Source organism: Lepidochelys kempii, chromosome 5 (genome assembly GCF_965140285.1).
Source record: "Lepidochelys kempii isolate rLepKem1 chromosome 5, rLepKem1.hap1, whole genome shotgun sequence".
NCBI lineage: Eukaryota > Metazoa > Chordata > Testudines > Cheloniidae > Lepidochelys > Lepidochelys kempii.
In genome coordinates this window covers 126,474,672-126,618,850 of record NC_136384.1, presented here as the reverse complement: position 1 = coordinate 126,618,850, position 144,179 = coordinate 126,474,672, and the positions used below count along the sequence as shown (strand labels likewise).

Here is a 144,179-nt window from a genome sequence, read left to right as displayed (position 1 = left end):
TTTGTTGTTCATTGGGTACAAGAGGGAAACTTTCATATACAAAGGAGCTGCAATGGCAGGCTTGCTCCGGAGGTGATTGCCTGAGGTATGTTTACACTGCAAAGAAAAACCCATGGGGCCGAATCTCAGAGCCCAGGTCACTTGACTTGGGCTCGCAGGGCTTGGGCTGTGGGCTAAAAAGAGCAGTGCAGATACTGGGGCTTGGGCTGGAGCTATTTTTATCCCACAGCCTGAGCCCTGTGAGCCTAAGTCAATTGAGCGGGTTCTGAGACTCGGCCCTGTGGGTCTCTTATTGAAGTGGAGGCATACCCTGAGGGAGCAGAGAAGAAAGTTAAAGGTAAATGGAAGAGCAAACAAAATTGCATTTGTGCTCTTCGTTGCTTCTTGCTGCTGGAGAAAGACAATCTTATCCTTCAAAGAAAACAGCTGCTATCTTTGTATTATAAATATAAAAAAATCTGACAAAAAATTAAACGTTTGAGAAAAAGAGAAGCTTTCAGTGAAAATTTTCATTTATAGATTCATAGATTCATAGATATTTAGGTCAGAAGGGACCATTATGATCATCTAGTCTGACCTCCTGCACAATGCAGGCCACAGAATTTCACCCACCACTCCTAAAAAAGACCTCACACCTATATCTGTGCTATTGAAGTCCTCAAATTGTAGTTTGAAGACCTCAAGGAGCAGAGAATCCTCCAGCAAGTGACCCGTGCCCCATGCTACAGAGGAAGGCGAAAAACCTCCAGGGCCTTCCAATCTGCCCTGGAGGAAAATTCCTTCCCGACCCCAAATATGGCGATCAGCTAAACCCTGAGCATATGGGCAAGATTCATCAGCCAGATACTACAGAAAATTCTTTCCCGGGTAACTTGGATCTTACCCCATCTAAAAACCCATCACAGGCCATTGGGCCTATTTACCATGAATATTTAATTACCAAAACCATGTTATCCCATCATACCATCTCCTCCATAAACTTATCGAGTTTAATCTTAAAGCAAGATAGATCTTTTGCCCCCACTACTTCCCTCGGAAGGCTATTCCAAAACTTCACTCCTCTGATGGTTAGAAACCTTCGTCTAATTTCTAATCTAAATTTCCTAGTGGCCAGTTTATATCCATTTGTTCTTGTGTCCACATTGGTATTGAGTTTAAATAATTCCTCTCCCTCTCTGGTATTTATCCCTCTGATATATTTATAGAGAGCAATCATATCTCCCCTCAACCTTCTTTTAGTTAGGCTAAACAAGCCAAGCTCCCTGAGTCTCCTTTCATAAGACAAGTTTTCCATTCCTCGGATCATCCTCGTAGCCCTTCTCTGTACCTGTTCCAGTTTGAATTCATCTTTCTTAAACATGGGAGACCAGAACTGCACACAGTATTCCAGGTGAGGTCTCACCAGTGCCTTATATAACGGTACTAAAACCTCCTTATCCCTACTGGAAATACCTCTCCTGATGCATCCCAAGACGACATTAGCTTTTTTCACAGCCATATCACACTGGCAGCTCATAGTCAACCTATGATCAACCAATACTCCAAGGTCCTTTTCCTCCTCCGTTACTTCTAGTTGATGCGTCCCTAGCTTATAACTAAAATTCTTGTTATTAATCCCTAAATGCATGACCTTACACTTCTCACTATTAAATTTCATCCTATTCCTATTACTCCAGTTTACAAGGTCATCCAGATCCTCCTGTAGGGTATCCCTGTCCTTCTCTAAATTAGCAATACCTCCCAGCTTTGTATCATCTGCAAACTTTATTAGCACACTCCCACTTTTTGTGCCCAGGTCAGTAATAAAAAGATTAAATAAGATTGGTCCCAAAACTGATCCTTGAGGAACTCCACTGGTAACCTCCCTCCAACTTGACAGTTCACCTTTCAGTAGGACCCGTTGTAGTCTCCCCTTTAACCAATTCCCTATCCACCTTTCAATTTTCCTATTGATGCCCATCTTATCCAATTTAACTAATAATTCCCCATGTGGCACAGTATCAAACGCCTTACTAAAATCTAAATAAATTAGATCCACTGCGTTTCCTTTATCTAAAAAATCTGTTACTCTCTCAAAGAAGGAAATCAGGTTGGTTTGGCACGATCTACCTTTTGTAAAACCATGTTGTATTTTGTCCCATTTACCATTGACTTCAATGTCCTTAACTACCTTCTCCTTCAAAATTTTTTCCAAGACCTTGCATACTACAGATGTCAAACTAACAGGCCTATAATTACTTGGATCACTTTTTTTCCCTTTCTTAAAAATAGGAACTATGTTAGCAATTCTCCAATCATATGGTACAACCCCTGAATTTACAGATTCATTAAAAATTCTTGCTAATGGGCTTGCAATTTCGTGTGCCAATTCTTTTAATATTCTTGGATGAAGATTATCTGGGCCCCCCGATTTAGCCCCATTAAGCTGTTTGAGTTTCGCTTCTACCTCAGATATGGTGATGTCTACCTCCATATCCTCATTCCCATTTATCATGCTACCATTATCCCTAAGATCCTCTTTAGTCTTATTAAAGACTGAGGCAAAGTATTTGTTTAGATATTGGGCCATGCCTAGATTATCCTTGACCTCCACTCCATCCTCAGTTTTTAGCGGTCCCACTTCTTCTTTCTTTGTTTTTTTCCTATTTATATGACTATAGAACCTTTTACTATTGGTTTTAATTCCCTTTGCAAGGTCCAACTCTACTTGACTTTTAGCCTGTCTCACTTTATCCCTACATATTCTGACCTCAATAAGGTAGCTTTCCTTACTGATCCCTCCCTTCTTCCACTCCCTATATGCTTTCTGCTTTTTCTTAATTACCTCTCTAAGATGCTTGCTCATCCAGCTTGGTCTACAACTCCTGCCTATGAATTTTTTCCCCTTTCTTGGGATGCAGGCTTCCGATAGCTTCTGCAGCTTTAATTTAAAATAATCCCAGGCCTCCTCTACCTTTAAACCCATAAATTCTTCATTCCAATCCACTTCCCTAACTAATTTCCTTAATTTTTGAAAGTCAGCCCTTTTGAAATCAAAAACCCTAGTTGCAGATTTATTTTTGTTAATCCTTCCATTCAGTTTGAACTGAATTAGCTCATGATCACTTGAGCCAAGATTATCCCCTACAACCATTTCCTCTATGAGATCCTCATTACTCGCCAAGACCAGATCTAAAATGGCATCCCCTCTAGTCGGTTCAGCAACTACTTGTTGAAGGAATCCATCAGCTATCGCATCTAGGAAAATCTGAGCCCTATTATTATTACTAGCACTCATCCTCCAGTCTATATCTGGGAAGTTAAAGTCTCCCATGATCACACAGTTTCCATTAGTATTTACTTTATTAAAAACATTAAAAAGGGCTCTATCCATATCCAAATTAGATCCCGGTGGTCTATAGCACACCCCAAGCACTATCCTAGGGGAGGCTCTAATAGTTTTCTTCCCCAATTTAATTATTGCCCAGACAGACTCAGTCATATCCATTTCATCGCTTCTTATTTCTTTACATTCTATCTCATCATTGATATACAGTGCTACTCCACCACCTTTACCTTTATTTCGGTCTTTCCTAAACAGCACATACCCTTCAATACCTGTAGCCCAGTCATGACTACTATTCCACCAGGTCTCTGTTATACCTATAATATCTGGTTTCACTTCCTGCACCAGTAACTCTAGTTCCTCCATTTTGTTACCTAGGCTCCTTGCATTAGTGTACAAACATCTTAATTTTTGCTGTTTGGCCTCACTCACATTCTGTACCCTATTAGGCACGGTTATTTTACTACCAGTATAACCTATTAGACTTGTATCTACACTGCCCTTCCTCCTACCTACAGCTGTATCCACTCTTACTTCATTTTCTTTCCACTCTATGCTAAATTCTGGCGTGGAGATTACCTGGACATCTCCCAACCATCTCCCCCAAATTCCTAGTTTAAAGCTCTCTTAATCAGTTGTGCCAGCCTCCATCCTAGAAGTCTATTTCCTTCCCTACTCAGATGAAGTCCATCCCGAGAGAACTGTCCTCTATCCATGAATGCCTCCCAATGGCCATACATCCCAAAGCCCTCCTTATAGCACCACTGCCTAAGCCATCTATTGATAGTCATAATCTTGTCACACCTTTGTTGCCCTTCTCTAGGAACAGGCAAAATCCCACTAAAGATCACCTGAGCCTCAATTTCCTTAAGCGTCCTCCCCAGCCTAACATAGTCTCCCTTAATACTGTCCAGTGAGAATCTAGCCGTATCATTTGTTCCCACATGAAGGATAATTAGGGGATTCTTTCCTGCTCCCTTTAGAATCCTTTTTAACCTCAGGTCTACATCCTGTATCTTAGCACCTGGAAGACAGCACACCCTCCTATTTTCTGGATCAGCTCTGGTTACAGGCCGATCTATTCTTCTCAATAAAGAGTCCCCAATCACATAGACCTGCCTTTTCCTAGTGACAGTGCTATTCTCCAGTCTATCCCCTGTTCCCTCTGGCTGCAAGTTTTTTCCATTCCCATTCTCCCTTGTAATCCTTTTTAACCCATCCTGTATCCTCCTGGGGCTCATATTTGGTGTAATCTCCATTAACTCTTCCCCTTTTCCTATAGGACTAACCGCTCTTCTCTTCTTCCTTGCCCTGTCACCTTCAGTGACTACCTGCTGAGCCCCTTCTTCATTTTCCAACTCTGCAAACCTATTCTGAAGCTCTATTTCTCCTTCACTAGCCCGTCTTTTCCTCTGCCTAGTTCTTTTAGTCACATGCTTCCACTGACCACTTTCCTCACCCAGTCTCCCCTCAAAATTCCCTAGTCCTACTTCCATCTGCAAGTCTGAGCTTTTCCCTTCAGATACCTCATGTCTTTGCTCCATAATCTGCTCAAACCCCTTCCTAAACTCTACCAGACTTTCCACCTGCATCTCCAAACCTCTGATCTTTTCCTCCATCAGCTCTATCAGACGGCATTTCATGCAGACAAAACTCTTACCAGGTGCCCCCTCCAGGATCATGTACATACCACAGCTTCCACATCCAGTCATCTTCATTGTGTCATCTGCTACATGGGTCACTCCCACTGCCACCTCTGAATCTGTCATAGCCTTCCCACCTAAATCCTGTTAATCTGGGAAACACAAACCACACCAAAACACCACCACCCACAGCAAAACCAAACCCCACACAAGCACCACAAGACAAACTCCGCTTTCAAACTCCCACTCAAACTCCCCTGTTTACAGCTCTGTTTGCTAGCTCCTGTGCTGCTGCAGCTGTCTGTGCTGCTGCCTGACTGGCTGCTACCTTTATAGGACCCCTAGTCAGTGAAGCCCCGCCCCCTAATCAGGGCTCAGCTTCTCTTCCAGCACAAAGCCCCTACAAGCCTCTACACATACAAATACTACCAATACAAAGCCAAACAAACACAAATACCTTCTCCTCCAACAGAACTCCCACTCAAACTCCCCTGTTTACAGCTCTGTTTGCTAGCTCCTGTGCTGCTGCAGCTGTCTGTGCTGCTGCCTGACTGGCTGCTACCTTTATAGGACCCCTAGTCAGTGAAGCCCCGCCCCCTAATCAGGGCTCAGCTTCTCTTCCAGCACAAAGCCCCTACAAGCCTCTACACATACAAATACTACCAATACAAAGCCAAACAAACACAAATACCTTCTCCTCCAACAGAACTCCCACTCAAACTCCCCTGTTTACAGCTCTGTTTGCTAGCTCCTATGCTGCTGCAGCTGTCTGTGCTGCTGCCTGACTGGCTGCTACCTTTATAGGACCCCTAGTCAGTGAAGCCCCGCCCCCTAATCAGGGCTCAGCTTCTCTTCCAGCACAAAGCCCCTACAAGCCTCTACACATACAAATACTACCAATACAAAGCCAAACAAACACAAATACCTTCTCCTCCAACAGAACTCCCACTCAAACTCCCCTGTTTACAGCTCTGTTTGCTAGCTCCTGTGCTGCTGCAGCTGTCTGTAGTCAACAACCACTGAAAAAAGTTACAACCAGGCCTACTTAGACACTCAGGCTGTGTCCACACTAGGAAACAGGTTGTGTTTTAAAACATCTAAATATGTTTTAGAAACACACCTTTTCTCTAGCAAAGATAAGGGCTTATAATCACCTCCTTAACTTTTTATGACCTCGGCACAAAAGTAGTCGCAAGACACAGAATCAGCAGCATTGTTATTTTTATTTGTATTCCTGTAGTAGCAAGAAGTCTCGGTCTTGAATTATGATTCCATTGTGCTAGGCGCTGTACAAACAGAAAAAACAGGCAGTCCCTTTCAGTCTAAGTGTAAGACGAGAGACAACAGATGGATACAGACAGACCAATGGGGTAAACAATGAGACAGTACTGGTCAACATGATGGGCAGTGGTCTGAGCAGACAGGGCCAGAGGTTCAAAAGAACTCAGCACCCACAATTGGGGTCAGGGTTTCAAAGGAGCTCAGTTCCCCTTTTGGCATCTGCATGAACTAGCCAAATTTTCACAAATGCTCCAGCACCCAGTGGCTCCCATTGCTTTCAACTTTTGGGATTTAAGTGTGACCGTAATTCTGCTGGTAATTAAAAATGCTGGTTGATGCTAAGTACTCTGTACTCACCACTAACATTTTCCAAAACCTACTCAGTTCAGATAATAACACCTAGCTCTTAGATAGTGTTTTCATCAATAGATCTCAAAGCACTTTACAATCTTTCCTGTATTTATCCTCACACCGCTCCTGTGAGATATAGCAGTGCTATTTTCCACATTGTGCAGCTGGTGAACTGAGACACAAAGAATGTAAGTGAGTTGTCTGAGGTCACAGGGGGAATCTGTGGCAGAACAAGGAATTGAACCTATATCTAACTCCAGCTGCTGTTAATGTGGGAGTAACATTTGGAATGCCACAAAATGGCCGATGAAATTAATTGTTGATAAGTGCAAGGTAATGCACATGGGAAAATAATCCCCGCTATACATACAAAATGCTGGGGTCTAAATTAGTTGTTACTACTCAAGAAAGAGATCTTGGTGTCATCATGGATGGTTCTCTGAAAATGTCTGCTCAATGTGCAGTGGCAGTCAAAAAAGCTAAGAGAACATTAGGAACCATTACAAAAGGGACAGATAGTAAAATAGAAAACATCACACTCACTATATAAATCCATGGTATGCCTGTGACACTGCACCCCATATTCTTCACAGTAATATTATTAGGATACGATTATGACATAGTTATGATGTATTTTATGCAAGGTAAGTCATGTGAGGTGTCATTGGAAAGGTTCCGATTTGTTGAATATGATTATCCTATTTCTATGCATGTATAATTTTTGTATCTCAAGTTGTGAATATTGACTATGCATCTGTATTTCAAAATGTAGTTACATCTGAGGAACGACCACTAGACAAGATGCTTTCATTCTAGATAGTGGGTGGGGAAGGGCCTATTCAGAGCAATAAGCCATTAGGAAAAAACAATAGGCCTTAAGAGAAGCTTATCTCCCACCTGGGGAGCCTTCCTGAGAACGCTGCAGACAGCCTCTGAGTAATGGCTGCTATGACTCTACAAAGACATGTGATGTAACTACATGTCTCTGGACCCCATCTTGGAATGTCAGTGTTTTTCCACAGACCCGTCTAAGAACTAAGCTTTGAAACAAAGGGTTCCCACCATATGCAAAAGCTATATAAAGCAGGGAGTGACATCATCTGGTGTTCTTTGCTTCCCACACAAGAAGACTCCTAAAAAACACCTGAGAAATAAAGACTGAACAGGGGGAAGTGCTAGACTCGGCTAAAAGGATTTAATGGGGGTGGGGGGGATGTGAGAAAACCTGGATTTGTGCAGGAAATAGCCCAACTTGATTGTCATGCACATTGTGTAAAGAGTTGTCACTTTGGATGGGCTATCACCAGCAGGAGAGTGGGAATTTGTGTGGGGGGGGTGGAGGGTGAGAAAACCTGGATTTGTGCTGGAAATGGCCCACCTGATGATCACTTTAGATAAGCTATTACCAGCAGGACAGTGGGGTGGGAGGAGGTATTGTTTCATATTCTCTGTGTATATATAAAGTCTGCTGCAGTTTCCATGGTATGCATCCGATGAAGTGAGCTGTAGCTCACGAAAGCTTATGCTCAAATAAATTGGTTAGTCTCTAAGGTGCCACAAGTACTCCTTTTCTTTTTGCTTCATACAACACACAGTCAACCTGTGGAACTAATCCCCATGGGATGTCGTGAAGGCCAAACCATAACTAGGTTCAAAAAAGAATTAGATAAGTTAATGGAGGATAGGTCAATGGGTATTAGCCAAGATGTTCAAGGATGCAACCCCATGTTCTGGGTGCCCCTAAGCCTCTGACTGCCAGAAGCTGGGACTGGATGAAATTACCCTGTTCTAATTATTCCCTCTGAAGCACCTGGCATTGCAATTCCAACAAAGCTTGGGAGAGGAAAGAGAGCCCCAGGGAGATGAAGTGATTTGCACAAAGTCAACAGCAGGTCAATGGCAAAAAAACCAGGACAGAACCCAGGTCTCCAGACTCTCATTCCAGTGCCCGATCCACTAGAGCAAGCTTCATAAGAAACAGATGCTTATGCAATTTCCTCAATGACATGATGCTGAACACTGCATTATCTCCTGCATACAGCATCCTCTCAAACAAGCCTCCAGCTGTGGCAGCCTAAACAAATATCTCTGTCAAAGGTGTCGGAAGACTTCAGCTAAACAAAACCTATCGATAGATGCAGACAATGTACCATCCTGTGCATTGCAGAGGCTGAGGTTTCTGTTTCCTCTCTGATAACAGTGCCAGGAGCACACAGTACGTACGAGTCTTAGATTTCAAAATTCACCTTCTAGGGTAAGCAGCTTACAGTGTGCACCAGTCTTCAGAGGCACATGCTTGCCAACATCTTCCCTTTGAGTTTTGGTCACCTGGCTGTGTTTATCCCACGTTCACCTCCAAGCCAACAAAAGAAAATTAAAGCTAGTTTTGTCCCACTACTAATCTTGTGTCTCATCAGCCCAAGAGAACATTCCACTCCAGCTGGGCAGTAGCTCTGTGCTCACCATGAATATTGCCCCCCAAAAAGTGTCCCCAAGAGACAAATATAGCTCTCCTTGACACTGTTGAAGACCTATTGGCTTCACTCGAGTTGGACCCATGCAACAGGGAGCAAAAGTTGCGCTGGAAATATTTACCTTTCAGTCAAGGAAATTCCTCCCTCAAAATATTCATCTTTAAACCCTTGTCAATGAAACCCATTTTCTGAGCATGTGTAGCCAGTGTTGCTGACAGGATAAGGCAAAGAAAGCTAGTTAGAAAAATGGTGCTGAAGGCTTTAAATGGCTTCTCCACGTGGCTAGGCAAGGATTCGTTCAGTCATCCATTTTGCATTAAAAAGGGCTCATCTGGAAGCAGCAGCTGCTGGTTTCGCTTTGCTTGAACATAAGTGGAAGTTAAAATTAGCCTGGCCATGGGTAGAAATGTATTGAAAGCTCTTCCTAGGTGAGGGGAAGAGGAGGTGGGTGTCAGCTAGATGGCAGATCCACGCAGCCCTCAACAAACATCAATACTAGCTCTGTTATGCTTACAAAACACTGCCTTGTCGTGCTCTTGCATGGGGGAAGTGGCTTTACACTGAGCCAGAAAGCCAGTTATCTTGGCCAACAGAAAGCCATTCACTAATTGAAAGGCAGGATGAAATAAAAACTCAGCCCGCCAGATTCTGGCTCATGCAGAGGCCTCTCCAGCCTTAACGGTGCTCTGAACAGACTGTTGAAGGTTCCCCTTATGCAGTTTAAGGCTGTCATAAGTTGGAGCTGTCCTAAGGTTGCTCTAAATTACACGGGGGCGGGGCAATTGCAACTGGAGGCATTGTAGAGTGCAAAGGTGATCTGGCACAGGGTCCGAAGTAGGTCCAGCACACTTGCGCCAGGACAGGTGCTCCCATTTGGACAATTGAGAGGGTGGTCAGCACCTGAGGCTCTAAAGCACCAGGGAGAATCAGATCCAGGGAGAGACCCAGTGAGTTAGAAGAGATCCAGTGAGCTGGAGAATCAGAGCTGCCTGAGTGGGAGTCAGCGGTGGGGTGAGGGCTGCCAGAGACTGTATGTTTGGGATGTGGGGATGGCTGGAGGCAGAAGCAGCAGCAGAGGGAGTTATCTGCTGGCTCTAAGCCAGAGAGCTGGAGCCAAGGGCCAGAGCATATGTTCACACTGACTCCCACTGCTGCCCCGTAACAGCTGACTTTTCCTGGAGTGGCTTCACTTGATGGACGTTGCTTCTGGGCTTGGCTAGATAGCATTGACTGGTGGGACAGGGAAGCGATGCAGACCTGGGATGACCAGTAGTGGTGACAGAACTGCAGGAGGACAAAGGCCACTTTCCTAGAAATCTGTGCGGAGCTTCCCCTGGAGCTGCCCTGCCGGAACACCTACATGAGAGCTCCCCTCCACCAGATCCAGAAGTGATCCAGAAGTTCACTACTCCTGATTGTGATCAGTCAGTAGCCAACCAGTTTGGCAGATCAGCATTTGGGGCTGTTGTCACGGAGGTGTTACTAAAGACTGCTGATGCCTGCGCCATAAAGCTTAGCAGGAGACAGGAGGTTACTGATGCTTTTGCACTGTTGGAGTCTGACTGAGTCTTTGTCTCCAAGCAGAAATAGCACTCGTTTGACTTAAACTGGTGCAACCCCCGTCTAGACACTTATTTCAGGGTAAGAGCAGCTTATTGGGGCTTAGCTTAAACCTGTCCTTAATTGACTTAAGCTAAATCGATATGTCAGGTTTATATTGATAATATCCATGCAGTCTCTTAAACAAAATTGATTTAAATTAACACCTTTGGTGAAACCTGTGCAATTCTGCATGTAGACAAGGCCGCAGACAAAATTTCCATTGAATTGGAGCTTCATCTGCGTGAGGAAAGGAGAATTGAGCCTCACTAAAGCCAAGTCACTGGCACAAGCACCTGTGGAGGTGCAGCTATATTGGCAAAAGTGTAGATATAAGTTTGTAGAAGATTATAATTTAGAGACGCTCCCTCATAAGGAACAGTATTATGAACATACGAATTTGGAGATGTGCCCTGAAGGCAGGGGTTAGGAACATTGCATGGTTGTGGGCAGCAGTTCACCAGAGATGCTCTCCAGTTTGTTTGATTAAAGTTTTATTCCTTTCTCATTCACTGGTTTGTTATTTAATGAACCCCATGATCATTACGTGGTGGCAGAAGTGCTGAATGAGAAGGCAACTGCAGTAATTTTGGTGGTAATTCCTATGTTTGCTATTGAAAGCAGAGACAAAGGGAGGCACCAGAGAAGCCCATGGAGCACCAGGCATAGAGGCTTTTGCATGTATTTGATCAGCACAATAGTAGCTTGACTAGCTTAGAAAGGGGATGGGGGAAGGCCAAAAATGGCTGTGTTGCAACCTCCATCCAGTTTGCAACTGTCAGGTAAGGTTGCAGAGAATTGGAAAAAATTCAGACAGAGATTTGAATTGTATTTTGCAACCACAGGGGCAGAGCAGGAAAATGATAAAGTGAAATCATCAATCTTTTTGCATGTTGTTGGGGAGAAAGCATTGGATATTTATGACAACTTTAAGTTTGACAAAGGTGAAAACATGAAGTTAAGTGAAATACTGACTAAATTTGAGGAACATCGCATGCCAAAAAGGAATGAAACCTTTGAGAGAGACAATTTTTTTAGATGTATGCAAAAAAAATGATGACACCATAGAACAGTGTGTCACAGAATTAAGGAAACTCAGTAAAACCTCTGACTTTGGTGAGTTGACAAAGCCTCTGGCCAGAGATAGAATCATTTGTGGCATTAAAGACAATGTGTTAAGAGAGACTGCTCCGTGAAGGAGATTTAACTTCAAAGAATGATGATAAAGCTGCAAAAGTATGATTTGGTTGTGACCTACATGCCCTGTAAATTCATGTTCACTGCAGATGCCCTTTCCAGAGCAGTGACTCTCACTATGAAACCAGAGAAGACTTTAGAGACACAGATACAAGCCTAAGTAGATTTGATTGTAAAGTCAATTCCCATAGCTAACAGGAAACTGCAACAAATGAGAGAAGAAATGGAAAAGATGAATCGTTGGGAATCCTTAAAAAGTGCTAATTAAAGAGTGACCTGAAGAAATAAGCAGTTGCTGTCCAAGTATAAGAGACTATTGGAACTGCAGACATGAACTTACTGTGATAGATGGGGTGGTTTTCAAGGGCAGTAAGGTTGTAATTCCAATAAGCCTCTGAAAAGAAATGCTACAGAAGAGCCACGAGGATCATTTAGGAATTGAGAAGTGCAAACAACAAGCACGAGAAGTTCCGTATTGGCCGCAGATCAATCATGACATTACTAATGTAGTAGGAAACTGCTTTTCATGGTTGAGATACAAGCCATGCCAACAGGCAGAGCCACTGAGACCTCATCCAGTTCCACAAAGGCCTTATGAGAAGGTCAACACTGATTTATTTACCTGGCAATCAAAGGATTATTTAATAGTCACAGATTATTATTCTCTGTATCCAGAAATTTGCACACCGCACAATGCTAATAGTAAGTCAGTGATAGCCGACATGAAGGGAATCTTCTCCAGACATGGAATTCCAGATGAAGTCTTTAGTGATAATGAGCTGCAGATTTAGGCAGTTTGCCATAGATTGGGATTTTCATCACAAAACATCAAGTCCAAATTACCCCCAATCAAAAGGACTTGTGGAATGGTCACTACGGACAGTAAAGAACCTTATGAAAAAGACTTTTGACAGTATGGGTTGATTTGTATAAAGTGTTACTGGTTTACCAAAGTACACCTCTGGAGAATGGCTTTTCTCTAGCTCAGCTGGTAATGGGAATAAGAATCTGATGTAATTTACCAATTAGTGATAATTTGCTGAAATCTCATAACAATAAAACCATACAGAAGATGAAGGAAAATCAGAAGCAGAAATATTGTTTTGACAAACGGGCCCATGACCTCCCATCTCTTAACCTAGGTGAAGGAGTGTGCCTGGGAAATCACACCTCTAATACTTGGGGCGAAAGGGGTACCATTCAAGAACAGCTGCATCTAAGGTATTATGTAGTCCAGGAGGACACATTTTGACATAATCAAAGGGATTTATGAGTAATCCCAGAAAGTTCCAACACATTGACAGTAGAGTGGACTGTGGCGTTTCCCATCTGACTGATCCTTTTTCATTGGCCCTCAAAGAAGAAACTGTCAAGGAACAAGAGAACAACTCAGACGCTAATGAAAGGCTGATATTGAGAAAATCAGAGCATGAGATTAAACACCCTGAAAGATTCAGAGACTTGCTAACCTGCCTGGAGAAGGGATATTTGAAGAAAGTGAGTGGTAAAGACTCACTCGAGAGTGATGTGCCGGTAACGTCTCCTTACTAGGTAGTTGACACATTGGGTTTATGGAAATGTACTACATGGGTTGAGAATTTAATGCATGTGTTATTAAATAGTTGTTAGCTGTTTTATAAATATGTATGTAAGAGTTAATTTTTCTTTAAGAGGGAAGAGGTAGAGATATGTTTGTAGAAGATTGTAATTCAGAGATGCTCCCTCATAAGGGACAGTATTATGAACATTGGAATTTGTAGATGTACCCTGGAGGCGGGGGTTGGGAGCAACTGCTCTCCAGTTTGTTTTATTAAGTTTTATTCTTTTCTCATTCACTGGTTTGTTATTTAATGAACCCCAAGACCGTTATAGACAGGACTCTTTGTGTTTGGGGAGGTGGTTTAACTATGCCAACAAAAGATCGCCTTATGCTGGTATAAGCTGCATCTCAATTAGGGGCTCTGTGGGTGTAGCTATACTGGCTACACCTTTCTAGTGTAGTCTAGCCTGTAATCCTGTTTTTTCATAAATGCTACATTTCCAGCCAGTGGTGTTAGGGGATGCTATTGCCATAGCTGTTGATGGATAAAAAGTTTAGAATGTCTTGATGCCATTTTACAACTTTCATTTGAGCCTCTTCTACAGTTTACAATGGGGGGTCAAGGGAGTTGTATGGGAGAGGTAGAGGAGCTAGTTAAATACAGATCTTACTGTGTTTATCATGCAAGCACAAATGCATTTTCAATAAAGCAAACTCATTAAAGTTTTTAATTAAACCTTAAAAGCTTTTAATTAAAAATGTAAATTTTTAATTTAAATTGTCTCTGCGTGTCTCTCTGTGAATTTTCTTCTGGCATATTCTTATTGACTTGCGACGCTAACAAAGCACTCTAAATGACAGCCCCACCTCTCAATTTGTACCATGGCCAGTTCCTTGTTGTGCTTTAGAGCAAGCAATGGCACCTTAATGAATTTAAGGACATGTACAGTAAGAACCTTTCCCATCCCTTCAGAATGCGACGGATAATGCAGAATGATCTGGAAGTTTCCTTATTCACTGAAGTGAATATATTATTTATTATACATGACTGACCCACTCCATGCTTCATACCCTTCATAAAACACATTGACTCTCTGCATACTGGGTTTTCCTATGGGTAATATGCTGCAATAGTTAACTACCTCTTGAAATAAATTCTTCCCTCACGCTAAGAAATATAGCATCTATGCAACCAATTATTTCTAATACTAGATCACAGTTGCTAAATTGCTCCCAAAAGAAATACATTTTCCACCAAACCGGTTATTGTAGACCAGTGCTACAATGAACATCTACCCCTCCATGTCACATCAGCTCCATACACTGCAAAGAACTCTTCAGTATTGTGCCTGACCTTCCCACTGACGGGTTGGGTGAAAAGAATCAATGTGAAATATGTGGCTTTTTGTCAACTTGAAAAGAATTTCAGGACACTACCATTAGTAGCCTATATCGTCCACCTTTTGGAACACAAAAATTGGTACCATCCTGTATCTCCTATCTTCAGGCTCTGCCATCTTCATCTCTTTTATTTCATTTCTGTGCTTGTGTAGGGTGAAATCCTGTCCCCATTCAAGTCAATGGGAGTTTTGCCAATGCCTTCAAGGGCCAAAATTTCACCCATAAATTCTAAGACCAGCAGGAAATATTTTGATCACCTGCTTAACACAAGCCATAGTGATTCCTGCATCAGTCCCATAACTTGTTGGGCTAGAGCATATATTTTAGGAGGACATAGCATCACAATGCCAGCTATCTGTGGCCACTTCTTTAATTTTACCCTCTGTCATTCTCCATCAGTGCCAGCATACCAAGAAGCATGTCGGCTAATCCTAGAGTAGAGTCTGATAACTATAGCACACCCCGGAAGTGTACCTGCTGTATCAATGCAGCTGGACATTCTTCAGTCACTCTGGGGTGTAGGTATATATGTCTTCACTATCTTTATGTGGGACCAGGTGAAGCATAACCGCCAGTGCCAAAGGTGGTGTAAAGTTTACAGAAACAAATATCCTGGAAGACAAACTTGCTACATTAACTACTGAACCTGATACATCAATGTCTAAAACAGCTGCATCAACAGCGGTACATGATACATCAACATATCTATTGCAAGTTGGCAGAAGTCACCGTCAGTCAGCAATCAGGCAAAAACCCAATCTCAGGTATAATAGCTATTTGTTAGGTCTTCTGACAAGGCCTCAAACACAAGGACGCTCTAGTGATCTCAAGCTACCAGCCCATTAGAATAAAGAAGGCTATGCTGGTGATAAGTCAAATACATATATTGTTCACTGGGACACTCGTTCTGAGGAGTAATGACAATCCACCACCGTGCTGCATCATGGAATAGAAGTGAATTTAGAAAGAAAATACAAGCATGGACATGTGCAATATACTAGGCTAAAGCACAAGTACCTTTGCTGCCATTCTCACTGCCGATCAGCTGGAAATCAGGCCCAGCTGGAAAATATGCGGGACTCCTACTCACTCATGTATTAGGATCTGTCATTTCACTGCACTCCACAGAAACCAAACGATAGCTCTCTCGAGACTGCTGTTGCCCCTGCCTTGGCTTCTGATTCTAATAATTTATTACCTCCAAGAATCTCAAGGCTTTCTATCTTCTCCCTGCAGTCAGCATCTCATGTCCCCTTTGTAATCATCGTCCTCCTCTGTTATAGGAATACAAATTCGAACAGTCTGTGTGTTTCTAACAATAATGAGAAAATCAGGAACTTTATAATGGGTCAAAAGTGTTTTTTCCAGAAGAAAAAAACAAATTTTAGAAAGATTATTTTTTTTTAAATTGAACAATTTTCCTGTTAAAGTACAGTAATATAAATTCAGCTGCATTTCACCAAGTGCCATGAATGTTGTTATAAGATCTTAGGATAAGGGGTGTATTTGTGTGTGTACCTATCAGACAGTAGAGCAATTGTGCACATTAAGAATACAGAGACTAGATAATATTTCAATAAACCTTTGTAGAACAATTATTGAATCTAAGTTAGATATATGTTCCTAGTTATCCAGTTAGAAGTGTGAGAATTATTGACTTCAGTGGGCTTTGGATCAGGCTCCTTAAACTTCTTTAATGCTACATATTTTACCCACAGTAAGATCCATGCATTTCACAGCACTGATAAATAGATCTGTTTGGAATTATATTATTTGGTACTAACCATGTAAGTACATGGTAATTACCATGCATTCTCAGGATAATTCATTGTGTGATTATTGCTGTCTTCTAAAGTAGAGCATTATGAGATCTGAACAATGCAAGAAACATGGTAAATAATCTTTGGTTTCCTTAGTAATGTAAATTATAATTGTAAAATAAATTACAGGGACAAGCAATTACTATGCATGGTATTTGCAATTCAATTAAATAATAGTTCCATGGTTATATGTACTCTGTGAAATAAAGTGACGTAGCATTTTGCTCAACTCCTAGCAAAGAATCAAAGGCATTTTTTTTGGCTTGTTGCTGAATTCCCAGGTTGTTCATGGTCCTGCCAGGACCCTCCACAGTCTCTTCTGTTGTAGCAGGAGGAAATGTTATCTGAGGACAATTATTTAGGGCTCTGAACTCAGTGGGAAGCTTTCAATTGAAGTCAATGGGCCATTAGTGTGGAGAGTGAAAACTGAAGCCAGTGTAGACTGGATGCATGGTAAGTGGGGTGTCTCACCGTGAGTGTAAGAGACCAGGGCTCTGGGATCTGCACTGGCTCCCCCGGGGCTTCTGGATGGAGTCTAAAGTGCTGGGTTGGACCATTAAAACCTTAGGTGGCTTTGAACCTGCCTACCTGAGACAGGTCTCTCTCTCCGTGCTGTTCCACCACACATTAGATCAGCTGGGTGCTTGAGCTGGAATGCAGTTGGCATACATGAGAAGGGCCTGCTTGGCCCCATGTTGGAATTCGCCCCTTACCTTGCTCAGAAATAGCCGCAGATGGATGTCCCTGAGGGCATGCTACAAAGCTCAACCTTCCCCCCATACACTTTTTTGGCGGGGAGAGGTTGTAAGGGAGGGGAGGGGGATTTGAGTGTCTAAGGCCGTGGCTTTACTGCCAAGAAGGGTGTTGTGTTTTACCTCAGACACATGCGCTATCCTGAGGTGAAAACACAGCAAAGACCAGGCACTTTAGTCAAACCATAGTTAAATTTGCCAAGGGCAGCCCAACATCCCTGCCTGGCCTTGGCTTGAATGAGTTTACCTCTCAGCAAAACTAAAGTTCCTGGTCTTCACAGTGTTTCTACCTGGGGATAATTTGCGCGCATTACTTACCCCAAGGTAAAAAGCACAGCTTTATTTGGCAGTGAAGACAAGGCCTCTTTGTCTGGCTTGCTGGTGGTGGGTTACGTTGTATTGTCCTGCAGCACTCAGGATGTAAGTTGACATTATGCCAGGCATGCCTGGAGCACGTGGACAGGAGCACCTTAGAGCAGGGGTCTCCAAACTACGGCCCGCGGGCCGGATCCGGCCCGGGGCTTCCATTTGTCCGGCCCTCCAACCAGCTGGGGAGAAGCGAACAGCTGAGTAGGCGCGCCGAGCAGGCAGGGAGAGGGGCCGCCGGCAGCAGCTCACGCGGGGTGGCAGCATAGCTGAGCTGTGCAGTGGGGTGAGGGCTCCCGGGAGCCAGTGTCCCCCCAGAAGGGGAGCCAACTTAGGGGAGAGTTGCTTCTGCAGCTGAGCAGGCACGGGCCCCTGCCTTAGAGTAAAAATACAAGCCAGATACTTAATTACATCTCCAATAAATGGAGCAAAGAAGATGGAAATTAACAATTTCATAATGGTTAAATTTTAACTACAGCACTAACAGAACCAAACAGTGCCAACCAACTGAGTAGAGTAGTGTTGTTTTTTTAACGATTTTGCATATATTTGCATATATTTAATTTCTTTCACAGTCGCGTCGGCCCGTGAAGCCCCTTCAAAAATCTAATATGGCCCTCATCTCAAAGTTTGGAGACCCCTGCCTTAGAGCATCTAAGTAAACAAACACAGATCTTTTTCTTACTCTTAGCTTCAGTCTTAAACCCACACCATGGAGCAAATTTCCCCAGTGTTTACAACTGTGCAAAGGTCAGAGATAAATCAACATCTGATAATGGGGAGAACAAAACAGACTGCGTCTTGTAGAACTGGGATGCAAGGGCTAACTGACAGCAGCAACAATAAGGAGACTAGCAGTTTTGTATTGGGGGAGTGAGGCATGTGGGTTGACATAAAGTGGGTTAACATAAAGTGGCCACCTCTGATTATTGTCCCTGCCATTCGCTTGCCACATGGCTAGTGCCTTTTCTCCTATCAGCTTGCAACATTACTCGGCAATGCCATGACAGCCTCATGCATCAGTGGGTGTATGTGTAAATGAGGTGGCTATTTTAATATTGCAAAAATAATCTAAGGCTGCCTCTACAAAAATTGATGCATCAGGGCTCTCCTTGCCTTCAGTAACAGAAGGAGCACTTTTCAATTTTTGCTGTGCAAATAGAGGGCTCTTAGGATTTACATTCCTCCCCAGATACCCTGATTTTTTTTTCACAAAAGGAGAGTGAGGCCTTTTATTTTAATGTATGTTTCAGCTGACCTTAAACATTTCCACTCTTTGAGGTTGAGAAGGTTGTAAAGTAAGTGAGAGAGGCAGTTCCTGTATTGTACACTGCAGTGCTCCTCAAAGAAGAACAGAAGCGTTATTGGCAATCGTTTTAGAAGCCTTAGCAGAACAGTGGCTGCTTTTGGAGTTAGCTCAGTGCCTTTAGATAGTGATCACATGATCAGTTTCCTCAAGGAATCAATGTGTCAAATTTGGAGCTGGTTGATGTGTTTTTCTCATCAACAGAAACAGTTAAATACTTTGCATAATGACAGGTTTCAGAGTAACAGCCGTGTTAGTCTGTATTCGCAAAAAGAAAAGGAGGACTTGTGGCACCTTAGAGACTAACCAATTTATTTGAGCATGAGCTTTCGTGAGCTACAGCTCACTTCATCGATGAAGTGAGCTGTAGCTCACGAAAGCTCATGTTCAAATAAATTGGTTAGTCTCTAAGGTGCCACAAGTCCTCCTTTTCTTTTTAGTTAAATACTTGTACTTTGTAAAGTCTATTGTTAATGCAGCTAGAACCCCCCCCCACCTAATTTCTCAAATAATTAATGCCAAGTTTATTTTTGAATATAAAATGGTGTTTACAAAAGTCCAAGTCATAGTGATAGCAAGTCATAGCCTTTAAAATCCCGATGAGATGCAAAACATCTGCAATAATTTTTTTCCTTTGTTTAATTAATTTATTCTTAATAGTAATAATGACACTTCAGGATGTGCCAAAGGTACTTCATAAAAATCAGACTTGTGCCCCTTTTTGATTTATGATGTATAAAGGCCTGAAAGGGATTCCCTTCCCCCCCTCCAATATTTTTTCCTGCATTAGAAATCCATTTCTTGTCTTCCCTGGAAGATTCTATGATGCCCAGACAGCTAGGGACATCACCCAAGTCAAGAGTGTGCAAGTGAAGCAAGTGGGTGAGAAAGGGATTCTGTAACTCTTTATTTTTTAATTTAGTTTGGATGCCTACTGAACTTCAATGTGTAATTAACATTTTGGAGAAAAGAAGTCTTTCCATCATTCCCACCGCAATTCAGGCATGTGCATTAATCGCATATAGCTTTGGAGAACCTGAGCAAATTCCGAGAGCAACAGGTTTGCCAGTTCTGAGAATTCGAAGCAGGAAAAGCACCCAGACAAAAATAATTTGGTTCTTTATACATCAGTAAAAAACAAACAAACAAAAACAGGCCAATTTTTCCCCCTTCATGGGTCACTTTTAATACAGTAAGATATCGCTTCATTTAGGATGCTTGAAAACTGTACTATCTCGTGCCCCTGTCCATTCTGTCAGCTGGATTCCACAAACCCAAATTGTTCTTACTGACAATTATTAAGCGCCAGGAATAGAGCCTAGAGTCTCCTAGCCTAGACCATGCTGCCATCTGATAGGTACCTCTCTGTCCATTATTAGCTCACACCGACAGTGAGGCTGGTTCCAGGAATAAGGAATGGTCAGTGAGTGAAGGCTTGCAGGATTGGGCCCTGAACTGGGAAGGAGGCAGGTGGCTCACTGGGAGGGTTGCATGTAATGCAGAATTTGGCCCACTGTCTCCCTTCGCGGCCTGATCCTGTTTTCATTGAAGCTAGTGGCAAAGCTTTCATTGATAAGCAGGACTGGGCTCAGTTTGAGCTTTGGTCTGCTCCAGGCCAAGAAACCTCACATTATTGTTCAGTGTGAATCCTGACAGCAAGTGTTTCGGGATGGATAGAAAATAATAATGGAGATGAGGCAGCCTTGCCCAGCTCCCTGCCACCAAAATCAAAGTCTCCGGCATCAGGGTTCTTAGAGAGGGCTTTTTACTGGATGATGCACTCTGAACAGCCAAGAGATTCTGCTTTGCCTGGCCAAATGCTTTCTCTGTGTTTCCTAAGCAAAGTAGCCAAGGTCAATTATTTAATTAGGTTGAGTGAAGGCTAACAGGGACCACCCACAGGTCTTGCACATCACAACGCTGTGAACTGACGCCCCAGGTTACAAAGTCACAGCTGCACTATGGCCAACAGCATGTGTCCAAAATTCAGGAGTCAAGTCCCTTCTCCCCACAAACAATAATGAGATTGGCTGAAAGATCATAAGGCTTTAAAAGAATAATAAACATTGGGTGCTTTTGCTTTGCCTTCTGGTTTCTGAGCTTGGAGGGTGCACTCGGGTCACATTTTCAATTTTTTCTCTGCAACCATGAAGACTAGAAACAGCAGCGTTCAGGAGCTGTTAAGGAGCAGCAAGTGGCTGTGGGAGAATTCTCCCAGTGCAGGAGCCCGGCAGGGCGGATATAAGTGGCCATACACAAACCCCACTGCCCCCGGCAGCCCAGTGGTAGGGGTCATACTGGAGGCAGGGCGTGGAGTGGGCATACCTTGAACACTGAGCGCTATGGGGGGTTCTATGGGGCTCCATGGGAGCTTACCTCTGCAGGGACTGCTCTAATTTACTCCAAGGGCCATTCAGGCCCTCACAGCCCCCCAGCGTCCAGTGGGGCTGGCCTCGACAGGCTCATGTTGCTGACTCACTCGTGCTATTTTATCCAGAGAGGTAAGTCTATTGAGCGAGGCCTCTGATCGCCTGGGGAGATCCATGCAGCACAACACGCAGTTGTACCTAGCGAACCCCTCCAAGAGCAGGACCCCATTGTGCTAGGGGCTGTGACAACACAGACACAGGGCCGGGGGCGGGGGAACAGGGGCAGTGACATGTGAAGCAGGGCAGAGCTGAAAACAGAAGACCGTTGCACAGTCTATTGCCCTATTCACTGGGCCACACAGACTCATTAGACCCATTGTTATTGCTGTAGCACAGAAAGCCCTAGTCATGGACCAGCACTCTTGCGCTAGGCACTGTAGGGACACAGGACAAAAAGACAGTATAAGTATAATTTAAGTGTAAGACAAGAGACAACAGGTGGTAGCGTGGCCGAGTGGTCTAAGGCGCTGGATTTAGGCTCCAGTCATTTCGATTACCTAGGGAGGTGGTAGAATCTCCTTCCTTAGAGGTTTTTAAGGTCAGGCTTGACAAAGCCCTGGCTGGGATGATTTAACTGGGAATTGGTCCTGCTTCGAGCAGGGGGTTGGACTAGATGACCTTCAGGGGTCCCTTCCAACCCTGATATTCTATGATATTCTATGATACAGATAGATAGGGGAGCACTAAGACACACAGAAAGAATTTAAGGAGAAAAAGTCCTTTTGAGTATCTTTTGCACCAATCCAGTGGCATCACCCTGATGGCTGCAGATCTTCCTGCTACAAGCTAACCATTTTAAGATACAAGAGATCGCCCTTAGTGGGTGACATGCCTTCTCTAATGCATTGAGTCTGCTTTCTCCAGCTTAGGTTTTTGTTTTTCAGTTTGCACATTGGTTTGTTGCAGGGACTGCCTTCCCCATCAGCCGCAAACAGAGACTCACATAGATCCACTCTCACTTGCTTTATTACCACCTAGGGCTCCTACAGCAATGTGTATTTAGGGCAGAAATCCTGCTGCGTTGTTTGCGAGTTTGCTGGGTCTAAGAGACAGTCCTTCCCTACACACTCACCCAGCAGTAGGGCTAGAGACCCAGCTAGTACTCAGATTAGTACAAGGAGGTGGGCTCAGTTGCCAAGTGAGTATGTGTTATTTGAATGGCTTTTGCAGGCTTCTTTTATCTGTTTAGGCTTGCAGTGAGTTCTTACACCCTCTTTTAACCTGTATGCTCCTGTCCTGTTCTCACGGTTGAGAGGTGAGTCGTCAGAAAGAAGGAACTGTCTTAAGAGAGTGCATTCCATGGTTTCAATCTGTAAAGGCCAGCACTAACTGTAGGAGGTTGGTGAACTATTTGTAAACAATTCATATCTATCAGATCCAGGTATTTCCTGCTTGTCAGTTGCCCACAGACACATCACATTAGCCTCTATCTGTGCATAACAGAGGAGTTCAAGTGCCTGGTTGCGTCCTCTCTTTTCTCCTGATGTTCACCTTCAGCAGGATCAGGAGGTTCTCCCAGGTTCTTTTTAAAGTCTTCCCGTTATGCAGTCCTCTTTGGCTCCATCTGCCCTCATTTAAACCAGGGTCAGGGGGGAATAACTCCGCGGAAGTAGACAGAATCACAGTACCAGGATAAATGAAATCAGAAACTTGCCCATGGTGGTGCCCATTTCCACCTGCTGGGGACCTGACCCTAGGTTTTAAAAGAAAACCCTGATGAAATCAACATGGTAGGGGAGTAAAGCTATTTCACTGCTTCACCAAGCTGCTGCTTTGGTATTTCTTTCCTTTCTTCCTCCTGAGACATCACTGGAAAGACCTTTCTTTACACTGCCCCTTTTGTTAGGCTGAGTTCTGCTGCTTTTGATCCCTCAGTAAAGAAAACAAAGGAAACCAAGTCAGATAAGCAGGACTGACATATTTAACCTTTCTGTCAACAAGAACGTTCACTGGCTTCACACTGTGGGTAAAACTTTTCATACAGCTAGAGTAAATTGTCTCCTGAAAGCTACTTTTATTTATAGCTCTGTTGGCTACAGGGGAACTGAACTTGGTTAAAGAAAAATAAAGTCACATTTCATTTTTTTCCCACGTGCAAACATTTTGTATTGTTAAAGTGCATTAGAAAGTCTGGTTATTTTCTGAACTGCCTTTGCAGGGGACAAACTATCGAAGGCAGTAAAATGTTAAGTATAAATAAAATCATATGAAATACTATACAAAGTTATGCATACTGAAGAACATAATAAAATTCATAAATTCACAGCTGTTAATCCCAGAAGGGACTGTTAGATTATCTAGTCTGAACTCCTGTATAACACAGACCACGGAAGTGCATCCAGTTACTCCTGTATTGAGCCCAATAACTTGTGTTTGATTCAAGTGTGTACTGGAGTGGGGGAGGGACCCAAACCTGTCTTACTGAATCCAATTAATGTCCAGAAGATGCGTGGTACAATACAACAGCACAGAATGTGAGTGAGCCCAGTGCTGAGAAGGGAGATAATCATCATCCAAACAGAGCAATATTAACCAGGAAGAGAAGGCAAAAACTAAATGAAAAATAGTCAAATAAGGCCCTGATTCAGAATGACCCTGTGTGTTGGGTCGGGTAGGGTGGGGTGGAGGGGAGAAGAGGGAAGACCTATCTCCATGGTGACACTCAGGAAAAATAAGCCAAATTAACTAAAGGTGTGAATTTAAAGTGCATTAGTTAAAGCGCATTATACCCCTGTGTGGACACTCTTGTTCAGAAGGCAAGTGGCGTACTCCCCTGTTAGCTTAGTTTGGCTTGACTTTCCAGAGGAACCCCATGGAGCCAAGCCCTAAGTGCAGCGGGAGGAGGGCATGCTGCTATAGACATGCAAGGAAGAAAAGCTATAGACCATGTACAGATTTCTCCAGAGATGGGGTATCTGGTTTCAGAGATCTTCTACACTTGCATCCAGAGAAAAAGTGTTGTCCGGAGAGGCTTGTATCTCCGAGATCTCCCAGATGGGTGGAGGTGGCTTCCTGAGACTGGAGAAGTCAGTTGTTATCTCAGAGCTTTTGGAGAGCAAGTTCTCCATTGATTTGGGGTCCTTTTCTTCCTTGCATGGTCTATAGCAGCATGGCTCAATCACTGCCAGTCTCACCCACACTGACCCCTCACAAAGCCCTCTCTCTGAGCTGGGTCTGTGACCTCAGGCGACGCAGCCCACGCTAAGCCTGGGTGCACCTGAGAAGAGGAGGAGGAAGAACTGATCTGATTCAGAACCATGTTGGCACCTGAAGAAGAGAAGTGGAGACTGGGGAAATGCAGGTGGTCTTCTTGGAGTTCCTTCTGGTACTAAAGAAGGAAGAGAAGATTAGCTGGAGGCTAATTGTTGGTGCTGAAAGGAGGATTTGGGTCCTACACACATTGTGATAGCTTCTGCGAGGAGAGTCTGCAGTTGGAGCTCTTCACTTAAGCAGGAGGGTACCTATTTTCTGGATTCAAAGCTAGTAGGTTTATTTAGAAGAGCCTCCAGCAAGGTGTTGCCTGACACAAATAACAGAGCGGAACAAAATAAGGCAGAAGGTGGAGTTTGTTCCCAAACAAAAGAAGACTTGGAAGAATACTGTTATGTTAAGAAATGCAACAGCTACTGGAAACAAAGCAGATCAAAGCTGCAACAGATGCTGGCAATTCTAATCTATTGAGTATAACTGACAACTGGTAATTCCCACAGCCGACACAACATGTACAGGAGAGGGAGAAAGTGAAGAAGAGACAAAAGGATGGCTTTATATTTGCTTAGACAGTAAGACTTTTGGAGCAGGTCCTGTCTTTTTGCTGTGTGGTTTTGTACGGCACCTAGCACAATGGGGACCTGGTCTACAACTGGAGCTTCTCGGCCCCAGCACAGTACAAATAACGCTAATTTATATGCCAAAAGCATCTACATGATCACTTGAAAATGACCAGAGAGGTGGTGCAATCTGGGGGTTAGGATACAAGGAATGAAAACAATAGAGAAATCCTATGGTCACGAACTGGTGGGGAGGTGAACTCAGGCCAAGATCTCAACTAAGACCTAGTCCAAATGATGAAAAAGTCTAAGAGCTGTTGCTCTAGATGTACTAACTGTGTATTCTCTATTGCTAACTTCAACGTTATGTCATTCCTGGACTTAAATGCTACCAACTCTTAATATTGCTATTCCTTAAAAAAGATATAGACACACACATATATACTCCCCCTCTCCCCATGAGATCAGACAGAAGTTGAGGCATATAAAAATATTCTTATGATAAAATAAGGAGGGGTAGGACCAAGGCCTGATAATAGCAGCTTCCACAGAGCGACCAACATTCCCAGTGGACTTATTCCTTGCACTAAATAATTAGTACCTACTTTGTCTTCTTAGTGCTGTTGGAAAGTTACATGTTCATGTACTTAGATCATTCTGTGGTCAAGGACAAGGAGACTGCCAGTGGCTATTTATTAGTGAAAAAAAGCCTTTGGCCAATGGTTCTGGGTCACCTGACTGCTGCTGCTGTTTCATTAGCCCAACGGAAATCAGTTGCCGTGTGAATAACGCCTTTGAGGAAAGGATGAGGTGGGTGGGTTCCAAGATTCCTTCAGGAGACCTGATTCTTCTAACCCTTCAATTTCATTTGCTAGACAACTGCTGCTCTTTGCACCAGTGCTGCATGCACTGGCAACTCCCAGCCTCTGGTTCCCCGGAATCACAGAAGTAAGAGTTGGTAGAGGCCTGTTAGATCATGAAGTCCATCCCCCTGCCAGTGCAGGACTGTTTGCCAGCTCTGAAATATTATGGATGCACTTGATATGTTAGACCGCAAACTTACAGAGCCAGTGCTGTTGGGAGTGAGCACCTCTCAGGCAATCCACAGCTGTCCTGTTGTCTGTTACCACGTGGGCAAGTGGATTAGATTACAACTATTGTGCCTAGTGAGGGTGAATATAGGATGCACTCCACCAGGGCCTAAGGTGGCTTAGACGGCCTGCCAATATAATGGTCCCATGCTTGGAACCTGCAGGCAGCTACCTGGCGTTCTGTCCACACATTTAAGGAGAGCTACTCTCTCAATTTGACATCTAGAGCCAATGATTGCTCTGGGAAGGCACTTCTGCTGCCTGTATTTCACTGGAACTCCTCAGCCCACCTTTTGCATCCCCGTGTCCCACAAGTTGGAATATACAGAAATCACCGTGAAGAGTCAATTTGCATTGCTTGTGTCAAGGTTCCTCCCCCACTCTGAACTCTAGGGTACAGATGTGGGGACCTGCATGAAAAACCTCCTAAGCTTATCTTTACCAGCTTAGGTCAAAACTTCCCCAAGGTACAAAATATTACACCCGTTATCCTTGGACTGGCCGCTACCACCACCAAACTAATACTGGTTACTGGGGAAGAGCTGTTTGGACGCGTCCTTCCCCCCAAAATACTTCCCAAAACCTTGCACCCCACTTCCTGGACAAGGTTTGGTAAAAAGCCTCACCAATTTGCCTAGGTGACTACAGACCCAGACCCTTGGATCTTAAGAACAATGAACAATCCTCCCAACACTTGCACCCCTCCTTTCCTGGGAAATGTTGGATAAAAAGCCTCACCAATTTGCATAGGTGACCACAGACCCAAACCCTTGGATCTGAGAACAATGAAAAAGCATTCAGTGTTTTACAAGAAGACTTTTAATAAAAAATAGAAGTAAATAGAAATAAAGAAATCCCCCCTGTAAAATCAGGATGGTAGATATCTTACAGGGTAATTAGATTCAAAAACATAGAGAACCCCTCTAGGCAAAACCTTAAGTTACAAAAAAGATACACAGACAGAAATAGTTATTCTATTCAGCACAATTCTTTTCTCAGCCATTTAAAGAAATCATAATCTAACACATACCTAGCTAGATTACTTACTAAAAGTTCTAAGGCTCCATTCCTGGTCTATCCCTGGCAGAAACCAGCATACAGACAGACACACAGACCCTTTGTTTCTCTCCCTCCTCCCAGCTTTTGAAAGTATCTTGTCTCCTCATTGGTCATTTTGGTCAGGTGCCAGCGAGGTTACCTTTAGCTTCTTAACCCTTTACAGGTGAGAGGAGCTTTCCCCTGGCCAGGAGGGATTTCAAAGGGGTTTACCCTTCCCTTTATATTTATGACAGCTTGTAATGGTGGTTCACTGAGCGCGCATGCAGCCGCTCCCTGCCCGCCTTCCTCTCTTCCTCACAGCTCTGCTGTCACAGCGCTCTGCGGGTGAGTGGGAGGAACTGAGGCAGTTGGGGACACATGACCCTTTTATAACCTCAGCTCTGGAAACTCAATGCCAGGAGAAGATGCTTGAGCAGCCGTAAAGGGCTCTGCTTTCCAGAAGATTCCTGCAGCACATCCCTCAAGCGTGACTGAGCAGAGAAAAGACTCCTGAAGAACCGCATTTGCAATGGTAACTGCATGTCCCGTCCCCCCAGCACTGATAAGGCCATCCGGCAAGTATCACCACCACTGTCATCATTGCGACATTGGTTATGGTATTTATTGGCATCTGAAAGATCCCACTAATTGTGACATCTGGATGCACTTTAGATCAAAAGAGAATAACCTTTTCACCAAAGCAGGGTGCCTATAGTCCATGATTCACCCCCTGCAGCCACCAAGCAATCTCCCTGAAAGGAGCAGAGAAATCGTTTGTAGGCTGCCAGCCTATCGTGCTGGCCCAGGAAGGCTTGACGCCCTACCCAGAGGCTGGATCAGGCCCTTTCCCTCAGCAATTCATTTACTATTTAAACAAACACCTCACAAAGTAACACAAAATAAAGGGCAACAAAAATGATTAGGGGCCTGGAACACATGAGTTATGAGGAGAGGCTGAGGGAGCTGGGATTGTTTAGTCTGCAGAAGAGAAGAATGAGGGGGGATTTGATAGCTGCTTTCAACTACCTGAAAGGGGGTTCCAAAGAGGATGGCTCTAGACTGTTCTCAATGGTAGCAGATGACAGAACGAGGAGTAATGGTCTCAAGTTGCAGTGGGGGAGGTTTAGATTGGATATTAGGAAAAACTTTTTCACTAAGAGGGTGGTGAAACACTGGAATGCGTTACCTAGGGAGGTGGTAGAATCTCCTTCCTTAGAGGTTTTTAAGACAGGCTGTTTATAGTCGGTGTCTGGTGTGTATGGGGGAGGAGGGAAGACGGATTTAATTACTCTTATTTATTTTACACATAGCTACATACTGTAGATATGCCCAGCACTGTATAGGCAAAAAGACAACCTTCCTGCCCCCATAAATTTAGGATTACAGCATTTTTTTGAAAAATAACAGAATATATTTTTTTTCTGGTAGCACCCACAGTGTCTTAGGTGTTGTACAAAGCCAAAAGAAGGCATAGCCCCGCAGCAAAAGGCAAAACACTTGGGTCATGATCTTGAAAATGTTGATTTCAGTAATTCTCCACATGGGCTCAGCATTCTGTCTGTGTGCTACCAGTTGCTGGACTGGAGCCTTAGAGAGATCATAGCGGCCATTTTTTAATGATCCCCAAAATTGTGATGATTGAGCCTTATTGGTAATTCCCTCCCAAAGACAGTGGGCTGCTCTAGATGGTTGGGAACATCTTTGTCCACAGTGAAAAGCTTCAGTCTCATCTAGAGCAGATCAAAAAATAAAACAGTCTAGTAAAAAACTGTCAATTGGCAGGATTTAAAATAACCCTAGGCCTGTTTGTTAAATCAGTGTTTGGGATTTTTTAAAAAAAATGTTTTCCAACATCTTTTTTCACTGTTTCTTTCTTTTCTACCCCCCTCTCTTTCTGATCCACCTTTATTTGTTTTCAGAAAAAAAGAAACCTTCATTTTTGAAAATGACGGGGGGGGGGAGGGGCGGGGAAGGATTGAGAAAAAAGGAAAAGAAGGACAAAATAAAAGTGATCAATGATAAATATTTTAAAAAGATATTATTTTTTTAAAAATGCGAAAAATTTAAAATACATTTTCAAGGAAAATTTTTGATTTTGTAAAAAAACCATTTCCCAACTAAAATGCTTTTAATTCAAAACATTTCAACCAGCTATACTGTTGTCTCATAACAGTGGAGCTGCCCAAGAAACAGCTAGTTCAATTTTTCTCTACTAAGGCAGAAGAAGAGACAGATTTTTTTTTTGACATCTTAGACCAGGTTTTCTGTTTCACTTCAAGCAATAGAACGTCCTTTTGAAAGGTGTAGACACAGGCTATTCTGGTTTCCCATCAGTCCACTATTTGTCATTGTCCCTTGTAGAAGAAAGTAGAAATATTGAGCCAAATCAGCTGGGAGGAAGAATTTAATCAGAAAAATGTCAGTGATAATTGGGAATGATTTAAGAACACCTTACTAGATGCCCCAAAAGCCACAATCCCACAAATGAGGTAAATGGCTGTGCTGGTTAAAAAAAACCCCTGGTTTAGATGGAAAGTGAAGGCAGCTGCCAAAAATAATTTAAAAAATAATATATAGCAAATGGAAGAAACGGGAAGTTGATAGTAATAAATATACATTAGAAGTTAGGAATTGTAAGAAATTGATAAGGGAATTGATTGGTCCTGCTTTGAGCAGGGGGTTGGACTAGATGACCTCCTGAGGTCCCTTCCAACCCTGATATTCTGTGATTCTATGATTCTATGAAGCCAAGGGACATAAGGAGACCTCTATGGCCAGCAGCGTTAAGGAGAATGAGAAGGAATTTTTTAAATATATCAAGAACAAAAATAATCCTGTCAGTGGTATTAGTCCATTACTAGATGGAAGTAGTAGAATTATTCAAAACAGTGAGGAAAAGGCAGAAGTGTTCAATAATTATTTCTGTTCTTGATGTATTCTCATCATATGGTGATAACACCCTTTCCATTCCACTAGTGTCTCTGGAGGATGTTAAAAATAAGCTACTAAAGCGAGAAACTGCTGAATTGGAATTCATTTGCAAATTGGATACTATTAATTTAGGCTTAAATAGAGACTGGGAGTGGCTAAGTCATTATGCAAGGTAGCCTGTTTCCTCTTGTTTTTTCCTACCCCCCCCAGATGTTCTGGTTTAACTTGGATTTAAACTTGAAGAGTGGTCAGTTTGGATGAGCTATTACCAGCAGGAGAGTGAGTTTGTTTGTGTATGGGGGTGGGGGGGATGTGAGAAAACCTGGATTTGTGCAGGAAATAGCCCAACTTGATTGTCATGCACATTGTGTAAAGAGTTGTCACTTTGGATGGGCTATCACCAGCAGGAGAGTGGGAATTTGTGTGGGGGGGTGGAGGGTGAGAAAACCTGGATTTGTGCTGGAAATGGCCCACCTGATGATCACTTTAGATAAGCTATTACCAGCAGGACAGTGGGGTGGGAGGAGGTATTGTTTCATATCCTCTGTGTATATATAAAGTCTGCTGCAGTTTCCACGATATGCATCTGATGAAGTGAGCTGTAGCTCACGAAAGCTTATGCTCAAATAAATTGGTTAGTCTCTAAGGTGCCACAAGTACTCCTTTTCTTTTTGCGAATACAGACTAACACGGCTGTTACTCTGAAACCTACTAAAGTTAGACATTTTTAAATTTGCAGTTTCAGATAACTTGCATTGAAGAGTTTTAAAGGAGGTGGCAGAGGAGATTGCTGGATTTGCTTGCTGGTGATTTTCAATAAATCTTGGAGCACTGCAGAGGTTCCAGAAGACTGGAAGAAAGCTAAAGCTGTGCCAATTTTTAAAAGGACAAACGGGGATGACCCTAGTAATTATATGCCTGTCAACCTGACATAGATCCTGGGCAAGATAATGAATCAACTGATATGGGATTCGATTAATAAAGAACTAAAGGAGGGTAATGTAATTAATGCAAATCAACCTGCGTATATGGAAAATAGCTCCAGATTTTATGAGATTTGGTTGATAAAGCAAATAGTTTTGACATAATAGACTTCTGTAAGGCATTCGACTTGGTACCGCATGAACTTTTGATTAAAAAAACTAGAAAGATATAGAATTAACATGGCACACATTTACTACATTAAAAATTGGCTGACTGATAGGTCTTGAAATGTAATTGTAAGCAGGAAATCATCAGTGAGCAGGTATGTTTCTAGAGGGATTCCATAGGGATTGGTTCTTGGCCCTATGCAATTTAACATTTTTATCAATGACCTGGAAGAAAACAAAATCATCATTGATAAAATGATCTATGTCACATGGAAAACTGGGTGCAAGCACATAATATACATTTTAATATGGCTAAATGTATCCATCTGAGAACAAAGAATGTAGGCCAGACTTATAGGACGAGGGGCTCTATCCTGGTAAGCAGTGACTCTGAAAAAGATTTTGATTGTGGGGGTGGAGAATCATAGACCATGGGCATAGAAGGGACTGCAAGGGTCATCTAGTCTAACCCCTTGCCAAGATGCAGGGTTTGTTGTCTCTAAACCATCCAAAACAGATGGCTACCCAGCCTACTTTTGAAAACGTCCAGTGAAGGAGCTTCCATGACCTCCCTAGGCAGTCTGTTCAATTGTCCTACTGTGCTTACAGTTAGGAAGTTTTTCCAGAGATTTAATCTAAATCTGCTATGGTGTAGTTTGAACCCATCACCTCTTATCCTGCCATCTGTGGCAAGAGAAAACAACTTTTCTCCATCTTCTTTATGGCAGCCTTTCAAGTATTCAAAGACCACTGTCACGTCCCCTCGTAATCTCCTCTTTTCCAAACTAAACATACCCAGTTCCTTCAGTCTTTGCTCATATGGCTTGCATTCCATCCCTTTGATCATCTTTGTCACTTGCCTCTGGATCCTTTCCAGTTTGTCAACATTCTTTCTAAACAGCGGTGACCAAAATTGGACACACTACTCAAGACTAACCAGTTCTGAGTAGGGTGGTACTATCTCTTCCCGTGACTTGCATGCTATGCCTCTGTTAATGCAACCTGAAATAGCATTTGCCTTTTTTGCAACAGCATCCCATTGCTGACTCATGTTGAGGTTGTGATCCACCACAACTCACAGATCCTTCTCAGCGGTGCTGCTGCCAAGCCAGGTATCCCGCATTCTGCATTTGTGCATTTGGTTTTTCTTCCCTAAGTGTAGCACCTCACATTTGTCTTTGCTGAATTTTATTTTGTTGCCTATAGCCCAGTTCTCCAAGATCCCTTTGAATTTAACTCTACCCTCCAATGTATTGGCAACCGCCCCACAGCTTTGTCTCATCTGCAAATTTGATACTATGCTCTCTAGTCCTGTATCCCGGTCATTAATAAAGATACTTAATAATACCGGACCCAGAACACAGCCCTGAGGAACCCCATTTGAGACCTCCTTCCATCATTCCATTAATAGTTACTCTTTGTTTCCAGTTGTTTAAACAATTATTTGTCCACTTAATGGTAGTTCCGCCAAGCCCGTATTTCTCCAGCTTATTTATCAGAATGTCATGTGAGACTGTGTCAAAAGCCTGGCTAAAGTCCAGATATATTACGTCCACTGCATTCTCCCTATCCACCAAACCAGTTACCCCGTCAAAGGAGGAAATCAAGCTGGTTTGGCAGCTTAGTATTTGTTCTTAGTAACTCCATGCCGGCTATTAGTGGTCACCCCTTTGTCCTCCAGGTATTTGCAAATTGAATATTTTATCCATTGCTCTAGTAGCTTCCCAGGTATCAGGGTCAGGCTGACTGGTCTATAGTTCTCCAGCTCCTCCTTTTCCCCCTTTTTAAAGATGGGCACCACATTAGTCCTTCTCCAGTCTTCTGGAAGTTCTTATGTCATCCATGAGTTTGCAAGTATTATTGCCAGTGGCTCTGAGATTTCTTCAGTTAAGTCCTTCAGCATCCTGGGGCGAATAGCATCCCATCCTGCTAACTTGAATTCACTCAGATTGGTCAGAATATCTCTGACATGTTCTTTACTTATCCCAGTCTGCATCCCTTCCCCTTTATTGTCTAAGGTAACTTCACTAGTCATCCGGTCACATGTTATTTTTTGTGAGAAGACTGAAGCAAAGTAAGCATTGAGCAGCTTTGTCGTCCTATCATCTTCCATTACCAGCTCATCTTCTCCTTTGAGCAGTGAACCCCCACCATCCCCTGCACTGGACAAGAGGGATTTAACCCCACAGTATGGGTGGCGGAAGTCCCGCCCCTCAGACCATTCTGGGCATGCTCCAACTACTGCCTCAGTATAAAAGGGAGCAGCCCAGCTCATTCTAGGCTGACCCCTGGAGGGGAAGGACCTTGGGTGGAGGCTCCAGCTGAAGAGCCAGCACAGCCTTTGCCTGCGGGAACTTGAGACCGTGAGAGCCAGACCGGAGAGCTGCGGCCAACGGAGCCACAGAAGCTGAAGAGTCTGGGAACCCCGCTGCTCAATGGACTTTGATGTCTGAAAATGAGGTAGGAAGTGACCCAGGGAGGGTGTGCGACTGGTACCTCACACTGAGTGAGGTCAGCATGTTTCAGTGGGAGTCCCTGCTGACCCAGTGGCGGACCACTCCACCATTGTCAGGGCCTTGAGCTGAGGCCTGGTGGAGTCAGGTGGACCTGGGCCTCCCTACTCAGGCTGTCACCAGGGGCCTTCCTCCTCCCCAGCTGCTGGACTTTTTGCCTCACTGCCCCGCAGCCTGGGGCTGCAATATTGACGCTAGTCACTAGACTGCACTGCCCTGTACGCAAGGGCTGCTAGAATTGATTCAGGTCACTAGGCTACCCTGAACATAAGGGCTGCTGAAAGTGACTCTGGCCACTTTCTGCCTAGAGGCTGTCAGGGAGACTGTAACCCCGCCTCGAAAGGGGGACGGGGTTTGTATACTCTGCGACACTCACCCAGAGACTCTCAGTAGGTTTGCCGCTCACTTCCTCTTGGACCCTAGAGCAAGTGTGACATACAGTGTGGTGCCTCCTCCTTTCCCCCCATACCTATCACTCCAGAACTAGCTATAGCCCTCAATGGCGGTTCTCCAGTCGTGGAGCTGAACATGATCTCCCAGTGTGAAGCTGGGGCCGTAAGAGCTAATACGATCTTGGGATGCATAAACAGGGGAATCTCAAGTAGGGCTAGAGAGGTTGTTTTACACCTCTGTATTTGGCACTGGTGTGATCACTACTGGAATACTGTGTCTAGTTCTGGTGTCCACAAGTCAAGAAGGATGTTGATAAATTGGAGTGGGTTCAGAGAAGAGCCATGAGCATGATTAAAGGATTAGAAAACAGGCCTTATAGCGAGAGACTCCAGGAGCTCAATCTATTTAGCTTAACAAAGAGAAGGTTAAGGGGTGACTTAACTACAGAGCACCTACAGGAAGAACAAATATTTAATAATGGACTCATCAGACTAGTAGAGAACGGTATGATCTAGTGCCTGGAAGTTAAAGCTAAACAAATTGAGACTATAAATACAGCACACATTTTTAACGGTGAGCGTAATTAATCATTGGAACAATTTACCAAGGGCCGTGATGGATTCTCCACCACTGACCATTTTAAATCAGGATTGTATGTTTTTCTAAAAGGAATTATTGTGAGGGAAGTTCTGTGGACTTTGCTAGATCAGATTAGATGATGACAGTGGTCCTTCTGGACTATGAATAAAGGCAGAGCTGGGCAAAACTTTTCAAACACCACTTTTTTTCAGCAAAAAAAGAGATTCAGTGGCCCCAAAACGTTTACTGAATTCAGGTTGATTTCACCAAATTGCTTTGGTTAAAAACACCCTAAAATAGTTTCCCCCCAAAACAAAACATTTTGTTTCTCCACGTTCAAAACAAAACATATTGATTTTTCAATTCAAAACAACTTTGTTTCAGAATTTGCTATATTTTTATTTAAATTGTTTAAAAATATTTTAAAAATCCTTAAAATGTTTCATTCTATCTGACACAAATTTTTTTGATTTGCAGAAAATTTAAAAAAAAAATGTTCATTTTTGGTTTAGCCTAAAACAATTGTTTTCTTTTTCTTTGGGGAGGAGGTTGGGACAAATTGTCAGAAAATCAAAAAATCAGGTACTCACCCAGCTCTGCATGACAGTTCCATCATAGCTGGTTGGGACCCAAAAGGGACAAACGGCCTGATCCAAAGCCCACTGAAGTCAATGGGAAGGCTTCCATTGACTTCATTTGGTTTAGGATCTAACAGGCTACCATACTCAAGTTTGAGCATCCAAGACATAAGCAAGCATATACTGGTAATTAGAAAGGCAACAGTGGGTTTGCATTAAAACTGGAGATAATGAAATGGAATAATGAAGCAGGTGCAGACAGAAACAAAGAGCTGCTATGTATAAAAGGGCCTGAATATTTATGGCACTGCAGTCCAACTGTCTTGGTATCCAGATCCTAATGAAGTGATGAAGACAGAATTAGAGTTGGAGATGAAATTATCAGCCTCTTTGTGCCATGGAGCTGGGCTAGGTCAGGCACTCTGCGTGCTGCTCCAACTACTGGATTTCCATTCTGTCCCAAGCACTTGACAGTATTGATGTGCATTTGATTAAAATGGACTATCTAGTTACACAACAGAGTAGAGATTCTGCATAACATGAGGGGTGTGTTTCAGTAGAGAAAATATCAGCTGTAGAATGGTCACTGCTTTTATGCTGAGGCTGGGGAAGTGGCTTCCTCTTCTTAGTGCAGTAGGAATCTGCAGGATCCAAGCTTTGATTTTTACGAAACACAAAGACTGAGGTTTCCAAAGCTACCTAGGAGATTTAGAGGCACAATTTCCATTGAAATTACTTGGAGTTTGTGGCCTAACTCCCCTCATCTCAGTCTCAGATTCTAACCCTTAACTGCCAAAACATCTTTTGGACTGTGACCCCTGTGTAACGGCTGCTCTGCTGCCTGAGTCTGCAGAGAGTCTGACACAATAGCTTATCTCCACAGGCCATTTTAAGGAGCATCCCTGCCATTGCTGCAGCATTGGAAAAGGCTCCATTAGTGCTGACACTGGATGCTCATGTAGCCCAGTTGCCCATGTTTTTGTCATGACATTGTGCTGGAAGCAGAATTCTATGATACAAATGCTGTCAGCTGGTCTGCTCTAAAGCTCTCACCCATTCCTAGCACTGATGGAGCCATCTGGGGTGATGGTAGGAGATTTTCCTGCAATTGTCAGACTTGGCCCACCAGAGGGTGAAGGTCAACTCTGATCGGCCTTGGGAGGACAATATCTAATATAAATGTTGCCAGTTTTATATAGTGCAGGCTGGGGCAGGGGAATATGAGCCTGTCTCTTTAAATCTGAGTCGCTGTAAGAACAGGGAAACCAGCCTGTGACCCACAGAACCTGCTTAAGAGCCCTTCAAAGACACCATGAGCCATCTGAGCTCCCCTGCTGTCTGAACAGCAGCATCCCAAAAACAGTAGAATACCTAGAGACAATAGCTCTGAAGAGTCAGGTAACAATTCTCAGATGGGAATGCGCCAGTGAGAAGAAGGAAAACAAGGAGCCTTGTCTGTGCAGCAAGGTGCACAAGTTTGACTAAAGGGGTGCTTTAAAATCAATGCAGTTAAATTGGTTGGAAAGCACTGTCTTAAATCCATTCACCCTAGCTGATACTGATTCATCTTAAGTCAATTTCTTGCTGAATTAAGTTAACTTGCCTTAACAGGAGAGGAAGGATGGTGCAATGGGAAGGGCACTTGCCTGGGATTTAGGGGACCTGGGCTCAGTTCCAGGCTCTACCACAGTCTACCTGGTAACCATGGACAACTCACTTAATCTCTCTGTGCCTAGGTTCCCCATCTGTAAAATAGGGACAACAGCCCAGCCCTACCTCACAGGGAAGTTGGGAAGATAAATGCATTAAAGACAACAAGGTACTCGGCTCCAATGGTGATGGGGGCCAGAGAAGTACAGAAGCCAGATTAAAAAATGTTTTGCACCACTTTAACTAAATCCCAATTTAAAATAATGATTTAAGTGAAACCGTTGCAGCTTTAGCCCTAGTCAGGGACTAGGACCCTGCAATGGCTAGTGTTGTACAAACACAACAAAAAGATGGGCCCGGGTGTAGAGTTTACAGTCTAAATGCCTCAGGGGTCTTTTGGGTATGTACCTTCCTTTGTTTAAATTAAACGGTTTTAAACATTTTAAAAATCAAATTTTTGGAACTGTTTTAAAATGCTCTGTCTCTACAAAGGTTCGCAAATTGCAGCTGGATTTTGCAAAGTGTTTTTATCTCTGATTCCTTCAGCCCAGAAACTTGCCTTTAAAAAGAATGTCTTTTCCTTTCCCTCAAAACAAGAAATGTCGCTTTGGTGCCTGCGAAATTTTTGGTCTAGTGTGGAATTTTTATAGCGTGCCAGCGTGGCTTTGAATTTCACAAGGGATTGTTAGTAATTGGCCAGAGTCCATTTTTAAAAATTAATATTGTTTTAAAAGGGGCATAAATTGTTTGTGTCCCAGCATGGGTTTTGAAAGTTTTGTTGGGTCTAGCTGGCTTCTTTTATTTGGTTTCTTTGGTTTCTTTTGTTGTTGTTGCCTTTCCCCCCCTCCCTCTCTTTGTTTTAAAAAGGGAAATGTTTCATTTTGCCAGCAGGCTTTTTCATTTTAAAAAGGAAACTGATTATTGCCAGCCTGTTTGCTCAAATTGACATCTGGAAGAGCAGACTGATAGAAAGTGCAATAGACTGCTTAGCAAGAATATTGCATATTATGTCATGTCTGACTCTGAAGCACGAGACATGGAATTCACCCTCTTGCAGAAAAAGGCAGCTAATTTGCACACTAATCTACATACCTGCTTCCCCCACCCCCACCCCTTTCCCTGCATTGACTTCAAATGTAGTTATGCATCTTAAAAAGAAAAGGAGTACTTGTGGCACCTTAGAGACTAACCAATTTATTTGAGCATGAGCTTTCGTGAGCTACAGCTCACTTCATCAGATGCATGTGCATCTTAGTAGCTCTGAGAATCATGCCCTGGGGTGAAATCCTGGCCTCTTTGAAGTCTACTGCAAAACTCCCATTGACTTCACTAGGGCCAGAATTTAACCGTAGGTGTCTAAATTCAGGCACCTAGAAATAGGCCACTTTTGAACATCATGCCTTGAATGAATTCCTCTGCTCCGTTTACCACCACACTGCAGCTGGGGAGGGGAACCAAGGATTCAAGGACTGGCACGAACATAGACACTCAAAACTGTACTGCTAGACCTTTTCCACCGCCCCACACACTATAACAACAAGAGCTAAATCCTGAGCCTTCCTACCTAATCTTGGGCAACCTCCGAAATCCACATCGGAGGGACCTGTGTAATCTCTGCACCAAGAAGAATCTCTGTTCAGTGTCCCCAGGACTGTGCTCCCATCTATGGAGCCAAAATCCCATGTGGGCCATGGTGCTGCTGAGGTGGAGAAGCAGGTTGGAAGGGCTTGTACTAGAAGTTGCAGCCTGGTCAATAGGAGCTGAGGTCTCCATCCTACAGTCACATAAAGCAAAGCCCATTCGCTCAGACTTAGCTGCTGTCCGAGGCTCTGGATTGTATCCTTTGTGCATCTGTATGGTGTTTTTTCCTCTTTACACAATAAAACAAGGTGGCAAAAAACACTCAAGCACAGTTGGGTCCCAAATAACAGTGTTTAGTAAACATACACTACCATGAAAGGCCTAGCTACACATACACAGGGCTCTGACTGGCTTCTGTCAGCTTCCAAAACCTAGAACACAATGAGCACCACAATAGGGCTCACAAACGACTTCAAGGGATACTACCCTAGTCCGATACGTTACAATCAGGTCATTCTGTTTGCTTCCTTTTGAAGATGGTGCTGCTGCAGCTGCAGCTGAATCGCCTGGAAATGCCAAGTGCCAGGGCACGATCCTGTTGATGTTGCTCTGTATTTCAGAGCAACCTCAGATGGATGTTGTGAGGCATACAAAGGGCCAGATTCTCAGCTGGTGCAAATCAGGGCAACTCCACTGAAGTCAGCAGAGCTACACTGATTTACACCTGCCACAGATTTGGCCCTTACTGTCCAGAGAGCATGGGGGCTCTTTGAACAAGAGGCCTGACACGATGTAATTATTTAGGATTACCATTCTTCTTCTTCTCATATGTCAGCATAACAAAAGGAAGAGCGAGAGAAGTCTTGGCACATGATAGCTACAGACCCCTATGCTCTGCTGCTAGCTGACTGCTTGCTGTGGCCGACCAGCATCTGCCTCCATATTACCTCTGGTTCTCAGAAGCCCATTATGTTATTAGGTAGTAGCAGCTTGGTAAAAATTAGAGCCATTGGTTTATGGGAGGGAGAATCTGCTCTGCAGAACATTAGTTTCTCAGCTTAGCCATGTACCTGCTCAGGAACCAGGGAGCACTGGAGCTGTGGCCTGTAACAATAAGGGAGACCACTTACCAGGCCCACAGGGTCTCCTCTGAGCCATGTGCCAGGTAAATAGCTCTGGATTCCTAGAGCTAAGGGCTGCCAGGAGGGAGAAACAACAAAGGTGATGTTTCCAGGCAACAGCCTGGAAACTCTAAAGCAATAGGCTGTTTTAGTCTTTCGTCTCAGCTGTGCACATCAATCAAGCCAGCATCCCAGGAGTGGAGGAGCTGTGGGCTGCCAAAATACATTCAGCACTTTTTCTAACAAAATATTTACCTGTTAAAATGTCACCTTCCTCTTTTATCCGAGGCCCTGAGGTTTTGCTTCTTTGTAGGCAAAGCTAGAAATGGTTTGGAGGCAGGAGGATTTCTGTTCTCTCTGGCCAGCCACAGACCAGCTGCGTTCAAACGGAGCTCTGCTGGCTCTTACATGCACACAGCTCAAGTGACTGTGACAGGATGAAAGGATGTTCCTTGTCTTCAAAACACTCCACAAAAAACAATCACTTGCTTAAAACCATCTCCAGTATGAATTTAGCTAAACTGTTTCACTAGCGAAGTTTAGAAAGTAAAATATGGACCAGGAGACAAATGTCTTTTTTCTTGGAATGCTCTTTAGTTTTGCCACCAGCTACCATTTTCATCCCTGTGCCTCTCATTGAAATCTCTGGAAACTACAGAAAATGGACACTGCTCCTAATATTGTTACCTCATCCTCTGAAACCAAACTCCAAACCATATTTCAGCAAAACTCTGGGCTTTGAAAAATGACGAATGCTTTGTGAGAACATTCGGATTTCTTCAAACTAAAATGTTCTCTAACTTTTTAAAATTTCTTCCACTGGAAAAAGGGGGAAGAATGAGAAAGTGAGGTTCTCCCACCAAAATTAAATATTTTTAGCCATTAAAAAATTCATAATTCTTCTTCATTTCAAATGGAAAGGAACACATTTTCTATTCTGACAGGTTTTTGACTCTAAACATTCTCAGTACAGCTGCTTGGAAATTTTTTGTAAAAACAATTTTCCACTGGAAAATGATACTTCAACTAAAGCATTTTCTTTTTTGCAAAATCTGTCAATTTCAATTAAATTCCTTTTAAAAAATTGGAAATGCTGAAACATCCTGTTTTGACACTTTCAGAACAAAAAGTTTCAAGTTTTTATTTTGAAATTTACATTTTTATATAAAAAAATTAAAAAATGTAAAATGGTCAGAAACCAAATGAAACGTTTTGAATTTATCAAACCAAACTGTTTCAAATTTACCCAGAATAAAACGGTTACCAACCTCTCGGGACCGTGTTGCTCATGTTGATTCCAAGTAGGAGTGCATGCACTGCGTGCTCAGTTATCGGAAGGTTTTTCCCCTAGTGGTACCGGTCGGGTCGGCTGTGGAGCCCCTGGAGTCGCACCTTCATAGCGGTGTATATAGGTCCCTGCCAACCCGCCACCTCTTCAGTTCCTTCTTGCTGGAATACTCTGACAGGGGGAGGCAGGCGGGTCTTGGAATGGACATGAGCAACACATCTCGAAGAACAACAGTTACGAGAAGGCGGTAACTGTTTTTCTTCTTCGAGTGCTTGCTCATGTCGATTTCTAGTAGATGACTCCCAAGCCTTACCTAGGAGGTGGGCTCAGAGTTCATGGAATCGCTGATTGTAGCACCGCTCTGCCAAAAGCCCCATCGTCTCTGCCCTGCTGTAAGGGCATAGTACGAGATAGCCGCCAGGTGCACTTCTATTGATGATGCTGACAGACCTTTGCTGTTTTAGGTGCAGCAAATAGTCCAGGATGAAAGGAACTGATGTCTGTAAAGGTGGAGGGTGTTTTTGTAATGTCGAAATGGAGAATCTTTTCCACTTGGCCAGATGGATGGCCCTAGTGGAGGGCTTCCTGATGCTAAGGAGGACCTCTCTAACAGCGTCTGAGCATGTGAGCTCCGAGGGATTTAGCCATGGAGTTTCCATGCCGTGAGGTGGAGAGACTGGACATTGGGATGCTGGAGGCGGCCGTGGTCCTGCGTGATCAAGTCCAGGACTAGGGGCAGGGTTATCTGTGTGTTCACAGACAGGTCTAGAAGCGTGGTGAACCAATGCTGGCAAGGCCACGCTGGTGCTATTAAGATAATTGATGCTACCTCCCATAGGCACCGACTTCCCCTCTACCTGGGGATGCTTGACCCCCCCAGACCCTACCCCCACTCCACACCTTCCCCCAAGACCCCGCCCCACCTCTTTCCCACCTCTTCCTCTGAGTGTGCTGTGTCCCTGCTCCTCCCTCTCCCTCCCGGAGCCAACCTGTTTCGCAGTGGGCAGGAGGCGCTGGGAGAGAGTGGGAGGAGTGATTAGCGGGGCCGCCGCCAGAGGAGAGGCACTGGGGGGACGGGGGGAGCTTGGCTGACAGTGGGTGCTGAGCACCTGCTAATTTTTCTCCATGGGTGCTCCAGGGCTGGAGCATCTATGAAGTCGGCACCTATGCTACCTCCCTTCTGCAGGACCTTGTTTACAAGCCAGAAGAGCGGGAAACGGTATAGTAGATGGCCCTTCCATCTCTTGTCCCCACGGAGGTTCCCAGGCTACAGATGATGGAGGGTCCCATGCCTCCAGAATCACTGACTAGGATCTGGACCCCAGCCCTTGGGCTTGGTAGCAGGCCTGGGTCCACTGCGGTGGCCACGACATCAGCGGCAATGGCTGCCCTCCATCTTGTCTGGAGTGGTGCCGCGAGCGGAGCCGGCTTTGCCTAGAGGTGTACAACCCTGCCTCCGAGTCCAATGAGGACTCTGACCCGGGCGACCAAGGCCGTGTGGAGCGAGACAGCGCCAGGGAGTGGTGCGGAGGTGAGGACAAGCGGTGCTTCATCATCGCCGGCTTGTCCCTAGAGGACACAGTGCTTCTTTGTGGTGCCTGTGTGGGGGACTGCGCCATCATTGCTAGGCGGTCCCTAGCCACCTCAGAGTCGTCCGGCGTGGAGGGAAGCTCTAAGTCCTCCTCCCGAGAGTCCTGCATTAGAACCAGACTCGACAGACCTCCCTGTGAGGCCAGAGTCGATGGTGCTGGCTGAGTCGGAGCTGGAGCAGGGTGTCCCAGCATGGGACACACCCCACTGGTGCCTCCTCATTCCACTGCTCTAGTGGGAGGGCGACCTCTGTCGGTATTCTTTCTTTTGTGCCGCACCGGCGAATGCGAGCGGTGCAGGGCACTTGCGCTGGAGGAGGTCTTTGGTGCCACGGAGTGGTGGTGTCGAGGGTCCCTGGAGCCCGAGTCCTTTCTCAGTGCTGTGGCCTCTCTTACTAAGGCTGGCGTGCTCCACACTGAAGTGCTGGGCGTGAGGGACGAGGCCTGTGCCAGCCGGGGATGAAAGGCTGACTCCATGAGGAGTAGTTTCAGCCTCAAGTCCCTCTCCTTCTTAGTCCTTGGGCAGAAGCCTCTACAGATTTTGCACTTCTCGGTCTGATGGGCTTCCCCCAAACACTTTAAACAGGAGTTGCACTTCCCTCCCTTTGGCATAGGCTTCAGACAGGACCCGCATGGCTTAAACCCTTGAGACTGAGTCAAGCCCCGGTCCCCGAGAGGGGAAACGTGGTGGGGGGAACCCCCAACTGAAACTTATCTAACTAACTAAGATCTAATTGAACTAACTAATACTAAGTTTTAAACTATTTACAGATAAGACTAGAAAGAGTCCAGTAGGGGATTGCTTGCCATAGCAAGAGAAGAGCTGTGCCAATGACCGCCACTAGTGGTAAGAAGGAACTGAAGAGGCGGTGGGTCAGCCGGGACCTATATACACCGCCATGAAGGCGTGACTCCAGGAGGCTCCACAGCTGACCTGATGGGTACCACTAAAGGAAAAACCTTCAGATGACTGTGCACTCCTACTTGGAACTGACATGAGCTAGCACTTGAAGAATACATTTTTTTCAGAATTTCATATTGTGAAAAATTTCAAAATTTTGGCTTTTTGTCCATATTTGGGAGGAAAAAGTTTTAAACTTTCAAAATTTGTCACAAGATGGAAAATCCCTTTTCCAACCAGCTTGAACTCTGACTAAATTGTTTCACAGAAAATTTCAGGCTCTCAACATTTTGTGCCATTTCAAATGAAAATGAATTAAAGATTTATAAAAATTTTCTCAAATTGCTATTTCATTTTCTAACCAGTCAGTGGAGTTACTTTGGATTTAAACCAAAGCAAATTCAAAGTTTCACTCATTTAACTAAATTAGTTTGACTCTCCTTGTGTAGACACTCTTAATTCAATTTAAAGTTGGATTAAATCGATATAACTGAACGCAATAAGGAATTGAATTAAACTAAATTGAAATATTGTTTTAACTGAAATCCATATATAAACCACTTTTAAATTGAATTTAGAGTGCCCACACAGGGTTTTGCACTAGTTTAACTAAACCATTTTAAAATTAGATCTTTATTTAAACTGGTGCAACTTTGAATATAGACAAGGCCCTTGTTCTTTCTCATTCTGTTAAGAGATTTCATTACAAATGGTTCCTCTTAAGACAAAACCTTCAGTCCAGAATCAGCCATTTAGTATTTTTCTTGGAAATCAATTTTTTTCTGCTTATGAATTTTCCATGAAGAGACTGTGAAATTCTCACATTTGTTGCTACTTGAAATTATATATAAACTAATTTGGGGAACAGTTCTTAGTCTACAGTTCGTTCAGACTGCAAAGATTACCACCAAATATGTAATTTACACTGTCACATACACAATTAACTTCTGGAACTTATTTAGCAGTAATTTATGGAATTAAATGGACACTGCAGGAAGCTAGAACTATATGTTCGATGTTTTCATTGGTAGAATGTACCATGTTGTTGAGTTACCCAAGACATCCAATCAAAATAAAGAAACAGCACCATATGACTTATGTAAATAACCAATACAGAGCAAAATGTGGTTATTACAACTGAATATAGAATTCAAAATGTACTTTCAGCATATATTCATGCACTGAAGGTAAACATTTTGGTTTAGCAAGTAGTCATGGTAGTCGAGTTTGAGCACTCGAATATTTATGGAAAGGGAATACAAAAGGGTTGAATATATGGTTGGATCAAAATTCCCTTTAGAATTTTTAACGACTATTTGCAGACTTTCCCCCCCCCTGCTATTCACTCGGCTCCAGAAATTTGCACTGCTAAGGACTGACTAGTGAGCAAGGCCTTGTTTACACTAGAAAAGGGGTATAGTATATAGCCATATTAGCAAACCCTTTTAATGTAGATGCAGCTTATACTGGCTTTTGCCAGTATGACTTATACCAGCTCCCTGAGTGGTGCTTTTGCCAGTATAAAAATGTTACAAGCAAACCCACCATCCTAACGGACATTACTATACTGCCAAAAGTTTTTAGTGTAGACTGGGCCTTGAGGGACAGCTTAAAGGGGCACAGGCAGCTTGAAATCTAGTCAGTTTTAAATAAATTAGTTTAAAGCGGTTTCAGCGATTGCACCTGCCCCTCGCTGCCTTGCCACATTTTGTGGTTTCCCCGTCATATGTTAATATGTAATGCTGTTCTCTCCTCTGCTGCTGTCTGAAACACTCTCACAAGCAAAAAAGAGGAACGAACTGACTGCAAAGGAGAGATGGTGAAACTAGCTGTACACAAAATGCTGCCAGATGTGCAGTGCGTGATCCAGAATAGAGATTGTTTTGGTGCAGGCTATTCTTTTTCCAATATAACAATCTTGGGTGTTACGTTGTGCATCCGACTGAAAGATGATTTTTTTTTAAAAGTTGGCAATCTCTCTTAAAAATCACTCTGCTGGAGGGCCATCAGACAGGACGGGATTCACTGGCGGCCGTAGGATAAAAGCATAGCTGCAACTAATGTTTGAACTTTTTACCACCGTCCTTATTTCTTTTCTAAACTATTGTACGAGGCTTTGGGATTGTTTCTCTGCTTGGGTCAGTAATGTCATTTGTGCCGATGCAAATTGGGTGCACTGTGTTAGAGCTCTAATGTGGTAGCATTTACACCAGGGCAATGTTTGTGTAAAATGAGTGTGTGAGGTGTCTCTATTAGCAGTATCAAGAGCTGGGTAAACTTCTAACCATTGTTCTGACACAGAACTTTGCTGGATGCTCCTGTTTCTATTTTGTTTCCGGGACTGAGACTTGCCGGGAAGGTCTGTTTAACGGGACTGCCCTGCCGGCTGGTTGGTATATGCTGCCTGGGTGAGGTACCGCTCAGAGTGAGTGACAACCGCCATGTAACTGCCGCCATAAGAGTTAAGTTGTGAGCTAACAATGGTCAGAAGCAGGGTGAGCACCCACTTCCTGTCACGTTTTCCTGTCTCACAAACACTGTGAGTGCAGTTTGCCACACTGCTTTAAGATACTTCACAGCGCCTGAGGTTGAGATGCTGACAGATGCCTGTTTAGAAGTTAAATTACAGCTGGACAAAACTGGGAACAATTCTTTGGCTAAAATTCCCCTGAATTTCACTTCCCATGGATTTTGTCTTTTTCAGATACTTCTCTGACCCCTGCATAACATAGTATCTGAGGAGCTTACAATCTTTAACATACTCACCCTCACCCTGTGAGGCAGGGCAGTGCAGTTATCCCATTGGCTAGAGGGGAAACTGAGGCACAGCACGACTCAGTGACTTGCCCATGGTCAATCTGTGGCAGAGCAGGGATTTGAACCCAAGTCCTGGGCTAGTGCCCTCACCGCTGGATCATGTTTCTTATAGTCATAGAGTATAAGGCCAGAAGAGACCACCCGATCATCTAGTCTGACTCCTGATACATCATAGGCCACTAAACCCCACCCAGTTCTTCCTGTATTGAGCCCAATAACCTGGATCAGACCAATGCAGCACAGTCCTCTGGACACTATTCAATTTTACTGCCAGGGCGTTCTCTGTAGGAGCCCTATGGAGCTGGAACACGGTGGCCCGGTTCAGCCCAGATCGATCAGTCCCCCTGCCGCACCACACAAACACATCTTCTTTCAGAGGGCTGTTGGTAGAGGGGTTGTTGGGGGCCATTGGGGAATTCAGTGTCTCGTGTGTGCTGCCTGGGTACACAGTCTTGCTGTATGTTGCAGGGCTAGTATTTCGATTTGGATTGATAGTGTTTGTTCAAGGTGCATCAGGGGTTCACACAGGCACCAGGCGTAATAATCTACATTTAGGGCATGCCTACACTTGCCATTTAAAGCAGAAAAAGTCCCTTTTTTGCACAAAAACCATGGGAGCATCTACATTTGCCAATGACTTTTTGTGGTAAAACTCAGAAGTTTCACCACAAAAAGAAAACCACCTCCACGAGAGGTGTACAGCTCTTACTGGTGATGCTTTTGTAGTGATGTGCAAGTGAAGACACATTCTTCCTGTTTACAGAGCTTTTAGCCTATGCAGGATATCCCACAGTGACCACTCTGGTCAGCAGTTCTGCTGCTCTGACACCAGGTAAACAGACGTTTGCCCCTTCTGGTGTAAAGCCCCAGGAACTTTGAAACTCCCCTTCCTGTTTTCTTAGCAAGTGCTCACTTATCATCTGGCCTGGTGACAATGCTGCTCCGTGGAGCAAACGATCCCCCGCTTGGAGCGATGCTGAGCTACTCGAGCCGATCAGCATTTGTGGAGAGGAGGCTGTGCAGGGACCCAGGATGCCCCGCGATCACACCCTTCCCACAAGACCGATTGTCTAAATGGAGAGAGCTGCACTGTGGGATAGCTGCCCTCAGTGCGCTGCTCTCATGGGTGATGGAAATGCTGCAACTGTAAACACGATCTGACGCCAGCGCTTTCTTTCATGGGTTCACTATCACCGTTGAAACTGACAGCGCAAAAACTCTTCAAGTGTAGTCGTAGCCTAAGTTAGACACAAAACTAGTTTTGGGGGGAAATCTGTACTTGTGTTTCGAAGCTGCAAAAGGAAGAGATGCCTCCCACTCCAGAGAGACGAACACTGGACTGGAGGGCTGGAGTTTCAGCTCTGCCAATGAGGGTATGTCTACATGGCAAAAAACCTATCCGGCAGCGAGTCTCAAAACCCAGGTCAACTGACATAGGCTTGTGATATGGCGCTAAAAATAGCAGGGTAAACATTCCTGCTCACATCAGAGCTCAGGCTCTGAAACTTGGGAGAAAAGATTTGCAAAAGAGAAAAGCAGCATCTGCACCAGATATCATGAGTGCTGCACACGAGGTGAAGTTAAACTGGTTCCAGTGTTTCTCCTCTGGTGATAGAGAAGAAGTGTTTCTTAAAGTCTACATTTTTGGTTCAAAAAGATAAATTAATTCTTCACGTAATAAAGCCCCTGAACTCAGCTTCTTACACTACAGCGCTCTCATTTACCTATAACCACAATATCCTGCTTCAAAAGCAGAACACGTCATTGTCTTGCTGTTGGCCATGGTTTTCCTGTTGCTTTAGCTGAAGAGAAGGCTTTTTATACGAGCCCTGTTCAATGCTGTGTGCTGTGCCGAGGAGCCCTGAAGATGATTTCATATTGTCCCATATGCGGAAAGCCCGTTTACTTTGGTAAGTTTCTTCCATTGGAAGCAAGAGCCCTTTTTTTTTATGTTTCTTTAAATGGTAAATGAAGCCAGGCACTTTCTGTTCTACTTTTCTTACATTTGCAGTTAGTGACCCTCCGTTCATCATGGCACTTCATCCGCTAGATATCTAATCAGTTTCAGATAGCCAGTTAAAAGTCATTTCAGTGATTGCACCTGCTTCTCATTCCCTGTTCCAGTTTTTGTGCTTAAAAAAAATCACATTTTTCTGTTTTTAAAAATATTTTTCTTCCCCTGTTGTTGTGTGAAAGACCCCCACAAACCGGAGAAGCTGACTCACTCTGACTATACCAGGGCAGCGGCACTATGAGAAGTGCTGGCGATTGCACAAAGTGAATAAACTGAACAAAAATAGAGAGAAACACTTTTTCTCTAATTTCTTTTAGTCTTAGATGATACTTTTAATAACTGAAGGAAAAGCATTTTCAGACAGAAGTATGATTTTTAAGTTGATGCTGCTCTGTAAAGCTCAAAAGCTTGTCTCTTTGAGCAACAGGAGTTGGTGTAATAAAACATTACCTCAACAAGCAACCTCTTTAATACATTGTCTCTCTGTGTATAAATATAATCAGTTCTGAATTATGTGGATGTCTGGATAGAAAAACCTCAAGATCAGTCCTCCAAAATTAAACAGGATTAATATGAATTTCCTTCCAAATTTGCTATGAAATATTTTGGCAATGGACAGGAAAAGTTTACTCAACATGTTTCAAAAAGTACTATGAATGTGTTAACTGCTTTTATTAATGAACTGATAAGATAAGATAAAGCTACAAAATATCTTTCGGAACCTAGAAGTGATTTATAGTTTCTCAGATCATATTTGCAATGGTGCAGTAGGCCCTTATAATACCGCTTGGCTTCATATGAAATAGGACTGCTACAGTGTACAAAGTGATAGAGAAACAAGAATGGGTCTACAGTGCAAAAAGATACATGGAAAAGGTTTGCTCACTTTTTAAGTTAGCAGTTGTTTCAAGTGATTTATAGGATGAATTTTGGCTTTTTATTTTTAAATCACCAGCTACTCTGAGGACCGTGCATGCCATGTGTTGGGCTATGGGATAGGGTTATCAGGAGCTCAGTTCTTGAATACTACGAAGGGTAGGGGGGAGTATATTGATAGGGTGCTCACAAATCCATGCTTATAGGACATGAGGGAGCACTCGAAAGAGAAGGGGGTTTTGATGAAGACTCACTTGGCTTTCCAGGAAGAGGTTGGCATTTGGAAGAATCCATCTTGTTCCATTTTAGGTTAGTCCACTAAAAGCCAGCAGCAGCTTCTTCCATTTGCCCTTTGTCTCCCCACTGTTCCCACTTCTGTTTCCTGGGGTTAAAATTACCCAAGATGCCCAGAAAAGGTCTGCATAGCAGGGTGAGGTCCTCATTGCTGCGTCTCATTAAGATTCCGATCCCTAGCCAAAAGGTCCCATCTGTGACCAAAGGGTAATTCCGCACCATGAGCCGCATTACCCCTGTGTGGGCAGAGGCAGAGAAATGAGTGGATCCAGGTGGTGACAGGGCCCAGAAAGGAGGTTGCTACCTGCACAACATTGCCCTCCTCTCATCACCTCGTGGAAGCCCCTGGGTGCTCCAAGGGGATCCGTTCCACTGGTTGGGACGGGCCAAAGCAAGGACTAGAGGAGGCAGAACGGGGGGAAATCAGTGCTTGTTGTAGGAACATCCACTCTGGTCTACCCCGTGGGAGCACCATAACCTGTTCACGGTGGCCTTATCAGTATTAACTCATGCGCTGTCCCCTCCTGCTCTCTGAAACCGCCCCCGAGTGGGCCTGAATGAAGCAGTTGCCTGGGGGATGATGTGCACATTGGAGAGCAAATTGCGTGGCTATGGGGCCTTAGATTCAGGAGGCAGAACGGATGCAAATGGTCTCCATTCAGATAGCACTGACCTCGGGTACTGTGTGGCTTCCTTGGGTTAAGTCCCCTGTCAATTCTGCAGTGGTTGACTAGGGGACAAATCCCATTACCCCCCACTATTAAATAATAAAAGCAGAGATTCCATGAATGGGCAATCAGAATTTCCTGTGCTTTATAGTGGAGAAATCCAGGAAGGGGACAATCTAGCCCATTGCTGTCATTGCATTGTTTCTTCATAGACACACATCATGAAAAGTTTGCCTGGAAAAATGCACTTTCCTGAGGTTTCTATTAACCGTGAAGAGAGCATGTGGGCCTATGCATGTGTGCTCGTATTTGATATGATACATTGTGACAAAGTTCCTCCTCTGCCTTGGTGGGTCCTGCGCTTATTGGCGGATTTGCTTGCCTCAGAGGTTCACGGCAGCCCTCAGTTTGGCCACTTTCGTGGCTCAAATCTGCCATTCACTCAGTTAGCCTTATCAGTAGCCAGCATGGGGAAAGGAAGAAGAACAATCCCCGCAGTCTCTGCTGATCCACCTAATAGATTGGGGAACAGGCCAGAGACCTTCCCCTCTGGTGGAACCCACAGTCCAGGTCAACTCCTCCGGTATCAAGTAGGGAGTTACAGGGATGGAGGGATGTGGGGGAACCTGGGCCCGCCCTCTACTCTGGGTTCCAGCCCGGGGCCCTGTGGATTGCAGCTGTCTACAGTGGCTCCATAACAGCTGTGTGACAGCTACAACTCCCTGGGCTACTTCCCCATGGCCTCCTCCCAACACCTTCTTTATTCTCACCACAGGACCTTCCTCCTGATGTCTGATAATGCTTGTACTTCTCACACTTCCAGTAGTACGCGTTCTCACTCTCAGCTTCTTGCACCTCTTGCTCCCAGCTCCTCACATGCACACCACAAACTGAAGTGAGCTCCTTTTTAAACCCAGGTGCCCTGATTAGCTTGCCTTAATTGATTCTAGCAGCTTCTTGATTGGCTGCAGTGTTCTAATCAGCGTGTCTGCCTTAATTGTTTCCAGAAAGTTCCTGATTGTTCTGGAACCTTCCCTGTTACCTTACCCAGGGGAAAGGGACCTACTTAACATGGGGCTAATATATCTGCCTTCTATCACTCTCCTGTAGCCATCTGGCCCGACCCTGTCATAATATATATATCCACATACTCCCCACCCTTCAGGAGCTGGAGTTAAAGATGGGAGAACATCTCAGTGATTTCAGGGGGAAAAAATCTTACAAGAATGTTGTAAATCATATTAAAAGACATTATTAAAAACCTGGGAAATTCAGGGTTAAGGTTAAATTAAAGAGAAACCAAACATTTTAAAGCATGGGAATGCACAATTCAGGCACCAAACAACCTTAACTCTGCCCCGCCAGAAATAAAGTTGAGTGCGACTTTGAGAAATTGAATGTGTAACTGTGGGCAGTTGTGTAGTGGATATAAGAGGGAGTTTGCTGTGGAGGTGAATGCATTTGGGTATTAGTTTTGGCGGGAAGACATCTGGAGAGAGGTTGCGGGGGAGGTGAATGCCATAACTAGTGATTTCCTTGATTTTTAGTACTCACATTAATAGGAAATGACCTTGAGCTAATTCATTCTAATTGAAGGAAGTTTATTATGGGGGATATATATCTTCCAAACATTATGCAAAATTTATACAAGCCCTCTTAGGCAATGGAACACTTTCATTGTAGCAAATTAATTCCTCTGTTACTTGCTTAAGAATGTGTCACTCACTGCATTATTGGAAATGTTGTGGCTTGCTACATAAAACAGGTCTTATTTCAACAGCTTCATTATTTTCCTTTTTTAAAAAATGTTTTGATGGATTATTTAAAACGTCAGAGTTTGGTGCACAGGAACTGCATGATTTTATAGACGCTCTTCTTTGTTAGCAGCTAATGTATCTGCTTAAGTGGTTACAATAGTGCGTGCTTCATTATAACCTTACCTACCAGCATCGTTCACCCTCTGTATCCACTGTAATCCCTGAGTTTCATGGGTTGATAATTCAATCATTTAAAATCACATGAGGCTTAAACTTTATAAAGAGATTGTTTGTCTAGATGCTTTTTTTGGTTATAAATATGATGCAGATTGGACAAATTATGGAGTTTTAAAGAAATGATTTGCATGAGATTTTTTCAAGGAACATAACTTTCAGCCAAAAAAATGGGTTAATTTAAGAATAAAAATTTGGTACAGTTCTGTTTGTGAACTGATATCATTTGATATTTTGAAATGGCTGTTTGAAATATTTATTTTTGAAAAACCACAGATCATATTGCAATTCTATTATGCATTTTTATTTTTAGTAATAATTAGTGATAATAATTGTGTCTGAACACGCAAATTGCACCAGTTTAACTCAAAAGCAGCTATAAAATGATTTATTTAAATCAGTGGTTCCCCAAAATTTTACCTCATGCCCCCCAACCTCTGTCCACGCCCTCCCCCGCAAGCCAGGGCCAGGTGTGGGGCCGCAGCCCCAAGAAGGGGGGATGTGGACACAGGTACTGGGGAACTGGTAAGGACACTGGGGCCACAGCTGGGGGTGGGGCGGGACCGGGAGCGGAGCCTCGGCTGGAGGACGAGGCCAGCAGTCGAGGCCCCGGGCGTAGGGCCAGCAGCTGGAGCTAGGAATGGAGCTGGGTTGCCCCTGTCCCCTGTAGGGGCTTGCCTGGGCCCCAGCCATGCACTCCCTAATGTTCCTTTGCGCCCCGCAGGGGGGATGTCCCCCAGTTTTGGGACCTCTGATTTAAATGGATGAAAACCCGTGTATAGACACAGATCAATTTAAAGCTGGTTATATTAGCTTAGCTTGCACCTGTACATTTACCAACAGAAGCACAACCAATATTGTCCCGGTTTAAAATTGATTTAAGTGTGTCCACACAGCCTTTTTCATCAGTTAACTAAATCAGTTTAAACATCGTGGGTGAAATCCTGGCCTCACTGAAGTCAAACTCCCATTGATTTCAGTGGGGCCAGGATTTCACCCCACACCTTTAGTTAAACAGGTGCAACTTTGTTTGTAGACCGACCCTAAGGCTTAGTGTCATATACTGCTGTAGAGATAAACAGATCTATTTTAGCATGAACATAATGTTCAGATCCACAGAGACTGGCATTTTCCATGCGCAGTGATCTGTTGGAGCAGGTTCTAAATGACTGAAGGTCTTGTATCCTGTCCCTCTTTACACTGGGATAGAGACCACAGCCAACAGACGCAGCTATGCCAGAATACTGCAAAAAAGCAGTTTTCATGCTATCTCCATTCCCAGAGCCCATCCTGCTCCACTGAAGCTCAAACAAGTTCAGACTGGAAATAAGGTGTACATTTTAACAATGAGAGCGATTAACCACTGGAACAACTTACCAAGGGTTGCGGTGGATTCTCCATCCCTGAACATTTTTAAATCAAGATTGGCTCTCTCTCTAAAAGACTTGCTCTAGGATTTATTTTGGCCTGTGTTACACAGGAGGCCAGACTAGATGATCACAGTGGTCCCTTCTGGCCTGGAATCTATGAAATCAAGGTTACTTTTGCCCTTATTTTCAATATTGGTGCAGGAGTGGTCTCTATTTTTGTTCTCAGGGACTGATTCCAATCTCACTAGAGCTGGTCAAAGTTTTTCTTGTTGAAACGTATTTTGTTTTTTTTATGGAAAGTATTTGCTCAATGAAAAGAATTTTCATGAATTTTTTAAAAAAATTGTTGAGATTTTCAGTGAAAACCCCAAAACAAATCATTTTTGGTTTGGGGGTTTTTGCTTAAAACTTGAAATTTTTTGAAGAAAAATTTCAAGCAAAATGAAAAAAAAAAAAAAAAAAAAAAAAGAGAGAGCTTTGCCATTCTCTGGCCAACTGCTCATTTGGCTTCTGTATTTGACCTGTCTCTGATCTACATTTCCAATGCAAATCAGGTTAGTTTGTCAGGTGTTATGACTCAAAGGCTTCTGTGGTCTGCATAATGCTCCTCCTGTAAAGAAGAAACAGGACTTGCCTACAGTGACTGTAAGAGTGTTTCTTTATTCAGGCTGCTGCTGGCCTACAGAGACACCCTGGAGTTCCCGCTGGCTCTCTAGCTCACAGATTGAGCAAAACACTTTAGCACATGCTTAACTGTAAGTACATGAATAGACCCATTGATAGTCACTGGGACTGCTCACCTGCTTAGAGTTAGGCATGTGCTTAAGTACCTTCCTGAATAGGGGCCTAAATGAACAGCCCCTGTGCTCCCTAGTCCTGGTCTGGGCTGAGGAGATCGGTCATTAAGCTCCAATTTGATATCTTCTCCTTGACTTCAGGGGACCTGTTCTATGTGACCTTCATTTGGATTTCAGATGCTGCCAGCATGGTTAGAGGACAGGCATTATCAGCATTACCAATGCACGGTGAGAGGGCACACATGACTAACATCACTGATGTAAACAGCCCTGCCAGCCCAGCAACTCGGTGAAGGACAGGCACCTGCCAGGGGATCACAGGACAGATAATGTTTGTGGCCACTATGCAAGTATAGCTGACCTGCTCCTATCACTTGCACTGATTTCAATGGGTATTTTACTATTGACATCCGTGGTGGCAAGATTTGGGCCCTATATGATCCAAGTCAGGGGAATGTTTGCATCACCAGAACTGTATCTAGGTCACATTAGCCTGATAAGGGAGGAAGTAACTCAGGGTCACCAGTGGCTCTGCTAATGAGCAGCTCTGAATAGATTCTTTCATTACATGACCTTTTTAAACTGCACCCTCCCTGACTATTCTTTTGTCTTCTTTCTGAGCAATTATTTTTGTAACCTCCCTTCACAAAGGATATCTCCACTGTCAGGTCTGTGCGTCAGGAGGAGGCAGGATGTGATTGAAGCTGTGCCTGAGCAAGGTGAAATGGATTTGTACCAAGTTCACTCTGCACTTGCGTCAGGGTTATTACACTCTTTAGCAAGCCACCGTTCACAAAGGCTGATGAAATCTGAGATGCTGGGTGGGGAAAAAAAAGAAGTGAAGAGCTATCAGAGAGAAGCCTTTCTGCCACAGGCAGAAAATACCAGTCCTAGCTTTGTCAGAGTGCATGACGAGATGGAGCAGCTCACTCAAAAACCAGCACACAGAAGATCTACAGACCAAACCCACACCTGCAAGCATGGGCCATGGCTTGAGGTGACAATTGCATTTGTGCAATGGAAAACTGGCTATACTTGCTTTCTGTAGGCCACGCCCTGCAGCTTTTGCCAGTGTCTGTGGAGCCAGCGCTCCTGTTGGCTCCCACTGAAAGGTGCTAACAGCTGCCAGCCAGGGACTGATCGAAAGAATCACAGCATTTGTGAAAACCAATGGGTGCGAAGCACTCTTTCAGGCCCGACAGAATAAACAATCCAACCCCCTTCTGTAGTCAAAACAGCTGCCAATAATGGAGGGTCTGCCACAGGCAAAGGCTGCACCAGAGCTGGGCCTGAGGGCCAAGGTGCTGTGCGTGCGGACCAACGGGCTAACGCAGGGGCGAGGAGATGGACTGCATGTGGTGTGTGCTGGAGGCAGCCAGCCAAGTGAAGGAGCGGTGAGCATGACCCGGAGAGGACGCAGAGGTGCAGGACTTCTTGGGCACAGAACTTGCTGGAAGAGCAGCCATGGGGATTTTTGAGCCAGGAAACTGCCCGCTGTTTGTTTCTATTGTGCTTAGGGGGAAAACAGACTGCGTGCACATTTTGCAAACAAACAAGATTACGTCAAGAATACATCTGACTGGTTTCACTGATTTCTCCTCTTAATGGACCCTCTCCCCCCACCCCACAACACCCGGACTTTGGCTAACTGGCTTTAATAAAGGACTAAGGAAGAACTGAGCATATGATTCCAGATGTGGTGAATTTAGTGTCCCACAGGCCAACCAGCTTGAAGGACTGGATGACTCGTGAGGCGTTTGGGCATGTGGCTAGAACATTAGGGGCCAGATGCTCCTTGTGAGGGGGGAGCTCTGTGCTGCTCCGTCACAGCAAGGTCTCCCCAGTGTACAGGGATCCTCAGATGACAAAGCACTGCCAAAGTCTCCTACATCTATCTCCCCCTGTCTTCCTAGAGCTGGAGCCCCGGGGCATGGGCAAGTGGGGTTCTTGTGAGAATCATCGGAATCCCCTTTCACATCATGCATCTTAGACACAGTTTTGTACTTACTGAGCTGAGGGTGATCAGCTTACACCTTCCTCACTAGCAGCTGTTATTTCTCTTGCTGGGCTGCTGAATGGATGAACTCCAGTTTTTTAGCAAATTCCACTGCCTCACAACCTGTCCTTGGTATCAATTCGCTGATTTTGATTTGCAAGTCTCTGTCCAGCTGCGCTTCAATAAATTGGCCCACTGCTCATATAGCATGCGAGTCCTCCCTGGCATCTGGATATGCCGGCTACACTGATCTCCTCACATCCTCTGCCAGATCAGGTGTGTGGGGGGAGGATCTCTTCCTTTCCTCTTCTGCGAACCTTTAGTTGAGTCCTGGCCAACTCAGATGGACCACTGGCTCCTAACTGCACATCAAAAGCTGGTACCTAGAAGAGGTTTAAATTTTTTTTAAAAAAAGTTTTTCTAAGTTGTCCATGCAAAATTTTTATTTTTTGTGTAAATTCAAATGCCAAAATACTTCAAACAAAACTGGGGTCTGTCTCTCTCATGTTGTCTTTCATGAAAATTTTCAAGAGGTCTTGGGTTCGTTCTGATAAAGAATGCAAACAAATTTCAGAGCCTCATAATGTTTTGCAAAATGGAATTCTTGTTTTCCAGCCAGCCCTCCTCAGTTTAAGGGGAGAAATCAGTGATGCACTCAGTGCATTTACTTAGTGTAATTTGTTGATGTTCAAAATGTACACAACTCCTGCTCCCTTGGACTCAGGGGATCCCATGCTGCACTCAGGCAATTCCCTTCTGCAGAAACCTCAGCTAAAGTGCAATGGCAAAAATCCCCCTGTAAGTGGTGTTGCTAGCTCAGTGGGTGAACCAGATTGCTTGAGGAGGAGGTGTTATATAACTGATTATTATTATTAAGAGCCAGACAATGTGACCCATAGCCAAGCCTTGTCTTATACTAGTATTTACTGTTACCTTATTGACCTTATAAATAAGGTCCATCATCTCGTTGGTACCTTAGTGTCTGAGGAACTAGGCAGTGTAGAAGAAGAAAAGCTCTGTGTGGCTCGAAAGCTTGTCTCGCTTACCAACAGAAGTTGGCCCAATAAAAGATATCACCTCACCCTCACCATGTCTCTCTGAATAACTGTCGTCCCTGGTGGTGAACTGACTGAAAACCAACATTATACAGATTCATTTTTCCATTATGTGGCATTTAAGAAGCTTCTGGATTCCCTGACGTTATCTAATCAAACTCAGGGGGACGATACATTTGCAGTTCAAACTTAAACTGACTTTGAAGTCCATGGAGCTCTGCCAATTTACAGCAGTGAAGGAGGCGGCCTTTCATTTCAGTTTACAAAACACACACGGATAGTAGCCCCGAAGTGGACACTGATTCACAACAGTGACAGGGAGAGGCAGAGATGCCGTTGTATAAGAACACGCAGCCTTGCCCTGTTGCTTATGACTGATCCACACGGCTATTGTGTGTGTAATGAGGAGACTAAAGAAGAATCATGGAAAGTATGATGGAAGGGGTGCAGACATTGTAGATGTGCTGAAACATTACTTCTTTCCAAGCTCAGGTTTCTTAGCTGAGTTCACAGGGTACTTGAGGCGATAAGTCATTTTTATAAACACCACCTGATTTGTGTTTTTACTAAAGATGAGCCAAAGCCAGAAGCTTTTACCTGACCCTATGCTCAGAACGATGGAATCATCCCTGGCTTTGCAAAACAAACATCTGACTGTTGAGGTTCTTGTCTCTATTCTCAACCCATTCCACATCCAGACATAGAAAGTCTGACAATAGCACAAGCACAAGCTAGGCAGCCCTGGTGAGGCAGGTGTGTATAACACTGGCATGGACCCCAAACACGTCTCTGTACCAGATGCTATAACTAAGAAGGTTTAAGTGTGCCAGGTCCCCTACAGAAACTAGAAAAGAGACAGTCCCTGCCCCAGAGAGCTTACAATATATGGATAGGATGCTGCAAGCACTTTATCTACATTATTTAATATTCATGTTACAGCAATGGCTAGACACACCAGCAGAGTTTTATGGATTTCCGTAGTGCTAGGTGCTGCACAGCCATGTAATAAGTCATGGTCAATGCCTCACAGAGCTGACAGTCTAAGGTTTCCGACTAAGATAAACCGCACTGCTACCAATCATATTGCACTAGTGTAAGTCGTGCCCAGGGTGGTGCATCTACACCTCTGGCAAATCCCTGAGTAGCCAAGGCCTAAATGAGCAGGTCAGACAAAGAGTGGGAGAAAAGGAAGGACTATTATTTCATGTTACGGATGGGGTAGCCCAGAGATGAAATGACTTGTCCAAGGTCACGGGGTGACCAGTCGTGCACACACTATCCAGGTGAGGCTGCACCATTGATTAATATACAGGCATTAGTATATTGCCAGATAATTCTCAATCCTGTTCTTTACGCATCCTAACATTGTTTGCTTCTTTGACCGTTGACCAGAGCTGTCTGTTAAGATGCCCAGGTCCCTTTCCTGAGTAGATACAGTTAATTTAGAACCCTGTACGGTGTGTGAGTAGTTTAATTTTTTCCTTCCAGTGCACGTTACTTTGCATTTATGAGCATGGAACTTCACCTGCCATTGTGTTGCCCATTCTCCTAGCCTGACTGAGTCCCTCTGAAGCTACTTACAGTCCTCTCGGGACTTGACTAACCCAAATAACCAAATTTTGCAGCTGTTATCCCTCTTCCCCCTGTGATGTGGGGTGGCACAAACGTACAGCAAGGAAACCCTCTGCTTAGCTAATCCTGGGCAATGATCCCCCATTGACATCAATGGGAGCGACAACTCAAATCAGTAAGACAAGGTGGGTGAGGTGATCTCTTCTATGGGACAGAAGTTGGTCCAATAAAAGATATTACCTCCCTCACCTTGTCTCTCTAGTATCCTGGGACCAACCACATGGCATACAACCATGTCAGTATGGCCGAGAAACTGCTCACCCTAATACCTTGTACATTAAAGCAAATTAACCAGTGTCAATTTGTTTCATCAACCAGCTGGCATCAAGTAGCTGGCCACACATTCAGATACAGCGGATTCTCTGAGACAGCTGAGAAAGCAGGTTGATTAGCTAGGCTCCATGTCTATAATTCATCTCACTGAGGAGGACAGAGATGGTGAAAATTAACCTGGGCCACCGGCTTTGGTTGAACACCCTGGTCTCCTCAGAAGGTGACAGAGTGGGGCTACTGTTAAACACAGCAGAGCCGGTGGTGCTACGAATCTCACTGTCTGTGCAGAAAATAAGCATCAGCAGGCAATGAATAAGCATGTAGCTGGAACATTAACTTGAGGGAATATTACCCACATTGTGCCTTCAAACTGATGCCTGAGAAAGAGGAGGGGCAAGGGTGCAGAATTTAACAGGGAATGGCAAACATCCTCAAAACCCAGCTACCCTTATATCCCTGCACACCAAACTGAAGGGCCTCAAAGCAGCTCATATACCAGGAATGAACCATGCAATCTAAACTGAGTAAGAATTGGGTAAGAATTTACTTCCCTCCCTGGTGGTGGCCAGGTACTTGATGCTATTATAATTCAACGTGAGTCTTTAGATGGGGTTTATTTTTAGTAGAAGGACGTTGAACTTGTTGGCGACAGAAATGGTCCATTCCCCTTCTTTTTGTCATCTGTTGCTAGAAACCCCTCTTCTCCCCTCCTTTTAAGATTATTTGCGTTAAATTCATGGGCCATATTCAGCCCTGGTGTAAGCAGGTGGCCTACCCATGGAAGTTAAGGCACCCATTTACGCCAGAGCTGAACTTAGCCCAGGATTTGATCCTTCAGATGTCAACAGCTCTTTCTTATTTATTACATGGTATCCTAGTCTTCTGTTTGCGACATCACATCCATTTCCATAGCAGCCAGTGATGTTATCTCAAAGAATTGCTATGACTTCCGGTGGGGAATAAGTAAGGCTACGATTTAGTCACGGGTATTTTTAGTAAAAGTCATGAACAGGTCACAGGCAGTAACCAAAAAGTCACGGCCAGTGACCTGTCCATGACTTCCATGAATCCGTGACTTCTGTGAAAGATTCGCAGCTTTAGGAATAAGCAACAGGAGTGATTAATTCTCAAGGAACAAACAACACATGTTCCTAATAGTATAAATGTGGTTAAGAAATACAGAGAAGTAGGATACAATTTTGTACTTGATTGTTTGTCAAAGTCCTTGAGAAGGCTTCAGCACTTGGAGGAGTGTTTCCTTAAAAGATTTCAAGGACGTGGTCCAACCCCCGCCCACTTACTATGAATTAACTTTATGCCAGGATGCCTTTCATCTCTAAGCACAGGCAAAGAAAATAACAGCAGAGCTAAAGACATGCTGAAGAGCTACATAGGAGTTGTGGGCCAAATTCTCAGCTGGTGCCAGTGACTTTCACAGGCTGGGGATCTGGCCCATGCAGTTGATTCACAAAGAAGAAACTGATTAACACAGGCTGAGAAATACAAGTTAAAGTGGGAGCAAATGAGGAAGAGGAGGAGGATGACTGGCCCTGTGGTTAGGGTGCTAGCTGGGACTCAGTTCTCTGCTCTGCTCCAGATTTTCTGGATGACCTTGGGTAAGTTACTTAACCTCTCTGTACCTCAGTTCCCCATCTGTACATTGGGAATAACAAGCACAGCACTGCCCTGCCTCCCCGGAGGCTGGAGGAAGGGCTCACTGTGGTGGTGATGAGCTCTGCTAAGTACCTGAGATAGAAATGGCAAAACAAAACTTTAAGCAGAAACCTCAGCACAGCCTTAAAAAATAGGCTCTGCAATACTTTAGCCTGATCGGCTGATGAGGCAGATCAGCACTAAACGGACAGGGCCAGCGACCAAGCCTGTTAATGATTTTGGCAAGAAACTCTGTCCTCATCTCTTGGTCTCCTGGCTAATAAGGAATGCCCAGCTCTGGATGAGTCAGCAGCCTGCTCTGTCTGGGCTGAGGCCCCCTATCTCTGCACTGCTCCCAGTGCCATTCCTACTGGCAACCCCCCCTCACCCACTGCTGCGGCCAGTGCAGAGCAGGGAGCGGAGTGCGCCGGTAACTGCCGCGCAGCGTAAAGGGGCCGCGGCCAGTGCAGAGCAGCGGGTGGAGTGGACATAGATGCTGAATTGCTCTCTCTCATGGAGAAGGGCCATTCATTTTCTGATGCGCACACATAGAACTCATGGTTGTTGCATTCACGAAGAGTGATGGCTATTGCTGGGTACAGTGGACATTTATTCTGGAGCAGCAGAGAGCTTTCTGGTGTAGCTTCTCCTGTCACTCTTGATCATTTATGCACTGGTTACCAGTACGGGATGTAAAATACGCGCCTACTCCCCTCCCGCCCCACCCCCTGCCTTGGGCAGTCATTTAGGTCTGTGCAAAGCAGGTGTGAAAACACCACCATCCTGATCTGGTAGAGTTTGATACTGCTTTGCATAGCAAAGCAATGTGGAATCAGGCTTTGCTGCTGGCATTCCTAGTTGCCGTAGGTCAGTCGGGGCATGACAGGTAAGCTGTTTAACGGACTCCAGGCTGATTTACATGGTGAGAGAGAACAGCAATAGAAGTGGACATGAGGAAGATGGGGGGGATTGCTTTCCTCCGTGGCTGGGGATCACTTTATGACTGGAAGCACATTCTAAACACCTGTTCTCATGCATCCTGGCTAACAGACTGGCTAAGACACCACCCCAGTTATGCTGGGAATGAGAACTGTGGCTAACTCACCCCACATTGCAGTCATTAGCTGGGGGATCACATTCAGAAAGCCAGACGCCCTTCCCTTTACTCCAGATGAGAAGTACAGTACCCTGCTGTTGAAAGGAACGGACCAAGTGCTATTCAACATAGGTACAGGGACCAGAATCTGGCCCATCTGGGCTAAAGCCGAGACCAAAAAAGCACCTGACAGACTCAGCACAAGGCATCTGTGTACTGAGCCGGCCCTTGCACCTATTCCCACCGCGGCTAGCCCCTTGCTCTTGCAGAGACAATGCCCTTTGACCGCCTAAGTGACCTGCGCCTGGCTACGTCGTACCCTATGTGTGCTCAGTGACACGGTTTGCTGGCCCGTTCTCGACTTTGCATGAAGAAGCTTTCCCTGCTTCCTCAGACAGCAGGGATCTGATGGCGGAAGTTGCTAAGTGGAGCAGAAAAACACAGGAGGGCGAAAACACGTGCCCTAAAGAGCGTGAGTGACCAAGTACCTTTGGGATCCCACACCACCCGCTAGGCCTTTCTGTGGAGAACACTAATGTTAGAGCAGGAAGCTCTAAAGTTCAGAGTCTATTCATTTTCGTTGTGTTACCCTCGCTGCTGGATTTCATTCGATAGGGAGAGGAGCCCTCTACAGACTCCTCATGCAAATGAGCTCCTGCTGAGAGCTGCGCTGACATACTAATGCTTCACCTCACCAAGGGCACCCGCACACGCAGGTTGTTCTGAGCAGCCTTTTCCCTAGGGCGAGGGGAATGTTCCTTGCTGAGCACGGCTGCAGCATGCCTTGCAATTTAGCAAATGAAGGGAAGGGTTTTTTTCCCCTAAGTGTGTGATGCATTATGCATTTAATAAGTCCCACTGCATCATACTGGAAGCAAGGGGATGGGACAGAGCCACTGATGGAGTTTTGCTATCAGCATTAAACAGCTTCATTATCAATCAGCAAGTAACCGCAAAAGGAAAAAAATGGGGAAGCACGATGCCTGGTGATAGCACATGGAGCTTTTCACTGTGTGGCCACCAATGCTTCTAATTATGCTCAAGTCAGCAGTAATCCAACCTCACAGCACCAGACCCTCAGCCGGTGTAAATCAACATTACACCATTTATTTCAGTGGGGAGGGTTTGGGGCACTCTATTGGTCTAGGTTCTTATAGGGCTTCCATCACTATATAACGTGAACACATCGCCTATATTTGTGCATTTATTTTTACAACACCCCAGTGAGGCAGGGCAGAGCTATTATGCCCACTTTACAAATGTAAAATCAAGGCACAGAGAGACTAAGTGACTTGGCCAAGCTGTAAGAGACTGGATGTGGGACAGTACTACCTAATGGTCAGGGTGGGAGGTTGGCCTAGTGGCCAGAGCCCAGATCAAGAGCCAAATTACCAAGTCTAGGGAGCATAGCAGAGCCAGAAGCTAAGAATCAGAGCCAGACTTTCAGAAGGAAAGCAGACCAGATACATAGCTAGGAGCACAGAACAGTATTAAGTAGATAGCCCTGCTACAGGGTTTAAGAATGTTCCTGCTGGTATCTTCAGCCAATCGGGGGGCCAGGTTCATTAGCTGAGTCAGCTGGGCTCAGCTGTGCGTCCCTGACAAAAGGGAGTGTGCAGCAGAGTAGCGAGGTGAGTGTAGTTCTTGGGTGTTGCAGTGAGCACTCATCCTCCGGCTTCAAATGCTGCTCTGTCATACACCTGGCAGACTCCTCAGCTTTCAGTGGATTCTAAAGGTAGATGTTGAAATCCTTGCTCCTCCACAGGAGTTAAAAAAACTCATCCTTTAGAGTTTCAGTGGATTCTAAAGGTAGATGTCCCATTAGCAGGGTCGAAATTCCTTCTCACCCGCTTGCTGTGTCTTTTGGTTCCAAATGTTGTCAAAATCAGCTAAATCCCTCAGTAACTTGGTTTGCAGGAAAGCAAGGAGGCCATTGCAGATGGCTTCATGCTCCATAATGACGTAGCTATATAAAGGCATTGACTAAGGTCAGGGACTCAGTTAAAGAATCTCATCCATTGGGCTGGTTGAACATTTTTGGTTGAAAAGATTTTTCATTGGACAACAGGGTTTAGCTGAAAATGCAATTTTCAGTCTTTGCATGGTCATGTGACAGGAGTAAAGACTCAAAGAAAATCACTTTTTTTCTAACACTGAACAAGGAACTTTTTGCACTAAGGAATAAGTGTGATCGCTAAAGCCACTCTGTCATTCTGCATTTCATTGCAGAATTTCCTTAACCTGCTCCTGACTGGCTTCCGCCTATGGATTTAAAGAAACAGGTCCCATATCCCCTCACAATATAGGGGCTCAACAGTTTGGCGTCTCAAGCCTGCCATGTTGTAAGTTGCTGTGTAGGGAAGCAAACTGCATTTGCAGTTTGGCACATAACTATCAACTTTAGCTGTATAACTGAGGTTCATCTTCTTCACAATGTAGCTCTTGAAGGAACCGGTTTCCTTATTACTCTGATTTGTATAAGTCACATAGGCCCACTCCTTGATCTGCGTCTTAGCAAACCCCTGTACCTTCACTTGATGACCTAGGACACCCTCCAGGAAACCAGATTCTCTAGCTCCAAGTTGAATTCTGCTCTGTCCTGCTGTTCTCTGAGTCTTCCATCATCTTCCCTAAATACAAAGCCCCCTGGGAGTGCAGAGAGTATCTCAAAAATGACAGCAGGAAAACAATGCCCCTGTTTACCAAATGGGATTATTATTTGTACTGTCGTGGCTATGGGCCCGAACGTGCTAGGGGCTGTACAGACACACAGTAAGAGACAGTCTCTGCCTTGAAGAGCCTATGGTCCACATGGAAAAGACAGACAACGGGAAACAGAAGCACAGAGAGAGAAGTGACTTGCCTAAGGTCACCTAGCAGGTTAGCTGGTAAAAATAAGACCTAGCTCTTAGGGAGAGCTTTACAAAGGAGGTCAGTGTTGTTATATCCGTTTCACAGATGCGTATACTGAGGCACAGTCAGCTGACACAACTTGCCCATGGTCACACAACAGGCTAGTGACGGAGCCAGGAACAGAACCGAGGTCTCCTCAGTCCTAGTGTAAAGCTCTAGCCACTAGGTCTCTTTCTTTGTAACTAGGTATCTCATTTCCACTGTAAGGCTAATCCAGTCCCACATCAATGCTATTTCTCCTCTAGCACGGCCTTGGCCTAGCAGGCTGTCCGAGGGACCAAGAGGGCTGATGAAATGAGAGGTTGCTGAGATGGATGAACACAGCAGAGCAGATATTACAGAGGCTTCTTCTCCAAGCGGGTTACCAGAATGTGCAACAACCTACCATGGCAGAGGATTGGTACATGACTAATGGTGTCTCATTGCTTCCTTGTGCCCCCCCCCCCATCAGCCTGGCTGTACAATATGAGAATGAGACAACAGAGGGGTAAACTGCTTGGAGCAGGCACTGTCTTTTTGCTCCGTGTTTGCACAGCACCTAGCACAGCGGGGCCAGGGCTGGGCTGCTAGGCACTACCGCAATACAAATCATAACAATAAATGTCGCATACAGTGCACCCATTTAAGAAAAGAATGGACATGTGCTTAAACCGTCCATCAGTCTTAGTGGACGTCCTGTTACAACATCAGGCAAAGGGTCAGGATGACAAAGGCAAAGGGTCAGGATGGCAGCAGAGTTCGGTCACTAAAAGAGGTCTGCATATCTCCAAGTGGGCTGTATATTAGAATAAAGTATCAGCCATTAACAAAACCAGTGTACATACACTAGGCCAGTTCTGATCTGTAACCCTATCACCTTCAGTAGAGTTAGTCCTGATTTACATAAGTGAAAATGAAATCAGGCTGCTTGTATACTATCGGCTAGCAGTAATATGGAATAAACACAGTCGTTCTTGAAATGATTATAGCTTTCTGCACATTGCAAACATTAATTATTGGGACCTTAGCCATCAAGAGTCAAACAGAAACTGAGATTTAATGGATTACAGGGTAAACTGCTGTATATTGACAAGTGCCAGAAAAAGATGGAGGTAAACATTTGCAATTCATTGTGTGGAATTTTAGCCACATGGATCCCATTAAAATCAATGCAAGTCACTTGATCGCATTCCAGGGCAGTGCTTCGCGATTGCCATGGTATTGCGCTGAAGCAATGTACCATTCTGCACCATGCATATACTGCGCTGAAGCAATGTACGTACTATGCTACGTAGGCCCGTATTTATAGTGCAAGGCATATGCTGTACTACGGCAGGGCATTACGTATGCGTATTGTACAGTACATACTACACTATAGCAGTGCCGTGTATTTACCGGGCAATGCAGATACCTTGCTATAGCAAGTTCGTCATTTTTTCTAAACCGTCGTTTCTTTGTAATGAATTATGTCCAATAATATGCAAAAAAACCCCACCCCTACAACACTGAGCATTTTTGAAACAATTCTTGACCTCTGCACATGGCCTGGTCTTTTTAAGTCTGTGTGGCACTCTGTTCCAGAATCAAAGTGATGCTATTCCAGAATAATTACTTTGCCTCCATGGTCACTTTTATTCTGGGATAAAGAGTCCACATGGGGACTTATTCTGGACTAACTAGAGCGGAATAGTTATTGTAGAATAGCCCTTCCAGTCACTTTCTCCTGTGTAGAGAAGCTCAGATAGTCCACAGTCTAGCCTCACTGAAGTTAACAGCCCCAAGCTTTAATCCTACCCTGAAGTGAACGTTTCAGCCAGCAAGCAGAAAGGTTGCAGTGACTCAGTCTTGACTATGGTTACATACATGTTGGGGTGAAACATGGAGGCCGAGTGTTAAAAAGCAGCCTTGCCTAGCAAGAGATTGGTCTCTGGAAAATGGAGGGTGAGGGGCACTCATTGACAGCTCATTTAAACTAGGCTGTTTAAGAACATGAAGCTGACGCTGTTAACAAATCTTACCGAAGAATGTTACAACTTGACCTGGATGGAAAATGCCATTTAGTTTTTGCACAAAATGTAGAGAAAATGTCCATTCTCCCCCACATCCCCCAACCCATTTCCCATGAAAGCATTTCAATTGTTTTTAATGAAAAACCAACACCAAAAAGCAACAAACAGTCAAACCCATTTTTCCAAACCCAAAAATGGAAAATCTTCACTGAAATCCAAATCAAAACCAGAAATATTTTGCTGAAAAACGTTCAGGTTTTGGATTCGTTTTTCATCGAAACACCTGAAATGTTTAACCAAAATAAAAAATTTCCACCAAACCAATAAATGAATGAATAAATAAATGTGGTCAAAAAGCCATTTTTGGCAAAAAAAAAAAAAAAGAAAAAAAGAAAAAAAGAAAAAAAGAAAAAAAAATCGTTCCACAAAACATTTCCAGCTAGCTCTACTTAAAACTCTGGAAGCAAATATAGATTCTCAAAATGGTTTTTATTATGTGCCTCAATTAGCAGCAAATAATAATCTGTCTTCTTAAAGGGCTGAGAAATGACCTAATTTTCATGGTGTCCTGCTAAGCTTCAGAAGCCGTATGCAAGATACAATTATGAGCCACGGTGTGTGTGGACTGTAGTAACTCTATGAGAAATCTATTTTCCTGTTAATTATTTTGGTTCCTGTGAGGATACAGGTACTGTTTCTTTAAGTCTATTGCAGGAAGCTATTGCAGGCATGGGGAAGAATTTCTATAGTGCAGCAGAGAGACATGGAAGCTTTATGGATAATACTGGTTTCCTTATTCTCCTAGAGATCCTTGTTCATTTCTAGAATCCCTCTTTCTGGCATTTTTACCATTGTCCCATGAGGATCCCATTTCTTGATATTAGACTTGGCCTCCCCTTTTTTATGCACATCAAAGGAGACCAGAAGGTTCTAATAGAGGAGTGTGAAACAAGAAAGTTATTATAGTCACATCTCTATCCAATTACATTCATGGGCCGTTTTCATCTACAGAGCAAACTACCAGATTCTGAATGCCTTATGTAGTCAGTCTTTCCCATGCTCTGTGCTTTGACTGGCTTTTCCACATTTAGGCTCTCCCATAAATTGCTCTAAGCAGAGGAGATGGCAAGTGACTCAAACTGCAGAGGAATGAAGAGCTCAAAGCAGTACATTTCACAGCTGTCAGGAGGTGCATTAAGCTGTAAAATTCTGATACTGTTCCTCTCAAATACTATACAGTGCAATGGATAACGGAGTCAAACACTAGAGCTAAGCAAATATTGGGAGGAGGGCAGATGGGGAAGATGCAATGCATCCTTATTTGAATTCCAAATTACATGTGGCTTTCATGTATTCATGACCTTTTTATGTTCCCTTTCCATTAACATGTGTGCATTTGAGCTCAGCCAGTGAGAATGCTTGTGAACATCGGATGTGAAGCGTGGCTGCTCAAACACTCATTGAGAGCAAAACTGAGAGAGTGAATTCAATGAAAATTCCCCATTCACATAGTATTATTCGCTAAATGCGCTGTCAAATCAGGGGCTGGAAACAATGTTACATCGCTTACATAACTAACCAAAACACTGGTGAATAGTTTATTGAGAACCATCTGCAGACTGAGAATTATTTACTGAAGAAATTTGGGAGCATTTCATGATCCGTTCGCAGAAAATATGTACACAGAAATAAAGGCGACAAAATTATTTAGTGTCAGTCACACAGCTCTGTCAAATAAGTCGTGGCCTTTTAAAAGGGATGGATAATTTCAGGGTCAGCAATATTTATAGTAAATAGAGACAGTTGAAAAATAGGCTGGAAATATAGTGAGAATTTTTTCCTATTTCCTCATCAAAATTTCAGTGAAATATTTAATTGAAATTTCAACATTGTTCAGCCTGGTCTAATAGCTTGCTGTGTTATGATCTGGCTAATCGAATCGTATGCTTAATGTGTTTGCTACAGGCAGCTGTCAGGCTCCAATTCAAACAGGTATTTAAGCATGTGAGCAAGCCCACTGAAGTCATGCAATTGAAGCTGGGGATGCACTTAAGCACCTGGCTGAATTGGGGCCCCAAGGAAGGAATTTCCCCACATTCCCCTATACAATTGCACCAGTGACTAGATGCACTTGAATTGGGGTTTTTTCCACCTTTCTCCAAAGCATAACATATTGCCCACTCATTCTATTAGACTCAGTAATAACACCTAGCTCTTATATGGTGCTTTTCATCAGTGGATCTCAAAGCGCTTCATAATCTTTAATGTAGTTATCTTCCCAACACCCCAGGAAGGGCAAGAAATGTTATTATCCCAGTTTTACACATGGGGAAACAAAACACACAGAGGCTAAGTGACTTGCCTAAGGTTACCCAGGAAGTCTGTGCCAGAGCAGTGAACACAGGACTACCAACTCCTCGGCTAGTGTGTTAACCAGAGGACCATTCCTCCTCTCAGTGCACCATTCCACCAATGACCTGATCAGGATGGATTTGATTTAAATCAAATTGATTTAAATCATGATTTAAATCACTAGTCAGGAAGACTCAATTTAATCATGGTTTTCTACATAAAAGTGCATTATTGTTGGTTGTTATAACCTTAATACATATTCTTCACAACTCAGAGATAGATGTAGGTTTCATTTTTAGAAGGTACACACTATCCATTTTTAAAGTGATTTATTTTGAAAACTTTTCAGATTAGTTTTACAGCTATATCAGAAAATGAAGGATTGTTTGGTTATTTTATTTACCAAAGGTAATTGAAGCAGATATTTATGAAGTCATTGGGAGGTGAACTATCTCCAATTCAACAGGCTAATCATTAATATTTGGAGGATTTTCTTGCCATGCTGTATTAGGAGGAGAACATCACCAGACAGACATTTAAATTGTTTTATTTAACTAAAACAACAACAACATTACGTATTCTGGATTTTTTTCTTCAGCAGCAAACATATAATATTTTAACAAAACTAGCATATGAATTTTTGAATTTAGTTAAACATTCAAGTTTGTTTTTGTTAAAATTGTTTTTAACTAAAATAGTCAAATGAAATATATATTTTTTAAAAACAAAAATTAAATTGACGACGTCAGCCAAGTCAACATGAGAAACTTAAACTATTGGCTTCTGCAACTAACTCAGTCATCTTCACCTTCATTTTCCTGTTTGTTCATAATCTGGAAAAGGAAAACAAGCTTTCCTGCTTTTTCAGGTCCCAAACAATTTCTCAATTTGGAATGAATTAGTCTAAAGGAAGAAAATGTTCTTTCTACACGGCGGAAGAAGCTACTGTTGTTAAAAGTGAGTTTATCACTTCAATAGTCTTTGAATCCAAGTGCTTAAGTAACTTCCACCAGTTCACTGGTGTGACTTTCTTTAAAACATCATCAGCAAACATATATTTCTTGAACAGTTTACCCTTAGCTCTAAAGTTTATTATAGTTGGCATTATGAAGGGATGATTGCTGGATGTCCATGTCATAGCCAACTCCTCTTCTTCAACAGTTAAGGTTTGACCCTGGTACCAAGTACTGAGAATATTTGCAAGAAAATGAGCTGGAGATGGTGCTTGTAGTTTAACTCTGTCATTGCATATTCCTCTTTTTACGATCTCACTCAGTCCCTTCTATATTTCAGCAGCGTCAGCAATAAAACAGCTATTTCCCTGCATTTTGTTCAAGGCTACAGAAATAGGCTTCAGGGTACTCAGTATGTGTTCAACATTTCTCTTAAGTCCAATGTTGAGAACTTTGGCTGTGACAGGGCCATCTATTTGTTCAGGATTTTGTTCACAAACTGTCATCAGATTAGGCGAGTTCTTGATATAGAGCTCAAACAGTCCACTACTGAGTTCCATCGCACGTCTTGTGGGAGAGTTAGCTTGGTTCCTCCCACTTTTTTCAGAGCAGCTGCTGCAAAGTGGTTGTTATGGAAGTATTTTGCAATTTCAACAACATTAGCCTTTATTTATGGAACACTGAAGTCTTTGGCTAGGAGGTGCATCAAATGAGCACTGCAACCGTATGTTATTAGCTTGGGACTCTTGTCACTTTCTTTCTAAATAATTTCTTCTCATCTTGGATATATTTGCAGCATTGTCTGTGACCAAGCTGCATACTAGACATTTGAAATCTTTTTCAGTTGATTATAGCTTTTACTGCTACTTCTTGTAAGTATTCTGCTGTGTGTGCATTTCCTGGTGTATCAATTGTTTCTGTAAGGAAGACATTCCCTTCTTCTCTTGTCACACAAGCACATACAACAGGATCATTGTGAACATTGCTCCACCCATCAAGACTCAGGTTAACAATTTCACCCTGTAGACCTTTTGCACACTGTTCAATTTCTCTTTCATACACTTTATCCAGAAATTTGCCTGTGACATCTGCTCTGTTGGGTGGACTGTATCCTGGTCTTAATGACTGAACCATGTTAATTTAATATGGGTTCTCAATCATACAGAAAGGAGAGTTTGTTGCATAAACCAACCGGGCAATTTTTTCATCAATTACCTCTTTTTGTAATCTGCTGGTTCTTATCACAAACTTATCTATGGTTGTTTCTGGATGATGGAGATTTTTTTTTTCTTTTTGCTACAGGTGATATACTGTGGCTATGTGACATAGATGATGTGACTGAAACACTATCATTGGCAGAAAACTCTGAAACTATAGAAAATGATGGTGATCTTGAAGCTGGATAGTCTTCAGAATCCTGTATGTTGAGTATGGATTCCCCTAAACAAAATATGTCAATGCAGTTATTTAATTATATTACCATACTGCTCATTTAGTATTACTCACTGCATTCACTGACACTCAGTACTACTTTAAAGGTGAAATTGTAAAACAAAATATGTCAATGCAGTTATTTAATTATATTACCATACTGCTCATTTAGTATTACTCACTGCATTCACTGACACTCAGTACTACTTTAAAGGTGAAATTGTACAAGGAAGATCTGCCTATTTCCGCGATTTATTTTTTTTCACGACTGCATCTAAAATTGATAGTACCATAGAGCAACAACTATATTTTTTGCTCAAACATGAGAATTCAAGAATAGTCCAGAAGGAGGACAGGCAGTCCTTAAGAAAGAAGTATGAAATAAAAAAGTTTACCAACCTGAAGAGCCTGCATGTTCAGACCTGTTCCTTTCACCATCTTCAACGCAGCTTCCTCTTGAGAAGAAACACGTCTCAAGATGTTGTTTCATTCGGGCAACCAGGCCTCGCATTTCTTTGTTGCACTGTTTGCATTTTGCAGCCGTGCCTGTCTTACCCACAGGTAGAGGAACTTCATTAAAATATTCCCAAACTGGGTCTCTTTTTTGGCCTGCTGCCATTATAGGTTTTTCCTTCTAGTGAGAGAATGGTATGGTAGAACTCAAATCAATGAAGGCTACACTCAGAAAGACCTCAAGACTTCTGGAATATGCTGCTCAAACAGTTTCATTTTTGTTTCTACTGCCTGTCCCTCCCTTCTCAAATTTATCTTCAAACTTCTTCTCCTTGTCCAGATCTATTCTGCCTCCAACAATCTTCTATCCATTGAACTTTTTGAAACTCTGCACTTTTAGAGAGAGATAAGGGATTGACTCTGTGTACACACATTTGCAGAGGGACAATAGAGTTGAGGTCTGTTATTTCTCATCTCTATATATTATTTATTTATTTTAAACCATTTTTGCTGTTAACAAGCATGTTATCTCCGGAGACACAAATCCAGTTTGAGAACTGCAAAACTAAGCATCTCTGATGGTATCTTCTAGATTGAGCACTGAATCTCATTTGGTAGATAGAAAGATTAACCTAAACAATCTATACAGTAGCCCCTGGAACCCCATAAATTTGGGGCCCTAATCCATGAACTATTGGAACTCATTTACAAAACTTTTCTTAACCATTACATGAATATACTGTCTTATACTATAGAATTAGAATTTATAATCCCTATTCCATGATGCGATATCTTTGAGCTATAATGCATCTTAATTAAAACTATCTTTAGATAGTTTTTTTCCTCAAAAATCCAATTTAAATAAAAAAATAGGATTTTTTTGATTTGTTAAAAAAATAATACATTTTTATCCACCCTGGACCTGATCCACTGTAGTAAAAACTTACGCTTCTGTAGTTCGCATCCGTAGTTTCACTGTAAGCACTCACAGACAATTGCATAATTATAGCTGTGCACAATGGAACCTAAAAAAATGCCGTGGTGCGGTTTACCACTTTTGCCTGGTGTCATCACAGAAGATCTCAGTGGTTGCCCTGGAGGAGACACCCTTGTGAAGTTAATTGGATGTTGGTAGGCAGGCTTGAATTTTTCCTGCTGCTTTGGGGCAAAAACGTATGCATTTTATGTGGGGGAAGTGCGGGAACGTGGCATGAAAAGACCTGCTCAAATTCCACTGCATAGTCCAAAGAAAGGTGCAGGGGAGGTTTTGTCTGTACTCTTGAAGCCCTTAACTTCCATGACAGCTTGGCTTTAATGGCCATCCCACTGAAATACTGATTAATTTTTAAATATTTTGTCAAGAAACATCTGTTTATTTCACATTTGGCCAAATACTCTTCCACTTCTTTGGCCGGCAATAGCTGGCAAGATAACAATTGAGGGCATTTGACTCAGTGGAGGTTTGTCGAGCATATTATTATGGCATAATGCATGCACCTCTTTTCTCCTGGGGTTTGTGTCAGGTAAGGCTTTGCCTTCCAGCAGCGTGTCCTTGTGCTGCAAAGTGACAGGATTCTGTTCCACTGTTCTGAAAAAGTCAGATGTGACAGCAAAGTCAGCAAATGGAGCATTCAGGCCAGTAAATGGGATTCAGCGGCTGAAGGGATGACATGCGTTAGCCACAATATGAATGTTTAAAATAAAGAGGAGTCTGAAGGGTCATCTCATCTTGCTCGTCCCTTCTGGGATACGTCTAAAAATCCTACTTTAGGATCTCTTCTACCAACCAACCCGAGATGTACGATCTGATTTATGAAAGCTGCTTCAACCAGCACAACACGAAGTGGGGAGGGGGATCCTTTCCATTCCCCCTAGGTCATGTGTGCATTTGTACTTCGCTAGAAGTGGTTGCTCAGAATCTGCCTGTTTGCAGAGAGGTCTGTGCTAATTAATACTATTACTACTGAGGTCTTTATAACATTTTTCATCAGGAGATCTCAAAACGCTTTACAAAAGAGGTCAGTATCATTGTCCCCATTATACAGATGAGGAAACTGAGGCACAGAGGAATGATGCAACTTGTCAAAAGTTACCGGGAATAGAAGCCTGGTCTGCCGAGTCCCAGTCCGGCATGCTATCCATTAGCCAACACCACCTCCCTTTGTTGGTAGTACACTAGTTCAAACACGTATGCCCCTGTCCATCCCATCCCAAGAGGGATAAATACCAGAGAGGGAGAGGAATTATTTAAACTCAATACCAATGTGGACACAAGAACAAATGGATATAAACTGGCCACTAGGAAATTTAGATTAGAAATTAGACGAAGGTTTCTAACCATCAGAGGAGTGAAGTTTTGGAATAGCCTTCCGAGGGAAGTAGTGGGGGCAAAAGATCTATCTTGCTTTAAGATTAAACTTGATAAGTTTATGGAGGAGATGGTATGATGGGATAACATGGTTTTGGTAATTAAATATTCATGGTAAATAGGCCCAATGGCCTGTGATGGGTTTTTAGATGGGGTAAGATCCAAGTTACCCGGGAAAGAATTTTCTGTAGTATCTGGCTGATGAATCTTGCCCATATGCTCAGGGTTTAGCTGATCGCCATATTTGGGGTCGGGAAGGAATTTTCCTCCAGGGCAGATTGGAAGGCCCTGGAGGTTTTTCGCCTTCCTCTGTAGCATGGGGCACGGGTCACTTGCTGGAGGATTCTCTGCTCCTTGAGGTCTTCAAACTACAATTTGAGGACTTCAATAGCACAGATATAGGTGTGAGGTCTTTTTTAGGAGTGGTGGGTGAAATTCTGTGGCCTGCATTATGCAGGAGGTCAGACTAGATGATCATGATGGTCCCTTCTGACCTAAATATCTATGAATCTATGAATCTATCTATGAATCCCTCTCCAAAGATAGCCACTGCTGGCGGAGCGCGTTTGTTGGCTTGCAATGACTTACAATGCACTTTCTTAACAGTGGCTCTTAATTTAGGCACCACGCAATTTGAGCCTGATGAATCCTGTAGCTTCTGCTTTAATGGGAAGTAGTTAAAGTGGGGATTGGGACCCATGATACTTTATTAATTACGGTACTAGAGGTACGGTAACTGCAGGGTATTACGAAGGTGTCCGTGGGATATTACTACAAGGGAAATCAGAAGTGCTTCAGAACTGATATACCTGCTACTGCCCATGTGGTTGTCATGGGCAAATCTGCAGGGTTAGGAATCCGCCCTTCCCATATTGGAACGGGCGGGTTTCTGCGCCCGTCACAGCCACCTCCAATGCCAGTGCTCAGGAGACGCAAGAGCCAGAATGACTGAAATAAACTGTGCTGGTGGAACTCACCTGGGGCTTGCCCAGGGATTGAAGTGAGAGAGAGACAGGCGGGGGCCCTCTTGCTAAGCCCTGATCTGCACTAATCCTCTTGCGTGGACACATCACCAATGTGACCAATTTGACATGTGACCAGTGGAGAAGAGCAACGTGCGAGGAGATTGTTTGCGTGAAGATTGTTCCTTCTCCCCTCTCAGTGCACCAACCCAATGGGAATCAGAAATAAAAACTGGTCAGGCTAGAAAATGCAGGGATTACATGTAACCCATCCCAGGCTTAATTTAGCACCATCCAGGAAGGAGCTTTAAGGGGCTGCCAATGGGATCAATGTAATGACTGGGCACCACTCATGGCCTCTGTTGTCATCTGGCTGCAGCCCTGTTTCAGGTTACATTCTTAAATGACTGGTGCCAAACTTCATCCTGGCCTTAGTCAGGACTCCAGGTTAGCACCTGCACTTGTGAGAGTTTGAATAATTCCAAGCCCTACTTGGATCAGTTAAACTCTAGGGGCCCAGTTCATCATTACCAGCACTGTGTGGCCTCTGCAGGAGCCCTGCTGCATGGGGTGATCCAGGGTTGAGCAGGGGCATGCCCGAGGAAAGCGGTGGGGACATGTCAGAGGAATGGGGATGTGCTGGGGCATTCTTACTGCTCCGCAGAAATTCTGCCCCTCTGTGTTGGTCCATAAAGCTCCCTAGCCAGCATTCAGCGGCCCTGGAATAGTTATTCCAGGTTTTGGCTGGATATGGGCCCATGTCGCCAGGTTCCTATCTAGAACCCACATTTCACCAAATTCAAGCTACCACTCTGGTCCCATCCAGATTCCAGCTTCGGCCCAACATGCCTGAGCCATGGGGTTTGGATCAGAGTCCAACCTTTTCCAGAGTTAAAGGGAATTTGGATCCAAAGCTGCAATTTTCCTCCTGGACTTCACAGGAGTCACTAGTATCACTCTGTAAGAGAGGACAAAATCTATCCTGTGACATTAAAGGGACACCAGTAACTTGAAATCCAGCCATTTTTAAAAAAAAGATGTACAAGTTGTTCTAGGTCTTGCCCCCAAATTCCCTGCTAACGTTTGTGGGTTTAGAATCACATTCCCCCTCTTGGGGTGCGAAACACACACATACAGTACACACCAGGGGAAACTGACTATGCAGAAAGTGCTGTCAAGTTGAAAATCGGGCACTGGATCAGTACTGAACTAGCTCCCCACTGTGTTGCTAGAGAAACCACTCACTGAGCGATCTCTTAAATGGAAACCCTCAGTGCTTGTGATGAGTAAAGCTCCTATTGCCCTTTTCACAGGGGTAGAGATGTTAACCCTGGTGTCCCGATTTAAATCCAACTCAAATATTCTGCCCATCTAACTTCCCACTGCCGTTTCAGTCTTCTTCCTGTAACCATTGTGTAAGGTTGCTGTGTGCTGTTAAACAGACACTATATTCCTCCCCAGAGCTGGCTAAATTAATGGAGTGGGGAGAATTTCAGAAATGGGGAGAAACACAGTTTACGTAGCCCAGTGAGATCTGTAGGGATAAAAAGGTGCCTTCCAAATGTGAGATATTTATTATTACTATTGGCTGGCGTTCCTTGTGGCCTTATACAGATGACTATAATGTACCAGGATCAAAGCCCCTCTACAGGGAAAATATACCAGGGAAATAAATGCCCAATAATTGTCTGACAGCTCCACAGGGAAGATAAATAAAACACGTTTGTATGTTTCCTGAAATGCAATATGTGGCTATAGGGTTGTCCTGATTTTCTTGATCCACTCCCACAAGAATGTTTGCATCAAGCCATGCATTCAGCCTGATCCTGAGCTGTCAGGTGTTATCTCTGTGTTTGATCATATTCTGCATGGGGACTTAATAAGCACTGCTCTCTCCCTTTAGCAATTTTATGACACAAGATTGAAATACATAATTGCCTCAGAGTAAAATTCTAAATAATAATAAGACAACTAGGTACCCAAGCTGACTGCATAATGTGTCTCCCTGCATGCCTTTTTATTCTCAGCTCAAACACAAACCAAGAAAGCATCTACACTAAACAATGTGTGACCTGGGACAGAAATCCTGCCAAAGATGAAAAAAAAAAAAAAACCCTCCCAAACCCTACATTTGATTGAAGTGAAGAAGAAAGGCAATTTTCGTCCTGGTTAGGTGTGAAATTTCCAATGTGTAAAGTTTAGAAAGAGTAAACTTCAAAAAGACAGAGCCACAGCCGTGCTGTTGAAACCAACTCACAGGAAAAAGCCAAATTGTCCCTGTATTAAAGATTCTACCATGGCTTTGATTTGAGAAAAAGAGTCTCACTCTTCCCTCTTCCTTGGCAAGTAATTCCACGGATCAAAGACCCATTTCACATATGTTCCACTATTAATGAGGTGCTTGGAGTATAATTACTCATACCTTTTTCTTCTCTTAACAGCTGAGAGGAAGCGTTCTCTAGGCAAAGACTATCATCCCCTTTGTCTGAAGTGTTACCAGTGCAAACGGCAGCTCAGCCCCGGCCAGCACGCAGAGGTAGGAAACGAACTGTCTCTTATCTGCCTGCCTCAATGAGTTACTGCATGACCACAATAATCCGTCTCCTGATCCCATTTCAAAGGGCTGGTTCGCACTGGGATGCAATGAAGGCTGCATGCAATCCGCTTAGAAGTTTTTTCAGTGTGATAGCTGGGGAGATAAAGGCTGGTAGAAAGTGGACATGCACTGAGAACAGCAGACAGATTAGAACTATTACAGCACCAGGGTAGCACCACCATTTACTAAAAATATCCAGCTTGCCACAGCGATAAAGACAAACTATCGTGTGTCTGTCACACGCCGGTGTGGGGAGGTGGACGGGGGTGAGTGTGTTGAGACAGGTTGCACATGGTACCATACACACTAGTAGAGCCTGGCAGGAATTTTTCAGCGAAATGTTTTTTCATCAGAAAATATCAATTTGTCCAACCCAAAACTGTTCACAGGCAAGGGCCAGTTTCGATGACTTGCTCATCTTGAAAAATTGGTTGGAGAAAAGAAATTTTGAAATTGTCCACACGACTCGTGTCGACATTTTCAGAATGAAAAATTCCAGTTCAGAAACACTTTTTGGTTAGAAATTTATGCTAACAACAATTTTAAAAAATCAAACTTTAAATTAAATGTTTTGAATGAGATGAATTATAAAAAAAAAATTGGGGGCTTGACAGGTGGGAAAATTTGAGATCACGATTTTCATCACAATTCAGGAGGTGAAAATTTTCCTGGGATGGGAAAACCATTTCCTGCCCAGGTCTACACAGACTCGGATCTGAAGGGGCAGCCTGTGAGTACCACCAGGGGAGGGGAGCGCGGCACAGCTGTGGTTTGACGTACCTCAAGCAATAGAGCTGAGAGCCCTGCTTTTGAAGACTGCCCCTGAGCATCAGGGAGTGAACTCTTGGGAAGATTTTCCTAGTCTAACCCAAAGTCAATGACACTTTAGGGATGCTGCAAAATCGATGGGATGGGTTTTTGGAGAGGGTTGAGGTGTTCCTCAAATGCGGGAGGTGGGGAGAAATGGAAAGGAGCTTTGTGTAACTGGTTGGCTGGCCAAGTGGAGCTAGCCACTAAATGATTTCAGAGCCTAAGTCCCTCTTTCAAAAGGGATTTAGACAGCAGGGGCCGTATTTTCAAAGATACCGCCACTTCTCGAGTAGAGGGGGATCAGCAGGGGTCCCAAGAGCAGTGGATTTCAAAATAAATAATCCTTTGAGATTACCGGGGCAGTTTCCTCTTTCAGAGCAATTGTCTCAGGCTCTCTGCAGTCTCAGGCCACAGTTTCAAGCTCTTCTTACTATCCATCAGGGCTAGAAACAATTTTTAAATTAATACTAGGATTCAGATGTCATCACATGATTCCAGGAGCTGGAGCCCCAGGCTGCCTGTGCCTTAATGTGTCCCTGCTTCCAAGACCCAGTTCAGGCAGGGGTGTGCAGGAGTGAGTCTCTGTGGGCATGCAGCACAGCCTGCCCATGCCTGCATGCACCTGCCCACATCCGCGGTGGATGATATCTCAGGGTAGCCAGAGAGAGCTGCTCTTTCTTTGCATGCAGTACTGCCCCGTGACAGATTCTGCATACAGGATCTGATTTATACAAGACACCCAAGAGCTGTCATGAATCTGCATGCAGTTTCTGATTCTGCAACATGCCCAACCATAGGCTCCTCTTCTCTAAAATCAGAATCAGCCCTACTGCCACACTCTTTAAATCGCCAATCACTGAGACAAACAAAGATGGCGGTGCATGCTGCCACAGACCTGCCTGGCTTGGCACAGCCCTTCCTCGCTTTCTGCAAGTTCATGAATCAGAAAGGCCATGAGATCTTTCAGGTTCTTACCCAAAGGGCTGTGGTGATGGTCTGGGTAAGGGGAAGGCATTGGGACGATGTTGTCGCTAACACACAGTAACCTGGGCAGCTCAGCCAGTGCATTCCCCTTAACACGTGATCAGAGCCAAATTCTGCTTGCTGACTAGGCAGAAGTGGGAAGCTGGTGGGAGCCTGTTCTGTGTCTGTCTCATGTGAACTTCTTGTGTCTAAGGTGATATGTACATCACTCCTCCCCTAAAACAGCCTAATGAAGAACAATCCCCAGCCTGCTTTCCCCCTTCTCGAGGACAGTAACAATTGGCTGAGCCCAGACCTACTCCTCACTTAGCTGTTCTGGAACCTGTATATTATGCACTTTTTAAAATGCCAAAATCAGCCTAAGAGCCTCGGGCCATGGTCCTGGACCCCTTGTGGATTAGATTTTATTGAAACAAAATGTTTTGATTGGCCCCAAACAAGCCCCCCCCCCCAAAAAAAATTGTTTCACGGGAAATGTGAACATTTTTCAATGAACGGAAATGTCAAAATGTTGGAATTTGCCATGGAGGGAAATTCTGACTTTTGACCAGCTCTAAGGATAAGTTACCTATCTTCTTTTCATCTGGAATTCTCTCTGTGTAGTTCTGTCCGAGTTTCAAAAAAGATACCAAAAAAGAGAGGATTCAAAGAAGAGCAACGAAAATGAGTCTTGAGTTTCTACTAGGAGAGATGGAAGGAACTGGTTTGTTTAACCTAAAAACTACATGTGGAATCATGGAAGTCAACGAATGGCTACGCAGGTGGTGTCAGAGAGAAGGCTTTCGATTCTTTGACCGTGGGATGGTGTTCCAAGAAGGAGGAGTGCTAGGCAGAGACGGGCTCCACCTAACGAAGAGAGGGAAGAGCATCTTCGCAAGCAGGCTGGCTAACTTAGTGAAGAGGGCTTTAAACTAGGTTCACCGGGGGAAAGAGACCAAAGCCCTGAAGTAAGTGGGGAAGTGGGATACTGGGAGGAAGCACGAGCAGGAGCGTGCAAGAGAGCAGGGCTCCTGTCTGATACTGAGAAAGAGGGACGATCAGCAAGTTATCTCAAGTGCCTATACACAAATGCAAGAAGCCTGGGAAACAAGCAGGGAGAACTGGAAGTCCTGGCACAGTCAAGGAATTATGATGTGATTGGAATAACAGAGACTTGGTGGGATAACTCACATGACTGGAGTACTGTCATGGATGGATATAAACTGTTCAGGAAGGACAGGCAGGGCAGAAAAGGTGGGGGAGTTGCACTGTATGTAAGGGAGCAGTATGACTGCTCAGAGCTCAAGTATGAAACTGCAGAAAAAGCTGAGTGTCTCTGGATTAAGTTTAGAAGTGTGAGCAACAAGGGTGATGTCGTGGTGGGAGTCTGCTACAGACCACCGGACCAGAGGGATGAGGTGGATGAGGCTTTCTTCCGGCAACTCACGGAAGTTACTAGATCGCAGGCCCTGGTTCTCATGGGAGATTTCAATCACCCTGATATCTGCTGAAAGAGCAATACAGCAGTGCACAGACAATCCAGGAAGTTTTTGGAAAGTGTAGGGGACAATTTCCTGGTGCAAGTGCTGGAGGAACCAACTAGGGGCAGAGCTCTTCTTGACCTGCTGCTCACAAACCAGGAAGAATTAGTAGGGGAAGCAAAAGTGGATGGGAACCTGGGAGGCAGTGACCATAAGATGGTCGAGTTCAGGATTCTGACACAGGAAAGAAAGGAGAGCAGCAGAATATGGACCCTGGACTTCAGAAAAGCAGACTTTGACTCCCTCAGGGAACTGAGGGGCAGGATCCCCTGGGCGAATAACATGAGGGGGAAAGGAATCCAGGAGAACTGGCTGTATTTTAAAGAATCCTTATTGAGGTTACAGGGACAAACCATCCCAATGTGCAGAAAAAATAGTAAATATGGCAGGTGACCAGCTTGGCTTCACAGTGAAATACTTGCTGATCTTAAACACAAAAAAGAAGCTTACAAGAAGTGGAAGATTGGACAAATGACTAGGGAAGAGTATAAAAATATTGCTTGGGCATGCAGGAGTGAAATCAGGAAGGCCAAATCACACCTGGAGTTGCAGCTAGCAAGAGATGTTAAGAGTAACAAGAAGGGTTTCTTCAGGTATGTTAGCAACAAGAAGAAAGTCAAGGAAAGTGTGTGCCCCTTAACGAATGAGGGAGGCAACCTAGTGACAGAGGATGTGGAAAAAGCTAATGTACTCAATACTTTTTTTGCCTCTGTCTTCACGAACAAGGTCAGCTCCCAGACTACTGCACTGGGCAGCATAGCATGGGGAGGCGGTGACCACCCCTCTGTGGAGGAAGAAGTGGTTCGGGACTATTTAGAAAAGCTGGACGAGCACAAGTACATGGGGCTGGACGCGCTGCATCCGAGAGTGCTAAAGGAGTTGGCGGATGTGATTGCAGAGCCATTGGCCATTATCTTTGAAAACTCATGGCGATTGGGGGAAGTCCCGGACGACTGGAAAAAGGCTAATGTAGTGCCCATCTTTAAAAAAGGGAAGAAGGAGGATCCTGGGAACTACATGCCAGTCAGCCTCACTTCAGTCCCTGGAAAAATCATGCAGCAGGTCCTCAAGGAATCAATTCTGAAGCACTTAGAGGAGAGGAAAGTGATCAGGAACAATCAGCATGGATTCACCAAGGGCAAGTCATGCCTGACTAATCTAATTGCCTTCTATGATGAGATAACTGGCTCTGTGGATGAGGGGAAAGTGGTGGACATGTTGTTCCTTGACTTTAGCAAAGCTTTTGAAACGGTCCCCACAGTATTCTTGCCAGCAAGTTAAAGAAGTATCGGCTGGATGAATGGACCATAAGGTGGACTGAAAGTTGGCTAGATTGTCGGGCTCAACGGGTAGTGAGCAATGGCTCCATGTCTAGTTGGCAGCCAGTATCAAGTGGAGTGCCCCAAGGGTCGGTCCTGGGGCCGGTTTTGTTCAATATCTTCATAAATGATCTGCAGGATAGTGTGGATTGCACCCTCAGCTAGTTTGCAGATGACACTAAACTGGGAGGAGAGGTAGATACGCTGGAGGGTAGGGATAGGATACAGAGGGACCTAGACAAATTAGAGGATTGGGCCAAAAGAAATCTGATGAGGTTCAACAAGGACAAGTGCAGAGTTCTGCACTTAGGACGGAAGAATCCCATGCACCGCTACAGACTAGGGACCGAATGGCTAGGCAGCAGTTCTGCAGAAAAGGACCTAGGGGTGACAGTGGACGAGAAGCTAGATATGAGTCAACAGTGTACCCTTGTTGCCAAGAAGGCCAATGGCAGTTTGGGATGTATAGGTAGGGGCATTGCCAGCAGATTGAGGGACGTGATCGTTCCCCTCTATTTGACGTTGGTGAGGCCTCATCTGGAGTACTGTGTCCAGTTTTGGGCCCCACACTACAAGAAGGATGTGGAAAAATTGGAAAGAGTCCAGCGGAGGGCAACAAAAATGATTAGGGGACTGGAACGCATGACTTACGAGGAGAGGCTGAGGGAACTGGGATTGTTTAGTCTGCGGAAGAGAAGAATGAGGGGGGATTTGATAGTTGCTTTCAACTACCTGTAAAGGGGTTCCAAAGAGGATGGATCTAGACTGTTCTCAGTGGTAGCTGATGACAGAACAAGGAGTAATGGTCTCAAGTTGCAGTGGGGGAGGTTTAGGTTGGATATTAGGAAAAACTTTTTCACTAGGAGGGTGGTGAAACACTGGAATGCGTTACCTAGGGAGGTTGTGGAATCTCCTTCCTTTGAGGTTTTTAAGGTCAGGCTTGACAAAGCTCTGGATGGGATAATTTAATAGGGGATCGGTCCTGCTTTGAGTAGGGGGTTGGACAAGATGACCTCCTGAGGTCCCTTCCAACCCTGATATTCTATGATTCTATGATACTTAAAAAGGCAGCGAGGTACCGGCACATTCCTAAAGGCAGCTCAATACAGAAGAACACAAGTAACTGTTCTTAGGGGACACTGGGATTAAACTAAGGAGCAAGGTGCTGAAGTTAAAAGGATAAAGGGAGATAGCAGAAATAACTGATGTTAAAGTCAGTCAGCCAGCGAAACGAAGTGTCGAATAAGGTAGCTTGCTATGGCACAGTCACTAGACATCTCTAACCTGGAAGCAGGGGCTTTAATTAGGTAATCTGAGAAGGTCCCTTTTCATTTCTGAAAGCTCTGACTCATGGATCTGCTGTAAATCAGCTTTGACTCCAGGTCTCCAGAGGGAGAGACTGGCTGTTTAACTCGCTAGCCTCATAGCCAGGATTAGACCAGAAATAGCAGACACCCACCTATTCTGGAAGCGAAGCTGCTTCCCTGAATATGTGCATCCCATCCCCACAGCATCTGTGGGAAGCTCCTTTTACTAGTGGATTGATTTAAAGTGACTGCTTATCCCGACAGTCAGTATTTCCTGGCAAATGTAACCAGCATTCCCCGTACTCCCTCTAATACAGTATGAATTTGCTTAAAAGCAGAAGTTGAGTTTTTTCAGACCCAGCCATTTAATCACCTGGCTGTAGTGCAGCATTCGTGGCAGTGGTGTTATTTATCACTAGTTAATTAAAGCGCTGGGGAAAGGCGAGTCTCGGAGTTCACAAGTGTGTGTGTGTGTGTGTGTGTGTGGGGCATTAGAGGGGTTTTTCAGCAATAGATAATGAGCGAGATTCAAAATGTCTGGTCGGTGACATACTCTGAGTGCCCCCAAAGCCCCCCACACAGTGTGGGAAGAATGGAAAATGCCAGGCAGAAATATTGTACAGTATCCTTTGAGCTCATGACAAGACCTAATGCTCCTAAAGGTGGGAAATCTCAGCAGCACTGGTCATAAAGACCCCCCAGGCTCTTGGGATTTGTTTGCTAAGGAAGTTCCCTGACACACTGGGTGTTTCCTTTCTCCATATTTGCTAGGTGTCAATATGGGGTGAACAGAAGAAAATCCAGCCATTCGTTTTAATTTCAGTTCACTGTCAGGAACTGAAGGGAAATACTAGATAGTAATGTTTAAACTAACCCCCCGCCAGCTGGGTTTTGTTCCTGTTATTCCCTTTGACCTGAGCGATTAGCTAAATACAGGGTGTCACGGGTTGTTCCAGTTAGGGGGAGAAACTGGTGACAGAGCCAGGTATTGTCTTTGATGCAATCCTGTTTATTTACAAAGATTACGTGTAAAGTCCTGTTTGCCTGAACACAGCAGGAATCAAATAGCAGGAGCCAGTTTCCTTGCTTGCTGTTCCAAGCCTTCCTTTCCAGCCAGCACTCTGCTTAAAAAGCTTTCTACTAGCTCTCTCTCAGAACCACATTACCAGCCTTCTCTTACTGTCTTCCTGCTCCTTCTGCTTCTGTGGTGCTGTCTTTCTCTCTCCCGATTCTCCCCTCCCACACATATCCTCACCCACAAACAATGCTCAGCAAAGCCCTCAGCCCACACAGTTCTAATTCCTGGGCAGACTTGCATATGCCTTTGTTTTAGGCAGGAGCTGCTTAACTGTCTCTTACAAATATCTGAAATGAGGGGTGGCAGCCACACCCAACAGGTTAAATGAGGTATAACCCAACCCACAATATTATACTATTATTAATTATCCATGCTGTGGTAGCATCTAGGCCCCAGCCATGGATCGGGACCCCAATGTGCAAGGCACTGTACAAACACAGAACAAAAATACTGGCCTGCTATGTCTCCTCAAATCCAACAAGCCAAGCATGCCATTCAAGCGAACCACAAGGGACTAGAATCAGACCCTTGGCTCCCGTACATCAGTGTAGCACCAGTAACTTCAATAGAGTTACAGCAGCTTGCACCAGCGGAGGCTCTGGCCCCGCGACTTTAACCGGATAAGAAGCACATAATGAGAAAATGGATCACGTCAGCCCAATGAGAAGGTCCATTAGTTACAAGCTCCATCCAACCCTAACTCATTCCTAGGTGCAGTCTCCAACCAACTCCAGCTGCAGCTGCTTCCAGCTGGCCAGCCTGCTTTTGAACTCCATGCAAAATGGTCCAGGTCTTAAAAGCACACTGTCCACATCCAGATGCCATGGCTCGCAAAGCTCTAGATGCTGCTTGTTTGAATCGAGTGCACACATTATTCCTGAACCCATTTTAAGCAGGACTTGCCCTCTCTGCTCTGGGTTCCATTTCCATGGGCTGCTGAGACACATACTGTGACTAGCTGGTTGGAGGGCAATCCTTATCCTTTTCTTATGAGTATATGTCTATCTATTGTTTTACAGGAGTGGAGTTGGCTCAGCCAATCAGAATGCAGGTTTGCTGTACCGCCACTATGTAGACCCATCCCTGTGTTGCTGTATCTCAGTAATAACCTGTACCCCGTGCTAGTTAACAGCCTAGATTTCAGCCTGGAGTTTATGTACCCCAGGATAGAACAATTCCAGTTCTACTGGAGATCTCTTGTGTGATCTCAGAGGTGTCAGTCAATCTCCCTGGGCCTGAGCTCCCCACCTCTAAAATGGGGGTGCAGATACTGTACTTCCTTTGTCTGCCTGGCCTGTTTAGAATGTAAGCGTTTTTGGGCAGGGACTGAGCATGTGTACAGCTCCTATCGCTACAGGGCTCTGATTTCAGCTCATGTCCACGGGTGCTCCTGTTTTACAAATAAGAATAACCGAAGAAGACAATGTGCACAACCGTTGACGCTTGGGAGTTCTGCATGTGGATGAGTGATTACAAAGGTGTACCCTTGAAATGATTGAAGTGGAAATGATGGGAGGTGGGGAATTAAATTCTGGGGTACATGGGCAGCTCAAAGATAGCTGGATCTCAGGAAGATGTTGACACAGGATCCGAACGCTGAATTCTCAAGGTCTAATGCTCCACGTCTTGCCGATGGCACTTGTCCCATTGCAGTCAATGGGATTACACACAGGATAAGTGAGACAAATAGGATTTTGCCTTAAGTCAGGGATGGATTCAAAGTCAGTCTTTCCATCCACTTCGATCACTTTAGATAAGGTCCCAACAACTTTAATTCCTCTGGGGTTTGGGATTTTTTTCCGTCTCCCAAAGTAGAGAGCCACATTGATAAAGGAAAGTTAGAGGTGGGCTGGCTTGCCAGAGGTCGGGATGGCAGGTACCTGCACTATCAACAGATCTGTCCACTGCAATCAGCTAATATTGAGCTGAAATGAGAAGCTAAACGAGATCTATGGCACAAAGCAATGCTCATGATACTTTATTTTAAATATCAGAGGGGTAGCCGTGTTAGTCTGGATCTGTAAAAGCAGCAAAGAGTCCTGTGGGCACCTTATAGACTAACAGACGTACTGGAGCATGAGCTTTCGTGGGTCAATATCCACTTCGTCGCATGCACCCACGAAAGCTCATGCTCCAATACGTCTGTTAGTCTATAAGGTGCAACAGGACTCTTTGCCGCTTTTATTTTAAATGTTAAACTTTGCTTGCGTTTTTTTGTCAGACCATAACAAAAACAACCCTCTTGCTGAGTTCCCTCTATGCCACTCCCCTTCCCAGCCCTTCAGTCAGTTTATCTGCTTTCACCCCGAACTCACCTGTAGCAGCTCTGTGTTTTACTCTGTCTGAGTACACCCATATCAATGCCAGCACTTAAATACCATTAACAGGAACATTTGGGGGAGAAATAATACATGCCTTCAGCCCGCACTGAAATGCTTTGGCCTCAGTGCAGTTTTTGGGAGGCAGGGAAGCAAACTGAAAAATCTCTAATAAAAGGAAATGAGAAGTGTCTCTCCTACAAAGTGGAGTAGTTAGCAAGGACTAACTCCATACGTCTAATTCATAAACTGAAATAATCTTCTATTAGCAGAAAGTTTAGGCCCAACAGTTAGATTCTGATTGAAAATTATAAAAAAACATTGTCTACCTGTTCTCATTAAATATTATTTTTTAAAAACCACTCAATGCAACACATTTTTTGCATTTAAAAATTTCCCACGTACTGTTTGCAATCCGAACACTGACGCGTCATGCACCTAAGAGAAGTGCAATAAAGCAAGGGAAACGGACTAGGATCTAGTTTGCAGTGTTGTTATCATCATGTTGGTCCCAGGATATCAGAGAGACAAGGCGGATGAGGTAACATCTTTTACTGGAATAACTTCTGTTGGTGAGAGAGAGACGAGCTTTTGAGCTCTACAGAGCTCTTCTTCAGGGCTGGGAAGGGTAATCAGTGTGTCACAGCTCAATAAAAGGGGGAACAATTTGTTAAGCATAAGGAGTTAACACCTGTTGCAAGAAACCTTTCAAAATCGAATAGGAAATTTACACATCCGCAGTCATAGGACAAGGGAGAGTTAGGGCAGGTCTGCACTAGAAAGGTATATTGGCACAGCTGCACTGATGCAGCTGCATCCCTGTAGCACATCTGATGAAGACTCTCTAAGCTGATGGGAGAGAGCTCTTACTAACTCCACCTCTGTGAGAGGAGGGAGCTATGTCGGTGGAAGAAGCTCTCTCACATACATAGCACTGTCTATACAGAGGGGTTAGGGTTGTTATAAGTATGTTAGTCAGGAGTGAGGATTTTTCACACCCCTGAATGACTTAGTTGTACCGCAGTAAGTCCTATGCTCATCATTTAAAGGTGTTATGCAGGTTTCCTTTGAGGACAAAGACTGAGAGGTCAGATATAAAGTGATCACTTTGTGAAAAGTGTTCACCCATGGGTGATTGGATGGTTTTGTCTTTTACAATTTTGCTGTGTGAGTTCATTCGAAAGCGTAGTGATTGTCTGTCTGATTTCATCCACATAATGGTTGTTGGGACATTTGATGCACTGGATGAGGTACACCATGTTTGTGATAGGCATGTGTAGGACCCATGGTTCTTGAAAGGTGTGTTGTAGGGGTTACTGATCATAATAGCAATGGAGATATGGCTTCAGGTTTTGAATCTGTTGTTCTGGCAGGGTCTGGTGCCGCTTCCAGTTGGTGTATCCTGGTCTGTGTGGAGTTTGCTTCTGATGAGGAGTTTGGCAAGTTTGGGAGCTGGGGGTTGGAAGGCCAGAAGATGGAAGACAGGAAAGATTTCTTTCAGGATGTGGTCCCCATCAAGTATGGGCTGTAATGGTTTGATGATACCATGCATGGCTTCCAGTGTGGGTTAGTATGTGACACTTAGGGGTTTGGGCTCATTGGGGTGTTTTTTTGTTCTGTATTGAAGCAGATTATCTCAGGGAATTAGGGTGGCCCATTCCATGATGCAATCTACTTCTCTGGTGAAGAGTCCTTTTTTGGTGAAAGCAGTTTTAGGTGTGTTAAGGTGTGTATCCTGAATATTCTCCTCGGAGCATATTCTATGGTATCTGAGGGCCTGGCTAGAGATAACAAATTTCTTGGTGTATTTGGGGTCGATGCTGAACTTGTGGAGGTAAGTGTGATGATTTGTGGATTTCCTTATATCTGGTTCTAGGGCTCCATTGTTGAAGCTGATCGTGTTTTTCAGGAAGGTGAGGCGGGTGTGGGAATGTTCTTGAGAGAGTTTGATGGATGGCTGGTGGTTGTTGAAGTTGGGGGGGCACTCTAGGAGGGAGATTTGGTCATTTGTGGAGACGGTGAATATAATCATTGATGTATCTCAGGTGTATCATTGATTTCATGCAGCATTTTTCTAGAAATTCTTCCTCCAGGTGGCCCATGAAGAGGTTGGCATATTATTCCTATGACTGCAGCAATTGCCCACTTCATTTAGAATTGTTTCTCGCAATATGTGTTAACTCCTTATGCTTAACTACCTGATCTCCCTTGTATTTAGCTGTGACACGCTGTGTACCTCCCAGACCTGAAGAGGAGCTCTGTGTGGAGCTCAAAAGCTTGTCTCTCTCACCAACAAAAGATATTACCTCATCCACCTTGTCTCTCTCTAGAGTCTAGTTTCACAGGTTATACAGAAATGTAAATAAAGAGATTCATGGTGAAAACCGTAAGTCCTGGAGCACCCACTGAAAAATTTAGTGGGTGGTTAGCATCCACTGGCAGTCAGCTCCTCCTCCTTGTCCCCACACAGAACCTCCTGCCTGCCGGTGGCCCTGCTGATCAACTCCTCCCCCTCCCTCCCTGCGCCTTCTGGCCGCCATGATCAGCTGTTCCATGCCGTGGAGGAGGCGCTGGAGAGGAGAGAGAGGAGTGGGGATGGGGCATGCTCAGGTGCGGGGGCGGCACTGGGTGGGAAGAGGCGGGGCGGGGCAGAGCAGAGGCAGGAAGAGGAGGAGCAGAGGTGTGGGCTTGGGGGAAGGGGTGGGGTGCGGGTGGGGTCTGGGGTGGCACAGGGGTTTAGCACCCCTGAGACAAGGAGGAAGGAGGAAAACATTCTTTCCATTTGAATAACAAAGAAACATTGGTAACACACGAACAGTCTTTGGGTTTTCTTTAATAAGGATTTTAAACCTGACAATATCTGTTTAAGTGAATTATAATATATCCCTCCTACCTGTTAACGTGTAATTTGTGAGAGTCTTTATGTCTCCCCTACTCTGCGTGGTGCCTGCTCCCAATCCAGGTTTCTAACACAATAGTGAAAATCACAGCTTCTTCCCCATTGCCACTAAACTGCCTCAGCTGGCCTGCTACCTATTGCACGACCAGTGAAGAAATATTTGTGGCTATACAACCTGGTGCTGTAAATCCATTACCTCTGACAGCTAAGTAGCATTGGCCCAGCTCAGGCCTTGGATGGGGCAGCTAAGTGTTGCAGGAAGTGTTATCAGTGGGACCGCAGGTAGCACCCTTGGGTCTGAATGAGGTGCTGTCTTTCAGATGAGACTCAACAACAGGATTGGTACCACTTATGGTCATCAAAGGTGCCGTGGGACTTTAAAACAGGAGTAGGGAAATTAACTCTGATGTCATGTCCAAATTCAAAGATGGGTAATTATAGTCTAACTCCTTAGATTCCCTCTGCAGTTTTGGTTGGATAAGGTAGTCTTCACTTTCTGTCCTGAACTGTTCTGTGTGTTGCTGTTTTCATGAGACATTTGTCACATCTCATTGCAAAGGTGACTACAATTCCTCAGTGGATAGTGTGAAACTTACCTACATATAATTTGTTTGGCAAAACTGAATGAAAGCTGTAAGATACAGATAATTACATATTTACATTGAGTTAACTCTCTCTGTAAGCAGGTGGAGAGACTCAGCAGGCATCCAGAGAGAGGTAAATAGCAATCTTTCTAAGATTCATGCCTTTTAAGGCCAAAAGGGTCCATTAATGATAATCAAGTCTGATCTCCTGCATGGCACAGGCCTGTGATCCCTGCATGAAGCTCAAGACTGCTGGCTGCACAACATCATATGTTTCAGAAAAAGACATCCAATTTTGATTTACTGACCTTAAGTGATAGAGAATCCACTACAACCTTAGGAGAGCTGTTTCAATGCTTAAATCTACTCACTGTTAAAAATTTGCACCTTATTTCTAGCTTCCAGACATTATGTAATCTTTTTCCTCTAGAGCCATCTGCAGTTAGAAATGCCTTTCCCATTTAAGTATTTGTAGATCACCATCAAGCCAGCTCTTAAACTTGTCTAGGATAAATTGAATAGACTGAACTTCTTTAGTTACTCATTGTAAGGCAGGTTTTCCAGACCTCGAATCATTCTTGTAGCTCTTATCCAAACCCTTTCCAATTTGTCAACATCTTTTTTCATAGATTCACAGATTTCAAAGCCAGAAGGGACCCTGTGATCCTCTAGTCTGACCTGCTGCATAATACAGGCCACAAAACTACCCCAAAATAATTCTTAGAGCAGATCTTTTAGAAAAACATCCCATCTTGGTTTAAAAATTGCCAGTGATGGATAATCCATCATGATCCTTGGTAAGTTGTTCCAGTGGTTAATTACCCTGACTCTTAAAAATGTACACCTTATTTGCCTAGCTTCAACTTCCAGCCGTTGGATCATGCTGGAACATAAGATCTGCCATACTAGGTCAGATCATGGTCCATCTTGCCAATTATTATATCTCCCATGGTGGCCTGTATCTAAGCGTCAGGGGGAATGTAAAGAAAAGAGCAATTATGGAGTGATCCACCCTTGTCTTCCACTCCCAGGTTCTGGTCATCAAAGGTCCAGAACTGGACACAATATTCCAGCAGAGATTGCAAGAGTGCCAAATACAAGGGGGAAAATAATTTCTCTGCTCCTACTTGAGAATCCCTTGTTTATGCAGCCAAGAATCATATTAGCTCTTTCGGCCACAGTGTTGCACTAGGAGCTCATATTCAGGTGCTTGTCCACCACGACCACCAAATCTTTTCAGAGTCATTGCACCCCAAGATAGAGTCCCCCGTCATGTAAGTATGGCCTACGTTCTTTTTTCCCCATGTATATACATTTACATTTAGCCATATTAAAAGGCATATTGTTTGCTTGTGCCCAGCTTCCCAGGCAATTCTGTATCAGAGACCTATCCTCTTCGTTATTTACCATTCCCCCAATTTTGATGTCATCTGCAAACTTTATCACTCATGATTTTATGTTGTTTTCCAGATCATTGATAAAAATGTTGGTAAATTGTAACAATGGCTAATTACTCTCACTTAAAATTATGCCTTATTTCCAGTCTGAGTTTGCCCATGATTCCATATTCCATGATTCAATGTCAAGCTAACTGGCCTATAGTTACATAGGTCATCCTGTTTATCCTTTTAAAATATTGGCACAACATTATTTTTTCCCCAGCATTCCAAGATATTTTAAAAAGCAACATCAATGGTTCAGAGCATCCGCCAGCCAATTCTTTTAAAACTCACGGGTGCCAGTTATCTGATCCTGCAGATTTAAAGATGTTTAACTTTAGGAGTTACTTTATAACAACTTGCCTAGTTATTGTTGGAACAAAAAGTATTTCAATATTCCTCTAACATGTGGCTACATCATACAGCTTCTTTCCAAATGCACAACAAAAATTATTCAACACTTCTGCTTTTTCTCCAGAGTTATTGACAATTTTACCATATCTGTCTAGTAAAGAACCTCTGTTATTTCTAGAAATTCCTTTGTTCTCAATTTATGTCCATACCTTTTTCACTGATACCTTTAGCTTCCATCATCAATTGTCTGAATTTCATAACTGCTAATTTATATTCATTACAACTTCCCTCTTTTTCAATTTGTTATATATTGTACTTTATTTTTTATAGCTGATTTCACTTCCTTTCTTAACCAGGATGATATTTTATGTGAATAAGACTTCTTTTAGGGTTGCAGGATTGTGGTTTATTTAGATATTTAGTAAAGCTTTCTTAAACACTCCCAGTTATCCATTTTTAAATTTTTTTTCTTCCAATCAATTTTGATCGTAATTGTTTCCAGCATCAGAAAAATTGCCCTGTTAAAATGCCAAATATATATATTAATGGTCAGGACTATATCCTCTTTGAACATAACAAATGTAATTAGGTCATGAGTACTTGCTCTCAGGCAACCACTAATTCTTAGCTACATGATCAATTCTTCTTTATCTGTCAGAATAAGGTCTAATATAGAAGTACTCCTACTTGGATATAATACACTTAGAAATCATCATCTATAGTTTTAAGAAACTCAAAGGACGTTTAAATAGTGGCAGCTTCAAACTTCCTGCATATGGCCCCCCGACTGAACTCCCCAATGACAACGTTTATTCTTTCTGTACATTGCAAATAGATGTTTAAAGAGCTGCTTATCCTGCTCTCAATGTCTGTAACAAACTCCCACCTATCTCCCACCTTGTGGCTCATCAGTGAGAACACTGATCCAGAAGCCCTCCAGGTCCTGTGCTTTGAACTGATGGCAACTCTAAAGCAGGTAATAGTATCTGCTGCCCACTCTGTCCTGCCTAAATAGGTGATAACATTCCCACTACATGTATCCTCCCACCATGTCACAGGAATAGCTGAGTGGCCTGCAGTCTTCAGCCCTGCCTCCTTATCCTCCCCTGAACACCTGTGGAAAGGGACGAAAAAAAGAAACTGCAATTTGTTTGCAAGTGATCAAGTAGTGCCCCTTGCCCCCTGCCACAAGCACCTGTCACAGTCTCTAGGTATATTTTACTGTTACATTCCAATAGAGACATAAATAACCCAAATAGATGCCCAAATCAACACCCTTCCACAAATACAAATAATCATGCCTTACCTGCTCAGTCTGCCTCCTCTATGAAGGCCCAGATAAACAGCTGATTCTTGCACCATGACTGGAAGGTCTCTGACCCAAGTGTAGTAGACAGAGAGCCTGAGACATGAGGCCTTGTATCAGAGGCCTGAACTAAAGTAGTGGTCAAGCCTTGCTAATATAAAGCAAAGTTAGCAAGAGACAGGCTGTGAGCAGGCTCACAGAACCTGGCAAGAATAGGGCTGGTATTGCAAAAACCACACACATTCCTGAGAAGTGCTGGGCACAGGACACATTCCAGAAGGGTGGTAGCAGAACACTCCGATACCAAGTATGGTACAAACACACTCCCCGAAGATGATACAAGGATACACTGACCCCCTATTAGTGATAAGGTCAGGATGACAGTGTGATGGATTAGAGATGTTTTGATCAAACCAACAGGTACAAGGTAATGGGTGGAACAACCCACGTCAGGGGGCAGTAGCTAACCACATCAGAGGGGCGATATGTCACTTGTTTGTACTGGTGTATAAAGAGGCGTCTCAGAGGGAGTGTATCTAGTCAGCCTAGCGGGGCAGTGGAAAGTCCTGCCACTGACTGAGGTGGTCCACTGTCATGGGCACACATGTGCTAGTGTAACGTAGACGTTGATCTGGGGAGCTAGGACCGTGCTTTGTCAGCAATAAACCTGGCTGGGCGCCTTCGCTATTGAAACGGGTCTGTGGTTTTCTTGGGCAGTATGATTGAGGTCTGCTGCCTCAGCTATCTGGTGCAGCACACAGAGGGAACACGCAGCCAACATCTGACAACACCAAAGAGCAAAGTGAATTCTAGAGCTGAGAGTCCTTAAATAGAAACATCCTGTCACCATTCTCTCCCCCACCATTAAACATGGGGGTTCTAAGCTTGAACATCCCAGTAGATCTCAAGGTGGGGGAATCTGTCTGTACAGTTTATGAGTTCTGTGTGGGATTATGAACTCCCTGTATGAACTCTCTTTGCTAGGCTGCAGGCTCCATTTGGATGTGGGGCTCTTTACCTTCTTGGTGGTCCTGCTACCTCCGTGTTGGACTAGAATTCCTGGTGGTCAAGGGATAACGAGAGGGTTGTTGACTTGAGTGCTCAGCCATTAAAATGGAATCGCTCTAAACAACAGACTGGCTCCCAGGGCTCTGGGGTCACCTGGTGAGGCTGACCAGGGAGTCACCTGACAGAGGAGACAAAGGAGAGTATAAAGGGCATAAGCTGTTCTATTTGCTCTCTCTTTGGCCATTTGCCGTGAGGTAAAGATGAGAGAAGCTGCAGTAGGACCCGGATGAGGTGGGCGGGGGAGAATGGGGAATGCTGCCTGCCTTCTTACCTACCAGAACATAGATTCATAGATTCATAGATATTTAGGTCAGAAGGGACCATTATGATCATCTAGTCCGACCTCCTGCACAATGCAGGCCACAGAATTTCACCCACCACTCCTAAAACATAGGTGGTCCCCCAGGACTCCCAAAGGAAGAATAAGCCGGAGAAGGGAAATGTGTGTAGAGGTTATTATTTTTGTATGTGTCTGTGTGTTTATGTGATTAACTAAAGAGCAATAATGTGTTGGAATTTTGTGCATAGTGTCTGGGTGCAACACCTACCACACGCCTCCTGAGGGAGTTAAACTGTAACGCAGCAGGCTCAGACCTTTGGGGGGAGTTCTGGGAGAGGCAGTGTTTAAGCTACTGGGGTACCTTAGGGGTCAGTGCTGGACCTTGGGGTCTAAGGCAGGTGGGCTGAGGGGCTCCATTTCCATGACAAGGTAAGAGACAGAGTCAGCATCCAATGAATTTGCGAGAAAGACCAAGAGAGGAACCAATATGGCAGCCTACAGAGGCCCAGGGAAGCTTAAAACATCCAGGGCTCCAGCAGCTGGATTCCTCACAGCAAGCTGTTTGCCAGACACTGGGAATGGGTGACGGGATGGATCACTTGATGATTGCCTGTTCTGTTCATTCCCTCTGGGACACCTGGCATTAGCCACCGTTGGAAGACAGGATACTGGGCTAGACGGTTCATTGGTCTGGCCCAGTATGACCGTTCTTATGTTCTTAAGCTAGTGGGCGGCCAATAGGGGAGCCTGACCACATCTGTGACAGGAAGTAAAACAAGGAATGAACGATGGTTTCTTAGTGCAGAAGTGCTAAGCCATGCAGGGCTTTATAAATCCACACCTACACTGTGAATACTCAGAGACAAACTGGAAGGAAGACTCTGAAACAATATACAAGATATTATCACAAGTGGTGCTTCAGGGGTTTACAGTGTGTAGGAAAAACCTAGTCCCTAGAACTAGTCCTTAGTTGTCACTAAACCTTGCTGTTCTTCTTTCACAGTATGATGACAAACCCTACTGCAATCACTGCTACCTGCAGCACTTTGGACCAAGAGGTAACATCCTTGCTTACTCACTAGATCACCCTTCACTGTAATCCTGTAATTCAACGGACTGATTTTTAAAAGCAGCCTCTAAATCTGTGCCCTCTGTTTTCCAGGAACAGTCATTTGTGCATGGAACAAGAATGAATTTTCCCAAATAAATAACATTTGTGGGAGCAAATAAGAGTTAGACAGTCAACAATCTCATTTGTGCACAGAAATCCCAAGCTGAAGTGCAAATAATTTATGCAGGCAAATTTGCAAGTGCAAATTTAGATATTGTATTGAAGCCCCTTTGAAAATGCAATCAATAATATTTAAGGTTAAGATTCTGTCACAGTATTTTTAGTCAAAATCAGGGACAGGTCACGGGCAATAAACAAAAATTCACGCTAGCCCGCAACCTGTCCCTGACTTTGACTGAAAATACCCTGTGGGGGGAAGACAAACAGAGCTCTGCCAGGGGCTTGCAGCTGCTCCAGCTCCAGGGGGCTAACCCAACCTCAGCCACTGCTCCGGTGGCCCAGGGCTGGCTGCCAGTCAGCTGTTTGGCGGCCCTGGGGCTGGTCACCGATCAGCTGCTCCAGCAGCTGCTGCTCTGGCAGCTCCAGGGCTGAAAGCTACTCCAGAAGAAATCATGGAGGTTCCAGAAAGTCACAGAATCCATGACCTCCATGACAGAATCGTATCCTTAATAATATTTAATGTTGCATTGACACCTTCCAGTTTCATTATGCCTTTCTGAGACACATATTCTTAGCAAATGTTTCTAGGGCATGAAGAAAGAACACAACAGAGGGGGCTGTTGGAAGTAGCATGGCCTAAAGGAATGAGTGGAAAGTTAGGTCTTAGGCGTTTGTGAGTTTTAATCTTTGCTCTCCAGCTAGAGACTGTCTCCTTGTTATATGTTTGTATGGCACTTAGGACAACAGGGCACTGGCCTTTAGTTGCTACCATAATACACATAATAATAAATATGTGTGGCCTTGGGAAAAATCACTTCATCTCTCTGCCTCAGTTTCCCCATCTCTATAATGGGGGTAATAATCCCTCACTCACAGGGGGCCCAGTCCTGCAAACCCTTACTCACCTGAAGAAACCCTATTCCAGTGTCGGGAGGACTCAATCTGCAATTAGTTAATGATTGTACTGCATTTCTAACACATGGCACTGGATTTGCGTCTCGCACCAGTTTTACAGTGTCATAACTGCATTGTGCTGCCGTGTAGTTACTCCTGACCTACAGCAAGAGAAGGATCAGGCAAGTATTATATGTAATAAATGCGAAGGGCATCCTTATTATTATTATTGCTGTTTTACCCTCACTTCCGTCCTCCCTGGCTGATGTCGGGGATATTCACAAAACAATGGGATGTAGCTAGGGTGACCAGATAGCGAGTGTGAAAAATCGGGACGGGGCGTGTGGGGTAATAGGCACCTATATAGGAAAAAGCCCCAAATATCGGGACTGTCCTTATAAAATTGGGACATCTGGTCAACCTAGACGTAGCTGACACTCAAACAAACACTCAAGCAAACAAATTCATCAAGAAACTGCAGACTGGCTTGATTTGCATCCACTTGGATAGAGTCCAAAGCTCCTTTCATTCTCATGTAGCATCGGTGAAAGAGAGGAGAGAGATGAGCCCGAAGGAGCTACTCATTCTACCTCAAAATGTCCATGCCTGCTCCTCAGTCAGTGAGGTCTAGTCCAACTCCAGAGGAACAGTTTATAATGCACATGGGTTTCCATTCCCACTGGTGTGTGAGGCCTTCACTCCCATGCTAGGAAGAATTATACAAGGTGACAGTTATCTAAGAAAAATGATTGGAGCTTTTCCTGTTACTTTCGCCCTGATGTCCATCTGATGAAGCACCATGAATTTTGTGCAGACTGTTTTGCATTTAAAAGAGGAGAATGCCTTTCAGAGGTGTGGACCTGTGCATGGCCGAAGCTCCATTCCCAGCTAGCACTCAAACTCAGATCCTGATCATAGCAGAGTTTCCTACCCAGGACATAGGACAGGTTCTGAAATCCAGCTCCAGCATAGGCATTCATGTTCAGAGCTAAGTGAATAATGGATTTTTTGGTTCAGGGGCCAAGCCAGAAAATCCTCCCTCAAAATCCAGTTCGATTTGAAACAAAATCACTTTCCCTCAAATTTTTATCAAATTGAAAAACCTCTAAAAAAATAAAAATTTTGTTTTGAAACAACCACACCATTTTAGTCGATTTGAAACTATGATGACGGTGATGCTTATTTTTAGCGTTGTGTTTCGATGTGGCTCTTTTGAGGTGGTTTTCATCTTTTTTATTTAAACTGGCCAAATGTGAAAACGAAATGCCATTTTGAAATGAAAAAGGTCTAAACAAAATGTTCTTTTTAGGAAAAAATGGTTTCTGGGTGTTTTTGGCGGAAATGATTAGGCAAAGCTGATCCAAGTTCGCAAACAGTTTTGGAGACACGCCCTGCCCCCAATGCATTTTTTGGCAAAATTTCTATTTGCCCGAAATGTTTCTCCCAGCTCTTTCCATATTGCCCTGCTAGACAGAGTGTCTGGGCTCCTCGCTACTATCTCAGCACCACTCCGTGAGGGAGGGAATTGTTATTACACAGATGCAGAACTGAGGCACAGAGAAATGAAGTGACTTGTCTAAGGTCACACTGGAAGCCTGTGGGAGAGCAAGAACTGAACCCAGGACTCAAGGGACCTAGGCAACAAGCTTAACAACAAGGCCAGCCTTCCCCTGCAAAGAAGCAGCAGAGGTTCTGATTCTGATTACATTTACACCAGTGTAAACCAGGAGCAAATTCCATGAAGTCAGTTATTTATTATTATTATTCACAGCAGGGCATGGAGGCCCTAGCCAACATCACAGCCTCCTAGTGCGAGGTGCTCCACATACACACAGTAAAAGACAAGAGCTTACAGTCTAAATAGACAAGACAGACAACGGGTGAGAGAAAAGGATACTTTGTGGAAGCCCAGTTGAGGCACCAAGAAACTGAGTGATTTGCCCAAGGTCACAAAGGATATCTGAAATAAAGGCAGGAACTGATCTACATTTCCTAAACCCCAGGACAGAGCCTCCTTTCCATGCGAGTTCATGTAGACTGGTGAAATGAGAATCAAGCCCAAGGTTTGCATTCGACCTCTGATCCAAAAAGAAATTGTAAAATTGCATTATGTTCAGAGAATGTCGATGGCAGGCTGGGTAGTGCACTAGCCTTTCATGTCCAGAAGTGGAAGCCTCAAGTCAAAATGAATCTGGAGGTGTTTCACATATCACAAAACTACTGCATGGCTGCCAGGCCTGTCTCAAAAAGGACATAGGACAAGAATAGCCAAAGTTTTGTAGATTGGGATAGATCTGTTTGCCATGAGAAACAAATTCACCCATTGGTTGTACAACCAATTATTCTTATTAATAACCACATTTATTACAGCAGTGCCTAAAGGCCACCCAAGAGTGGGGTCCCATTGTGCTAGGTGCTGTACAAACAGAGCAGTAGATGCTCCCTGCCTTGAAGAGCTTACAGTGTACACTGAACTGTTCTTTATGGGCCTATGCTTGGCCTACCCACAGGTTTTGTACCAACATGATTATGCCGGTTAAGAGAGTGATTTTTTATTTATTTTTTTTACCAATATCACTTCAGCCCCTGTTGCGGATGTTGTTATAATGGTCCAAAGGTGCCTCATACCAGCATATTTTATTCCGCTTTCTGCGTGGGAATTAATTGTACTACTATAAGCACATTTAGAACAGCACAATGACATCCCCGTTAGGGGGTTGTACTACTTTAATTATACTGGCGGATTCAAAACAGTACAACTTGTAGGTGTAGAAAAGGCCTAAGCCCCTTTTAAACCGTTCTTTATATGGTTATTCATAGAAGAGTTTACACAAAACGTTTTCAGACTACGTGTTGTTTGTGAACTGATCACTTGGGACAGTCTCTGTGTATTATTTGTGTTGTGTGGTGGCTCATCTCAGTCACATGGTAATGTTTCTGGTATCTGGTTGGATGACTGAACCATTTTAAGCAGGAGAACAATGAATAGTCAACTTCTGTTGTGAAAAAAAGATCATTCATGCTAAATTCATCAAAAATTTCAGGATTCGTGAATGTTTTCACCAACACCCATTCCTTAGTGCAACAACATGACATCAGGAATGACTGTTAACCCAACCCAGTGCTTTTATACACAGAAATATTAGTGGATTCCTTTTTTTTAAACCACAGAAACTGTTCCTCCTGATTGACACTGCAAAAGTTGTTTATGACATCAGACTAAATTCCCTACATAAGAGGTATTCCACAGTGCTGTTCTATGCCAAAATGGACCCAATAATTAAGATACAGAGCTTCCATGTTGAAGAGGATGTTATCAGAGCTCATGTTTAGTTTGGTTTCTCCTGAGACCGAGAAGTTCATGAGAGTTCAGTTTTTAATTGAACAGCTTGCCAAAGCTTCTACAGTGCTTTGAGAGTAGGCATAATTTCTTCCAGTTCCTAATAGCAAGTGGAATCTTTGATGAGGTTTTCAAAGATGACAACACTGCAAGATTAGGTTTTACAATACGTTTCTGTTTTTAATTACCCATCCCCCCTGAAATTTAACATTTCCTTTTGTTCCTCTCTGTGGTCTTTCTTATTCATTTGTCCTCTTGGTATTTTTGTTTTGTTATTTTAAAGGAACAAGATGGCCAACGTCTCGCTCATCTCTTGGGGCAGCTTCCTCTTCCAAAGTTCCAGTGGGAAACCAGAACAGCTCCTAGATGGCCCTGCATTTAATATTCAAAACTCGGAGACTCATTACTGGACTGTGATAAAGTAGCAAGAAGGCATTGTATTTTTACCCACAGACTAAGAAAAATGCACCTGAAGAAGAATGTTGCTTCTGAGAATGACTGATAATCCAGACAAGTCATAAGAGAACATGCTTCTAAACTGAAATCCCTCCTACTGCAGATTAAAATTGTGCTGTGATAAATGAATTTTAATGAGCTACAATGAATTTTAATGGGATATATTCTTGTTTGTGTGAAGGGGACATATTCATAGCATCGACTTGATTTTCTAACAGCTTAGAAATTGTTGGTTTACTCATCTGTTACCTGAATTGACACTGAAATCTGTAAATAATTATCTCTTTACCAGTATAATGGACTTCCAGGTGGAAACTTTCTCAGCAATGATCAATAGGTGTCTCCAATTGTTCCCTGGTTGGACAGCTCAGATGTACAAATCTTTCCACCTCATCTTTTCCAGTAGGGCAAAAAGCTGGAAGCTTGGAACCCATTACTATCAATATTTCCCCAGCTTTCTTCCCTGAATCTGTCTTTGACTGGCAGCTGTTGGGAATGTCAGCACATGCCTTGGTTACTCTACTGAAATGGTCATCTCTATCATGGTGCAATTTGTCTTCATGTGTACGTGAGTTGGAATGGATGGAACAGTAGCCCAGTGATAGTATTTAAGTCCTGTAAAGACGCATGTATGTCTCTGCATTTGCCCAATCACGGATGCCTCCAGTGGTCACCCTAAATTCCTATTACAACCGGGGTCCTGACTCAGTTCCCTAAACTTTAAGCATGAGAGTAGGGCCATTGATGTCCATGGTCAGAGTCTAGGCTCCTCTATTACTGATAATTTGTTTTCCCCAACAAGTATTGTTCAGATAGCTTGTAATTTTGTCTATTTCTGAATTAATTTTGCTAATTCATAGAACTGGAGTTTTGTGGGTCTTTACACCCCCCTCAATTTCTCCACATTCTTCCATTGTACTGAATGATCAGACCTGAAGGAATTTCACATCATATACACACACCCACACCCTACTCAAAGAAATACCAATTCATCGGCATTTTTATACAAAAGCAGACTAAAATTAATTAATGGAAAGAAACTCCAGCAGAATGGAAGATGTGATGTTCTTGTACTGAAATGCCTTGCTTATTAAATCTATGAATGCCTTGCTTATTAAATCTCTACTCCTTGTAAAATAGATGATGGATTTTTAATGTGTGCTTAGGCTTCCAATGAGCCAAAGTGAGCTTGAAAACTCCTAATTACTGTATTTTTGCCATAGATGTCACTGTGAATAAGTGGTGGTATCATTTCAGTATGTGAAATGGACTTCTCCATTTCTGCTTCAATCTGCATTCCAAATTTTCAGAGTTTCTTTCACTATCATTCTCACCTTTTTAATCATGATTTTTTAATTAATTTTAATTAATTTTTTCATTCTCACCTTTTTAATCATGATTTTTAATCATTTAATCATTTTTAATCATTCTCACCTTTTTCAGTTTAATATTTTATGCAACAAGTTCACATAACTTTTCCCTCTGAAAATCATACAATCCAGTTGGCAGTTGCCTGGTATTGTTTTTGAACTTAGCTACTGGTACATGCAAATGGTAAACACCAAGAGGATGATATTTTTAGCAACTCTGATGCAATTAACCTGCGTTCCAGAATTAGATAACTTTTCCTTGTAAGTGGCTTCAGTCTACTTTGTGCAGATAGGAGTAACTAGAGCAGTTAACTGCACCTCATTTAGGTACAGGATACAAGAGGCAAAAACAACCTGGACAATGGATGGCTTGTGGTTAAGGCACTGTAATAGAATTCAGGAAGAGTTCAGCTCAGCTCCTGTTTCTGATACAGCTTTACTGTGTAACCTTGAGCAAAGCCCTTAATCTCTCAGCACCTCAATTCTCTGCATGTACATCACAGGGATGCTGTATTAAAGGTTGTGAGGTGCTTAGATACTAGGGTGGTCATTTAAAAATCTAGATAACGTTATGTCCTCCTGCAAATCACATCACAGGATAGGCCAGGGGTTCTCAAACTTCATTGCACCACAACCCCCTTCTGACAACAAAAATTACTACAGGATCCCAGGAGGGGGGAACCGAAGCCTGAGCCTGCCCAAGCCCCACCACCCAGGTTGGTAGGGGGACCAAAGCCAAAGCCCCACTGCCCTAGGCTGGAGGGACCAAAGCCCAAGGGCTTCAGCCCCAGGCAGGGGGCCTGTAATCTTGCTCCCGCCCCTCAGGGCTGAAGCCCTCGGGCTTGGACTTTGGCCCTAGGCCCCAGCAAGTTTAAGCCAGCCCTGGCAACCCCATTAAAATGGGGTTGCAGCCAACTCTGGGGTCCCAACCCACAACCGCTGGGATAAGCCGTTGCTGATTGGCTACAACCAGTGTACACATTTTTTGTGTTTTACAAAAATCAAGAAAAAACATCTAAAATAAGTCACTGGGACACCAAAGCCTCTGGGTGTGATCGCCTAGCACCAAAGGCTAAATTGTACAGCTGATCCAAAATGCCAATTATTTTTCATGGGAAATGAATTTATTTCTCCCCCTAAATTATCCACAATGTGTTTCTATTATTAATTATTATTATGAAAAGCAAACAGAAAACCAAAACATTTCTATTTAATTTTTTTCCCCAAAACCTGGGTTTTGATGGAAAATTGGGGTTTTGACCAAATGAACATTTCGGCAGAAAGTATCTGCTTTCTGGGGGAAATGTGGCTTTCTTGTTAAAAACCTGAAACCCGAAAACTTTTCAGCCAAAAGGGTTTTTCGACAAACAGTACAAATTTTCCATGAGGACCCCGCCCCGTTTTCTAATTAACTCGGCACCTGAGATGTATTTCTACTTTTCAGGGACCACCGTCACCACCAGCTTTTGCATTGTGCTAGGACACATGCCTGCCCCTTGACAGCAATAGTTGAAACATTGATTTTGGAGAAGCCGCAGCTTCACATCCCTTTAGAATGCACTTGACTTTTGGATCTGCTCAGAAAAACGAACACTGCACAGCAATGGCAATGAGTAGCATTGATCTATCACGATAAACCTCGCTTTATGGACTGATACACAGAAGCTCTTAACTTCTCTTTGGTATGGTACTTAAAGGCCTTTCTGTGATCTTGTTTTCAAGTACAGATGTGCCAAATCAACACGGGTATGTATGTCTTGTGTTTGGTTATTCTACCGCAATACCAGTTCCATAGAATATAACTCTGTTAGCATGTACCCAGAGCCTTAGGTCTTCTCTTCAGTACCACCAAACAATCCTTCATGTGATCAGTTAGGGTATCTTTTTCAGTTACATGATTAGAACTCACTCATATTTACACATTAAGGCCCCCAGCATATAGGCAGGTCGCAGCATGTGCATGGAGCTCTGCTGAAGTCAGTGTGGCTCAGCATAGGTTCAACAGTCCAGCAACGCACTATCAATTACTTAATGCTCCATGGCTCTGATGTTGAATGTGATTCAAAGCAGGTGGCCCCTTGTTCCTCCCTGGAACGTCATTGATTTCACCATGCAGGCAAAGGCACCTACGCACACAGGCCCAATTGCAGGATCAGGGTAAAGTGGGATTTTATTGCAATATTTGCTGTTTTTCTTAAGTCCCCAGCAGCTGGAGTCACGTGATTCCATGAGAATCTCAGTTTTCATGCAAGAGAAAAAGTAAGTTTCCAGCCCTCATGGTTGCAGTGGAAAGCTTGAAAATGTGACCTTCGTGCCCACTAAAGGCTTGGAAACCAGAAAGTAAATAAAAAGAACCTCAAAATGTATTTTTTTTTAAAAGCAGCTCATGATTGTTAAATTAATCTCATAATTTTGGATGGACCTGACACATGATTTCTGAGTGCTTGGGGTTGGAAATACTGTTAACAAGAATACCTAGCTCCTCCATAGCACTTTTTGTCAGTAGATCTCAAAGCACTTTACAAAGGAGGTCAGTCATTATCTCCCTTTTATAGAGGGGAAACTGAGGCACAAGGTAGGGCAGCGACTTACTCAAGGTTACCCAACAGACCGGTGGCAGAGCCAGGAATAGCATGCGGAGTCCTGATCTCTCATGGCTCCTGAGTGGTTAACACAAACAAACAACAACAATAAAAGTTATAATGAGGCTGCTGGGCTCGTCTTGAGCCGATAGATGCTGTTTGGATAGTTAGCTGTGTGAAAGGAAGTGCTGCTAAAGTATGCCAGCTCCTGCACAGGGCAGTGAGATTACCTTGATGGCTTTGACACTGTAGCCCTCTGAACATGAAAAACTATTTATCACAAGTGTTTAAAAGGCAGTACAAAAAAATCACTAGGAGGAATCTGAATTCCACAAATTACAGCAAGATCCTCCAGGGAATTTCCTATGTAGGTTTTGAACTGAGATGTCTGTGGAGTATATTGAAAGGAAAAAAAAGAAAAAGGAAAAAAAAAACCACAAACAAAACCGTCCTCTGAAGTGAGATTTTGAACACAGCTGTCTGAGGAACTTTAGCCATCAAAAGCTCAGATGACAGGTCTCTTCTCTGGGAAGCCAGCTTAGTGCTTGGGGCAGAATTAAGCAACATTAAATGTTTTATCAAGGATAAAAATAAATAAATCCAGGCTGATATGTTAACTATGGGCATCCCACATTATCTTTTAAGGAGACTTCACTCTCAGTCCTCCCCCTGCGTAAGGGAGTTACCTTTTAACACAGATATTTACTCCTTCAGATGATTTTTTTAACTGATCTATGTAGAAGTGCTAATATACGGCCAGATCCTGGGAAAGAATAAGCTCATTCAACTCCCAACAACTCAAAGGAGAGTTGACGGTACGGAGGTCCATGAAGGAGGCCCTCAGAACCAGGCCATAGTTAGCTATAATTAAGCACTGGGCCGGGTTACCAAGGGAGGTTGTGGAATCCCTGTCACTAGAGGTTTTTAAGAACAGGTTGGACAAACCCCTCTCAGGGATGGCCTAGGGTTACTTGGTCCTGCCTCAGCACAAGAGGCTGGACTTGATGACCTTCTGAGGTCCCTTCCAGCCCTACATTTCTATAAGGCACTTAGCAAGGACACTGGACCAGCATCAGTTGTTTATGTTCCGTTAGCACAGAGAGGACCCAAGTGAGATCAGGAGTCCATTTTGCTGGCCACTGCATAACACAGAATTAGAGATGGCCTCTACCCCAGACAGCTTACAATCTAAGGTCCTGACTCGGGAAAGCATTCTTAATTCAGTGTAACTCTATCACATGCTTAAGTACTATACTGACTAAGACTTAATACACAAGATAGACAGGGTACATCTACACTGCATTGTAAACCCAGACCGGTGGGATATGGATTCGGTGTTTCCAAGCCCGCACTTGAACACCCTCACTGCATTGTAAACCTGGGCTTACAATTGCTGGACCCAGGTCTCACAACTGTGCTAATGCATCCCTACTGCACTATGCAGACCTGAGCCGGCTCTGCAGCTTGAGCACTGTCCACACTGCAAAATGACAGGGCTTGGACATGAGAAACAGTGGACTCAAGCTCTGACCCCGCCTGCAGGTGGCTCCTAGAACCCAGGTCATAGAATATCAGGGTTGGAAGGGACCTCAGGAGGTCATCTAGTCCAACCTCCTGCTCAAAGCAGGACCGATCCCCAATTAAATCATCCCAGCCAGGGCTTTGTCAAGCCAGACCTTAAAAACCTCTAAGGAAGGAGATTCCACCACCTCCCTAGGTAACGCATCCCAGTGTTTCACCACCCTCCTAGTGAAAAAGTTTTTCCTAATATCCAACCTAAACCTCCCCCACTGCAACTTGAGACCATTATTCCTTGTTCTGTCATCAGCTGCCACTGAGAACAGTCTAGATCCATCCTCTTTGGAACCCCCTTTCCAGTAGTTGAAAGCAGCTATCAAATCCCCCCTCATTTTTCTCTTCTGCAGGCTAAACAATCCCAGTTCCCTCAGCCTCTCCTCATAAGTCATGTGTTCCAGTCCCCTAATCATTTTTGTTGCCCTCCGCTGGACTCTTTCCAATTTTTCCACATCCTTCTTGTAGTGTGGGGCCCAAAACTGGAAGCAGTACTCCAGATGAGGCCTCACCAATGTCGAATAGAGGGGAATGATCACGTCCCTCGATCTGCTGGCAATGCCCCTACCTATATATCCCAAAATGCCATTGGCCTTCTTGGCAACAAGGGCACACTGTTGACTCATATCCAGCTTCTCGTTCACTGTAACCCCTAGGTCCTTTTCTGCAGAACTGCTGCCAAGCCATTCAGTCCCTAGTCTGTAGTGGTGCATGAGATTCTTCCGTCCTCTGTGCTTGCTGACCCGATCCAGAAAGATTTGGGTGGACCAGAGGGACAGTTGGGCTCAAACCTGACTCTGAGCCTAGGTTTACAACACAGTATAGACATACCAATAAAGAGTGGGAGGGAAAGCTGAGTCACAGAGAGGAGAAGTGACTTGCCCAAACTCACACAGGAAGGCTGTAGCAGAGCTCCCTGAAGAAGTAGATTGCTCCATCCCCATCTGGGAGGATGAACCTCTTGTCCCCTTTTCTCTTCAGACAGTGCTGAAGCTCTGACCCCAGCCCAGCTTTCTTTCTAACCCCTCACAGCCTCCTCCTACTCCTCCCTTCCCAATGGGCTGTCTGCTGCACTCAGCCAGGACTTCTCCCTCACTGAAAAAAAAAAATGTGGACCTCAAACTATGTAAATGGTTTTGCCTACAGTACATGGCTTTGTTTGGTAGTGCAACAACATCCTGGGATGCGTGCACAGGCAGAAAAGCACGTGGTAAGCTATGGACTGAGAAAGGTAAATAACGTACCATCTTCCAAAATCCTTGTAATAGGTTTAAAAGCGGAGCCTTCAGGGAAATGGGAGTATTATCAGGGAACAAGCATAATAAGAAAATATTACAGCTCCGTTGCTATAGCCTCTGTAACCATAATAGCTAGATCATGACACACCATAACTTGTGGGAGGGGAGTTCCAAACATCCTTCTAATACACTGCTTCTTCAGAAGAGATGCAATTAAGGTGACACGATAGTTTTCTGTGGGTAATTTACTTGAGTGATTAAACTACTGTGATTTATTTTATGGTGGAATGTATTTTGGGGTTAGCCAAGCTGCAAGATGCTCCAGGGAATAACTCAGTGCACGTGGCAGCGAAGAGCGGAAGAGCAACAGAGATAAAGAGAAACAAAAATCATAGCAAAGAAGGTCAGGCCCACAATGTCTATAATTTAGAGACATCTCAAGCCTGTTTCTTTCTCATAATTTCAGCCAGAATGGAAGAATTTACAAGAAATTCTTTCCCATGAAAGATTAGATATGTAGAATAGATTCCTCAGTTCTATGGCCAGAGGGGACCATTGTGGGCATCTAGTCTGACCTCCTGTATGGCACAGGTCAGAGAACTTCCCTCAAATAATTCCTAGAGCAGATCTAATAGAAAAACATTCAGTCTTGATTTAAAAATGGTCACGGATGGAGAATCCACCACAATCTTTGGTAAGTTGTTTCAATGGTTAATGACTCTCTCTGTTAAAAATTAATGCTTTATTTCCGGTCTGAATTTGCCTAGCTTCAACTTCCAGCCCTTGGGTCATCCCAGATTCTCCACTGCATTCAGGTTCTAGGCATGAAGAGCATGTACCTTACTCTAGACATTCCCACAGAGGAAAGGATTTATTCCAGCTACATAAAATTGGAACGATACAGAGAAGATTAGCATGGCCCCTGTGCAAGGATGACACACAAATTCGTGAAGTGTTCCATATTTGGGGGAGGGATAGCTCAGTGGTTTGAGCATTGGTCTGCTAAACCCAGGGGTGTGAGTTCAATCCTTGAGGGGGCCATTTAGGGATTTGTGGCAAAAATTGGAGATTGGTCCTGCTCTGAGCAAGGGGTTGTACTAGATGACCTCCTGAGGTCCCTTCCAACTCTGATATTCTAGGATTCTATGAGAGTGCCCAGGATCAGGTGTTGATGGGGTCCATTCTTTTTATAGCCACTGAATCCAGATTTAAAGGGCAAAGATAGTGAGAGGAGAAGCAGAGACAGAGATTGTGGGGTGAAAAATGTTTTGGACAATGATAATTTTTTTGAAAACCCCACTCCCCCCACTTCCCTCTCTCTCTGAAAAATTTCAACTCTCTATAGACAAGAGCAGTTCAACGGGGGTATCACAACAGAAATGTCCTCACTGGCGATGCCATTATCTTTTTGTCCTTCCCACTGTTACCCAGACCTTTACCTCCTTGAAGCCACCCAATCAGCGCTGCATGCAGACTCCTACCTTTTAGAAAGGTGGACCAACAAGAATGCACTACACCCACCTGTTCACTTCCTGGTCCAGCTCCAGCTGCTGATTATTACCTGGCTAAGACCCAGTTCTCTCCGACAGTAATAGCGACTGACAGGGCCATCATGGCTGTTGCACCACAGGGTTGAGCTCAGAGGAGAAGGGGAAGGTCACTTCCAGTGGCGGGCTATTGAATTCTACAACATCCGTGGCCACTAGGCAGTTCCAGTACAGATATGGAAAAATCCAGAGCAAGGTTTCTATTTACACCCTGCATTTTGGGTTTCCAGATTCCTTGATGCTCAGTCTTTTTCCATTCCCTGAAGTGATCATAGAATCATAGAATCATAGAATATCAGGGTTGGAAGGGACCCCAGAAGGTCATCTAGTCCAACCCCCTGCTCAAAGCAGGACCAATTCCCAGTTAAATCATCCCAGCCAGGGCTTTGTCAAGCCGGACCTTAAAAACCTCTAAGGAAGGAGATTCTACCACCTCCCTAGGTAACGCATTCCAGTGTTTCACCACCCTCTTAGTGAAAAAGTTTTTCCTAATATCCAATCTAAACCTCCCCCACTGCAACTTGAGACCATTACTCCTTGTTCTGTCATCTGCTACCATTGAGAACAGTCTAGAGCCATCCTCTTTGGAACCCCCTTTCAGGTAGCTGAAAGCAGCTATCAAATCCCCCCTCATTCTTCTCTTCTGCAGGCTAAACAATCCCAGCTCCCTCAGCCTCTCCTCATAACTCATGTGTTCCAGTCCCCTAATCATTTTTGTTGCCCTTCGCTGGACTCTCTCCAATTTATCCACATCCTTCTTGAAGTGTGGGGCCCAAAACTGGACACAGTACTCCAGATGAGGCCTCACCAATGTCGAATAGAGGGGAACGATCACGTCCCTCGATCTGCTCGCTATGCCCCTACTTATACATCCCAAAATGCCATTGGCCTTCTTGGCAACAAGGGCACACTGCTGACTCATATCCAGCTTCTTGTCCACTGTCACCCCTAGGTCCTTTTCTGCAGAACTGCTGCCTAGCCATTCGGTCCCTAGTCTGTAGCTGTGCATTGGGTTCTTCCGTCCTAAGTGCAGGACCCTGCACTTATCCTTACTGAACCTCATCAGATTCCTTTTGGCCCAATCTTCCAATTGGTCTAGGTCCTTCTGGATCCTATCCCTCCCCTCCAGCGTATCTACCACTCCTCCCAGTTTAGTATCATCCGCAAATTTGCTGAGAGTGCAATCCACACCATCCTCCAGATCATTTATGAAGATATTGAATAAAACCGGCCCCAGGACCGACCCTTGGGGCACTCCACTTGATACCGGCTGCCAACTAGACATGGAGCCATTGATCACTACCCGTTGAGCCCGACAATTTAGCCAGCTTTCTACCCACCTTATAGTGCATTCATCCAGCCCATACTTCCTTAACTTGCTGACAAGAATACTATGGGAGACCGTGTCAAAAGCTTTGCTAAAGTCAAGAAACAATACATCCACTGCTTTCCCTTCATCCACAGAACCAGTAATCTCATCATAAAAGGCGATTAGATTAGTCAGGCATGACCTTCCCTTGGTGAATCCATGCTGGCTGTTCCTGATCACTTTCCTCTCATGCAAGTGCTTCAGGATTGATTCTTTGAGGACCTGCTCCATGACTTTTCCAGGGACTGAGGTGAGGCTGACTGGCCTGTAGTTCCCAGGATCTTCCTTCTTCCCTTTTTTAAAGATTGGCACTACATTAGCCTTTTTCCAGTCATCCGGGACTTCCCCGGTTCGCCATGAGTTTTCAAAGATAATGGCCAGTGGCTCTGCAATCACAGCCGCCAATTCCTTCAGCACTCTCGGATGCAACTCGTCCGGCCCCATGGACTTGTGCACGTCCAGCTTTTCTAAATAGTCCCTAACCGCCTCTATCTCCACAGAGGGCTGGCCATCTCTTCCGCATTTTGTGATGCCCAGCGCAGCAGTCTGGGAGCTGACCTTGTTAGTGAAAACAGAGGCAAAAAAAGCATTGAGTACATTAGCTTTTTCCACATCCTCTGTCACTAGGTTGCCTTCCTCATTCAGTAAGGGGCCCACACATTCCTTGGCTTTCTTCTTGTTGCCAACATACCTGAAGAAACCCTTCTTGTTACTCTTGACATCTCTGGCTAGCTGCAGCTCCAGGTGCGATTTGGCCCTCCTGATAACATTCCTACATGCCCGAGCAATATTTTTATACTCTTCCCTGGTCATATGTCCAACCTTCCACTTCTTGTAAGCTTCTTTTTTATGCTTAAGATCTGCTAGGATTTCACCATTAAGCCAAGCTGGTCGCCTGCCATATTTACTATTTTTTCGACTCATCGGGATGGTTTGTCCCTGTAACCTCAACAGGGATTCCTTGAAATACAGCCAGCTCTCCTGGACTCCTTTCCCCTTCAAGTTAGTCCCCCAGGGGATCCTGGCCATCCGTTCCCTGAGGGAGTCGAAGTCTGCTTTCCTGAAGTCCAGGGTCCGTATCCTGCTGCTTACCTTTGTTCCCTGCGTCAGGATCCTGAACTCAACCAACTCATGGTCACTGCCTCCCAGATTCCCATCCACTTTTGCTTCCCCCACTAATTCTACCCGGTTTGTGAGCAGCAGGTCAAGAAAAGCACCCCCCCTAGTTGGCTCCTCTAGCACTTGCGCCAGGAAATTGTCCCCTACGCTTTCCAAAAACTTCCTGGATTGTCTATGCACCGCTGTATTGCTCTCCCAGCAGATATGAGGAAAATTAAAGTCACCCATGAGAATCAGGGCATGCGATCTAGTAGCTTCCGTGAGCTGCCGGAAGAAAGCCTCATCCACCTCATCCCCCTGGTCCGGTGGTCTATAGCAGACTCCCACCACTACATCACTCTTGTTGCACACACTTCTAAACTTAATCCAGAGACACTCAGGTTTTTCTGCAGTTTCGTACCGGAGCTCTGAGCAGTCATACTGCTCCCTTACATACAGTGCTACTCCCCCACCTTTTCTGCCCTGCCTGTCCTTCCTGAACAGTTTATAACCATCCATGACAGTACTCCAGTCATATGAGTTATCCCACCAAGTCTCTGTTATTCCGATCACGTCATAGTTCCTTGACATCACCAGGACCTCCAGTTCTCCCTGCTTGTTTCCAAGGCTTTGTGCATTTGTATATAAGCACTTGAGATAACCTGTTGATCGCCCCTCATTGCCAGTATGAGGCAGGAGCCCTCCCCTCACAGACATTCCTGCCTGTGCTTCCTCCCGGTATCCCGCTTTCCCACTTACCTCAGGGCTTTGGTCTCCTTCCCCCGGTGAACCTAGTTTAAAGCCCTCCTCACTAGGTTAGCCAGCCTGCTGGCAAAGATGCTCTTCCCTCTCTTCGTAAGATGGAGCCCGTCTCTGCCCAGCACTCCTCCTTCATGGAACACCATCCCATGGTCAAAGAAACCAAAGCCTTCTCTCCGACACCATCTGCGTAGCCATTCGTTGACTTCCACGATTCGACGCTCCCTACCTAGGCCTTTTCCTTCCACGGGGAGGATGGACGAGAACACCACTTGCGCCTCCAACTCCTTTATTCTTCTTCCTAGAGCCACATAGTCCGCAGTGATCCGCTCAAGGTCATTCTTGGCAGTATCATTGGTGCCCACGTGGAGAAGCAGGAAGGGGTAGCGATCCGAGGGCTTGATGAGTCTCGGCAGTCTCTCCGTCACATCACGAATCTTAGCCCCTGGCAAGCAGCAGACTTCTCGGTTTTCCCGGTCAGGGCGGCAGATAGATGACTCAGTCCCCTGGAGGAGAGAGTCCCCGACCACCACCACCCGCCTTCTCCTCTTGGGGGTGGTGGTCGTGGAACCCCCAACCTCAGGACAACGCATCTCATGCCTTCCAACCAGCGGAGTCTCCTTCTGCTTTCTCGCCCCAGACATATCATCTGGTCCACTCTCCGCAACGATACCTGTGGAGAGAACATGAAAGCGGTTAGTTACCTGTGTCTGTGTTACTGGAACCCGGACATTCCGCTTACCTCTTCTGGAGGTCACATGTTGCCAAGCTTCTTCACTGGCCTCTTGGCTCCTCTGTGCAACCTGCTCTATATCTGTAGAGCTTTGTGCCCCTAGAAGCCTATCCTGAGTTTCGTCCAGGAAATCCTCAGTTTCCCGTATGCAACGCAGGGTTGTTATCTGTTGCTCCAGACCTTCAATCTTCTCTTCCAATATGGAGACCAGCTTGCACTTTGTACAGACAAAGTCGCTTCTGTCCTGTGGAAGAAAGACAAACATGGCACATCCAGTGCAGGTCACAACAGCTGAACCCCCCCCTTCCATATCACCTTCCTACTATGAGCTTCCTCAGAGCAGTTTGCAAGACGTAAGCTTCACTGGGCTCCCTCCAGGGGAACTCCCAGGCAAACTCCTGCTGTGTGCTGCTCTGCTGTCCCCGCTGCTCAGCTGGTTCTCCGCCGCTCAGCTGGTTCGCGAAGCTCTGGCTATTTTTAAACAGCCAGGCTTCCATGTCGCAAACAAACAGACACCCTACTGCCCGCCCCCTGCAGGCTAGCAGCCAATCAGACACTCACTCAGACTCTCACACTGCCCCCCCAGCAAACACACGCTGGGATACTTCCTCAGCAAGCAAACAAACACAGACTCGGATACTTACCAGCTTAGGATAGCTGATGAGGTTTGCTATCTTGGGGCCAGATTCTGATTCCTTTACACTGACCAGCACCCTCACAGTGGAATGAGGTACTTCTCAATGTGTGTAAAAGAGAGGAGGATCCGGCTGACAAAACACCTCAACATGGTGCAAGTTCCGGAGCCTGGATGGGAAGGACAGTCTGGTGGTTACGGAGCTAGCCTGGGACCCTGGAGACCCTGATTCAGTTCCCTGATCTTGCATAGACTTTTCTTATGACCTTGTACAAGCCAGTGTACGTACCCTTTTCTTATGACCTTGGCACTGCGTGTGAAGATGCGATCACAGCTCGGATAGACAGACCTGCACTAGCTTTAATCAAGCTAGCATGGCTTAGACTAGCTGTGAAGACACAGCAACATGGGATGTATAAGCCCACCTGGAACCCCAGGTACATGTGTTCCTCGCCCATGCCAGCGTCTGTGCCGCTGCATCTTCATGGCTATTTTAGCTGCATTAGCTAGAGTGAAACTAATGTGCGTGTTGCAAACACACCTCTAGTGACGGGCAGACTTACGCCAACTCTCAGTGCTTCAGTTCCCCACCGGCAACGAGGGATAATGGCACCTCCCTACCACACAGGGATACTGGGAGGTGCTCGGGCACTATAGTAATGGGGCGCATAAAAGTGTCGGCTACACAGACAGCCCTGCTAACGGTCAGCGGCAAAACATTGCCCTCCGATCACTGAATACACAGTGGCGGCTCATAACACCTGCTACTTGATCGAAAAAGCAACGGCTGCATGCAAAGATCAGCAACGATGATGCCACCCTTGTTTCATTGCAACGTGACAGTTTTTACTGTGACAACATCTCTGCGGTGCTAAGCAGGCGCCCATTCCAATGCAATTAGAGCAGTGAGATCGCGGCTTATTTTTCACATTCGGGGAATTCATCAGTTTGTCTCAGGAGCTCAGAGGCCATCAGAACCAAGGAACCACCCCTGCTCCTCCTACACAGTCAATATTTTTATAGGATGAAATCTCTTTGGAAACTAATTGGAAAGAGTGATATACTTTGGAAGCGATTTCTGAACAGCTGGACAGGGTAGCAAAGGTCAATTCTTCCTTCTCTTCCCCCTCACTTCTCCTATGCCCTCCTTTTTTTATTCTGTTATTTCTCCCTCATTTCTCTTTTCCTCTCTCTCTTCTCCATCTGCTCTGACTTTGGCTTGTTTCATTTAACAATCCCCTGTCCGAATAATGAGCCTGGCTTGGTAGGCCATGGAACTGCTCCTCTCTGGCTAGTTAGCTAGAAAACCAGACAAGAATATCCACACCTAACCTGAGCTGGTAAAGGTGTGTACAGCGCTGAAGGCAAATCTAATGCCTGCCTTTAAGCTGAACTCATTGAAGCTGCTTTCAGATACAGCAGGCATGTGAGTCTGCCTGCTTACTTGTTTAGCTTAAATGCTGTTGATAAAAAGCAGCTCTTAGCTTAGGATAGCTGTAAAGATCAATCCAGGCCCAAGTTCTCTGATCAGACAAACTGAGTTCAGATCCTGCGTGTTCTGGGCTGACTGCACTTCCAGGGAAATAAAACAATTATGGTCCGTTTTTATGAACGGAAGCAGAGTCACAAGTGGCAAGGTGAAAGGGGTAGGTCATGCTAGTAGTGGGGTGGAGAACAGTTCCCTCTTGTTTAAAGTAGGTCTGCTTGGGAGTAGAAAGGCCTTTCATGTTGAACCCTTACTGGTCTGCAGTGTTCGGCTCACATGGTACTATGGCTTCCAGAGAATCCAAAACTACTGAAGATGGTTTAAGAACAGATTGTGTGTTGATGCCACTAGCCACTTGTCCTTGTGCCCCTGTACCAGCAATTAGGTATGGATACTGGAAGAACTCAGGATAACAGACCTGATCTTGCTTTCTCCTCTTCCCCCGCACCCATATATTTCTTTAAACTCTTCTTGCTGCAGGATCACCATAGGCAGATAATAAGAATACCTGGCTCTTATCTGCTTTTTATCCATAGATCCCAAAAAACCATATAAAGTAGGTCAGTAGCATTAGCCACATTTGACAGATGGGGAAACTGAGGCATGGGGGGAATGACTTGCCTATGGTCACCTAGCAGCAGAGCCAGGAACAGAACCTAGCTCTCCTAAGTCCTACTCTAGTGCACTAACCTCTAGGCAACACTGCCTTCATGGAGGCAGATAGCACTGTGCCCCTTTAAAGAGGTAGCTTCTTTATGGGCATGGAAAGGCTGACCAACACCCTCCCTCTCACATTGGTGTTTACAGTGACAGGCTCAATGGCAACGCCAGCAACAGTAAGAGGGCAGAAGATTTTGCAAGTGAATCACTGGCTAGGGAAGATGTGGAGGGTTTTGGTTTCGTGGAACATTGATCTTTCTTCAGTGGGGAAAGAGAACTGTATATCCTCCGCCTTAATAGAAGGGGGACCATCTCCTTGGGGTTGCCTAAAGTAGTGCAGAAGGTTTTACACTAATAGCAAAAGGGAGGGTAAAAAGAGGGCAGAGATGAGCATTCAGCTCAAAAACAAAACCGAGATGTTGAGAACAATCAAGGAACCAAGAATTTCTCCTCTTTGTGTCCTTTAAATTGCCTAGACACCAATTTGAGGAGCCTGTGTAACAAACAAGGGGAATTACAATAGCTCATTCATGAGCATAAATTCAGCCTTGTTGGTATTACTGAAACCTGGTGGGATGATTCACACGCCTGGAATGTTAAAATCAATGTCAAAAATGTCATTGCCTGTTGCCAAGTCACTGATAACTAGGAAGAAAATGATCTTGAATGCTTATGGATCAATGTCCAAACAGATAAAGCACGAGATAGGGTATTAGTGGGGTTAGCCACAGACCATCTCCTCACACGACTATTTTCGATATATAGGAAAAAAACCTACGTGATCCTGGGGGCCTTCAATTTGAGGGACATCTGCTGGAGGTCTCACACTGGCAATGCTAAAACATCCTTGGAATTTCTAAACATTGTAGAGGACAATTTCCTAACTCAAAACGTGTTCTTTATTCAATCTTGGCCTACAGATGAAGAGGAACTGATCACAGAACCAAAAATTCATGGTAGATTAGGTACAACTGATCATGACTTGATTACATTTATAATGTGCAAGCAGAATAAACTCCAGAGCAGTAACATATATCATGGACAAATACCTGTCAGGGATGGGCTAGATAATATTTAGTCCTGCCTTGGACTAGATGACCTCTTGAGGTCCCTTCCAGTTCTATGATTATGTATACTTGGTACTTTAATAGGACCAGTTTTACAGAGCTGAAAACAATTATGAGCTAAATCAGTTGGGAGAAACAATTTAATCAGAAAAGTGTGAATGATAATTGGGAATCATTTAAGAACACCTCACTAGATGCCCAAATACCCACAATCTCACAAGAGAGGAAGGAAGCTGCACTGGTTAAAAACAAACAAACAAACCAATCCACCTGGTTTAAGAGGGGAAGTGAAAGCATCTATAAAAAATAAAAGATTATATATATTATATACATATACACACAAAGGGAAGAAACAGGGAAGTTGATAGTAATTGCAGAAAACTGATAATACAAGCTGAGAGGACACAAGGAGCAATCTATGGCCTGCACAGTTACAGACAATATAAAGGAAGTTTTTAAAAATATATTAGGAACAAAAAGAATCCTGACAATGGTATTGGTTCATTACTAGATGGAAATGGTAGAATTCTCAATAATGTAGAAAAGGCAGAAGTGTTCAATAAATATTTCTGTTCTGTATTTGGGGGAAAACAGATGATATAGTCTCCTCATATGGTGATAACACTCTTTCCATTCCACTTGTCTCTCTGGAGGATGTTAAACAGAAGCTACTGAAGTCAGAATTTTTAAATCAGCAGTCCAAATAACTTGCATCTAAGAGTTTTAAAAGAGTTGGCTGATGAACTCACTCAACAGTTAATGCTGATTTTTGAATAAGTCTTGAGGCATTGAGGAGGTTCCATAAGACTAGAAGAAAGCTAGTATTGTTCCAGTATGTAGTGAGGCAGAGTGGCCTCCCTTTGGACTGGAGAGCGAGGGACCACTACGCTCCCCTTGGTGGGCAGAGACAAACCCATCCCGCTCCCCTCTCCAGAAGGACCGAGGTGGGAGAGGAAGTTTAAAGGGAGGGCCCTGCAGCTCAGTGAGCGGTAGCCAGCAGAGGAGACGGATGCCTCTGCTTTGATGCGGTGCCCAGGAGCTGAATCTACACTCTGCCACACCCTGCCCCCAGCGGATGAGGAGTTACTGGGACTACTATCGACTGTCTAACCAGAGGAGCCCGAGGACTGGTGGATACTGGAGGTACCAAGCCCTGGGGAGGTAGGAAGTAGCCAGGGGCAGCTGACGACTGGCTGGCTATAGGGCTGACTGCATCTGGGTCGGCATGTTGCGGTTGGATCCCCGCCAACACAGTGGCGGACCTCTCTGCCACTGCTAGGGCCCTGGGCTGGGTCGCGGTGGAGTAGGGAGGGCCCACGTCTCCCTGCCCCACCAAACCCCCCTTAGGCCAGGAGGCCTGTGTCCCTGAACAGCCTGTCAGCACCCTAGACTGCCTGCTGGGTGCTCAACCCCTTTTGGAGCCCCCGAGACTGGGTGGGCGCTCACCCCTACATGAACCCCGAGACTGTATGGGTTCGCTGGCTGCCTGAGCCCCATGCTTAGGCTAAAGCCTGCTCCCTGCTCTGCCCCACCCAAAGGGCTAGGGCTAACTGTGTGTATTTGATGGCTGACTTGACCCGGAGACATAGGCAATAGCCTGCTACTAGCCCGGTCCTGCCCAAGGGCAGGGGCTTCACTGTTAATTGGTGTCAGCCCCAGCTGAGTGGGCTGAGGGCTAAAGACTGCATCGGCGCACCCCCCACACCCACCCAAGGGTGGGGACAGAAGCCCGCACTCTTGTTGTGTGGTTGCTCTTGTTAGATGGATCCTGCTGGGGTGGCCCAAGCCCGAAGACTACTGCCCCTACACTGAGGCACAGTGGCCTCCCTCCCCACAGGAGAGCGAGGGACCATTGTACATATTTAAAAAGGGTAAATGGGGATGACCCGAGAAACTACAGTCCTGTCAGCTTGATATTGATCCCAGGGAAGATAATAGAGTGGCTGATCTAGAACTTGATTAATAAAGAACTAAAGGAGGGTCATGTAATTAATGTAAATCAACATGGGTTTATGGAAAATAGATCCTGTCAAACTAATTTGATTTTTTTTAAATGCGATTACAAGTTTGGTTGATGAAGGTAATAGTATTGATGTAATATGCTTAGACTTCTGTATGGCATTTGACTTAGCACTAGATTTAGTTTTTTAATCAAAGTGTTAATATAAAATTGACATGGCACACATTACATGGATTAAAAACTGGCTAACTGATAGGCGGATAACTGATAGGGGTAACTGTAAACAGGGGAATCATGAGCGAGCAGCTATATATCCATACGAAAGCATACCTCTCAGAAAGCCATCAAGGGGTCCCTTAGGGATTGATGCTTGGCCCTAAACTATTTAACTTTTTTCCCAGTGATCTGGAAGAAATCATAAAATCATCACTGATAAGGTTTGTAGATGACAAAAATTGAGGGAATGGTAAATACTGAAGAGGACAGGTCACCCCTACAGACTGATCTGGGTGCAAGCAAACAATATGCATTTTAATACAGCTAAAGGTAAATGTATACATCTAGGAACAAGGGAGGGAGGCCAGACAATAGGATCTTCAGAAGCTTGGACTTGGGACACAGGTGAGCGAGCTACCTGGGAAATGGTGAAACTGGACTTGGGAGGGGATTAGTGGTGAAGCTGAATTCCTTTGTCTAGCTCCTTCACAACATTATTTGAGGCAAAGGGTTGGCAGTGACAGAATGTGCTTATGGAACATTTCTCCCAAGATCGGAAATGCTGGTTTGAGCAGTTTGAAGGACACTGTATGAAAAAGTTCAAGTTGTTTTTCACCAGGACTGGGCAGGAAGCAGTTTTCCTGTCACATGAGAGTTTGGAAAAAAATCTCCCATCTGGCATTGAGACAAAAGTTGAAATCTTGAAAGTTTTTGCGATCAGGAAGGCCAAAGCACAACTGGAGTTGCACCTAGCAAGGGCTGTGAAGGGGAACAAGGAGGGTTTCTACAGGTATGTTAGCAACAAGAAGGTGGTCAGGGAAAGTGTGGGACCCTCACTGAATGTGGGAGGCAACCTAGTGACAGATGATGTGGAAAAAGCTGAAGTACTCAATACTTTTTTTTTGCCTCAGTCTTCACAGATAAGGTCAGCTCCCAGACTGCTGTCCTGGGCAACACAGTATGGGGAGGAGGTGGGCAGCCCTCAGTGGTGAAAGAGCAGGTTAAGGACTATTTAGAAAAGCTGGACATGCACAAGTCCATGGGGCCAGATGCAATGCATCCAAGGGTGCTGAGGGAGTTGGCTGATGTGATTGCAGAGCCATTGGCCATTATCTCTGAAAACTCATGGGGATCACGAGAGGTCCCAGACCATTGAAAAAAGGCAAATATAGTGCCCATCTTTAAAAAAGGGAAGGAGGAGAATCTGGGGAAATACAGACCGGTCAGTCTCACATCAGTCCCTGGAAAAATCATGGAGCAGGTCCTCAAGGAATCCATTTTGAAGCACTTGGAGGAGAGGAAGGTGATCAGGAACAGTCAACATGGATTCACCAAGGGCAAGTCATGCCTGACCAACCTGATTGCCTTCTATGATGAGATAATTGGCTCTGCGGATATGGGGAAAGGGATAGACGTGATATACCTTGACTTTAGCAAAGCTTTTGATATGGTCTCCCAGAGTATTCTTCCCAGCAAGTTAAAGAATTATGGATTAGATGAATGGACTATAAGGTGGATAGATAGCTGGCTAGATCGTCAGGCTCAACAGATAGTGATCAACGGCTCGATGTCTAGCTGGCAGCTGGTATCAAGCGGAGCGCCCCTGGGGTTGGTCCTGGGGCTGGTTTTGTTAAACATGTTTCAGAGTAGCAGCCGTGTTAGTCTGTATTCGCAAAAAGAAAAGGGTACTTGTGGCACCTTAGAGACTAACCAATTTATTTGAGCATGAGCTTTCGTGAGCTACAGCTCACTTCCGAAAGCTTATGCTCAAATAAATTGGTTTGTCTCTAAGGTGCCACAAGTACTCCTTTTCTTTTTGTTAAACATCTTCATTAATGATCTGGATGATGCGATGGATTGCACCCTCAGCAAGTTTGCCAATGACACTAAGCTAAGGGGAGAGTTAGATATGCTGGAGGGTAAGGATAGGGTCCAGACAAATTGGAGGATTGGTCCAAAAGAAATCTGATGAGGTTCAACAAGGACAAGTGCAGAGTTCCTGCACTTAGGATGGAAGAATCCCATGCACTTCCAGGCTGGGGACTGACTGGCTAAGCGGGAGTTCAGCAGAAAAGAATCTGGGGATTACAGTGGATGAGAAGCTGGATATGAGTCAGCAGTGTTCCCTTGTTGCCAAGAAGACTAACGGCATTCTGGGCTGCATTAGTAGGAGCATTGCCAGCAGATCAAGGGAAGTGATTATTCCCGTCTATTTGGCACTGGTGAGGCCACATCTGGAGTATTGCATCCAGATTTGCCCCCACCCCCCACTACAGAAAGGATGTGGACAAATTGGAGAGTCCAGCAGAGGGCAATGGAAATGATTAAGGGGCTGGGGCACATGACTTATGAGGAGAAGCTGAGGGAACTGGGCTTATTTAGTCTTCAGAAGAGAAGAGTGAGGGAGGATTTGATAGCAGCCTTCATCTACCTGAAGGGGGGTTCCAAAGAGGATGGAGCTAGGCTATTCTCAGTGGTGGCAGATGACAGAATGAGGAGCAATGGTCTCAAGCTGCACTGGGGAGGTCTAAGTTGGATATTAGGGAAAACTATTTCACTAGGAGAGTGGTGAAGCACTGGAATGGGTAACCTAGGGAGGTGGTGGAATCTCCATCCTTAGAGGGTTTTAAGGCCAGGCTTGACAAAGCCCTGGCTGGGATGTTTTAGTCAGGGTTGGTCCTGCTTTGAGCAGGGGGTTGGACTAGATGACCTCCTGAGGTCTTTTCCAACCCTAATCTTCTATGATTCTATGAAAGCATACCTCCCAGAAAGCCATCAAGAGACCAGTGGATTCCCCACCCCTTCCCTGCCACTGTTTGGCTGCAACATTGTCCACTATTCCACCAATGCCCTGTAATTACCCATTCCCATTCAACCAAGAACCAGTCATTTCATCTGTACCTCCAGACCCAACCATCTCATCAGGGACAGTTACTGATCCTCCCATAGCATTAGCTTTCCGCAGCTAAGGTTCTTCACTTTTTCCCCATCTCTCTTTAATTTGATGTTGGTGGTATTTCCACATCTCTTTCTCCTCATTCACCCTATTCCAGGGTCAGATCCTCAGTGAAGGATCAGTTGGGCCAATAATTTATATAAATCTCACTCTGGTTGCTTAATTACACAGGGCTTCCTCTGCCTTTATTATGCACAAACTTAGGGGAAGGAGGAGGCCACTATGATATGAAGCTTCCTTTAGATCTCTTAGAAGAAGGCCTTACATTTATGAAAAGATCTACATAAGAAACATGCGCCATGGCAAGCATCAGAGAATTCAGATAAGAATGTGAAGCGTTCACTTGAAAGGCAGTTTGCTGCTTCCAACCAGGCAAGCCTCAACACAGAGCTTTCAGAAGCATCTGTTCTCAGCAGCTTCTGAAGGCCTATCTGATTTAGGCTGCCACCTTAATCAGAGTTGTGTGTCTGATATGTAGATACAAATCTTTATTACCTGCCTGGCCAAAAGGTTAGGAAGGGGGAGAGAAGAGAAAATCTTCAGTGCTAAAGAAATGAACAAGAAAGTCTCTTGTTGGGAAGGGAGAGGAGCCTTTGACCTAGACCTGACTCACTGATCAAACGGAAATTGATCCATTCCTGCAAGAATAAAACTCAGCTCCTTAGTGGTTGCCATTTGTTTTATGAAGTCAGGTATGTTTGTGCAAGGTCACAGTACCTACTGCAGCAGAACAATCTGCATCCCCAGAGTTGGCTGCCTGGCTCATCTCAAGACACTAGATGAAAAGAGAAGAGTTTGCATTACAAACTGTACGTAACAAGTGCATTTCTCCAGCATGGTGTTCTTGGAACACAGAATTTGCCAAACTGAATCAGCACAGAGAGTTACAAACACAAACAAATGCATAAACCGAGCAGGACTTTAGCATTCTGGAACTTGGGGTTGAGCAGATATAGAGTACAGCACCTCATTTGGTGCAATTAGTAGGTATTTTAGGCCACGGACCAGCAAAGCACTGAAGCATTGAGGCTAAAATGGGATTCAATGGGACTACTCACAGGTTTAAAGTTAAGTATGTGCTTAAGTGCGTTGCTGGAGCCTAGGCAGGGTATGAGATATAAACGATGCCAGAAAGTGTGAGAATTCCGTCTCCCCCCTCCCCCTGCAATAGCCCATCGTTGCAGAAAGGAAAAGCGTTGCTATGATGCTCAAAAGCAGCACCTACGAGACAACAGCAGATTAGTGTCAAAGAGAAAGCTGCAATCACTTCAAGCATAAATAATACAAGATTAACATAAGTGACATAATTATTACCCAGCAAGGCAGGAATTCTTCTTCCAGCATCAGCACATTTTCATTCAGCACAGAACGCCATAGGCTTCTAAACAACAGGATCCAGCATTACTAGTTGTTGCAGACAATTTAGAATTGAGCTCAAAATATTCTGTAATGACCAGCAATCACCTCTGTGGAGGGTATGATTTAACTGCAGTTCAGAGCCAATCAGCAAAGAATGTATTTTATTTTGAGGATGTAAATTGAGAACAGTCATAGTACTTCCTCCTAGCTTCATGCAGATCTTTACTTAGAAACGAAAGGGAAAAAATTTAGGGAGCTAGAAAGAAAGAGAGGGGAGATGTCAGATTGCATTATGAGAGCAGATTGCATTGGACATATTTATTCTCACTCCTGAAAGGTAAAACTTTCAGCAGTTCAGCCTGACAGCTGCAATATAGCCTTCATTAATGAGGCTTAATGCTAGGGTGACCAGATGTCTCCATTTTATAGGGACAATCCCAAGTTTGGGGCCTTTTTCTTATATAGGCACCTATTACCCCCCATTCCCATCCCAATTTTTCACACTTGCTATCTGGTCATGCTACTTAATGCATTAACCTCACTGCAACCACGTACCTTTGCTTAGTGCACAGGTGTCAAATGTGCACAACAGGCAGGCCAGGACCAGTTCACAAATTGTATTGTACAGCCCACAAGACATGAGCAGCTTGTGTAGAATCTCAGCTTTCTTTACAAATACAGTTTCTCTCTCTTGTAGCTGCAGGAATACCCTACCAAATGTAACGGATACAGCGATGTCTGCCAGAGTCTGCAGAGACATGAGAGATGAACTACCTTCTCCCTATTCACCTGATTGGAGGGTCAACTCTTTTCTAGCTCAGTGACGAGGAGCAGAGTCATTGACTCTTTCACTGCTGACCATGCTAGCTGACGAATGGGGTGGGAGTGAAGGCCTGGGGTGGGAGGGCACTGGGGAAGGACTTACCAAAGAAACAGGAGATTCACGACAACGAGGAAGCAGAAGAGAGGAAATCAGAAAAACACCACAACCTTATTTAGGCACTGCTCCGCTCAGCACTGCGAGGCTTACATGACTTAGATGGGGAAGAGTCATCGACTTTCAATCAGATTTCGACACGTAAGGTCCAGATCCTCAAAAATGGTATTAAGTGCCTAACTCCCATTAATTTCAAAGGGAGTTAGGCACCTAAATCCCTTTGTGAATCTGGGCTCAAGTGCCTAAGTCACTTTTGAATCTAAATCCCTTAGGCCATACAACACTGAGCAGAGCAAAGCCTAAATACCTTTAAAATTCTGGATCCAAGCTTCGAACCCCAGAAGTTCGAAAACTCAAAGTTGTCACAGCACTGTTGAAAGCCTGCCTTACAAATTTGGCAGGGATCCATGCAGTGCAAAAATGTCACGCCCAGCTTTGGTTTTCCTCCCCAACCCCTACACACAATCAAAAAATAAGCAGGCCACCTTCTGCATTAAATAAATATAATTTTTAAAAAACTGCTGAAGATTCTACCAACTTGTAATTAGCAGAACTGGAGTGTTTTTGGTGTCTTGTCAAACAGTTTTGCACAGCTCCACCACAAACCTTAGAACAGCAGATGAGGTAACAGCCGCTGTCTGCGCAGGAGAGTTGGCCACATTTGGAAGAGCAATATTCATCCTAACCTCTCCCTCCAGCCCTGGGTAGGTTGTGATAGGTAAATCTAGTGAAACGGTAATAAACGCCGGCAACAGCTCGTTAGCACTTACATAGTGCTGTGCAAAGTGTGGTATAAATAGGGTATGTCTACACTTCGTGCTGGAAGGTGCGAGTTCCAGCTCCAGGAGACATACCCTCACTAGCTCTGATTGAGCTAGTGTGCTAAAAATACAGTGTAGCCACGGTGGTATGAGAAGTAGGAGGGGCTAGCTGCCCTGAGGATGTACCTAGTGTCATAGGCACCGACTTCTGCTGGCACCAGTGGGTGCTCGACCCCCCTCTGCCCCCAGTCCTGCCCCGACTCCACCCCTGCCCCACCCCCTCCCGCCCCGCTCCCATTCCAACCCCTTCCCCAAAGTCTCCGCTCCATCCTGACTCCTTCCCCAAATCCACACCCTGGCCCCGCCTCTTCCCCACCTCTTCCCCTGAGCACACCACGTTCCCGCTCCTCCCCGCTTCCTCCAGGAACTTGTTAGGTCCCGAAACAGCTGTTTGGTGGCGGCAAGTGCTGGGAGGTAGGTGGAGGAGTGGGGACGCGGCACGCTCAGGGGAGGAGGCGGAGGTGAGGTGAGGGGAGCTTGGCTGCCGGTGGGTGCAGAGCACCCACTAATTTTTCCCCGTGGGGGCTCCAGCCCCGGAGCACCCAGGGAGTCGGCGCTTATGCCTAGTGTCTCAGACTGATACATACTTGGAGTAGCTATCCCCTCCCACCACCGGTGACTACATTCTATTTTTAGCATGCTAGCTCAGTCACTCACATCCCCAGCAGCTCAAAGTGTAGACATACCCTCTGTAACACCCTGCAAGGTGTACATGTATTGTCATTGAATGCCTCGAGGAGAGGAGAACCTGGGCTATGCACAGCATGGGTTATGAAGAGAAAGTCAAGCCAGACAAATGTGTTGTCATTCAATAAAAAAAATCCCAAACCATTAAGCGATGGAATGAATCCACTAAGACACTACAGCTTACTGTTCTTTGGCCATCTGGTCCTTTATACCAGCTGTTCCGTCACAGAGGGCAGCAAAGTCAGTGTGTTCTCTCTCTCCAACTTTATCCCCAAATCAGCAGATTCCTCTCCAAGTTCTGTATAGATCCAGGGGAAATCTGTGGAAGCCATTGGCCATCCTTTCAAATTGACACCCAATTGCCCTCTGCTGGCCACTGGTCCCAGAACTTCCCCTTAGGGTGGGGGTGGAGGCTCCAAATTGTGAAGGGGTCTCTCAAGCAATTTAGCCTGTGTTGAGGGGGCCTAAGGGAGCTAACCAGTAGAGGCATTCAGAAAACGTCCCTCCCCCATGGGAAGTTTCAAGTTTCAGCAAAAAATTAAAAACTAATTTTTTTATTCTGAAGTGCTGCTGCTGTGCCTCATGTGAGTTGTAGTTCAACTATCTCACACCCCCGGTTCTACCCTATAGACCCAGCTCCTTTGGTTGGACTACATCTCCCATGATGCATCCGGATCTCCCTTCTTGGTGAGGGAAGGTTGTGTATCATGGCAATCGCATGGCCTCGGGATGTCATGGGAGATGTAATTCATGCTCTCATTCTCTTCTATGGGCTGGGATCCCCAGTCAGACTACAAATCCCATAAGATGCTGCAGCAGCATTTCAGACTTTAAATATTTCAGTTTTTGGGTGTTCAGTTTTTCAATGAAAATTTGAAGTTTCCCATGGAAATGGGGAGTTATTTCCCCGCTGAGCAAAGGAATCAAATAATGAAGGTCTTCAGCATCTACTGCAACTGGCATCTTATTTTGGTGCTGTGTGTGGTCAGTGCTTGGGAGGTACCCCAAAGCTGACACAAGCAAACAAAAGGGACCCTGGGGTGCAGCTGAGAGGGACATGTGCCCAAGGAGCCCATCAGAGCACAAGATATTTTGAACATCTGTTCAAGTGACTGCAAGTTGTGTTTATTTTGGTGTCTCAAGTAGGTGACCCATGGTTTGTGGGCATAGTTTGGGAGAATATCACTATTTTCCCCCTAATTCAAGCCTTGGATTGGAGAAGCAAAATGCCATAGGGCAAAAGTCCCATGGATCTCTATGGTGGAGGATAAGGGCCATGGACAGTAGCTCTCCGCCTGGCCCCACCTGGGTCCCTCCCACACTGTGAGACCTAGGGGGTAAGTAGAATGAAGGAATGGTGTTTTGGAATCACCGTTGCTCCTGCAGTCCACATCCATAGCAGGGAGAAAATAGGTTGATGTCCTTCTGCCCCTGGCTTTAGAGACGGAGATTGGCACATAGGTCTTAGATGATAATAGTAAGAGCTGCAGAGATCAGATACTTCGCTCTTCTCCTTCAGGGTGTTATGACCCAATCTCATTCAATTGTTTCCCTCTGGCAACATTTCCATGTGTGGTATAGAAGCTCATTTACTTCTTGAATCCTCCTGGTCTCATACGTACAATGAAGTGTCATCATCACACGGTGATGGTGTACTAGAAAGCGTACACGAAACCAGATGCAGTTCCACTGCATGTTAGAAATGTGGTGGTGGGTGGGGGGAAGGCGATTTCTGAAAATTATTCTTGGAAAATATGCAGCATTCCAAGCATTGTGTTTGTTTGTACTCCATGTAAATACATATGGAAAAGGGGAAGATTCTGTTCAGCTGTTCTCAGCCAGAAGTCTTTTAATAATAAATCATAATTTGCTTTCATTCCAGGACCTCTAAGCACTTCATAACATGAGCTTTATGTCAAGCTTGAAGACATTCTTGAAAGGGAAGTTTAGGGTGATCGAAAAATTCCTGTCAAAACATTTTTTGACTGAAAATGGGGGGTTTGACTAAAAGAAAAGTGTTGGCAAAAAGGGTCTGCTTTCCTTCAAAATTTCCAATAGGTTTTTTGGTTTAGAAAACCAAAGAATTTTTGTTTTTTGGCTGAGAAGTTCCAGTTTTAGATGAAAAGTCAAAGCATTCCATAGTAACTGCGCCCACCCCCCCCCCCCCCGCCCTGCCAAACCAACTCTAATTATTATTCCCATTTAACAGATGGGGAATTTCTAGTCTAGTTGGCAGCCGGTATCAAGTGGAGTGCCCCAAGGGTCGGTCCTGGGGCCGGTTTTATTCAATATCTTCATAAATGATCTGGAGGATGGTGTGGATTGCACTCTCAGCAAATTTGCGGATGATACTAAACTGGGAGGAGTGGTAGATACGCTGGAGGGGAGGGATAGGATACAGAAGGACCTAGACCAATTGGAAGATTGGGCCAAAAGGAATCTGATGAGGTTCAATAAGGATAAGTGCAGGGTCCTGCACTTAGGACGGAAGAACCCAATGCACAGCTACAGACTAGGGACCGAATGGCTAGGCAGCAGTTCTGCGGAAAAGGACCTGGGGTGACAGTGGACGAGAAGCTGGATATGAGTCAGCAGTGTGCCCTTGTTGCCAAGAAGGCCAATGGCATTTTGGGATGTATAAGTAGGGGCATAGCGAGCAGATCGAGGGACGTGATCGTTCCCCTCTATTCGACATTGGTGAGGCCTCATCTGGAGTACTGTGTCCAGTTTTGGGCCCCACACTTCAAGAAGGATGTGGATAAATTGGAGAGAGTCCAGCGAAGGGCAACAAAAATGATTAGGGGACTGGAACACATGAGTTATGAGGAGAGGCTGAGGGAGCTGGGATTGTTTAGCCTGCAGAAGAGAAGAATGAGGGGGGATTTGATAGCTGCTTTCAACTACCTGAAAGGGGGTTCCAAAGAGGATGGCTCTAGACTGTTCTCAATGGTAGCAGATGACAGAACGAGGAGTAATGGTCTCAAGTTGCAGTGGGGGAGGTTTAGATTGGATATTAGGAAAAACTTTTTCACTAAGAGGGTGGTGAAACACTGGAATGCGTTACCTAGGGAGGTGGTAGAATCTCCTTCCTTAGAGGTTTTTAAGGTCAGGCTTGACAAAGCCCTGGCTGGGATGATTTAACTGGGAATTGGTCCTGCTTTGAGCAGGGGGTTGGACTAGATGACCTTCTGGGGTCCCTTCCAACCCTGATATTCTATGATTCTATGAATTTGAGGCAGATGGGGTAAGTGGTTTGCCCAAGTCACACATCAAGTTTGTTAGAGTCCAGAACAGAAGCTAAGGGCTTGGCTATATGATGCGGTAATGTGCCTGCCGGGGTGTGATATCTCATGTGCACTCATATCGCACCTTAACTGGCCTGTGTAGATGCTTTTATTAGGCAACCTTCAGTGTGCACCACCCAGGTCCACACAGACCAATTTATGCGTAACGCATTGGTATGCTTGAGAAATCCCACCCCGATAGGGCACGTTACCACACCTTGTGGAGAAGCCTTAAGTCTCCTGTTTGCTGGTTTGGGGCCCCTAATCACTGCACAAAACATTGCCTCTTAAATGAAAGAAATAGGGGTGATTGCAGAGTAAGGCAAAGTATCAAGAGTAATCAGTGATTGCTTTGCAGTTACCCAGTGGAAAACATGTATGTTTCCTACAAGGAAGCTCTTCTGGGTTGATCCCACCTGATTCAGTTCTAAGTGCATCATACTTTAGTTTAAAGTTATTGCCATTTACGATAGTTGTAGTAGGAATGTCCAAGAGCTCAAAGAGGCAAACAAACAGGCTCGCCTACACCTTGAGACTGGCAGTGATCTTTATTATTTCCCCCCCATGACCTCCTTTTGAAAAACTGTCTTTGTTGGTGTATATTAACCGGGCCTACAGGGAATCTGCTGGTTGTATGAGATTAATTTACATGGAGTGATGAGAGTTGCAATCCATCACTGAGCAAAGAAAACAAACACAAACCAGAGGAATTAGTTGGCAGAGGGAATGTCAACAAACATATCTGCACCAAAGTCAGAGTGTGAAAATGGGATTTTTTTTAAAATAGCTCCCATAAGATATTTTGTGAATGACCCTCCAACCATTAAGACTGTTTAATTTCTTTTCTCTTGAGATACCCTTTACAAAGTCCTTAGATCCCTCCATTACTCCCCACCCCCAATCCTCTTCTCACATACACATACGGAGAAGCCCTTGAAGAAGGCTTTTCAAATTCCCATGGCAGAGGTGATGCCAGACTGGACCAGATCACTGGTCCATCTAGTCCAGTAGCCAGTCTGACATGCATTGATATCAGCTACTTCAGAGGCAGCTATGGAATAACTTTCCCTCAGCACAAGTTTCTGCCTAACCCCTATTACAGATTGAGTTTTGCCCTCATGAATCAGGGTGACTGTGCCTAGAGTGAACTCTCAGTTCCTAGTGAATCTGCATATCCCCTTCCCTTAGGCACACTGCTTCCACCATCTTTCTTGTCAAGGACAGAGCAGACTCCCTTCAGACTCAGTCATCCTAACTCCCTACTTTGCCAGAGGGCTCACTATTGAGTGGCAAAAAATGACACTTTTTTGGCCTGGAAACTGAATGCGAGGACCTCACCTCTGAGCGTTATAGCCCCAAAATGGGAGGTGTATTGTTTATGTGGGTTGGCATCAGAGCCTTGATGTCTCCTGAATGCTGTGCTTTGTCTGGGGGATGCGAGGACTGGCAGGAAAGCATCACACTCAAAGAAAACTCTATCCCGTGTTGAAAAATATAAAGGAGACATGATGGATTTCTGCTTTAACAATGGGCTCTGTCAGGAATCATGCAACAATAGGCCATGGAAAAGCAGCTGAGATTCAGACGCTGCCTAGTATATTTTTATTCTATGGGTACATAGAGAAGATGGCTGAAATACAATTTGTTTTACATATGAAAAACCAGCATGGAATTTTTATATTCTATCAAGAGAAGCTCTCTGCTCCCTGAGCAGCAGAAGACTGATGAGGAAAGAATATGCAAATAACCTCCTTGCCTTGATGGGAAAAAAAGTGACCGTCTGTATTCAAATTCATGGAGTGAGACCAGAGACTAATTCATCAGGCTCAGATTGCTCTTTGATCAGGGCTGCCTTTCTAGCTTCATGCTGGCAAGGCCTCATAGACAGACAAGATCCAGGGCTTGATTCTCTTAGTCAGCCACATCTGCATGCAAATGAAAGAAACTTGGCAGCACCATGCCGGCTAGGAGATACCAACTGCTGACTCTGCCACAGTGAGATGAAGAGCACTGTTCTGTGCAAGAACAAATGGAGGGGGAGAGATGGCGGGGGGAAGGGTGGAAATTGGATTTCACTGGGCTGGTTCAGGTTTTGTGTCCTGAAACATTCAGTCATTCTTGGCACATATGCCAACTAATTTCCTCCCCTTGTTGAAACCACTGTTCAGATCACCACATCAATATAACAAGACAGAAATGTAACACTCCTGCGGGAAGGGTCAGGGAAATGCAGAAGCAGAGAGTAACTGAATGACTAAGGAGATACGGCCGATCTTCATTGTGGGCATGCAGGAGTCAGGCTTCCCCCATGCTCTAACAACAGCTTTTGAGAAAAGAGCATAGACTGTTGAATACAAGCCTAATGTTGTGGTTGTAATGTGCCCTGTGCAATGACAAAAGAAGCAATCCCGCAGCGATCGTATCACTGTGGGGCATTCTATGGGTACATCTCCACCCCACACTAAGCCTGGGTCTGTGGGACTCAGGCTCATGGACTTGGTATTTCCAAGCCAGTGCTTGAACATCCACACTGCATTGTAAACCTGGGTTTGCAATTGCTGGACCCAGGTCTCAACTGTGCTAATGTGTTCATACTGACTCTGGTCTGCAGCTTGATCGGTGTCCTTACTGCAAAATGACAGGGCTTAGACCAGAATCTCAGTGGGACTCAGGCTCTGACCCACCTGCCTAGCACAGTCCTAGGGCCCCATAGAATCATAGAATATCAGGGTTGGAAGGGACCCCAGAAGGTTATCTAGTCCAACCCCCTGCTCGAAGCAGGACCAATTCCCAGTTAAATCATCCCAGCCAGGGCTTTGTCAAGCCTGACCTTAAAAACCTCTAAGGAAGGAGATTCTACCACCTCCCTAGGTAACGCATTCCAGTGTTTCACCACCCTCCTAGTGAAAAAGTTTTTCCTAATATCCAATCTAAACCTCCCCCACTGCAACTTGAGACCATTACTCCTCGTTCTGTCATCTGCTACCATTGAGAACAGTCTAGAGCCATCCTCTTTGGAACCCCCTTTCAGGTAGTTGAAAGCAGCTATCAAATCCCCCCTCATTCTTCTCTTCTGCAGGCTAAACAATCCCAGCTCCCTCAGCCTCTCCATGATTTTTCCAGGGACTGAGGTGAGGCTGACTGGCCTGTAGTTCCCAGGATCCTCCTTCTTCCCTTTTTTAAAGATTGGCACTACATTAGCCTTTTTCCAGGCATCCGGGACTTCCCCCGTTCGCCACGAGTTTTCAAAGATAATGGCCAATGGCTCTGCAATCACAGCCGCCAATTCCTTTAGCACTCTCGGATGCAACTCGTCCGGCCCCATGGACTTGTGCACATCCAGCTTTTCTAAATAGTCCCTAACCACCTCTATCTCCACAGAGGGCTGGCCATCTATTCCCCATGTTGTGATGCCCAGCGCAGCAGTCTGGGAGCTGACCTTGTTAGTGAAGACAGAGGCAAAAAAAGCATTGAGTACATTAGCTTTTTCCACATCCTCTGTCACTAGGTTGCCTCCCTCATTCATTAAGGGGCCCACACTTTCCTTGGCTTTCTTCTTGTTGCCAACATACCTGAAGAAACCCTTCTTGTTACTCTTGACATCTCTTGCTAGCTGCAGCTCCAGGTGCAATTTGACCCTCCTGATATCATTCCTACATGCCCGAGCAATATTTTTATACTCTTCCCTGGTCATATGTCCAACCTTCCACTTCTTGTAAGCTTCTTTTTTATGTTTAAGATCCGCTAGGATTTCACCATTAAGCCAAGCTGGTCGCCTGCCATATTTACTATTCTTTCGACTCATCGGGATGGTTTGTCCCTGTAACCTCAACAGGGATTCCTTGAAATACAGCCAGCTCTCCTGGACTCCTTTCCCCTTCATGTTAGTCCCCCAGGGGATCCTACCCATCCGTTCCCTGAGGGAGTCGAAGTCTGCTTTCCTGAAGTCCAGGGTCCGTACCCTGCTGCTTACCTTTCTTCCCTGCGTCAGGATCCTGAACTCAACCAACTCATGGTCACTGCCTCCCAGATTCCCATCCACTTTTGCTTCCCCCACTAATTCTTCCCGGTTTGTGAGCAGCAGGTCAAGAAAAGCGCCCCCCCTAGTTGGCTCCTCTAGCACTTGGCCTGGAAATTGTCCCCTACGCTTTCCAAAAACTTCCTGGATTGTCTATACACTGCTGTATTGCTCTCCCAGCAGATATCAGGAAAATTAAAGTCACCCATGAGAATCAGGGCATGCGATCTAGTAGCTTCCGTGAGCTGCCGGAAGAAAGCCTCATCTACCTCATCCCCCAGACCTGAGTCAGAATGATTTGTGTGTGGATGGAAAGGGGGCTTGGGTTCAATCTTGGGTCAGAGCCCAGCCTTAGCATTCTGTGTAGATACACCTTATGGGGGGTGGACTTTAGGGCCTGATCCCAGAGTGGGTCCATGGAGGCTATTTCTGATCCTATCACGAGAACATTCTATGTGGCCTGGCTCTTTAAGGACCAACCTTGCAATGATGATACTACTAGGGAACAGAGCTAAAATGTCTCAATCGTTTTCATTTAGCAGGATTTGAAATGGATGCATTTTGGTTCCCCTCCTCCCCCCCAAAATTAAATGGAACATGTTCTCAAAATGCTTATTAACATTTGTTTTTCAAAAACCCTCTAGAGAAATGTTGATGCAATTTTCCCCAAAAAAAGTCACCAAAAATGAAAGATTTTCAAAAAATTGAGAGTTTTGGCAAAATTTGTAAAGAAAATATTTCGACATATTGAAAATATTTCAAAAATGCAGGTTTGAAAAATGTTGGACAGATCTTCCAAAAGACACTGAATGTGGCCTGCCGCGTTAGGCCAGTCTTCTCTGCAGAGATAACCTGGACTCTTGTCCCTAACCCCCTCCCATCCACACATAAAACCTTCTCACCCGAGTGTAGTGGTGCCTTAAACGCAGGCTCCAGCTGGCCCATCTGGAGCTGCAGACTAAGGCCTAGCTTCTGCTTTCACTAGGGCTGGTAACCCATCTGCTTTGCAGTGAGGATGCAGGCTAAACCACTCAAGTGCTGATAGTCCTCCAATATCTTCCCACAATCCCCCGTGTGCCCAGAAAGACAAATTTTCATACACTTCACTGGCAAAGAAAGAATCACAGAACAGCTCAGGTTACTGTGGCACGAAAGAGCCATGGGGTATGCCCCTGAGAACCCCAGTGACAGACCTGGGGGAGGGCAGCACCAGTGAAGACACAATAATTCCAGTAGGACTTTGCAGTAGGGCTACTCACACCAGGGCTTGGCCATCCCAGGTTCTCAGATGTGGGTGCCAATCAGCAAGTTAACTCTGCACACCCTAAAGGGTCTGATCCCGAAATATGCTCCACCTGGGGGCAGGGGTCCAAGTGCACCGAGTTTACTGCAGGATTGGGGCCACAGAATGCCCTTCAGTGTGCATTAAGAATCACTAGTGACCAAGTGTGTCAAGAGCAAATCCCTTTGAAGTGAAAGGTCATTCCTATTTGCATTCATATTCCCCTTGTAGGTGCCTTCATTATTATACACAACCTGCCTTTTGCAGCCCTGCGATGCAAACCGCGTTAAAGTATCTTTACATTAAGCACACACACAGCACAAAGACATTCTATGCTTATTATTTCCCCGCAGATTTATGAGCAGAGGGATGACACCCAAAGGGTCGGCCTTCACAGCAAGCCATACCTGTTCTCAGGATGCCATGTATAATTTATATTGGACATATGCTTGCTTTGTCACACATACCTGACACGTTAGCATATGCCACTGCATAGCATTCCACATAAAAAGCCATATACAGAGCATCCGTGCAAACGAATAGTATTAGGAAATGTTTCTATGCCACTAATACTAAAAATAATTGTTCGGTTTTACTAAATAGAAATCACCATCCTTTGAGAGATGTATGAATTTTTGTGTCCTTCATTAGGGTGACTCACGACTTCCCTGTTTTCCTACACCCCTAAAGGTGGTACTTTAAAATGACTCTCTCTCTCTCACACACACAAAATGGACATGAAAATACATACATGGCCATGCCAACCACCATCTCTCCATGAGATATTTTATTCAGAGATCTCAAAGCAGGTTGCAGAGGAGGTCAGTATCATTATCCCTGTTTCAGAGATAAGGAAACTGAGGTACGGAAAGGGAAGTTGCTCTGTCCCCTGCGACATTTGCTGCATCCCCTCCGATTCCTTAGTCTACTTCCCTGGGCCGCTTTTCCGCAGCCCTAGAACCTTCTCTGCCCTTATCTCAGGGCTTCAGCCTGCCCATCTTATTCAGCCAGGAGCTTGCTCTCACTCCCCTACTTCTGCCCAAGATGCTCGTGTTCTTCCTCCTGCAAGGCAGCCAATCCTCCCTCCTCGAGCTCCAGGGAGCGACTCAACCTGCTCTGCCCTGCAGCCCTTCTTATATGGGTCTGCCTAGCCCTGATTGGCTGCCTCCTCCACAGCCTCCCTACGGCTCTATTAACTCCTTAAAGCAGTGGTGGGCAACCTGTGGCCCGTCGGGGTAATCCGCTGGTGGGCTGCAAGACAGCTTGTTTACACTGATCATCTGTAGGCATGGCCGCTTGCAGCTCCCAGTGGCTGCAGTTAGTCGTTCCCAGCCAATGGGAGCTGCGGGAAGTGGCGCAGGCATGGCCGCCCACAGCTCCCAGGGGCCATGGTTCGCCGTTCCCGGCCAATGGAAGCTGCGGGAAGTGGTGTGGGTTGCAGGGTCGTACTGGCCACCGCTTCCCGCAGCTTCCATTGGCCGGGAACGGTGAACCGTGGCCACTGGGAGCTGTGGGGGGCCATGCCTGCTGACAGTCAACGTAAACAAGCTGTCTCACGGCCCGTCAGTGGATTACCCTGATGGGCTGCATGTGGCCTGCAGGTTGTCCAGCACTGCCTTAGAGCCCACTGTGTGGCAGGTGCCCCATCACACAGATCTTTTACATCTCTTAGATGCAAGTTATCTATCCCGGATTTAAAAGTGTCTTACTTTAGTAGCTTCTGTTTAACCTCCTCCAGAGATACCAGTGGAATAGAAGAAAAGGAGTACTTGTGGCACCTTAGAGACTAACAAATAGAAAGAGTTATTACCATATGATGAGACTATATCATCTGTTTTTCCCCCCGAATACAGAACAGAAATATTTATTGAACACTTCTGCCTTTTCTACATTGAGAATTCTACCATTTCCATCTTGTAGTGACCCAATACCATTGTCAGTCTTCTTTTTGTTCCTAATATATTTTTATTAACCTCCTTTATATTGTCATTCACTTTGATGGCCATAGAGTTCTCCTTGTGGCCTTTGGCTTCTCTTATCAATTTTCCTACCTTCTGATTTATATTTGTTACTATCAACTGCTCCTTTCTTCCATTTGTTATATATAAATATTTTACAGCTGCCTTCTTGCTCAAATTGTAGGATTGTGGCTTTGGGGGCATTTAAGTAAGTTGTTCTTAAATGAGCCCCAATTATTCACATTTTTCTGATTGAAAATGTGAGATGAACCTAATCCATTCAGCCTCAGTAGCCCCAGCTGGGGCTACCCCACTGATTTCTGGTTTCTGCTCCAAATCACCCTCTAACTTTTGACAGACTTTCTGTCACTCTCCTCTCCTTCCCTTAGCCATTCCAGCAACAACTTCGTCTCTGCCTCTTTGCACAATCTTGCAATGGTAGTGTAAGAGCCCTCCCTAAAACTCCTGCCCTCTAGAACAGCCTTCCTCCATTTGCATCTTAGCAGCCCCCTCACACACACCTTGAAGTGTCATCTGTAAACATTTTTTCTCCCTTATTCATGCCTCTAAATATTATTTGCAATTACACTATTCAAATCTGTAAAGCATTTCAGGATGCAGTGGGTCTGAAAGATGCTATACAAAATACAGTGGTATATTGCCTTGCATTTGGCAGAGACATAAGCACGCACATGTAATAGCATCACCATGGGCTGTAAAGTAGATTTCAGCCTTGCTTTGTCAGCCCTGAGGAATGAGATCTTTCTTAAGGTCACACGCAGCCCGATTGATCTTGGCGTAGCTTTTTCTCTTGGTGTTACAGAAGCCACTACATATTGTGACAAACTTCCTCCTCTGCCTTGGTGGGTCCTGCGCTTATTGGCGGATTTGCTCGCTTCAGAGGTTCCTGGCAGCCCTCAGTTTGGCCACTTTCGTGGCTCAAATCTGTCGTTCACTCAGTTAGCCTCATCACTGGCCAGCATGAGGAAAAGGAAGAAGAACAATCCCCGCAGTCTCTGCTGATCCACCTAGTGGATCGGGGAACAGACCAGAGACCTTCCCCTCTGGTGGAACCCACAGTCCGGGTCAACTCCTCCAGTATCAAGTAGGGAGTTGGAGGGATCATAGAATATCAGGGTTGGAAGGGACCTCAGGAGGTCATCTAGTCCAACCCCCTGCTCAAAGCAGGACCAATCCCCAATTAAATCATCCCAGCCAGGGCTTTGTCAAGCCTGACCTTAAAAACTTCTAAGGAAGGAGATTCTACCACCTCCCTAGGTAACGCATTCCACTGTTTCACCACCTTCCTAGTGAAAAAGTTTTTCCTAATATCCAACCTAAACCTCCCCCACTGCAACTTGAGACCATTACTCCTTGTCCTGTCCTCTTCTACCACTGAGAATAGTCTAGAACCATCCTCTCTGGAACCACCTCTCAGGTAGTTGAAAGCAGCTACCAAATCCCCCCTCATTCTTCTCTTCTGCAGACTAAACAATCCCAGTTCCCTCAGCCTCTCCTCATAAGTCATGTGTTCCAGACCCCTAATCATTTTTGTTGCCCTTCGCTGGACTCTCTCCAATTTATCCACATCCTTCTTGTAGTGTGGGGCCCAAAACTGGACACAGTACTCCAGATGAGGCCTCACCAATGTCGAAGAGAGGGGGACGATCACGTCCCTCGATCTGCTCGCTATGCCCCTACTTATACATCCCAAAATGCCATTGGCCTTCTTGGCAACAAGGGCACACTGCTGACTCATATCCAGCTTCTCGTCCACTGTCACCCCTGGGTCCTTTTCCGCAGAACTGCTGCCTAGCCATTTGGTCCCTAGTCTGTAGCTGTGCATTGGGTTCTTCTGTCCTAAGTGCAGGACCCTGCACTTATCCTTATTGAACCTCATCAGATTGCTTTTGGCCCAATCCTCCAATTTGTCTAGGTCCCTCTGTATCCTACCCCTGCCCTCCAGCGTATCTACCACTCCTCCCAGTTTAGTATCATCCGCAAATTTGCTGAGAGTGCAATCCACACCATCCTCCAGATCATTTATGAAGATATTGAACAAAACCGGCCCCAGGACCGACCACTGGGGCACTCCACTTGACACCGGCTGCCAACTAGATATGGAGCCATTGATCACTACCCGTTGAGCCCGACAATCTAGCCAACTTTCTACCCACCTTATAGTGCATTCATCCAGCACATACTTCTTTAACTTGCTGACAAGAATACTGTGGGAGACGGTGTCAAAAGCTTTGCTAAAGTCAAGAAACAATACATCCACTGCTTTCCCTTCATCCACAGAACCAGTAATCTCATCATAGAAGGCAATTAGATTAGTCAGGCATGACTTTCCCTTGGTGAATCCATGCTGACTGTTCCTGATCACTTTCCTCTCCTCTAAGTGCTTCAGGATTGATTCTTTGAGGACCTGCTCCATGATTTTTCTGGGGACTGAGATGAGGCTGACTGGCCTATAGTTCCCAGGATCCTCCTTCTTCCCTTTTTTAAAGATAGGCACTACATTAGCCTTTTTCCAGGCATCCGGGACTTCCCCCGTTCGCCATGAGTTTTCAAAGATAATGGCCAATGGCTCTGCAATCACAGCCGCCAATTCCTTTAGCACTCTCGGATGCAACTCGTCCGGCCCCATGGACTTGTGCACGTCCAGCTTTTCTAAATAGTCCCTAACCACCTCTTTCTCCACAGAGGGCTGGCCATCTATTCCCCATGTTGTGATGCCCAGCGCAGCAGTCTGGGAGCTGACCTTGTTCGTGAAGACAGAGGCAAAAAAAGTATTGAGTACATTAGCTTTTTCCACATCCTCTGTCACTAGGTTGCCTCCCTCATTCATTAAGGGGCCCACACTTTCCTTGGCTTTCTTCTTGTTGCCAACATACCTGAAGAAACCCTTCTTGTTACTCTTGACATCTCTTGCTAGCTGCAGCTCCAGGTGTGATTTGGCCCTCCTGATTTCATTCCTACATGCCCAAGCAATATTTTTATACTCTTCCCTGGTCATATGTCCAACCTTCCACTTCTTGTAAGCTTCTTTTTTATGTTTAAGATCTGCTAGGATTTCACCATTAAGCCAAGCTGGTCGCCTGCCATATTTACTATTCTTTCGACACATCGGGATGGTTTGTCCCTGTAACCTCAACAGGGATTCCTGGAAATACAGCCAGCTCTCCTGGACTCCTTTCCCCTTCATGTTAGTCCCCCAGGGGATCCTACCCATCTGTTCCCTGAGGGAGTCGAAGTCTGCTTTCCTGAAGTCCAGGGTCCGTATCCTGCTGCTTACCTTTCTTCCCTGTGTCAGGATCCTGAACTCAACCACCTCATGGTCACTGCCTCCCAGATTCCCATCCAGTTTTGCTTCCTCTACTAATTCTTCCCGGTTTGTGAGCAGCAGGTCAAGAAAAGCTCTCCCCCTAGTTGGCTCCTCTGGCACTTGCACCAGGAAATTGTCCTCTATGCTTTCCAAAAACTTCCTGGATTGTCTATGCACTGCTGTATTGCTCTCCCAGCAGATATCAGGAATTAAAGTCACCCATGAGAACCAGGGCATGCGATCTAGTAGCTTCTGCGAGCTGCCGGAAGAATGCCTCATCCACCTCATAGCCCTGGTCCGGTGGTCTATAGCAGACTCTCACCACTACATCACTCTTGTTGCTCACACTTTTAAACTTAATCCAGAGACACTCAGGTTTTTCTGCAGTTTCGTACCGGAGCTCTGAGCAGTCATACTGCTCCCTTACATACAGTGCTACTCCCCCACCTTTTCTGCCCTGCCTGTCGTTCCTGAACAGTTTATAACCATCCATGACAGTACTCCAGTCATGTGAGTTATCCCACCAAGTCTCTGTTATTCCAATCACGTCATAATTCCTTGACATCACCAGGACCTCCAGTTCTCCCTGCTTGTTTCCAAGGCTTTGTGCCTTCGTATATAAGCACTTGAGATAACCTGCTGATCGCCCCTCATTCTCAGTATGAGGCAGGAGCCCTCCCCTCACAGACACTCGTGCCTGTGCTTCCTCCCGGTATCCCACTTACCTCAGGGCTTTGGTCCCTGGATGTGGGGGAACCCAGGCCCACCCTCTACTCCGGGTTCCAGCCCGGAGCCCTGTGGATTGCAGCTGTATACAGTGGCTCCATAACAGCTGTGTGACAGCTACAATTCCCTAGGCTACTTCCCCATGGCCTCCTCCCAACACCTTCTTTATTCTCACCACAGGACCTTCCTCCTGATGTCTGATAATGCTTGTACTTCTCAGTCTTCCAGTAGTACGCCTTCTCCCTCTCAGTTTCTTGCCCCTCTTGCTCCCAGCTCCTTGAACGTGCATCACAAACTGAAGCGAGCTCCTTTTTAAACCCAGGTGCCCTGATTAGCCTGTCTTAATTGATTCTAGCAGCTTCTTGATTGGCTGCAGGTGTTCTAATCAGCCTGTCTGCCTTAATTATTTCCAGAAAGTTCCTGATTGTTCTGGAACCTTCCCTGTCACCTTACCCAGGGAAAAGGGACCTACTTAACCTGGGGCTAATATATTTGCCTTCTATCACTCTCCTGTAGCCATCTGGCCCAACTCTGTCACAATATATATTTCTGATTTGAACTCCAGAGTCCTGAATGAGCACCAAGTCTTTATTACTTTGTTTTCCCCAGAGAGTATCGTCTGCCCCGGTCAGGGCTGAGGTTCTGTGGTGCACTGAAGCCTGCAGTTTACCCACCCATGCAGTTTGTTTAAACAAAGAGCTTTAGCAATGTCCGGTCTTTTTAAAAATACTAATGTTACAGCTGTTAGTTGAAAGTGCAGTACTACAGAAATTCCAATCCCAAGAGCCATAAAAAAAAAAAAAAAAAAAACCTCTATTTATGTTCATAGTCAGAGCACTGCTCTGCAGTCCCAAATTTCTGACAGAGTTAGAAACCTGGCTCGTTTAGGGAATCCCTCTCCAAATGGGGGAAAAAAAAAAACAATCCTGATTCTTTTCAGGCCTACAACGTACCTTGGAAATGGCCTGCAGGAGATTTGTAATTTTAGGCCAATACCGAGAGTACGTGTGTGTCTTGCCCCCAGAACAGATGCTTCTGGGATCTATTATGTTCAACTTGAACTTCAATTAACCAGTCAAGACACAATCAGTTCTAGCTAATGTTGCTTTCTCAGCTCTTTCGCAAGAAACATATGTATTCTCAGTAGACAACCCTGACTTGTACCTCACTTTTGTTTGAAGTTATTCTCCTAGCACAGAGTGAATTTGCATTTGAAAAGCCCACAGGCCAACATCTGGGTGTCTGTCATCTTTCCAGCCCTTTAGGCAGAAATTTTTTTCACTAAGTCATGGATCTCAGCATCTTAAAAGGAATGATTGACCTTGCTTTAGAAGGTAGGAGGCTTACATTAGGAATCACGACACTGAAAGGGAGAAAAAAAAATTTTATTCAGTAGCTAGCCCCAAATATACATTCCCAAACTTTTTTCTCCCTTTGGAAGGAATCACAGTGGGTACAAGAAGAATCAAACAATTCTGAAAACAATAGGGGCTAGACTGTGACTTGGTCTATGTCCCCCTTGCAAGGCAGGGGGTGAGAGCGAGTCTAAAACCTCCTTGCACCCCCATAACCTCCCTGAAAGAGGGGAGTGGACAAGTGACTGTGCCTTGGCTCCACCTCAACTAGGGGAGAGTGTAGTCATCTATTGCTGTGGTAGAGCAGTAAATCACTGCAGGAAGCAGGGGATGTCAGTCACACGGCTTCTTTGGGCTACTCCTGGGGTGGGGCAGTTGGCACTGCCCCTTGCTCAGCACTGTGGCTCTGGGCATAATGCAGCCATGAGGGCACAGTGCAGTGCTGGGTGACCAGAATTCTAAACACAACATCTAAATAGCTGGAAGAGTCATTCATCTTTGGGATTTTAGTTAAAGGACTCAAACATAATATTTAAAAAAAAAGGACCAGATTGACCTGGAAGCTGCCATCTCCACAGCCTGTTGGTCCTGAGTATGGCTCATGGTTAAGTTAACCTACGTGAAGAGTACTTACTAGAATAACTGGCCTTACAGCTGCTTTGAATGTCTTATGCTTTATCATGAATTCAAGGGAGCTGTCATGCTCCTGTACCAGATATGGACTGGCTACAGAGCTTCTTTTTAAGTGAGATACACGCTGGATGTGTTCACGATAAGATCCTTTAATGCTCTCCCAGGTATGGCTAAGATTAAATAAGGTATTTTATACACAGCACCACCTAGTGGCGGAACAGCATAGTACAGTTTAACATTCAATTACATCTCCCCTTTAATTTCTACATTCTTACGATTTACAAAATTTACACTCAGTTTGTTGAGTGCATCTGAATCATACGGGTTTTCTAATCACATGTCCCGAATGCATTACAACTTGATCATCTGGCTGTCAATTAGTTCCAATGACTTGCTGTGTTCGGTCTAGAATCCTTAAGTTTTCTTCTTCTTGTTCTGAATCTGCCATCTGGAGAGCTTGTTCTGTTGATTTTTCCCTGTCTGAGGAACAAATTGTAGAGGTCAATCATCTGTTGACCTCTCCACTATTGGTCTCAATCACATATGATCTGATCCACCCTTCTCCATCCAATTTGACACAGACAGTCACCTGGTTCTAGACTTAGCAGTTCTTGGAGTGTCAGCTATTTAAAAAAAAAAAAAAAAAAGGGTGTTCATAAGCTCCTTTTGCCTTTTAATCAGACTTGACAACTCTTCATGTCTGGCTACTTTAGAGATGGAACTACTGTTCCAAATTTGGAAAAGAATCTGAGTTGTCTTCCCACTTGGAGTTGTACTAGACAATATCCAGAAGCTGCTATTGATGTTGATCTGTAGCTCAGAAGAGCTTTCTGCTGTAGGATTTTCTTGGCTGTCTGTACAGCTCTCAGCCTCTCCATTTGTTTGTGGGTAATGTCAGCTGCTAGTAATATGATCAAAATCATATTTCCTTCAGAATGACAAATTCTGCAGCAGTGAATTGTGGTCCATTGTCTGTCACTAGTTCTTCCAGAATTTCAAAATCAGCAAACGTGCACTTCAGTTTCTTGATGTCACAATGCTATGTTGTGTCTTTCAAGTACATTATTTCTATAAACCTGGAAAAATAGTCCACTATGACCAGGTAATGACACCCTCTGAATTTACATAAATCTGCAGCTAGTCTCTTCCAAGGTCTGTCTGGTAGAGGTGATAAAGGTTCTTTGTGTTGGTCTATTCATTCTGCATTGTTC

The 144,179-nt window shown here is 44.6% G+C and overlaps 1 protein-coding gene and 1 non-coding gene across 2 annotated transcripts; both read left to right on the top strand.

The window, feature by feature from the left end:
- Positions 1-48,198: 48,198 nt before the first annotated feature.
- LOC140912147 (cysteine-rich protein 1) lies at positions 48,199-102,472 on the top strand. Its single transcript, XM_073346315.1, has 4 exons — positions 48,199-48,325; positions 77,992-78,086; positions 96,416-96,470; positions 101,161-102,472. Exons 1-4 carry the CDS (start codon positions 48,283-48,285, stop codon positions 101,241-101,243), a joined length of 276 nt encoding a protein of 91 aa, XP_073202416.1. The 5' UTR covers positions 48,199-48,282; the 3' UTR covers positions 101,244-102,472.
- A 6,484-nt stretch (positions 102,473-108,956) lies between these two features.
- Positions 108,957-109,062, top strand: LOC140912162 (U6 spliceosomal RNA). Its single transcript, XR_012159240.1, has one exon. It is a non-coding gene; the product is annotated as a U6 spliceosomal RNA (small nuclear RNA).
- The last annotated feature ends 35,117 nt before the right edge of the window (positions 109,063-144,179 follow it).

Excerpts from the sequence above, each read along its gene's own strand:
- LOC140912147 (XM_073346315.1), top strand. The coding sequence starts at position 48,283 with ATGATTTCATATTGTCCCATATGCGGAAAGCCCGTTTACTTTG. Across the intron at positions 48,326-77,991 it reads CGGAAAGCCCGTTTACTTTG|CTGAGAGGAAGCGTTCTCTA; the intron begins GTAAGTTTCTTC and ends TTCTCTTAACAG. Across the intron at positions 78,087-96,415 it reads GCCCCGGCCAGCACGCAGAG|TATGATGACAAACCCTACTG; the intron begins GTAGGAAACGAA and ends CTTCTTTCACAG.